General features: G+C 41.0%; 10 protein-coding genes and 4 long non-coding RNA genes across 22 annotated transcripts in view; 8 read left to right on the forward strand and 6 right to left on the reverse strand.

The window, feature by feature from the left end:
- Positions 1–8,009, forward strand: part of LOC139624994 (cullin-1) — a 20,811-nt gene extending 12,802 nt beyond the window's left edge. Inside the window, exons 7-22 of the mRNA XM_071484517.1 lie at positions 1–155; positions 341–503; positions 1,163–1,293; positions 1,793–1,900; positions 1,994–2,100; positions 2,589–2,637; positions 3,078–3,209; positions 3,318–3,435; positions 3,893–3,969; positions 4,209–4,327; positions 5,252–5,357; positions 5,482–5,529; positions 6,065–6,147; positions 6,262–6,367; positions 6,482–6,595; positions 7,163–8,009. The exon at positions 1–155 is cut by the window's left edge and continues 9 nt beyond it. Coding sequence (XP_071340618.1) covers positions 1–155; positions 341–503; positions 1,163–1,293; positions 1,793–1,900; positions 1,994–2,100; positions 2,589–2,637; positions 3,078–3,209; positions 3,318–3,435; positions 3,893–3,969; positions 4,209–4,327; positions 5,252–5,357; positions 5,482–5,529; positions 6,065–6,147; positions 6,262–6,367; positions 6,482–6,595; positions 7,163–7,243 — 1,697 coding nt within the window. The 3' untranslated portion in view covers positions 7,244–8,009. The remainder of the gene's footprint in view (positions 156–340; positions 504–1,162; positions 1,294–1,792; positions 1,901–1,993; positions 2,101–2,588; positions 2,638–3,077; positions 3,210–3,317; positions 3,436–3,892; positions 3,970–4,208; positions 4,328–5,251; positions 5,358–5,481; positions 5,530–6,064; positions 6,148–6,261; positions 6,368–6,481; positions 6,596–7,162) is intronic.
- Positions 8,010–8,829: 820 nt separating this feature from the next.
- Positions 8,830–25,957, reverse strand: ezh2 (enhancer of zeste 2 polycomb repressive complex 2 subunit). Of its 6 annotated transcripts, XM_071484519.1 has the most exons (20): positions 25,503–25,956; positions 24,632–25,204; positions 21,860–21,989; positions 21,444–21,572; positions 21,225–21,344; positions 20,928–21,048; positions 20,471–20,650; positions 19,294–19,399; positions 18,203–18,366; positions 17,866–17,963; positions 17,193–17,430; positions 16,012–16,178; positions 15,706–15,841; positions 15,458–15,583; positions 15,189–15,367; positions 14,901–14,996; positions 14,181–14,262; positions 13,880–13,960; positions 13,693–13,777; positions 8,830–12,819 (listed from the first exon to the last, which is right to left on the reverse strand). In XM_071484519.1, the coding sequence occupies exons 3-20, from the start codon at positions 21,974–21,976 to the stop codon at positions 12,759–12,761; spliced, it is 2,286 nt and encodes a 761-aa protein (XP_071340620.1). In that variant the 5' UTR covers positions 21,977–21,989; positions 24,632–25,204; positions 25,503–25,956; the 3' UTR covers positions 8,830–12,758. The 6 variants fall into 6 exon arrangements, with proteins under 6 accessions (XP_071340620.1, XP_071340624.1, XP_071340623.1 ...); XM_071484523.1 differs by lacking the exon at positions 24,632–25,204 and having other exon boundaries at positions 25,503–25,957; XM_071484522.1 differs by lacking the exon at positions 24,632–25,204 and having other exon boundaries at positions 25,490–25,957.
- A 605-nt stretch (positions 25,958–26,562) lies between these two features.
- On the reverse strand, positions 26,563–33,455 carry LOC139624997 (caspase recruitment domain-containing protein 8-like). The gene is made up of 2 exons (XM_071484524.1): positions 33,333–33,455; positions 26,563–32,952 (listed from the first exon to the last, which is right to left on the reverse strand). Exon 2 carries the CDS (start codon positions 29,293–29,295, stop codon positions 27,409–27,411), a length of 1,887 nt encoding a protein of 628 aa, XP_071340625.1. The 5' UTR covers positions 29,296–32,952; positions 33,333–33,455; the 3' UTR covers positions 26,563–27,408.
- A 2,843-nt stretch (positions 33,456–36,298) lies between these two features.
- On the forward strand, positions 36,299–37,432 carry LOC139625736 (caspase recruitment domain-containing protein 8-like). The gene has a single exon (XM_071485914.1). The coding sequence runs from the start codon at positions 36,299–36,301 to the stop codon at positions 37,430–37,432; it is 1,134 nt and encodes a 377-aa protein (XP_071342015.1).
- A 1,822-nt stretch (positions 37,433–39,254) lies between these two features.
- LOC139624998 (B-cell receptor CD22-like) lies at positions 39,255–44,495 on the forward strand. The gene is made up of 8 exons (XM_071484525.1): positions 39,255–39,382; positions 39,513–39,588; positions 39,957–40,340; positions 40,553–40,858; positions 40,968–41,225; positions 41,650–41,734; positions 41,861–41,897; positions 43,914–44,495. The coding sequence occupies exons 2-8, from the start codon at positions 39,525–39,527 to the stop codon at positions 44,079–44,081; spliced, it is 1,302 nt and encodes a 433-aa protein (XP_071340626.1). The 5' UTR covers positions 39,255–39,382; positions 39,513–39,524; the 3' UTR covers positions 44,082–44,495.
- LOC139625001 (uncharacterized) lies at positions 39,284–43,899 on the reverse strand. Of its 2 annotated transcripts, XR_011691806.1 has the most exons (4): positions 42,582–43,899; positions 41,565–42,481; positions 41,358–41,427; positions 41,125–41,253 (listed from the first exon to the last, which is right to left on the reverse strand). It is a non-coding gene; the product is annotated as an uncharacterized lncRNA (long non-coding RNA). The 2 variants fall into 2 exon arrangements; XR_011691807.1 differs by lacking the exons at positions 41,125–41,253; positions 41,358–41,427 and adding an exon at positions 39,284–39,424 and having other exon boundaries at positions 42,362–42,481; positions 42,582–43,881.
- A 318-nt stretch (positions 44,496–44,813) lies between the features above and the next one.
- LOC139625000 (B-cell receptor CD22-like) lies at positions 44,814–48,621 on the forward strand. 2 transcript variants are annotated; one of them, XM_071484528.1, is made up of 8 exons: positions 44,814–44,893; positions 45,024–45,099; positions 45,468–45,851; positions 46,047–46,352; positions 46,478–46,738; positions 47,039–47,123; positions 47,250–47,286; positions 47,747–48,621. In XM_071484528.1, exons 2-8 carry the CDS (start codon positions 45,036–45,038, stop codon positions 47,783–47,785), a joined length of 1,176 nt encoding a protein of 391 aa, XP_071340629.1. In that variant the 5' UTR covers positions 44,814–44,893; positions 45,024–45,035; the 3' UTR covers positions 47,786–48,621. The 2 variants fall into 2 exon arrangements, with proteins under 2 accessions (XP_071340629.1, XP_071340628.1); XM_071484527.1 differs by lacking the exon at positions 47,747–48,621 and adding an exon at positions 47,641–47,727.
- Positions 48,622–49,048: 427 nt separating this feature from the next.
- On the forward strand, positions 49,049–53,057 carry LOC139624999 (B-cell receptor CD22-like). Its single transcript, XM_071484526.1, has 8 exons — positions 49,049–49,151; positions 49,527–49,602; positions 50,176–50,559; positions 50,755–51,060; positions 51,170–51,427; positions 51,728–51,812; positions 51,939–51,975; positions 52,369–53,057. The coding sequence occupies exons 2-8, from the start codon at positions 49,539–49,541 to the stop codon at positions 52,417–52,419; spliced, it is 1,185 nt and encodes a 394-aa protein (XP_071340627.1). The 5' UTR covers positions 49,049–49,151; positions 49,527–49,538; the 3' UTR covers positions 52,420–53,057.
- Positions 53,058–53,535: 478 nt separating this feature from the next.
- Positions 53,536–60,627, forward strand: chrnd (cholinergic receptor, nicotinic, delta (muscle)). Its single transcript, XM_071484530.1, has 12 exons — positions 53,536–53,656; positions 54,932–55,077; positions 55,369–55,413; positions 55,675–55,784; positions 56,479–56,634; positions 56,917–57,026; positions 57,241–57,441; positions 57,885–57,996; positions 58,623–58,737; positions 59,161–59,371; positions 59,459–59,577; positions 60,232–60,627. The coding sequence occupies exons 1-12, from the start codon at positions 53,599–53,601 to the stop codon at positions 60,412–60,414; spliced, it is 1,566 nt and encodes a 521-aa protein (XP_071340631.1). The 5' UTR covers positions 53,536–53,598; the 3' UTR covers positions 60,415–60,627.
- Positions 60,628–83,280: 22,653 nt separating this feature from the next.
- On the forward strand, positions 83,281–102,813 carry LOC139625011 (uncharacterized). Of its 2 annotated transcripts, XR_011691815.1 has the most exons (4): positions 83,281–84,084; positions 85,514–85,615; positions 86,631–86,804; positions 86,910–87,716. It is a non-coding gene; the product is annotated as an uncharacterized lncRNA (long non-coding RNA). The 2 variants fall into 2 exon arrangements; XR_011691814.1 differs by lacking the exons at positions 86,631–86,804; positions 86,910–87,716 and adding an exon at positions 102,386–102,813.
- On the reverse strand, positions 87,855–90,440 carry LOC139625012 (uncharacterized). Its single transcript, XR_011691816.1, has 2 exons — positions 90,327–90,440; positions 87,855–89,851 (listed from the first exon to the last, which is right to left on the reverse strand). It is a non-coding gene; the product is annotated as an uncharacterized lncRNA (long non-coding RNA).
- LOC139625008 (V-set domain-containing T-cell activation inhibitor 1-like) lies at positions 96,196–105,346 on the reverse strand. Its single transcript, XM_071484536.1, has 6 exons — positions 105,211–105,346; positions 104,778–104,877; positions 103,907–104,233; positions 103,529–103,792; positions 96,834–96,932; positions 96,196–96,232 (listed from the first exon to the last, which is right to left on the reverse strand). The coding sequence occupies exons 2-5, from the start codon at positions 104,842–104,844 to the stop codon at positions 96,835–96,837; spliced, it is 756 nt and encodes a 251-aa protein (XP_071340637.1). The 5' UTR covers positions 104,845–104,877; positions 105,211–105,346; the 3' UTR covers positions 96,196–96,232; position 96,834.
- A 5,002-nt stretch (positions 105,347–110,348) lies between these two features.
- On the forward strand, positions 110,349–116,959 carry LOC139625010 (uncharacterized). Its single transcript, XR_011691813.1, has 3 exons — positions 110,349–110,541; positions 113,576–113,754; positions 115,759–116,959. It is a non-coding gene; the product is annotated as an uncharacterized lncRNA (long non-coding RNA).
- On the reverse strand, positions 110,777–117,159 carry LOC139625004 (butyrophilin-like protein 2). Its single transcript, XM_071484529.1, has 9 exons — positions 117,036–117,159; positions 115,708–116,067; positions 114,672–114,935; positions 113,476–113,805; positions 112,435–112,701; positions 111,836–112,138; positions 111,577–111,681; positions 111,430–111,484; positions 110,777–111,163 (listed from the first exon to the last, which is right to left on the reverse strand). The coding sequence occupies exons 1-9, from the start codon at positions 117,157–117,159 to the stop codon at positions 111,055–111,057; spliced, it is 1,917 nt and encodes a 638-aa protein (XP_071340630.1). The 3' UTR covers positions 110,777–111,054.
- Between the last annotated feature and the right edge of the window lie 12,727 nt (positions 117,160–129,886).

Genomic DNA, 129,886 nt, shown 5'->3' on the forward strand with positions numbered 1-129,886 from the left:
GCCTGAACGAAGAGGACGCCTTCGCCAAAGGCCCGACGCTGTCCGTCTACAAAGAGTACTTTGAGTGTCAGTTCCTCACTGACACAGAACGTTTCTACACACGTGAGAGCACAGAGTTCCTGCAGCAGAACCCCGTCACCGAGTACATGAAGAAGGTAGGCAGGCAGTCACCACCACTGCCTACTGCTCACTTCTGTTGCTCTCTCTGACTCCGGCTCTGTGTCCTTGGAGCCAAAGTTAAACTGTGACTAAAAGCAATGAGCTTGTCACAAAAAACAGAAGCGTATTTGTAGGCTGTGTTTGTTTTTATGCTCATTTTTCTGTGTGTGTTTGTCCTCAGGCGGAGGCCCGTCTGCTGGAGGAGCAGCGGCGTGTGCAGGTTTACCTCCACGAATCCACCCAGGATGAGCTAGCCAGGAAGTGTGAGCAGGTCCTCATAGAGAAACACCTGGAGATCTTCCACACCGAGTTTCAGAACCTTCTGGACGCCGACAAGAATGAAGGTAAACCTCAGTGTCTGCGTGTTGTTGACGGAGCTCATTATTTACACATATTTAAACAAGTCAGTGGTTTGGGAGTTTTTTTTTAATTTTTTTAAATAGCTTAACATCAGCCTAAAAACAAACCAGGGTTTTTGCAGGTGAGGTTTGTGGTTTAATTGTGTTTATTCTGTTAAACTTGATTCATTAATGCTGACAACTTAATAATGACATGAGCAGCAGAAGATGTTAAATAGTGATTAAATACGTTTCAAACGTGATGAAATTATAGATGTTACCTGCTAACTTCACACCTTTATTATTCAAGAGCTCCTTGATTCGCTGTAGATCCTCATTCATCATATGTTAATGAGCGTCACGGTTGTTTTCAAATGATCCACAGCGGAGAGCAGACGGCGGCTTGATCAGAGCCACAAGTTTAATTTTAGCCGCTGTAGCATTCATGTTAATTAGCTGCAGATGATTGAATCAGCAGTCGGTGACATTTGTCAGTTAAAGCAGTGAAGGCTCCATTCAGCTAAAATAAGAAAACTGCCATCGAGATGTTTTCTACTTTGCTCTCTGATAATAATCTGACAGCAGATCCAGATCTCAACCTGGGCTCCAGTTTTTAGTTCAGAGGCGTTTGGCTTTTTAATAACTCTTCCTTCATCTTGTTTCAGACCTGGGTCGGATGTACAACCTAGTGTCGCGGATCACAGACGGCTTGGGTGAACTGAAGAAACTCCTAGAGACCCACATCCACAACCAGGGCCTGGCCGCCATCGAGAAGTGTGGAGAGGCTGCGCTCAACGTACGGACCACCTCTGATGCGGTTCCCCCTCCCTTTAGTTTAGTTTAGTTTAGAGATACAGTCTCTTTTCTGGTGCCTCTAATGTTCACACAGTTGTACAGAAATCTTTTTTACTGACATTAGAAATGAAAAGCTTCACTACATAATGTAACAAAAAGGACAGATGATGTACAACAATGTGCATGTTCAGTATTATTGTGTGTTCAGCTTTGAAAGCAGTGACACACCAAGGCCTCAGTCTCTGGGTTGATCACTGTCCTTTCTCACCACAAAGAAAATGGTCGTTGTCTTCAGATTGTTTAGAAATGTTAGGATCAGTATGAGGAGGTCTGGAGAGAGCTGGAAAGTATTTGAAGATTTAGTAAAAACTGTTTGGTCCCAGTCAGTGTCAGTGTAGAAGAAAGGTGAGAGTAGTAGAGGTGTAAAAGTGAGGTGAAGGAAAATACAGTTAATTCATGTAAAGTTGTGATTGACCCAGAGATGTGTACGTTTCTTCCAGGACCCCAAAGTGTACGTCCAGACCACCCTGGACGTCCATAAGAAGTACAATGCCTTGGTCATGTCTGCCTTCAACAACGACGCTGGCTTCGTGGCGGCACTCGATAAGGTCAGTGAAACGAGGCAGGAAACTTTTTAGAGAACCTAAACTGTGACCGAGGTACGAGACGAATCCCAGCATGCTTTGTTCCTCTTTTCACAGGCATGTGGTCGATTCATCAACAACAACGCCGTCACCAGGATGGCTCAGTCGTCCAGCAAATCTCCTGAGCTGCTGGCCAGATACTGTGACTCTTTACTCAAGAAGAGGTGGGTGATGTGTCACCTGTCTATCAGAACAATGTCGTCTCACTTCCTCGTTAAAATATAGACTCGTTAAATATATAGATTTTTTTGTTTTGTACAGTAATCTAAACTTTAAAAACATCACATTCATCTTCATCCTCCAGTTGTTGTTTTCAAGCTTTAAACTCCCAGTTTCAAGCATTTTAACATTGACAGGAGTCATAAAGGTGCTTTAATAATATAAAGTTAGAGCATCTTCATGCAGCTTCATCACAACTTGACTGAGCTCACGGTAGAAAGTTCCAGAGGAAGCTCAGGTGTGTCTGAGTGGAGGCTGTTGTCACCTGTTGTTTCTAAGGTTCAGAACGAACTGTGAAGCTCAACGGTTTGTAATTTCACAGCTGATTCTCTCTGGTCAGCTGTGTGTGTTGGTTTTCTCTCCACGCTCTCTGAGTGTAGACGTGACTGAAATCTCACCTGTGCTCTTTGTGTGTGTGTTTTTTCCTCTTCAGCTCCAAAAACCCAGAGGAGGCAGAACTGGAGGATACACTCAACCAAGTGGTAAAGATCTGACCTGTGTGTTTATGTCTAAACTGGTGTCTGGAAAACCTTCACTGTGCCTCTCACGCAGTTGCTTCTGTGTTGTCTGTTTCACTGGGATTTGTTGTGTAGCCGAGAGCAGACACTCGACACTCTCTCAAGTAAATCTCAGCATTAACATATTTAAAAGCAGAGACTTTAGCAAAGTCGTCATGGATTCACTTTAAAAAAAAAAAAAGACGTTATGACTGCAGCTACTTTTTTGATTTATGCTGCAGTCGATCAAACCTGAGCAGTAGATCACAACTATTGTTTTAATATCTGATCTTTTTTTAAATTTCATCTCAAAACAAATGTTCATTTTTCAAGTGTATGTGTGTGTTTGTGTCAGTACATCGGTACAGGATGTGCAGAGTGAGTTAGCGTCACATTAAAGTGCATTTCTGTGTTTCCTCTGCCAGATGGTTGTGTTCAAGTACATCGAGGACAAAGATGTTTTCCAGAAGTTCTATGCTAAGATGCTGGCTAAACGTCTGGTCCATCAGAACAGCGCCAGTGACGACGCAGAGGCCAGCATGATCTCCAAACTCAAGGTCTGACTCAGCAGCCACAGCGAGCAGCTGCAGAGAGCTCACACAGTCTGTCTGCATCAAAACACTCACCGTGGACTCAAACCTGGGTTTGTCTTTGTTCTCCTGCAGCAAGCCTGTGGCTTCGAGTACACGTCCAAACTGCAGCGGATGTTCCAGGACATCGGAGTCAGTAAAGACCTGAACGAGCAGTTTAAGAAGCACCTGACCAACTCCGAGCCTCTGGACTGTGAGTTAACGCGCATCTGCTGATCAGGATTTCACATAAGACCAAGCTTTTTAATGCACAATTATTTTTATTTTAGAATATATATAAAAAGATTTCAGATGGAAAAAGTTTTATCAAAAAAACACTTTGAGTATAACATAATCAAATCTTTTTAGACCCAGATCCATATTATTTTTAACAGTAGCTCACTGTGGAGCAAAATACAGATTCAGGTCATGAGGATTCACGTGAACAAACTTGATTATAGAGCTATTCTGAGACTCAGAGGTGATCGTATAAGAGAGGACTTAGGTTCTGCTGTCTGTGTTTGTTTAGAAAAGACTTTACACTGTTTGTCTGATCTTTCCTAAAGCAGCTTGTTGAGGTTGTAAAACCCTGAGTGTTGTAGAACAAACATTACAGGAAACCTTCATGTGATGACGTGAAAATGATTTTTTTTTCCTTGTGTGTGTTAAAGTGGATTTCAGTATCCAGGTTCTGAGCTCTGGGTCTTGGCCTTTCCAGCAGTCCTGTACCTTCGCTCTGCCTTCTGAGGTGAGAATAAATAACTGTGCAGAGGTTCCACGGCTCAGCTGCATCTGAAATGTTCTGCTCCTGGTTTTGAAGCTTATAATAGGTTTTGTGTTGTTGTGTTGTTCAAACCAGACAGACTCAGTGTTCAGCTCTTTAAGATACAGACAGTTTTCTCTTTGATCCACTGAAGAAACTTGTTTATTTCCACTTTTAAACCCTCGACGACGCCTGAACTCCGTCTCTTTTCTGTCTCTGTGCAGCTGGAGCGAAGCTACCAGCGCTTCACAGCGTTTTACGCCAGCAGACACAGCGGCAGGAAGCTGACTTGGCTCTACCACCTGTCCAAAGGAGAGCTGGTCACCAACTGCTTCAAGAACAGGTACAGTCAGTCAGAGTGGGTTAGAGGTCACAGGTAGGGGCCGCTGTGGAGGGTTTATGACTTTATTACAGACTCCACCGGTCTGATCAGCTGACTGAAGGGTCTGTTATCACTTAATGTGCTTTTAGTCTCTGTATTGATGGTGAACCTGCCAACTGAGTCATAACTGGGCCATAAACAGAATTCAGAGCTTTCCTCAACGACATCCAGTCATCACACACGATGACTGATCTGTTTCAGACTTCAAGGTAAACAAGTAATAATAAAACTGAGACGTGTTTAAACAGCCACTAAGTGATGAATAGATCATAGTGTAATTTATTATTATTATTATTGATTCTACAGAACATTGACTGTGGTTCTGTGGGAGCTGTTGTGGTACAGACATTAGAATTTATTTTAATCCATTTATTTGGATCATTTTGATACAAAGTCTAAAGGATCCGGTTGTTGTTGTTTTATCGTTTGTTTATTGTCATGAAAGATTAAAAAAAGCAAACAATGTTATTCCGTCTCAACATTTGGTGACTCACCTGCCGTGTCTGTAGCTGTACAGACAAGGTGTAAATATCTAGTAAAACAGCTGATCACTGTAAACACTCAAACAGGAGGAACCGGTGCGTTTGTTTGGGACTATTTTCAGCAGCGTATTAATCCACATCGGGTTCTCCAGTGAGAGGTGTGAGCGGGTCGTAATAAACCAGTGAATATCACTAGATTCAGACTTTGAACAATTTTACGAACGTTTAGTTTTAGAGTTTTTTTAGTGACAGTTCTGAAGCTTGACTCTCTCAACTCGTCTGCGTCTATTATGAAGCGTTTGTTTGGCTGAGACTCGTAGGAGTCGAGTGAGCAGCTGTCAAAGAACCGGCCGAGCTGCTGGAGTCACTTTCATACTGAACCTGTTGTTGTTGTTGTTTGCAGGTACACACTGCAGGCCTCCACCTTCCAGATGGCCATCCTGCTGCAGTACAACACCGAGGACAGTTACACCGTCCAGCAGCTCACCGACAGCACACAGATCAAAACTGTGAGCACAACATGAACACAACTGACTGTCATGTCATTTAATAATTTAATCAAAGTAGAGGACAGATTTTTTAAATTTAAAGTAGAACATTTCTTTACTAAACATCACTTTGTTTTATTTTCAGGATATTCTCGTTCAAGTTCTGCAGATTTTATTAAAATCAAAGCTGCTGGTGAGTAAAACAAACACTCCTTCAGTTTTTAGTCTTTGTTGGTCACATTTGTTCATGTTTACATAAGAGACAGTTGAGGATTAAATTTGACATGAAACCAACATCCTGGTGAGTGGTGTTAGTTTGATGTTGAACACTAGAGGGCAGCAGAGCACAGGTTTATATTTACATTCAGAAAATGTGATTGAGAAGTGACACTGGTTTGACACTTTGTGACTTTTTCTCATTATTACTTCTGAATATCAAACGTTTCACTGCCACATTTAACCAGACTGTCACTGTGTTTTAGTCACAATTGTGTAGTTTGTGTGATGTTGTGTAGATGCTACAGTGATAGAGTGAGTTTTAATGTGCAGACAGGAAGCTGGAGCTTTACTGAACCGTGTGGTGTCTCAGGTCCATAAGAGGAGGCAGCGTGGATCATATGGAGAGTTTTAGTGTTGCTAGTTGGCAGCAGATCAGGCGCTGCAGATCTCACCTTGAGATAAAAACTGTCCACATCGCTCACATCAGCTGTCTCTCTAATGTCCGCCAGGTGCTGGAGGACGAGAATGCCAACGTGGACGAGGTGGAGTTCAAACCTGACACTGTCATCAAACTTTTCCTCGGATACAAGAAGTGAGAAACTGATTTAATCAACTGCTTTTTTTTTTTTTTTTGACACAAACAAAACGTGATGCTGGAGGTTTCGGTTTATTAGCAGAGTTAAAGCTTTTTTTTTTCCTCCTGCAGTAAGAAGCTGAGGGTGAACATCAACGTCCCAATGAAGACGGAGCAGAAGCAGGAGCAGGAGACGACTCACAAGAACATCGAGGAGGATCGAAAGCTCCTCATCCAGGTGACCTTTCACTCGTCCACTGACTCAACCAGTCGCTCAGTGTTAGAAACACGTGTGTGTGTGTAGAAAACGACCGAGCTGCTACATATAACTCATGTGAACATGTATTTGTAGGCTGCAATAGTGAGGATCATGAAGATGAGGAAGGTCCTCAAGCACCAGCAGCTCCTGGCTGAAGTCCTGAACCAGCTGTCGTCCAGATTCAAGCCCAGAGTCCCCGTCATCAAGGTAACACGCACACGTACTTCCATCTTTGTGAGGACACTCATTGACATAATGCATTCCCAAACCCTGACCTAAACCTAATTCTAACCATAACTCTAAAACCAAGTCTTAACCCTCAAAATGTGATTTGAAGGTGTCTCAAAAAGTGAGGACCGGCCAAAATGTCCTCACTCTGTTAGTAAAATACTTTTTTTGGTCCTTACTATGTAGCAAGTACACACACACACACAGTTTTATTTTCCTAATTTTCTTTAGTTGTATCGGCTGAAACGACTCAGGACAGTTTAGGACGATGATATGAAAACGTCTGTTGTTCTCATAGAAAGCAGCAAATCTTAAACCAGAGAATATTTGAGGTTGAAAATTAACTGGTCAATTATTAAAAGTGTCAGTTGATTAATTGTTGCAGCTGTTTTAAGGAGAATCCAGTCGTCTCAGGGCTGAAAGTCAAAGTTTGAAGGGACAAACTAACATTTGGTGTTTTTATAGGCTCATGTAAAAACCAGCCTGATGGTCGTGTGGATAAATATTGAGTTTCACGTTTGGGTTTTGTCTCCCTCTCGTGGACAGAAATGCATCGACATCCTGATAGAGAAGGAGTACCTGGAGCGAGTGGATGGAGAGAAGGACACATACAGCTACCTGGCCTGAACGCCACCCTCCCTCCTTCCCACCCGCCGGCTCTCCTCAGTTTTATTTTTATTTGTTATCTTTTTTTTTTTTTTTATTTTATGTCTGAGTAATAAAGTGTGGATCCCTCTGAGTGGCGGACATGTTGTGAGTGTGTCCGAACATGTGACTGCCCTGATATGACAACCATCAACATGAGGGGGAGGAGGGCGTGAACTCTGCGCTCTGCCTTCCAGGAACAAATGCCCCTCCTGCTGAGACTGGGAACCCCCGTCTACATGCTCGCCTGTCCCGTCCCATCTGTAGGACTCAAACACACTCACTTCCTTGTTGTCATATTGTAAATAACCACAGACTCTAAGAGGAAAAAACAAACCCTACTTCCTTCTTTACATAGCGCAAACGTAATGAATTAGCCTACAGCCAATCAGAGGAGAGCCGCATCCAAAGGTTTCTGCATGCTACTGCCTACCTGCACCATGGTGACCACGAAAAAGATTAAAAAGTAAAAATAAAAGTCGAGTCACTGGGCAGCCGACGCAGTCCACCGTACGACGACACGAAATCGACGCTGGTCATGAATTAAAGTCTGCGACTGAACCGGAGGAGGTGGTGAGTTTAGAGCCGCCATGACGCTTCGTTATCTGCTGAAGTTGTCTCAGTTTTGGTTTGAGGTCGGTTGGGTTCATGCAGGAGGCCTGTTTCATTACTGAACGGTGGACATTTGTATAGTGTGGTTCATTTTCTAAATGTGTGATAAATAAAAACAAGGAAAGATTTCTCTAAACGCTCGCCTCCGACTTTTCCATCTGAAGAGACACAAATCAAAAAGCCTCAATGGAAACTTGAGCAGCTGTGAAACGAGGTTCAGTTTGTGCTTCTCACATCTAATAAAATACAAATCAACAGGATCATATCTTTGTCAACAGTTTTGTCCTGACCCGTTTTCTGCTGCAGAAATGGCTCCAAACAAAATTTACTAAGAATTAACAAGCACAAATAAAATGTAGTTTACCTTAAATATGTTGGGATGGAGGCAGAAACCTGTCATTGTGCTTGAACAGAATCTGTTAGTTTCATTTAATCAAATGTACAAAAACAAAAGATATTCAGTCAACCATTAAAAACCAGGGGTCTTTTCTGCAAATATTCAGATTGTTTCTAAGTCATGTTCTGACAACTGACCAATGATTTTAGATCTAATCTCGTCAAGCAATAATTTATAGTTCAAGTCTGACAAACATGTACAAACTGACAATCAATAATGAGCTATGAAGTTATGAAATAGAAAAAAAAATGTAATAATTCAATCAGAGCTTGACAGATTCAGTTCAGTTTTCTTGTGGTTAGACAGTAAACTGAATATTTTTGGTCACTTTGATTATTTCATGTGAAAAATCAAAGTAATCAGCAGGAGAGCCTTGAACATCAGATGTGAACAATCTTTTTTTTTCCCTGATGAGCTTCGTACGAGTTCCTTTAAATCTTTTCTGTGAGAAACACGATATAAACAACAGTGACACTAGCTACATCCTGAAGACCAGGTCCTGCTCATCTCAGAGTCCTGGTTCAACAAGAGGCCGTTTGTATAAATTAAAACCAAAAACAACCATTTATAATATTTTAATCTGCATCACTTTGAACAACAAAAATCCCTGTAAACATTACAAAATCAGCACCTGTCATCGGAGGAAAGAGTGGTCCAGGTTTGACAAGAGGAAGAGTGAAGGGTTGACACAGGCGGACGTCTGAAACGATAAATAACCTGCAGTTTAGATTTCGGGGGAGGGGGGCGGGGGGGCCGGGCAACACTGGTTTATTATTTTTTTTCCCATTTTAAGAATCAAACGTTTACACATTTAACAAGATTTTTTTTTTCACATTATCTGATGTTCATTGGCAAAAAGACACTTTGAGAAACATCTGGATACTTCAGAGGTCGGGGTCGTTTCTGACTTTGTTACCCAGCCCTCCGGTCAGAGACACAACCATGAACCTCAACTGTGATTCATAAAGAAACTCCACAGCAGCTGGTTTCACATCAGTTTATACATGAAAACAGCTGCTGCGGGTTTTTCCTTTTTTTTTTTTTTTTTTTTTAAACACATGAAAAAAAAGAATCAATGGTTTGCATGATCTTTAAATGCAGTCGCACTCCAAACACTGAGGACATCAGACACATGGGAAGGCTCATATGAATCAGCAGTGAAGGTTTGTGATCTTGGAACAAAACATTAAATGGTTCCTACACATTTCTGTTTGACAAATTCACACGTTTGTGTCACCAGGACGTCATAGTTCCCATTTTTCATGCACATAAATGTCACAAAATATGAACTAGCAGTTAAAAAAAGAAACCTCCTCCCTCCTGGAGACCTCCCCAGAGCTGATTTTTCTCAGTTAATGTGTAGGAACCCCGTGAGTGAAGCACCAGGTGTCAGGGCTCAGAGCCCCCGAAGTCTTTCATCCATCAACTACAGACAACGCACCAGCACGAGACGTCCCTCTGTCCGTCTCTGAAGTTTGTAATAAATTACAGGTGGAGTAAAGAAGGTGGAGATAAAGAGGAACGTCTCCTCAGCAGGAAGACGGGGCACGAAAAAATAAAATAAAAACAGGCTGGTATTGCTTCAAGTCGGTCAGACACCAGGCGGAGAGTCTGTGGCATCTTTGCAAGCACCAGAGTTCACATCAGAGAAGATACAAGAGTCAAAGTGTGATTGTTGGTACGTTATTAAAAGGCTGAATCACAAGAGGAATGCTGCGAAAACTATCAAGGTCAGATCACACTGACTGGACATCACGAGGAGGAGGAGGAGGCAGAGAGGATCCTCCGGGGGTTTAAAACTTCATCATGCAGAGAGAGAAGAGCGGTCGCCTTCGATCAGCTGATCTAGGACAGGACTGGTGAGTGATCGGTGAAGGACTCAAGGCACAGCAGAGAGCGGGATGTAACGGTTCAATGTCAACAAACGCCCGTCAGGAAGTTTCCCCGTCGCACCGTCACTGTGCTCTACTCCAACGCCAAGACGCCAGGTCACTGAGCAGGCGTTCACTTCAGGGCTCAGACAATTAGTCCGTTCAGTTTTCAATTAAAAAGACAATTAATCGTTAATGTCTGTTTCCATCTTCTCAACTGTTGCTCAGACAAAATTAAATATCTGAAGACTTGACCTCAGACATTTATCGATTATCAATGATTAAAATAATCTGCAGATTAACTGTTAGCTGCAGCTCTACTTCACCTGGTCTGGCTATAAACTGGTGACTTGAAATGTTTCATCCAAACCAAATAATCTGACAAACTTGAGCTTGAGGAGTTTATTTTAAATATTGTTCCTGAGCTTTCGACCATATTGGAGCTGAAATAATTAGTCAAACAGAAACTTCTGAAAGGTGAGATTCAGGTGTGATGGTGTGTTCCACCTTTTGGAGACTTAAAAAAATGACAGGCAGATTAATTGACGCATTTGCTCTTAAGTGTAGAAACTATGTGAATGTTATTAATGTGAGATTTTAAAATCCAGGTGTTTTACAAAGCAACCAGTTCAAAGCTGTTTAAACCTGAGTCTAGTCTGAGCTTCTTCACAGCCTTAAAAAAGAAAAGAGCCAGAGCTGCTGCCAAACAACTTCCTACCCAGAACCTACAAGTTTCAGTTTCATTACAGGTGACAACTCCAGTGATTGAGAAACGACCTGATCTGAAGCAAACTGGGAGCAGAGATACAGAAACAACCTGGACTGGAGAAGGAGTGGAGCACAGCGCTGCTGAGGGAAACGTGAGCTAACGGATGACAGGAGCGACGGAGGAGCACAGGAATGAAAACCGTCATCGGCTTCAGTCTGGGTTTGGTTGTGTTTGGTAGAAAGCTCCGCCGCTCGGATTCGGGACAGGAAACTTCAACCACAGCCAGACGCAGGTTCAGATGTTTGTCTGCTGTCAAGCTTCCTGTTGTGGTGAAGGTGAGCTGGGTTTCTGCAGCTTTAGCACCTGAAGCAGGAGCAGCGTCACAAGGCAGAGTCAGATCCCGCTCCAGGAAATAAACCTGGTCTCAGTCTAAACATCCAGCTGCTGTTTTCAGTGCTGGGATTTACAGGATTTTCACTTTGCTGTGAAGGCATCACAAAGAGCTCAGAAGAGAAGTTACTGATGTCTCGTTTCCTGTTTTCCGGTCACTGCTTGCAGTATCCTTTCTCAGCTTTTATCACATTATTTTTAGTTGTTCTTCCTTCCACATACTTTGAATCAGTCAGTAAAACAAGTAAAAACAAGTTTACGTGTTAATTTGGGGGAAATTGCTTTTGGGAATCACAGGAAGTGGAAGATTTTCTGTGTCGATTACAGCAGAAGGAAAACAGGAGCCGACAGCGACAGGAGCTGATGAAGACGATATTTTTTTTTAACATGAGCTGCAACAACCGACTGACAGAAAATTAATGAAGCTAAAACACCACAACACTGTCACTGAACTGAATCTTTGGGTTTTGAACGGTTCGTCTGATCAACAGGACTCATATGATCCGGATTTTTTACTATTTTCTGACACTTTATAGACCAAAGGTTTAAATGATTAATCAAGTAAAATGACTGAATTGATAAAGAGACATTAGCTGCAGCCGGCCCATCTGCCTGCAGCTGCCGAAAACGACAATTTGAGAGTGAAGTGAAGTGTCCGTACAGATAAACACTGAGCTGAAACTCACTATAAAGCTGTGCGAGGCTGAGAGAACTGCAGCTTCAGGTTCATCACTGCAAACAACACGTCACTGTTTCACTCTTCTGTCATTTGATTCTATGAAAATATTGATATTAGCTGCAACCGTCTAAAACCCAGAGAGATTTAAGTTTACGTCACATAAAGAAAAACAGTTGTTGCAGATCAGTTTTGTGTAGATCGACTAAATAACGCTCCATCAAACTGCAGCACCTAAAGGCTGGCGCCGGGGTGGGATCTGGGCTGACGCTGCTTTGTGGACGTGCTCCTGTGTTACAGACAGACAGTGATCTGGCGCTCTGAGGAGTGTGGCTGGTTCAGTTCACACTGTAGAAAAACACACGGACGCGGTACAAACAGAGTGCAGTCGGTTGTGTGAAAGCGGCTGGTGGAGGATTTTGGTCCCTGAAGCTTGAATTGAAAAGCCAGTTTTACCCATAGTCACGGGTTTGTCTTTGCACGCTGAGGAACACTGAACGTAGAGATATCTTAAAAAACGACAGATGAGTCAGTTGATCTGCACCTTCAGCTGAGGGAAGATTTATGAATCCGAAACTCCCGCCCCGACAGAAGAGGAAGATTTGTTGACAGAAGAAAAACCACACGAAGAAAAATGAGAAACAGATATGAAAAGTGTTTTAAAAAAAAACAAAAAAAAAACAAAAAAAAAACCAGCAACAAAGTTCTGCTTCAAATATTCCCAGTTTTCCTGAAGCTTTCTAGTATTTTGACAAATCGCCTGGATTTCCTGAAGTGAAGGTGTGTTTGTGTTGGTGTGTAAGGCCTTTGTGTCGCTGATCCACAGGAGGTAGAAGTCAGAGTCAGGCGATCTCCATCTCCCGCTCGATCCCGACGTACTTCAGAGCGTCAGCCTGGCTGTACCTGAAACACAGACAGAGGAAGTTTTTAACAGGAAGAGTCCGACTCAAACAACAACATAAATGAAAAAGGTCCAGTTTTTTTGTATTTTCTGTCTTATTCATTACTGGGAATTAAAATCCAGGCATTTCCTGGGAATTTAGGACAAATGTTCTCCCTCAGTTAAACTCTGGATTTAACCTGCATGTTTTCTGATAACCACCACCACCACCACCTTCCTCCAACTAAAAGGCTGCAGTTATTAGAGCTGTAATGATTAATCGATGAGTCAGGTGAAAGATGATGAATCAGCAGCTAATCTGATAAATGTATTAACTGGTTTGCTGGTTCCATCTTTCTTTGTTTCATGTCAGTAAACTGAATCTTTGAGATTTAAACTGTTGTTTGGACAAAACAAGACGTTAGAACCTGGAAGTTGGAAAACTGAGACAGATTTTAGTCTTTTGGATCAAACCAACAGAATTATTGCACATTCCCGCATTTATCTGTATATATATTTAGATTTTTTCACATCTTTATTGTAAATATTTCATTTTTTCAATTTTCAACTTATATTTAAGTGATCTGTCCTGCAGTACTTGTTTGTTTTATCTTTCTTTATATTTTTTCCTTCTTACTATGTTTAGTTTTGCACCAAAACAAATTCCTCGTATTTTGGAAAACGTATTTGGCAATAAACCAGATTCTGAAATGACTCATTCAATAATCAGAGAATATTTGACAGATTGATGAAGACCAGAATGTTTGTGTTAAATCTGAAGAAATTCCCTCCAGATGTTGAGAGAATGGGACAGCTGGACACAGAGGCATAAAACAGCCTCAATATTTCCCTCCTTGGGTTCACTCATCATCATCTTCCTCCTTCCTGTTTCTGACCTGTAGTCGAAGAAGAGTTCCTCTCCAGTCTGGATGGCTCTCTTGGCAAAGATCCCTATCCTGTGATCCCCGTTCACCATCATCACTGCAGAGAGCACAGACACAAGTGAGCAGAGGCAGAGACACTTGAGCCGTAAACGTCGTGCACGCTTTTTCAGCCACACCATCGTCATCATCTTCATCTTACCTTTTGCATAGCAGTTTGGATTGACAGAGTGGTTGGCAAAGCGGATCTTGTTGCCTTTCCTCGTGGCATCAACAACAAAGTCTGAGGAGAGAAGAAAATACTGAGCGCTGGAGGGAAAAACCTTCACACACTCTCATTAAGTGACACAACTCCTGACCTCAAATTATCACCTTTGTCAAACTTTATTCTCATCAAACTTTAAAGAGCCTGAAAGCCAAAAACTTCCTCAGAGAGAAAAGACATCAGATTCACTTCAGACTCAAAATAAAGGCTCCCATATAAAACTGTGTGTGTGTTTTACCGTTGTTGAGGTTGAAAAGGAAGCTGCACATGTATTTGTCGTAGACCTTGCCTCTGCGGTCCGCTTCATCCTGAGAGATAATCTGCAAACACAGCCGTCGACCGAGTTATTTCCCACCTGACATTTAATTTTTTTAAACCTTAATTTCTTCAGTTGATGAGGCTAAAAAAATAATTTCCTCAGCTTTAACTTCTTCCATTTTACACTTTGTTTGGGATTCTTTTACTTCAATAACTGTTTTCCCACACAAAGAAAGAGCAACCAAACAGCTTCCACCTAAACTTAATTTTATTTTTCAAACATGTCGGGAAGCAGCTGGAAGGTTGGACTCATTAAACAAACAAAAAAAAAAAATCTAAATTGTGCAGATGCACAGATTAATCAGAAATCAAGCTGATGAATATGAAGCTGTGTCTGATTGTCCCACTACAGCCCCTTTTCCACTGGCATTAATGTAAACAACACCCAGGTGAACATGCTCATTTTCACCCCTTTGCTGCTGTAATGTCGTTCAGAGCACAAACATTACAAACACACCTGTCACCTGTCCAGCAAGGTGCCGTTAAACCAGAAACTACAGCTACAAATTTGAAAAACCTGCTTATACCTGCTAATTTTGTTGGAAAAGAGGTACAATAAATGCTCCACCTGTGGGAAAAAGTGTTTTATCATCATCTGGACACCTGGCCAGTCGACAGCACACACACAGTGAAGTCCTACCTCTCCACAGTATTCAGAGATGAACTCATTTTTCTGGACCGGCTCTTTGATGAAGATGCCCCAACCTGCCACGTCTGACGGAGCCAGCAGCAGGTGCTGAGAGACGGAGGGAGGGAGAATTCAGTGTTTGAGCTCAAGGTCTGTTTATATATGAAACACACATTTATCTGCTGCATATTTTCCTCCTGAACACAGATGATTGTGTTTGGTAAAATGTCGGTAAACTGACAAAACTCAAGTATGTTTAAAGGTTTGAAATGAATCAAGACAGATTACAGAGTGTGTCACCTTCTTGGCTCCTCTCTGGATGGAGCAGTTCTTGCAGGACACGTTCTTGCTGTCCCAGTGGTCGGCAGCGCCACAGGTCAGGCAGAGGTCGGGGTCACACTCCCTCACCGCCAGGTAGCAGGGACACTGCTTGGTGTTACACTGGGCTTTGCACCGACAACCTGGGAAACGGTTCTGACCTGCAGCCAAGAATCAGAACATTAAAGTATTTTCACTGAACAAAATGTTTTTTTCTCTCTGTGATAAAAGACGAGTGTCTGCGTCCTTACACTCAGAGCTGCACTGGCAGAACTTTTCACAGAAGTTTTGAGCGGTGATGCAGGGACACGACGAGTCACACGGCTGCCGTGGGTGGTCACATGGCTGGTAATTATAAACGTGATTGGATGAACCATCTGTAAGGAGGATAGAAGAGACACTGAGGTCAAATGGGTTGTTTTTAAAATCGGTCATCTTCTGGGATTTACCAGATCAACACAGGGCTCCTCGAGCTGTAACAGACTAAGTGACCTCTGACCTTTCTTCAGCTGGATCTTCCTGCAGTGAGTGGCCCACAGTCTGTGTTTCCTCTTCTTCTTCCTAGGCGGCGTGTCCTCGTCTTCAGTAGGAGCCCGAGCGATGATGCTTGACTCCTTAACCCTGAACTCGTAAACCTGCAGGACACAGTCAACGTGTCAGACAGGCGTGTCCGTCAGGAACTTGTCTTTACAATATGTATTTGTTTGGTTTCCCTGTGTCCAGAACAGCCTGTAACCTGTAAACTAAAAGTCTAACAACACAACACTAAGCTGCTGTTAAGTGTCACACGTTGCTGACGGCTCACCTGTCTGCAGGTCTTGGTGCCGATGAGCCGTGCGATGGCGCAGTAGTTGTCGTAGTACGTCCCGATGAGAACCCTGAACAGAGAGGCTTCGGCTCCGCTCCACTCCACCGCTTCAGCCTCACCTGTCAGCTTCATCTTCACTGGAGTCTGACACCGCGAGTTACCCTCTGCACACGCGCGCGCGCGCGCGCGCGCGCGCGCGCGCACACACACACACACACACACACACACACACACACACACACACACACACACACACACACACACACACACACACACACACACACACACACACACACACACACACACACACACACACACACACACACACAAAATCAGTTAGTGCCTTTCCACTGGAGGAAAAGGAACAAGAACATTTAGAGGAACCCAGGAACTAAACCTGAGCTTTGGCCACAGCCCAGCGACGTTTACTCTACTTTATGATAGTTCCAGGTGGAAAAGCCGTTCCTGTTTTGAGGATGCATAGTCGTCACTGACAGAGACCGTGGTTGCTTCAACATGAGAACCACTTCATTTATAAAAGACACAACTTCAGTATTCAGAACAAGAATCTTAGATTTCTTGTTCTCACTCAAGAGGTTGGGAGCGAGAGAAAAAGACAGAAACTAGGTTTTCAATCAAAGGTAAAAACAATTTTTATAAGAATTTTCTGAAAGTTGGGGGGAAAAAGGAATTAATGCATGTTGAAGCCACAACTGATACGTGAATATTAGGAGTTGCTGCACTTAAGAAGATGTTTTAGCAATTTGAAATATTTTGAATTTTTTCCCCCTGAATCTTCAGCATTTCCACTCAGGTTTTTTTTTTTTTATGTGCAAACTGGAAATGTGCTTAAAACGTGTGGGTGGTAACCAACCTACAGAGAGAACAAGCTCACAACAGAGGCGAGTTTATCAGAGAGGGAGCGGTGAGAGTTTTCAGTCACCTCTTCAGCTTTTCATGTCTCATTAATTCCTTCATTACATCAGACTCAGAACATTAAACACAAAGAGCAGAACAACTGTTGTTTCCTCATTTCAAACGCGATTGTTTTATCATTGGTCATTGGTCTAATTTACGTTTTTGAAACCTTCGTAAATTTAATAAGACTTTTTAAAACCACTGAAGTTGGATTAGACTCAGATTTTTCAAGGAACCTACAGGATGTTGTGAGATTGTACCTGAGCTGCTGGTGTTCTCGTCCTTCTTGTCTTCGTCATCTTTGTCGTTGTCCCGCTCGTCTTCTTTGCTGCCCTCCCGGTCGCTGTCTGTGTCTTTGGTTTCCGAGGAAACGGTGGGGGTGCTGGGTCGGCTGTTGCTGTTCGGCAGACGTCCGCGGCGACGGCCCACCGTGCGTTTAGAAGGTGTCTTGGCCCGCTCAGCAACCACACCTGCAGGGTACTCCCTCACCATCCCATCCTGAGCAATCCCAGATTGACAAGAGTCTCAGTGCACAGATACATGCATACTGCAACAAAAAATTATTCTCATTCTCATTTCATCAGCAGATTTCTTTTAATAATCAATTATTCGCTTTGGCTACAAAACAACAGAAAATAGTGAAAAGTGCCTGTTATAATTTCCCTCAGACCAATGAGACGTCTTATTTTGTCATTTTCTAACATATGTGACAAGAAAAAGCATCAAATCCTCACATTTATGAAGCTGGAAAATTTTGTGTTTGAAAAAATAAACTAAAAGGACTATTATTGATAATCATATAATCATAATATTTAGGTCATATTTTTCAGTTACATATATGAAGAGGCTCAAACTAAATTACCACTGCTGTGATATTAAACGATATTAAATGAATGCTTCAGAAATTTGACAGCTGAATCTGTGTTGACTCACCTGCACCAGGTACATGTGGCAGTCGATGCCGCAGGGTTTACTCTCCACCAGGTTCTCCAAGTTCTTGCGCTTGTAGGTGTTTGGAGTTGCATGGAAAGCTAAAAGAGACATAAGATGCATGAAATGTGTACACTGAGGTCTTCAGAAGACTATATCATATATTTGAACTCACAAGACCCACTTTGTTTAACAACAATACCAGTTCAGCACATTAGATCTGTGCATCCTTCCTTTTTAAAGTTAATAACATGGACATTTGCTGATCAGATGTCTCATTTGTATAACATGTTTTGTAACAGCTCCATGTTGTGCTTGGCTATGAAGAGTTTGTACTAACGATGGAGGAAACAGTCGTATTTGAAGCAGCGTCTACAGAACAGAGTGTGGAAGGAGTGCAGGCTCTGCTCGCGCTGCACGGAGCGAGCGTTGGGGCCGTCGATGTTCGGTGTGCATTCAGGTGGCAGCGCGCCGGGCAGCTGCTGCTCTGTCAGCTCCTTGTATCTGAAATAGACACACACAGAAATCAAAGCTGATGACAGACTGTTATGAGCTGAGACAAAAGCACACACCAGGTGAGTGCCAACGTGTAATAAGAGCATAATTCATCCTGTCAAACAAGCCCATCATCACTCCTTCTGTTCTATACTTGGAGGATTAAAAACTCGGAGAAACATCCAGTGTATTGTACGCGATGAAGAATTGAGACACATCTCATTTATATAAAAAGGGAGTAAACAAGAATCACACATTTCTGTGTAAAGAGGAAACACCTGCTCTCTCCTAACAATGGAGTCAGCGGAGTCACACTCAGAGGAATCAATGTTACATAAACAACAACAACAACATAAGGATAAAAACATCTGCAAATCGTGTTGCTTGAGTCTTTAAGACTTATTTGTTTATTAATTCAAATATAATGTTTGACAGTTTTGTCTTTTTCTCCTCCAGACTAACTCGACATTACGAAAATGTGTCCTGATCTGAAAGATGAGAGTTTAGACTTTTCCACAGTGGTATAGAAACAATTCCTAACATTTGTTATTGAAAGAGTTATAACAAAGATCAAGTTCACCCCTCAGGCAGGACACTTGACACCTCAACAATGAATTTGAGTTATAAGAAAAGTAATCAGTGAATATAAAGATAGAGCCTATAAAACATATTCATAACAACTTGACGTACCGCTGTGACTGTAAATCAGCACCTTCTGCAGAACAACTGCTATGAATTATTGTCTCTGACAGAAATAATTCTGTTCAGCTGCTGTTAAACTTTGACTGGTCTCTGTGTATCTGGATTTAATCAAAGCTCTAATGGGCTGTTTTTTATTTTTATTATTGACTCTATTCATATAAATGAATTTGTTCCTTGATTATCTTCACAAGACAAACACACTCTCATATAAACAAACTTCCACTTCCTACTAACTTCTCTTTGAGTTCCTCAGTGGAGCCCTTGTCAGGGAACATGGAGGAGATGGCTTCGAAAATCTTGTCAGAGGGAAACTTCTTGTTGCTGTCATTGCTGGCTCGGCCTGGAGACGACATAAGGGCACAAAAAAAAAAAAAAAAAAAAAACAAAACAAACAAAAAAAAAACATCAGGTCAGTGTCAGTCACCCAGGTTCCTAGTTTCATTATTTCACTACGTTTTTTGAGATGAAAACAGAACTTAGAAATGTTAAACATCATATTTTAACCCCTTACATTTCTTCAAAACTAGGGCAGCAGTGTTGTCAGTTATGTCTTTTTAAACTCTAAAAGTTGGACCTTGATTATAGTGGCCTCATTGACCCAATCTGTGTGATTTTTTTTTTTTAAACAACAGAAATGAGTCAAAGTGCATCATTGCCCAAATTAGGTAAAAATCTGATGTTTTCTCCCCAGAGAACCAGACACAACCATGTCTAAACATGAAAACCAGGTTCATTTATTTCCCACAGTCTTCAGTGACCAAGGGAACTTAGAGAAGATATGTGGACGCACAACAACCTTGCAGACATGGTTGAATGGTTTGCTGTTATTCTACTCTGTTTTGTGAACAACAGACTGGTGCTGAGGGGTAAATGCAAAATATAGAAGTTGATTAAATCCATTCCCAGTTTCCCAGTATCTCACAGACCAAAACTTTAAGCCAGGCACCTGACAGACACACATGCTGGATGCAAAAATAAAGTCAGTTACAGGAAATCAAAGCGTCTGCACACTTATCTGAGTTGCAAACACTAAGTTCATGGTCTAATCTTTTGACCTGAATGACTTTATTCTGTTTGTCTGTGTAATAAACACAGATCAAGGTCTGCGTGAGCTTGGATAATTATCTGGGTGTTTGCAATCAAGATAAGTATGCTTTTTTTTTCTGTTAATTGCAGACACTCTAGGAATAAATGCAGGGCCAGATTACCCCACTGCTGGGCCCTGGAGTTTTCTGTAACTGAGTTTGATTATAGGAAAATTAACACATATACACCATGTAAGTCTAGTATTAACCAGAATATACAAAAATATTAAAACCAGATTTTAACACAGGGCTTCAAGATTACACACACAAGCAGTCACCATGGTCACATTAACCCACAAAGAATGCATGATGAGTGACGGACTTACTCTCACTGTTCACAAGCCCATCCTTGTGGGGGTCCTCTGGATGCTCCTTGCCGTCACACATCTCCATTTTGTCAACCTTAAAGTCCTGTTCTTCCTCCTCCTCGTCATCCTCATTGTCGCTGTACTGTGACAGAGCATTGACCAACTCCACAAAGATCTCATCGTTGATGAAGCCGCACTCTGCACAACACGAGACATGCATCAATTGTCTTCAAGAAAAATGCACCAGAAGCAAAAATACAGATGGAGCAAATATTGACCCAACACAGAACGACATCTGGCATTCCTGATAGACATTCCTGTATAACATAACAGCTTCCAGACTTGTAACATCCTGTCTCTGTGCAGTGCTTTTTTTCAATGCCCCATCAATAAATCTAGAACCAATGTGAAGTTCTCATCGTAATATTTGGTACAGCAGCAGGTACCGTTCACCCCAGTGTCCACTGGCCCTCACCTCTGTCTCCGTGGACTTTGCCATCATAGTTCTTAATGAGCTCTTCTATGAAAGTGCCATCCTGATCCAGGATCTCGTCTCCCATGTAGGGGATGTTATGGAGCACCGTCTCATCCTCCACCTGAAACCACAACAAACATTAGACACACAGACAACTGTAGTGAAAACAAATACCTTAAAGTACTGATAACAACACTGATGCCATCTTGTCACTGCTACAACTAGGCACAAAAATACTATAAAGTACATTTTGAACTATGTTTCCACTACATGCAGCTATTACAAGCTGATACACACCATGAAGTTCTGCTGCAGCGGTGACCAGGAGTACATGACCGGGACTGAGGCCACAGCATTGAGTGTCTTCAGGGGGATGACCTGCCGGGGGAATTCAGAGAAACCACTGTCCACCGTGCACTGTACAGGACAACACAGAAAAGGGTTAGAACACCTCCTCTAAACCTTCACAGACACTTTTCTTTCTACATGTCAGTGCAACAATGTTCATCTGCTGACCTCTCGGGTGCCTCTTAAAGAGCTGACAGACGTCATGATGTGAACAGGCTGGATTCTCCTGGTCTTCCACTCCCGGTTCAAAATGTCAGTTCGCTCCATGATTTTCTGACGATTGGTGTTGAACATGCTCTGGAAGAGTTCAAATAAATTTAATTAAAGATAAGAGACGCATCAGCTGCAAGAAACAAGTTCAACTTTATGAAGTGCATTGATCTACATAGGGTAGCAACCAAAAACCCATGAACTATTTTACCATCTGTTCTGATTCACATGAGGCAGTGATGTAGTCTATTGTTATACCAAAGTATTCTGGCTGTTGAAAACTTGTAGATGAACGTTTCTCCTCTGCATCAGTACTTTAGCTGACTTCCTGTGATATCTGCAGTGTGTGTGAGAAGGTCCGTGAGTGGACAAACCTTGACCTCGTCGGCCCGTCTGAAGCGTTTGAGCTGCCGAAGCCTCATGTACTCAGACTTCACCCTCCTCTTCCAGCAGGCAGGACCTTTCTCCGAGCGCTTCCCTGTGAGCACCATGATCAACCTGCAGCTAAACAGAAGGAGGAAGAAGGTTTCTACACAATCAATGTTCACACATATTTTCACTCTTTGCCAGGATGTATAGTTTTGTTTTTTTTTTTAAGTTATTATTTTTGGGCTTTTATGCCTTTATTATAGTTCAGTGGAGACTGACAGGAAAGGGGGTAGAGAGGGGAATGACATGCAGGAAAGAGTCGGACCGATTGGGAGTCGAACCGGTGCCCGCCTGCTAAGAGCGTCTTTGCGCCCAAATGGTATGCGCCCTAACCACTCGACTACCGGGCCGCCCGGATGTATAGTTTTTGACTGGATTGTGGGGCTGACACATAAGGAAACCAACAACATGGCTGCCTGTGGACCTGATTTTTATTAGCTCTACTTTGTCCAGCCTCTCATATATTCCGTGCTGAAACATTTGTATTGATAATCATCTTCCACCTGTCGACACAAGCCAGTTTACTCCTCAAGGACAGGCCAAACTTAAAAAGCCTGGCATATCATTAGACAGAAGTTACTGTGTTTTTGGAGGAAATGTCAATCCTCTCAGACACCTTTATCATGCTGGTATGATCAATGAAGTGTTTGCTACACAGTCATAGGTTTTTAATACATTTCAGAAAGAGCACCAGCCTGAAATGAAATATCTACATAATGGATTTGTACAGCACAACCCCCCCCCCCCCCCCAAAAAAAACAAAACAAAAACAAAAACAAACAGAACAGTGGTTTAAATTGTATCTGTGACGTCAACATAATAAACAATGTGCAAGTAATGAGATGAGGCACAAACTGGCTGCTGACACCAATAGACAGATCACAATTCTGTTTGGGTAAGGAAACTGAAAATTCTGTATATATTTAGAAACGTCTGTTCAATTAAATGTCTGTTGGATCTTTTGGGCAATGTGAAAGAGCTTTTCTTTTCATTTCATAAAATCATTCTGGTTGAATCTGGACTTCCATTTTGACAATACTTCAGAAATCAGCAATTTTACATTTGAGGACTCCATAGAACTTTATCAAAGATGTAGACAGGGAACTGACCACAGCATCAAAAGACAATCTGATAATCAGACGTAACTGCCTTTCATTTTGAGTTTGTTTTCTATTTGAACTGCAGTGGAAAAAAAAAAGTAGGGGCTGTGATTCAAATGTAAGGGAGCGGGCTGGCTAAAAAGCACAATATATAAAAACAACTTGTATTCAGTCCTCACTTCTTTGTTTAAGTGTCAACATTAAAGATGGTTCAAGTGAAGGTGACAGGATTTTCCTGACCCCTTTGCCAAATCTACTGTTCATCTGGGGAAGTTGAACAGGAAGTGTTCACTCTTTTGTTCTTTCGTGATTCTCTACGTAAGCTGCAACAGTTGTTTGTCCATGTGTATCTACAAGATCCATCTGCCGCCCCTGCAGTTAGCTTGAGTCGCTGCTTTCCAGTCTGGCTGGTGTGACTCAATCTCACACTTTCGATTAGACCTGTCAGACAGCTGTCATGGAAACATGCTGGTAAACTATCGGTCACATTGTGACTTATAGAGGTTTGCACTGGTACAACACATTTTGCCAAATTTAATCTTCCAACCACAGACTGAGTTGAGATTACATGCAGCTAAATACACAAATGAAAATACAGAGTTTCAGTATATCCATCTGGCCAAGTAAAATATGTTTTCCTGGCAAAGCTCAGGTAATTGTACCTTCTTTCTGCCAATAAGAACTTAAAAAGATATACCTATTAATATCTAGTCAGCTCTCACTGATACAAAAGTGTTTACAGAATATTATTACCAACTCTCAACAGCACCACAAACAACAGCCTCCAAAGTGAACATAAAGTTTAATACTTAAGTGTCAATCATCTCTTTTAGCTTTTAGTTCAATTATGGCTCTGGTTACGAGAGTGCCCTTCTCATGGACCATCTCTCACTCATCATCAGTGGTGGAAGAAGTTCTCAGACCTTTTACTCATGTAAAAGTATTAATACCACAGTGTAGAAATACTCTGTTACAAATAAAAGTAATCGAAAAATTGTTTCAGTATTTTTTCAATCAAAATTGCAAAACATTTGCTGGTTCCAGCTTCTCAAATGTGACGATTTGATGCTTTTGCCATTTTGGACTGTACAGTATATTACTTGAATAAATGTGCTTACTGTTATTATAATATCACAGACTATAACTATGCAACTACACACTACAAGCGACGAAATGTACAGCAACGTCAACAATAATTGTGAAGTTGGGTGGACGGCTGCTGGGAGAGCTAGCTACCAATAACAATCAAGCCTTAAGTTAACGATAGCTAGCATGCCAACTTCGTACCCCCCTCCCCTCCCCCTCTCAAAAAAGGGTTTCCCATCGCAAACAAACCGTTTCACCATGGTCCAAAATATCGGGGAAAGTGGCTCATTCACCAGCCTTAGTTTCCACTCTGTGTTGAAGGCTTTCCTCCCAGTAACTACGCTATAAAAAGTAGGGTAATCAATTATGACAAGTACACCAGATTTGGCACGACACCCCGGCGAGCTAGCTAACAGTTGGTGAGTTAACAAAGATTGAGGTGTTCACAAAGCATCAAGAACAAACCCGAGCCATTTGATTTGCAACAAAGGCGCTGGAAATCAAGACACCGACACTGACAGCTTTCCTTACCTGCACAGGAGGCTCAGTCCTCATTCAACGGAGCTATTCGGGATCGATATGACAAACACGGGCAAAGTCGTCCTTTGTGTTCGGGATTAGCTGGCTCCGTGTTCCGGCTAGCTATAACGTTAGCTCGTCGGCTAGTTAGCAGTTAGCTCAGGAGGAGGGAGCGATTCACTTTGCGCGACACCGGCTTTACGTACCCAGAGTCGGCAAACACAAGAAGCTGCCGCTCCCCCCACTTTAGCTCTGGCTTTAGCACTAAAGGCGGCGCGTTTGTGGATGGGAATCACACAGTTTAATTTCACCCTGCCTGTCAATTTTGAAACGATTTCAATGTTTCCGCCTCGGCGCTGCTACGGTTCAAACTGCTCGGTGTCTCACACTCACCGCCCACTACGGCTGCAGCAGATTCAAGAGGCGCCAAACGTTTGGACCAATCACAGAGCCCGACGTTAGGTCTTCTCAGTGTCGCGACACGCAATAGGTCGGGTCGTATGAAGGCGCTAGCCAATGAGGCTTAGGGTTGCGGTGGGGGCCCTGTAACGGGGACATGTGGATAGGTTCCCTTTGTTCTCTCATCTGTCAACGGAATAAACATAAAAACACTCAACAGTTTGTTTAGCAGAGACATTTTCATGTCCATACTTAATATTTCACCCGCCAACCAGTGTCAGCGGCGCCTGTCAGGAGCCACGTTCATGTCGGTGAGCTAAAAAAGACTGCGGCGACTGAACTAAGTGAACATCTATTCACATCCTGCTCTGCATGTGGTTTATTTCACGGACAGGTGGAGGAACATCGCCTCACATTTGCTGCCTTTAGTCGTGAGCCAGTAAACACTCGGCAGCGTCTCAATACACAGACCTGCCTCCCCCACCTGCCTCCCGCTCCGCTGACAGCCCAGGTGAGGTGAGCGGCGGTGACAGCTCTCGACCTCCCGCTCGGCGGCTCAGGTGTTTCAGCGGGAAACGCTAATGTTCAGAAAATCAACAAAATGCAGCGAAAGCAGCGAGTTTGTCAAAGGAGCAGGATTCTGTGTCCACACAGCAAGGGCAAGGGTCGGCGAGTTTATTAAGCCCCGCCCCTCCGCACGGCCATTGGCTGGCGGCTGGACACGGGCTTCGTGGTGCGTTCAGGACCCACGGAAATATGCGTTACAGTGAAAATATTACGAGTTTTCTTTACTTTAAATCCCTCTGGGCATGTTCTGTTTTTTGGTGTGTGTGTGTGTTTGCTGTTTGAGGAACAACAATAACAATAAACGGGTTGTTTACATAGTTTAAAAACAGAGGTCCCAGTAATACATAGATGTCAGTGGATAGCAACAATCAATAGTCAAGGACATAAGATAAGATGATTATTCGTATTATTATTATTCTCTCATTACCTCTTTAGTAGATCTTCGACCTCTGCCTTTCACTGCACATACTGAGAAATATGAGTATATGTCAAATACATACTTAATGTCAAAATACATAAATAAAATGTAATATTAAAAATAAATATACCTTCTAAACATAAAAATATCAAATGGAGAATAAATACATAAACAGTACCACCACCCTGTATATAACAGTGAAAAAGTAAAAAAAGTTAATTTGATTACCACCACCATAAAATTTACATCTAATCCTTTTCCTCCACTGAAGAACCTATGGATATGTAAATATTGTAAATTGTAAAATACAGTACGTACACATTTTAAACTGATATTTAAGATGAGCACAGAGAAACTTTCCCCCTTCAGCAGATGAAATTGTGAAGAAAGAATACAGAAAAAAAGGCTGGTTTTAGACGGACACCTTACTACCTCATTTATGTTTCAAATGTTGCACCTCAATGTAAACTCTCATTAGTTATAATTGTATTGTGTATAGACGTGCACTGTAGAAATCCCCTAAACAGCTTATTAAATAATAATCAACTCATTTGCTGCATGTGGTCACTATTTGGCCAGCAGAGGGCAACGATGACCTCAGATCTGTACTGTTCTGTTTCTGTTTGTTGCTACATATGTCCTGTGACTTATCACAGATAAATAATAATGATAATAATAATAATAATAAATGTTAAAATAACATATAATTTTCTGTGTAGTTCCCTAGTTGTATTTCATTTATTTCAGTATGTTGAGGTACTTATTGTGCACACCCTTGAATGGTATTGTGTCCATACAGGTGCTGTCAGCCAGTATCTCAGAGTCCAGCTCAATCGCAGGAACAATCGGACAAAACATCCGATAACCTCTTGTGTTCAGTCAGTGCAAACAGATAAGGGAGATTCCCCGAACAACATGTTTGAACTAGTTCACACAGCATCGACAGGAAACACAGTTTAACCTGCTCTGCTACCCTCTGCTCACTGCAGCTCTGGTATTGAGGCCACTGCAGCAACGACCTTTGCAAAGCCAAATACCCCAGATGTGGGTGATGCCAGTAGCTTCAAACATGAAGCTACCTCTCCTGATAGCTAGAGCTTCTTTGTGTAGATCCATCACTTGTACTAACTTTATTCACAACATTGAGGTTCTTAGACCTTCACCTGGTAGAACACATACATGTATGTCTGAAGGTTTGAGAACCTAAACATCATGAGTAAAGTGCAGGATGTTTTGGTTCTTTTACAATCAGAAGCTACGATCCAGTCAACAGTATGAGAACCTTGTAATTATTGTATATATTCATGTGAACTTACATTGTTCTGTTGCATTTCGTGGGCATGGATATGATTCACCAAGTCATAAAACTCAGTCAAAAACCCAGTGATGCATAAAAGATTTATCTTCAGATCAACCCAAGATGTTCACAGAGGAAGGGGTCCACCTCACAGAGAAACTCAATCATCTCTGAACTAGCAGCTTCACCTTTCTTCCTCACTGTGTCGATAACAAAACGAGCTTTGTCTCTTTGGTCCTGCATCCCGTCAGCTGACTCCCTCTCAGAGTCAGTTATCACCCTTTTGTCCAACAGTTTGTCCAGCAGAGTCTTGAGAACAGGTCCTGATATCCCATCAATGAAGCTGCTCCGTGTGTCCAACAGCCTCTGGTTTGGGGGGAGATTCAGAGGACTCTGCCCACAGGACCTTTTTACTCCAGCTGATGAAAGACAAACTCGTCTTTCCCACACACTGTGGGAGCTGTCGCTGTCTCTCAAAAACAGTTTCATATGTTTCATGACTTTTTCTAAAATCACCTGGAATGATGGGAAGAAGTTGTCGTAGTTGTCACAGTCAAACTCTGCTTCTGCTGGTTGAACTAGAACAGAGTCGTCTTCAGGACCAGTGGACAGTGTGTAAAACTGATCAGGCTGCAGTTTACAGTGTGGGGATGTCTCTATGTACCTCTCATCTCCAACTAACTTCTTTCTGGTGCGCTGCACGTCCCGCAGAGAAACATTTTTCGGGAGCAACAACACATTGATCAGAGATTCAGGATCAGGATCAGTGGGGGGCCTGTAGAACAGCAGAACCAAGGCTCGGACCGGGACAGGTGGTGAGTCCTCATCCTTGACGTTACCGAAACCAGAAAACCCAGAGATGTTTATGATGACGTGAGTTTCTGTTATCTTATGAGGGGTGATAAACTCGATGCCCTCATCGTTCACATGAGCCACGGACAAGAAGTGACATCCTCCTGTGGAGCTGATCTCACAGTGTGGGAGATGAAGCTGACACACTGACTTCTGGACACATTTGATGTCAAACAGGGGTCCTGCAGGCTTCTTGAGATGGCGAGCCAGGAGCCTCCTGTTCCAGGGGACGATCCTGTAAACCACGACCCCTTCTTCCTCCATGTGGAACAACAGGCCTGTCACGCTGCACTGGTACAGGCCTGGACGGGAGCACTGGAAACTGTAGCTCTCATCATTTTCTTCATCAGTGATATCAGGTGTAAACTCCTCATAGCTGGTTTTTAACATCATGTCAGGTAAACTCTCAGATCGCGTTAAGGTTTTGTTCTTTGCAGACTTTATCTGACTCAGTAAGGGAACGCTATCAGAATGAGGCAAACAGCTGGAGCCTCTTCCACGTAAACCAGGACCTGAGGAGGAGGAGTGGAGGTGACCATGGGTTGGCAGTGGAGTGTTTGTGACTGAGTAGTTAACAGCTGTAACTAATGCCTCCGTTTCCAGCAGGGCATCACTGTCGCCTTCTGGCTTGTTTTTAGGCTGTACAGACAAATGCTGAAATGCATCTTGTACACTGCCTTCTTCAGTGCAGACAGTAAAATCCCACCTGGCGCGCCTGCGTAGTTGATAACGCTGGTGATACAGATGTGCATTTTCATGATAAGCATCAGACCCAAGTGTCATATCATTGACACTGACTCTATCACTGACTCTAACAGGGAAGACTGCAGGGAGGGGAGGCAGACATTTCGCTATTTGTTTTCTGCGTCCAGGGTGAGGTAACCTTTCATAATGATCATCAACTCGTCTTTTCAAGGTGGCATAGGTATTTTGGCTACCAGTGTAAATAAAAGGGTCGTCTGGTGCAGGTTTAGGTCTACCTCTAATAGGATCACGTGGTGTTGGCCTGGCGTTAATATAAACTGGTTCTTCAGAATTATCTCTGCAGATCCTGGACAAAACACCCCTGATTCTTCTGGCTGCCCTGCTGAAACACGATGTTTCTCCTCTTTCTGTTCTTTTATGTTTCACAGCTGACGCCATTTTTGCTGTACTTGTAAAGAGTCACAATCAGAGTCTGTGAGGCCGAATGTGCATCAGAACCCAGGAGATGATCAGGAGACGTTCTTGTCTGTCTTTCTGAGATGCACGTCTGATTTTTTTTGTCACATTTGTGATTCATGTGCTCATTTCCTGTCCATGTTTGAGTCCCTTCACCAGCCACAACTGACTTTTCTCTTTCTGTCTCTATTTGGCTGCTTTGTGTGTCTCTGCTCCCAGACCCTGAAATCAAACAGAAGGTGTACATTTTAAATCTTTGAACTAATATTTCAGCTCATTTATTCAATAGAGTATAATTATGTCTATCTTATTTTCATTTACAAGCCACAAAACTCATTTGTCAGTTTATTAGGAACACCTAGCTAAAAACAAATTCAGTATAATACAACAGGGCTGCAGTAAATTCTACCTTCATGAAGGTTTTAATGTTCAGTTTTTGTTGAAACTGTTTTGGGGATGTGTTGATTCAACTGTAACTTAGGCTAGGTGTTCCTAATAAACTGGCAACTGGGTGTATATTGGTTGCTGGTAAATGAATATAAGATAGAAAATGAAATAGAGAACTACAAACCTAACTACTACAAAATCTACTGGATGTTAAACTGTGATGTCATAATAACAAAATCTGAAATTTTACTGTAAAGAGAAATCTGTTAAATTGTCTTCCTGTTCCTTAACTCTCTTCTTTTCACCTCATGACCAGTGTAAACTCCAAATGTCAGATACACTATGTAAGACAGATATCATTTTCACTGATATATACATTGAATAAAAGCTGATAAACTATAAATGAGAACTAACAATGCGCAGCATTAATAAACCAGCCTTCCCAGAAAAATGATCTTCCTGTTTACTGTACCAGTCAAAAGTTTGGACACACAGGGAAAGTGTGTCTGAAATTTTGGCTGGTACTGTACTTCATTTCTAACAAACTCAGAAAGTCTTATCTTTTAATGAAGATATTAAAACATCAGTTTCTTGTCTGACTCACCGCTGAGCTGCTCATCGTGTGATGCTGAAGATGCTCTGTCATGATTTCTTCCTCTTCCTGTTTTGGCCACAATGTTCAACGTACATCTAACATTACATTAGTTTTTTCTATATAATGAGGACTAATTGTGTGTGTTCTGCTTTATACTTCATTTTACATGCAGCTTTAACACTGATTTAGCTTCCATCTCTATCATAATGTTGTTAGATGCTTACAAGGACCAGTAGTTATGGTGTGATATTTGTACCATCTCAATTAAGGTGTGTCAAGTGTAAATGTCTCTGTGTTAGGGCGCCCCCCCACCGCCATTAATTCATATTACAGCAGTGGATGAGTTCAGGACAGAAAAAAAAGCTCAAACAGGATGAAAACCAAAAATAAGAACAAGAACCACTGATCAATACCAGAAAGCTATATCCTTGTAAAAGAGACTTAATGTATGATGTCTTTGTAATGGACAAGAGGACAGTTTTGTTTTTTGTCTTGTCTCACACACACACACACACACACACACATACATATATATAAATATATACACTCACCAGCCACTTTATTAGGTACGCCTGTTCGACTGCTCGTTAATGCAGAAATCTAATCAGCCAATCACATGGCAGCAACTCAATGCATTTAGGCATGTAGACATGGTCAAGACGACCTGCTGAGGTTCAAACCGAGCATCAGAACGGGGAAGAAAGGTGATTTAAGTGACTTTGAATGTGGCATGGTTGTTGGTGCCCGATGGGCTGGTCTGAGTATTTCAGAAACTGCTGATCTACTGGGATTTTCCTGCACAAACATCTCTAGTGTTTACAGAGAATGGTCTGAAAAAGAGGAAATATCCAGTGAGCAGCAGTTCTGTTGGTGAAAATGCCTTGTTGGTGCCAGAGGTCAGAGGACAATGGCCAGACTGCTTCGAGCTGATAGGAAGGCAACAGTAAATCAAATATCCACTCGTTACAAACAAGGTCTGCAGAAGAGCATCTCTGAACGCACAACACGTCGAACCTTGAAGCAGATGAGCAACAGCAGCAGAAGACCACACCGGGGGCCACTCCTGTCAGCTCAGAACAGGAAACTGAGGCTACATCACACTGGGTCAACAAAACTGGACAACAAAAGATTGGAAAAACATTGCCTGGTCTGATGAGTCTCGATTTGTGCTGTGACTTTCGGATGGCAGGGTCAGAATTTGGCGTCAAAAACATGAAAGCATGGATCCATCCTCCCTTGTATCAACGGTTCAGGCTGGTGGTGATGGTGTAATGGTGTGTGGGATATTTTCTTGGCACACTTTGGGCGCCTTAGTACCAACTGAGCATCGTTTAAACGCCACAGCCTACCTGAGTATTGTTGCTGACCATGTCCATCCCTTTATGACCACAGTGAACCATCTTCTGATGCTGCTTCCAGCAGGGTAACACAACATGTCACAAAGCTCAAATCATCTGAAACTGGTTTCTTGAACATGACAGTGAGTTCACTGCACACAAATGGCCTCCACAGTCACCAGATCTCAGTCCAATAGAGCACCTTTGGAATGTGGTGGAACGGGAGATTCACGTCATGGATATACAGCCGACAAATCGAAAGCAAACGCGATGCTATCATGTCACTCTGGACCAAAATCTCTGAGGAATGTTTCCAGCACCTTGTTGAATCTATGCCATGAAGAATTAAGGCAGTTCTGAAGGCAAAGGGGGTCCAACCAGGTACTAGCAAGGTGTACCTAATAAAGTGGCTGATGAGTGTATATATATATATATATATATATCTGGATGACCCTGCCATGCCCTACTCTCTGATTGGAGTCTCGGTCCACAGAGATGCTATCAGTATCTCAGAGAGTCCAGCTCTGTCGCAAGAACAATCAGTTAACAACCTCCTATAAGTTTACTCTCATGTTCAGTCTGTACAGATTGTTGTCTAACTCTAACCAGTTCACAAGGCATCATCGACAGTTAACACAGTTTAACCTGCCCTGCTACTCTCTCTCTTGATACTTCACTAGTGGTTTTGAGAGCATTGAGGTTCTTAGACCTTCACCTGGTAGAACACATACATGCATTTCTGAAGGTTTGAGAACCTAAACATCATGAATAAAGTGCAGGATGTTTTGGTTCTTTTACAATCAGAGGCTATGATCCAGTCAACAGTATGAGAACCTTGTAATTATTGTATATATTCATGTGAACTTACATTGTTCTGTTGCATTTCGTGGGCATGGATATGATTCACCAAGTCATAAAACTCAGTCAAAAACCCAGTGATGCATAAAAGATTTATCTTCAGATCAACCCAAGATGTTCACAGAAGAAGGGGTCCACCTCACAGAGAAACTCAATCATCTCTGAACTAGCAGCTTCACCTTTCTTCCTCACTGTGTCGATAACAAAACGAGCTTTGTCTCTTTGGTCCTGCATCCCGTCAGCTGACTCCCTCTCAGAGTCAGTTATCACCCTTTTCTCCAACAGTTTGTCCAGCAGAGTCTTGAGAACAGGTCCTGATATCCCATCAATGAAGCTGCTTTTGACCATAACAGAGGCCTCCTGGCTCACCTTCAGGGGCACAGACAAGGAGTCTCCGGTCTTATAATACATCCATGGTTTCCATGCAGTCATTCGCTTCCATTTTCATTGTGTTCTTCTTCTCTTTTATGATCTGCAGCAGAATGAGAGGAAGTGGAGAAACACTGAGGACGTGTCAGATCCAGATCTACTTGTGATCGGGTCACTCAGGACGGATGTTAAAACCAGGTCTGAACAGAGCCGGAGTAAAAATGAGAGGGAGAACTAATTCTGCAGCTCTCTCCTCTGTGCACAGTGTTTTAATAAACCAGCCCCCCTCCTGACAAATGATCATCCTGTACCCAGTACCAGTCAAAAGTTTGGACACATTCACGGAAAGTGTGACTGGACACAAAAGAGAAAGTGTGTCCAAACTTTTGACTGGTACTGCTACTTCATGTCCAATAAACTCACAAAGTTTTATCTTTTAATGAAGATGTTAATCCATCCGTTTATTATGCCACTCACCTCTGAGCTGCTCCTCATGTAATGTTTGATCAGTCTGTGGTCTGTGATTTCTTCCTCTTCCTGTTTTCTCCACAATGTTCAACTTACAAACATTTCATCAGTGTCTGTCTGTATAAGAACTAATTTTGTTTATTTTGCTGTGAATTCCACTTCTACTTAATGTTAGATACAGATATACACTGATTTATCTTCGATCCTTATGAGGAACTTCATTGGATATTTGTCTCATCTCAGTAAAGGTGTGTCGCCTGTAAATGTCTCCATGGTCCCTGTTAGGGCGCCCCCTGCCGCCATGAATTCACACTACAGCAGTGGATGAGTTCAGGACAGGAGCAGAAACTCAAATGAAATGAAAACCAAAAGTAAAAACATTAATCAACACTAGAAGCTACTTTTTAGATATTTTTTATAGAAAGGAAAAAATGTAATTTATCATGATGGTAATATCTTTCTAATGGGCATGAGAAGAGATTCGGATAAACTGAAAATATCAAAAAATGTGTCATATTTCACTTTTTGCTTTTTAATGACGTTGCAGACATCATGGCTTTAAAAAGTCATGATCATAACTGCTGGGTATAGATACATTGGTCCAACAAATAATGGTCCACTTCACAGAAGAAGAAATCAGAGGAAAAAAAGAAGCTCTTCAGTAAATAATCCAGTGATAGTTGTAGCCTACATCCAATGGCGCGACAAGCAAAAACTTAAAAAAGATCATTCAGTTCACAGATTTTTCCAAAATATTAGCAAAAATGGGAACATTAAATTATTAAGTTTTCAGTAAACCTGCTTTCAAGTTGTCTTCAATAGAAAATGATTTTTCAATGTTTATCATGGTCCCATTTAGAGTTAGATAGATGATAAAGCACGGTATGCATTAAGGTGTGGCTACCTGCGTGACAATCAGGATAAAGTACAGAGCTGGTCAGATCCACCCCTCACTCATGGCTTCAGAACAGCTGTTGACAAAACACTGGGTGATGTCATGGTGGGTTGCCACTTGCTTGACACACCTGTCCTGAGATGGTACAAATGTCAGAGCAGAACCACTGGTCCTCATTAGGATATAACAACAATATGAGAGAAATGGTGGGGAGACAAATCAGTGCTAAAGCTGTATGTAAGATAAAGTATAGGTGGAACTCCTAGGGAGAGAATATTGAATATACACCATTCGTATTAGTATGTAGAAAATAGGGTGAAGGAAACAGGAAGAGGAAGAAATCACAGACCACAAACTGACCAAACATCTCTGGAATTACATGATGAGCAGTAAAGTGGTGAGTCACACAATAAACTGATGTATTAACATCTTCATTAAAAGATAAAACTTTCCGAGTTTGTAAGTACAGTACCGGTCAAAAGTCCAGACACACTTTCTCTGAGTGTCTGACTGGTCAGGTAGATCATTTGTCTGGGAGGGCTGGTTTATTAAGATTCAGTGCTTTGTTAGTTCTCATATATAGTTTATCACCTTTAATTCAATGCATCTATCAGTGAATCTTCTCCTACAAACCTTATATTAATCAGAGTTTACACTGGTTCATTAAAGGTCTGTAGGAGAAGGTGAATAAATCATGAGGTGAAAAGAAGCCGTTATTTATTACCTCAGTAAATGTTTTGCTAATGAGTTTATGGTCTTAATCTCTAGTTTCAAGTCTACTTCAATACGACACGTTTATTTTTTTAATTAAAGAGGAGAGTGAAGGAACAGGAAGAGAATATAACAGAATTCGCTTGTATCTATTTCATTTTCTATCTTACCAGCAACCAATATACACCCAGTTGCCAGTTTATTAGGAACACCTAGCCTAAGTTACAGTTGAATCAACACATCCCCAAAACAGTTTCAACAAAAACTGAACATTAAAACCTTCATGAAGGTAGAATTTACTGCAGCCCTGTTGTATTATACTGAATTTGTTTTTAGCTAGGTGTTCCTAATAAACTGACAAATGAGTTTTGTGGCTTGTAAATGAAAATAAGATAGACATAATTATATTTTATTGAATTAATGAGCTGAAATATTAGTTCAAAGATTTAAAATGTACACCTTCTGTTTGATTTCAGGGTCTGGGAGCAGAGACACACAAAGCAGCCAAATAGAGACAGAAAGAGAAAAGTCAGTTGTGGCTGGTGAAGGGACTCAAACATGGACAGGAAATGAGCACATGAATCACAAATGTGACCAGAAAGGCAGACCTGAGACAGACAAGAACGTCTCCTGATCATCTCCTGGGTTCTGATGTTCATTTGGCTCCACAGACTCTGATTGTGACTCTTTACAAGCACAGATAAAATGCCGTTAGCTATGAAACATAAAAGAACAAAAAGAGTAACATCGCGTTTCAGCAGGGCAGCCAGAAGAATCACGGGCGCTCTGTCCAGGATCTGTGGAGGTAATTCTTCAAATCTGAGCCCCAGCCCAGACTGCACTAATCATTACTATGATAATGAAGGACAACATGATCCTACTTCTGAAAGGTCTTCTTGCCCAAGAGTACAAGAGAGGGGTTCTCTGCCCAGGATTCATTTTCCGACGCCTGCAGCTTGCACTCATTATGCTTATTTTGAAGATAAATGCCATTCCTTGACACCTGATGCTCATGGTAATAGTGAAAATAGCTTGCTGGTTGACTGTCCTTCCCCACAATATATTCTCTGTGAAGAAGGCAGTGTACAAGATGCATTTCAGCATTTGTCTGTACAGCCTAAAAACAAGCCAGAAGGCGACAGTGATGCCCTGCTGGAAACGGAGGCATTAGTTACAGCTGTTAACTCCTCAGTCACAAACACTCCACTGCCAACCCATGGTCACCTCCACTCCTCCTCCTCAGGTCCTGGTTTACGTGGAAGAGGCTCCAGCTGTTTGCCTCATTCTGATAGCGTTCCCTTACTGAGTCAGATAAAGTCTGCAAAGAACAAAACCTTAACGCGATCTGAGAGTTTACCTGACATGATGTTAAAAACCAGCTATGAGGAGTTTACACCTGATATCACTGATGAAGAAAATGATGAGAGCTACAGTTTCCAGTGCTCCCGTCCAGGCCTGTACCAGTGCAGCGTGACAGGCCTGTTGTTCCACATGGAGGAAGAAGGGGTCGTGGTTTACAGGATCGTCCCCTGGAACAGGAGGCTCCTGGCTCGCCATCTCAAGAAGCCTGCAGGACCCCTGTTTGACATCAAATGTGTCCAGAAGTCAGTGTGTCAGCTTCATCTCCCACACTGTGAGATCAGCTCCACAGGAGGATGTCACTTCTTGTCCGTGGCTCATGTGAACGATGAGGGCATCGAGTTTATCACCCCTCATAAGATAACAGAAACTCACGTCATCATAAACATCTCTGGGTTTTCTGGTTTCGGTAACGTCAAGGATGAGGACTCACCACCTGTCCCGCTCCGAGCCTTGGTTCTGCTGTTCTACAGGCCCCCCACTGATCCCGATCCTGAATCTCTGATCAATGTGTTGTTGCTCCCGAAAAATGTTTCTCTGCGGGACGTGCAGCGCACCAGAAAGAAGTTAGTTGGAGATGAGAGGTACATAGAGACATCCCCACACTGTAAACTGCAGCCTGATCAGTTTTACACACTGTCCACTGGTCCTGAAGACGACTCTGTTCTAGTTCAACCAGCAGAAGCAGAGTTTGACTGTGACAACTACGACAACTTCTTCCCATCATTCCAGGTGATTTTAGAAAAAGTCATGAAACATATGAAACTGTTTCTGAGAGACAGCGACAGCTCCCACAGTGTGTGGGAAAGACGAGTTTGTCTTTCATCAGCTGGAGTAAAAAGGTCCTGTGGGCAGAGTCCTCTGAATCTCCCCCCAAACCAGAGGCTGTTGGACACACGGAGCAGCTTCATTGATGGGATATCAGGACCTGTTCTCAAGACTCTGCTGGACAAACTGTTGGAGAAAGGGGTGATAACTGACTCTGAGAGGGAGTCAGTGGACGGGATGCAGGACCAAAGAGACAAAGCTCGTTTTGTTATCGACACAGTGAGGAAGAAAGGTGAAGCTGCTAGTTCAGAGATGATTGAGTTTCTCAGTGAGATCGACCCCTTCCTCTGTGAACATCTTGGGTTGATCTGAACCTGTAACTACCACTGTTGGCACTCACCGTTTGTCCATGTGCTCGTGCAGCTGTACATATGCATGTTTTTGAATTTTCATGAGGTGAAGAGAAAAAATATTACACATTGCTCTTCAGTAAAGTGATCAGAGAAAGGATCCTTTCCATGAACACTTTTTATTTAATTAACTTCATACAAAGTGCAGTAAACAGAAGAAACCTAAATCAGATCACCAGTTGCTGTGGTCCCCCTTCAAATCAGCACCAGCTCTCCTCTCCACAGTTCCTCAGGTTGTTACAGGCAATGTATTGCCTGTAACAACTCCATGAATATTATAAAACTGTACTACGACTGAATTGTTCTGTCAATTTATAAAAGAAAGCAAAATTACTGTTTAAATTCCTGGATTTATTATTCCCAGATTTATTAAAACTAAGATACAAATGCTTTAAAAACACAGGCTCTGTAAACTGCCAAGTGTCCTCCCTGAAATATAGAGCATCAGAGGAGATGCATAGTATTGTTTTTTCAAAGGGAGAAATTTGCATCTTCACTCTTCAAACACTGCAGAGGTCTGAACCAATAATGTAAATTTACATTTATTTATAGTTTATCTCCTTTTTGATACCTTTCCACAGTCTAAACCATGTGTACCAGTAGTGGAAGAAGTTTCCAGATTACATTACAGAAGTAAATGTACCAATACATTTTGTAATGTTAAGATTATAATTACATAATTAGAAATATCTGAAAGAGTTGATGAAAGTTTAAATTTTTTAACAATTTAACAACCGTGTCCTTAAAGTTGCAGAGAAGCATGACTTGATGCCTTAGCCTTATGATCACATAATTTACCTGTAAGCTGCTGGTGGTAATGTCATATAGTTTGCAGCTGTGTGAAAAGCAGTGGAAAGCCCTGCATAGAGTTGCATGTTCTTAATGTGTTTCAAACAGGTGAAGAGCTGACTGTTAGAGAACCAAAAAGTAAAACAGAAGAAGAAAACACACCTTATGGAGAAATCTACCTCCAAGAAACCTCCAAGCTGAGACCTGAACCATCCTCTGACTCCCTGCAGGACAGTGGACAGCAGCAGGACAAAGTGTCTGAGACGACAAACAGCTCCACACAGACTGCTGATGGTCCAGAGGATCTCTACGCTCGAGTGAAGAAGAAATGAACCGTTTGGTTTGTGTAAAGACAAAGGTCTCATCTGAATAGAATTCATGTTAAATGAGTTATGAGTTATTTTTATTTGTTTTTATGTCAGTTGATGCAGAATAAGTCACTGGAGTCTGCACATGAAAATATAACTTTCATTTCCTTTTTTCATGTCAGTTATCAACATGTTCATCTGTCTCTGCTTTTATCATGACACCCAAAGTATCTCTGTCCACACATTTACAGAGCAGAGTGTTTTTATCACAAGAGTTTTAAATGAATTTTAAATGTTTTTAATTTTAAAAGGGAGTTGTCAAATGTCATTTCAGTTTTTTATGTACTCTGTCTCATTTCCTTCATTCATATGCATTTTAATGAAACATTGAAAATAAAGACATTGCTTCTGGACTTCAACATATTTATTTATAACATAACAATGCTAATATTTTAAAGCTGGTTCAACATTTGATGTTTCAGCATCACATCATTCATAAATGCTGGTTCTTTTCTCATGTAATAATCAAAAGAAGTTGACTTTAGCTGCATTATTTCATTCTGGGTACATGAGCAGAACCTATAAAGTTTGGGGAACTTGTGGTATTTTCGCTATTAGTCTTCAGTCTCACTAAACATATTCATACAAATGTGTGAATTGTAACTTTATTCATCATTTCCTGGAACGCAGTGAGAGAGGTGATGTTTTGATCTTCCTTCCTTCTCATTGTCTGTCAGTTCACAGACCCGTGGTTTGTGCTGGACTGTGACCAGAGACCTGATCTGACAGCGCTGCTGCATCCAGGAGCTGCTGATGTAAGTTGATGTCTGCTACAATCCTTACAGGAGATGGTCCAGCTGTGAATGTGAACAAGTGAAGAAGAAACTGAGCTGAAGAACTTGAATGTTTGGTAAAATCACTGCATTATTGTGTCTGTAAATCCAGGTGAGGAGTCTGATGGCGGTCCTGTCTGTGAATATGGTGACAGCCACCGTGTTACTGAGCGTCTTCTTCCTGTCAGGTGAGCTGTTTGTTCCGTCTCTTTTATTTGGAGACATCACTTGAATCATTGACAGTCTGAACTTCAAAGCTCTGAACTGAAGTGAATATTGTGATCTGTTTTTCTGGCTGACTTCTTGTTTCTCTGAGACAATATTGACCTAATTATTTGCAGATGTTCTGGTGGGTATAGGAGCCTTGGTCATCACTGGGGTTGGACTTGTGGGGGTTCAGGGGACGATATTAACTGCTTGTTGTTCACCAATAAAAATGAACCATTACAAAACAGATTATTATCAACAAACTGCTGAAGTATGTTGTGTCTTTCTCCTCATGGAGCTTTTTCCACATTATGTTAATCACGTGTTAATTATGAAACTGGGTTCACAGGTGCTTTGGCTGCTTGTCCTGAGGACTCAGCCCTCTTCATCACTGCACCACAGGAGATGGAAGCACTGACTGGATCTTGTTTGCAAATCCCATGTAACTTCAGAATTAAACATGAACAAGAATTTGACAACAGAGGAGAAATCATCGGAGTGTGGATTAAAAATGATCCCAGATTTGGCATCAACCCAGAAAATGTGATTTTCAACAGTAGCAGGACAGACAACAAATATCCAATGAATATTACTGGAAACCTGAAACAGAAAAACTGCACCACTCTATTTTCTAGTTTAATCACACAGTACACAGAGAAGTACTTCTTCAGAATTGAGACCGAAGTATTCAAGGCAACAGCTTCTTGTGATCCTCTTCATATAACAGTTAAAGGTAAGAAAGTTTTGTTCTTTCAAGTTTAAAGCTCATAGTTTAGAATAAACAGTGAAATCAGAACATGCCTAACTTTGTCTTTAACTCTTGATAAAGGGACGTCTCACGTTCATGTAGAAATATTTGGACTCCTTCATGTTTCTCCTCAGTGACTGAAAACATCAGTCGACTCTTTCTTCACTGTAAAACACGTGTTTGACTTTTCACCACAGATTCTCCTCCGAGCCCCAGGATTCAGATCCCAGGTGATCTGAAGGAGGCGGAGTCTGTGACTATAACCTGCTCAGCTCCCACTCCCTGTCCACACTCCCCTCCTAAACTCACCTGGAACCTCCAACAAGACCCTCACAACAAAATAGAGGAGAACACAGATGGAACCTTTACAACTAAAATCCAGGAGACCATCACTCTGACAGACAGACATGATGGATCCAGCATCACCTGCTCTGCCAGGTATCCTGTGGATGAAGGAAGAGATGCCAAGACAGCAGAGGATACACTGACTCTCAGTGTTTCATGTAAGACCAGAGTTTGTTGTTGGATCCTGTCAGAACATGAAGATTCATTCCTCTCATAGATTTCATGTAGGGCCTGAAGCTCCTCTTCTCTCTCACATCTTTGTTCCAGATGCCCCCAAAGACACCTCAGCATCCATCAGTCCCTCAGGTTTGGTGTCAGCAGGTAGCTGGGTGAACCTGACCTGCTCCAGCAGAGCCAAGCCTCCAGTCAGATTCACCTGGTTCAACAAGACCACAGATGGAGCCATGATTTTATCTGAAGGAGACTTTTACAGTTTCAGGGCCACAGATGAAGGAGTTTATTATTGTGTGGCCACCAATGATGTTGGTAATCAGACGTCATCAGAGATCCACCTGTCTGTTCAAGGTAAATACTGAACTGAATCCACTGTGATCTTTGAAAAGTAAAGAGAAGAAGATAAACTGACTCTCACAGTTTCATCTCAGTTGTCATTTCATTTTGTTTTATGAGGATGATGACGATAAAAAATGGTCTTACTGAGGTTTCTTGAACATGGTGCACAAACCTGACCTCTGACCTTCATGAGGAGAGATTCACTAAGATTTTCCTATGAAGATAAATAAGGTGTCACAGTATTAGTGCAGTTTGTATGATGTTAAAATGCTGCAGTTCAAAGATAAAAAGTAAAGAATCACCATCTGTGGAGAGAGCATTGTGGTTTATAATTAATGTTTCCTGACTCACCTCAAAGGGTCGAACTTTACTGTCAAATATTCTTCTCTTGTCACATTTTCCATGAAGTAAAGCTGATCATGTTGTTGTGTTACAGGTGATCAGCAGCTGGTTGGTGTCCACATTATAGTGAAAACCCTGGGAGTTGTGATGCTTGTCGGTGTCCTGGTCGTCTTTGAGTGGTGAGACAAACTTTTCTATGAACCACAGACAAACTGGTCTAATTTTCTATGTGGCTTGTCTGCATGAGAGAGATCATGGTCATCGCAGCAATGAAACAACTTTATTCCATCTTCTTTGTGTTTCAGCTGGTTCAGATCAAGATCCTTCACCAAACCAGTTGAGGTAAGTTAGTAGATGAGGAGAGGGTCGTCATTGTGGATCAACTGAACTGGCAGAAAGTAAACAGCTGAACTGAATTGCAAACATATTTGACATGACAGCTTTATAAAAGTGGTTCAAGTTTTTCATCCAAAAATAGATGAAAACAACATAAAATTGTTTTCCCCAAGTGAAAAAGGAAACGATTCAGGAAACCTGCTTTATTTTTGGCCACTTGGGGGCAGCACAACAAGCTGCAAACAACAGTGGCACACCTTCAGAGAAGTCACATTCACTATAAATGGAAGAACTTATACTGTGTTCTCTATTCTACCTTCATTTTTCAGTCTTAATTGTAGTGATTAGTCTTGGGTGTCTTTTAAGGATAGGCAAGCAGAACCAAGCAGCCAACTACCGCCATGTTCAAAAAAAAAGACCCAGCTGTTTGCTACACTAACCACACAAATATGGACCAGACAAAAACATACCTTTTCATGACAGGAGGAAATCAAACCTGGAATAACTTCAGGTCCTGTCCTGTCTGATTTTGTGCTGACTGTCTCCTCCTCCATCTTGATGCTCTCTGTCTTCACCTGTCTCCTTCCTGTCTGAACAGGTTTTAGGATTATTCTTCTGAACTGACAGTTAACATATCAAACGTGTAATACAGAGGAAAATCAGCTCTATAGTCATCTTCAACATATTTACCATTTACTGACACAAACGCAGACTCCTGTATTTTTCAGCCTCAGTGTTGTTCATCTTCCTGCTTATTGTCTGGACTGTAGCTGAAGCTCAGAGACGCGGGAACTTCAGTCTTGAGGAGTCGCAGCATTTAATCACCGACAAACCGCCTAAAGTGACAAACATTACACTGCTACGCTAACAGCTAACTGCTAACAGCTAACTGCTAACTAACAACCGCTCTCTCTCTCCTTCTCTCCCGCTACGAACTAATCTCTTCCTGAAAGCAGCTGCTCTTCTCCCGTCACAATATTCTGCCTCAAACTTCTCAAACTTACCGAAGATCTTGCGCAGAGATATTAAATTCGTGTAATTAGCTTGTTTTTTGTTATCGTCGCTCCTCGACTCTTAATGCGCGGGTTTCCGTTCCACACCGTCTGCGCATGCGCGTGATTTGTTGCAGTTTGGAGCGTCATCACAAAGAGACAGAGAGTTTACATGAGGAAGGTTTAATAAATCTGCAAGAAAGCCAGGGTGTGGACTAATGTCACAATAAACTCACATCATGAATGAACCAGGAATTTCTAGTTTCAGTCAGTGTTATACATCCAGTGTCCAGCAGATGGTGATAATTTATCAATCAGATAAGGCTGATGTGGTTGAATTGATCTTCCTCATGAGTGCACAGGTTTGGTTTCAGACTCAAAATACAGGACACAGGGGGAGATCAAACTGACTCACACAGATTTCAGTTCTCCACTCGATGGTGTCTCTCACCACTCAAAGCTCCCATCATGCACTCTGACTGAACAATATGAAGTAAATGAATTTGAGCTGGAGAAGTCACAATGTTTTATTTCATAATTAAGATGTTAATACACTAGTTTATTGTCTGAGCGCTGAGCAGCTCGTCATCTAATGCTGAAGAAGCTCAGTCAGTTTGTGGTTTTCAAATGTCTGTGTTTTTTTCCTCTTTCTTTCTTGTTCACAATGTTCACGACAACAAAGCTGAATAACCCAAAACAATAAAACTTAGGACCTAATACATAAAAACCAAACTGTATCACTACAACAACTAATCCTCGATTGTCTCACTGCTCATGACTGAGCACCAGTGTTTGCTGAAATTGGATCATATATGACATTTTCTATTGGAAATGAAATGACAAACTGTCCTTGGTTCAGTTTCTACTGTACTGAGATCAGTTCTGACATTGCACGCATCATGCACACGTGCAGACTGTGTGAAAACTCAACCTGCTGAGATCAGTACAACTTAGGACCTAATGCATAAAAAACAAAACGTCCAGATGAAGATCCACCTCCAACTATTTACACCACGTCATGTTTCTGCAGAGTCAAACAGGTGAAGAGCCGACTGTTAGAGAGCTGAGACCTGAACCGTCCTCTGACTCCCTGCAGGACAGTGGACAGCAGCAGGACAAAGTGTCCGAGACGACAAACAGCTCCACACAGACTGCTGATGGTCCAGAGGATCTCTACGCTCGAGTGAAGAAGAAATGAACCGTTTGGTTTGTGTAAAGACAAAGTTCTCATCTGAATAGAATTCATGTTAAATGAGTCTTTAGTTTTATTTGTTTTTATGTCAGTTGATGCAGAATAAGTCACTGGAGTCTGCACATGAAAATGTAACTTTCATTTCCTTTTTTCATGTCAGTTATCAACATGTTCATCTGTCTCAGCTTTTATCATGTAACTGCAAACAGGGAACTAATCTCCATGACACCCGAAGTATCTCTGTCCGCACATTTACAGAGCAGAGTGTTTTTAACACAAGAGTTTTAAATGAATTTTAAATGTTTTTAATTTTAAAAGGGAGTTGTCAAATGTCATTTCAGTTTTTTATGTACTCTGTCTCATTTCCTTCATCCATGTGTACTTTAATGAAACATTGAAAATAAAGACATTGCTTCTGGACTTCAACACATTTATTTATAACATAACAATGCTAATATTTTAAAGTTGGTTCAACATTTGATGTTTCAGCATCACACCATTCATAAATGCTGGTTCTTTCCTCATGTAATAATCAAAAGAAGTTGACTTTAGCTGCATTATTTCATTCTACATGAGCAGAACCTATAAAGTTTGGGGAACTTGTGGTATTTTCGCTATTAGTCTTCAGTCTCACTAAACATATTCATACAAATGTGTGAATTGTAACTTTATTCATCATTTCCTGGAACGCAGTGAGAGAGGTCATGTTTTGATCTTCCTTCCTTCTCATTGTCTGTCAGTTCACAGACCCGTGGTTTGTGCTGGACTGTGACCAGAGACCTGATCTGACAGCGCGGCTGCATCGAGGAGCTGCTGATGTAAGTTGATGTCTGCTACAATCCTTACAGGAGAAGTTCCAGCTGTGAATGTGAACAAGTGAAGAAGAAACTGAGCTGAAGAACTTGAATGTTTGGTAAAATCACTGCATCATTGTGTCTGTAAATCCAGGTGAGGAGTCTGATGGCGGTCCTGTCTGTGAATATGGTGACAGCCACCGTGTTACTGAGTGTCTCCTTCCTGTCAGGTGAGCTGTTTGTTCCGTCTCTTTTATTTGGAGACATCACTTGAATCATTGACAGTCTGAACTTCAAAGCTCTGAACTGAAGTGAATATTGTGATCTGTTTTTCTGGCTGACTTCTTGTTTCTCTGAGACAATATTGACCTAATTATCTGCAGATGTTCTGGTGGGTATAGGAGCCTTGGTCATCACTGGGGTTGGACTTGTGGGGGTTCAGGGGACGATATTAACTGCTTGTTGTTCACCAATAAAAATGAACTATTACAAAACAGATTATTATCAACAAACTGCTGAAGTATGTTGTGTCTTTCTCCTCATGGAGCTTTTTCCACATTATGTTAATCACGTGTTAATTATGAAACTGGGTTCACAGGTGCTTTGGCTGCTTGTCCTGATGAATCAGGCCTCTTCATCACTGCACCACAGGAGATGGAAGCACTGACTGGATCTTGTCTGCAAATCCCATGTAACTTTAAAGCTGAAATTAAACACAATTTAGACAACAGAATAAAAATCTTCGGAGTGTGGATTAAAAATGATCTCAGATTTGGCATCGACCCAGAAAATGTGATTTTCGACAGTAGCAGGACAGACAACAAATATCCAATGAAAATTACTGGAAACCTGAAACAGAAAAACTGCACCACTCTATTTTCTAGTTTAATCACACAGTACACAGACACATACTACTTCAGAATCGAGACCAGAAGATTCATGGCAACAGCTCTTTGTGATCCTCTTCATATAACAGTTAAAGGTAAGAAAATTTTGTTATTTTAAGTGTAAACTTCATAGTTTAGAATAAACAGTGAAATCAGAACATGCTTAACTTTGTCTGTAACTCTTGATAAAGGGACGTCTCACGTTCGTGTAGAAATATTTGGACTCCTTCATGTTTCTCCTCAGTGACTGAAAACTTCTCCATGAATTTGTCTCTGACTGGTTGTGACAGATTCTCCTCCGAGCCCCAGGATTAAGATCCCAGGTGATCTGAAGGAGGCGGAGTCTGTGAATATAACCTGCTCAGCTCCCACTCCCTGTCCACACTCCCCTCCTAAACTCACCTGGAACCTCCAACAAGACCCTCACAACAAAATAGAGGAGAACACAGATGGAACCTTTACAACTAAAATCCAGGAGACCATCACTCTGACAGACAGACATGATGGATCCAGCATCACCTGCTCTGCCAGGTATCCTGTGGATGGAGGAAGAGATGCCAAGACAGCAGAGGATACACTGACTCTCAGTGTTTCATGTAAGACCAGAGTTTGTTGTTGGATCCTGTCAGAACATGAAGATTCATTAGATGTCAGTTATTTTCCTCTCACAGATTTCATGTAGGGCCTGAAGCTCCTCTTCTCTCTCACATCTTTGTTCCAGATGCCCCCAAAGACACCTCAGCATCCATCAGTCCCTCAGGTTTGGTGTCAGCAGGTAGCTGGGTGAACCTGACCTGCTCCAGCAGAGCCAAGCCTCCAGTCAGTCGCTTCACCTGGTTCAACAAGACCACAGATGGAGCCATGATTTTATCTGAAGGAGACTTTTACAGTTTCAGGGCCACAGATGAAGGAGTTTATTACTGTGTGGCCACCAATGATGTTGGATATCAGACGTCACCAGAGATCCACCTGTCTGTTCAAGGTAAACACTGAACTGAATCCACTGTGAGCTTTGAAAAGTAAAGAGAAGAAGATAAACTGACTCTCGCAGTTTCATCTCAGTTGTCATTTCATTTTGTTTTATGAGGATTATGATGATAAAAAATGGTCTTACTGAGGTTTCTTGAACATGGTACTCAAACCTGACCTCTGACCTTCATGAGGAGAGATCAACATGATTTTGGTTTCCTGACTCACCTCAAAGGGTCGAACTTTACTGTCAAATATTCTTCTCTTGTCACATTTTCCATGAAGTAAAGCTGATCATGTTGTTGTGTTACAGGTGATCAGCAGCTGGTTGGTGTCCACATTATAGTGAAAACCCTGGGAGTTGTGATGCTTGTCGGTGTCCTGGTCGTCTTTGAGTGGTGAGACAAACTTTTCTATGAACCACAGACAAACTGGTCTAATTTTCTATGTGGCTTGTCTGCATGAGAGAGATCATGGTCATCGCAGCAATGAAACAACTTTATTCCATCTTCTTTGTGTTTCAGCTGGTTCAGATCAAGATCCTTCACCAAACCAGTTGAGGTAAGTTAGTAGATGAGGAGAGGGTCGTCATTGAGGATCAACTGAACTGTCAGAAAGTAAACAGCTGAACTGAATTGCAAACATTTGACATAACAGCTTTATAAAAGTGGTTCAAGGGTCAAGTTTTTCATCCATTAATAGATGAAAACAACATAAAATTGTTTTCCCCAATAAAAAAAAAACAATTCATGCTAAACAGTTTTGAACCTGTTTTATTTTTGGCCACTTGGGGGCAGCACAACAAGCAGTAAACAACTGACACAGTTTACTATCACCTTACAAAGTTGATATGTCAAATATCATTTAATGATTGTGTGTGTGTGTGTGTGTGTGTGTGTGTGTGACATGTTGCAGCTGTTTTGTAAAATCCTCCCGTTCTCTGCTGTGACTGAAAGTCTCTGAGCTGCAGTAAATTCACTGCAGAGCACAAACACCTCTCACTGTGTTGTTATCTCCACAGCAAACAGCAGAAACAGATGTGGCTGAATCATCATCGTGAGCCACATGGAGAAGAGGAAGATGTCTCGTCCACTGTCAATGGAACAACTTTTACTGCGTCCTCTGCATTTTTTAGTTCATTCTAGTCTTTAGTCTTGGCTGAGTCATATTTTTATATTAGTCCGTGGAAGCTGCCAGCACATTGCATCTTTATTTCCCACTGTTAGACTCTTATTAAACTGTTGTGAGACTTTGTTTGTGGGTCATTCATGTCGGATACAACAGAACTGTACTGAAAACAAAAGTGAAATCAATCAGCATGTTGTGTTTGTTTTTACAGCTGTTCAGCTTTGGTAAGTGATGCATCGAACAGAGTTGTTACTGAGTGGTTACTAATTACTACATCATTGTGTCTCAATAAGTTGTTTCACAATAAGTCAGACAGCAAGTTTCCAAGTATTTGTATCATAATATTTAAGACACATATATTAATAATCACATCCACGTTATTTTTTGACGTATTAGTGACAACGAAGACTTAAGAAATAAGTGTAATAAACAGAATATCGTTTTAATTCAATTCAATTCATGATCCTGTGTGGAAAGGCAATTACACAAATACAAAATGCTTTTATTTAAAAAAAAAAAAAAGAGTATTTGCATATTTGCTTTGTCGAAAACACCCATCTAAACAGGGTTAGGGACCAAGTCTAGGTTCTAGTCTAGACTTGAAGTCACAGGAGGAGCTGACTGAGATGTCAAACTCAGGAGGTTTACAACTTGAATGTGAGGCTCTTTCTCTGTCTAAATACTGGCTGCATGTAAGAAATGACGACGCTGCCTTGGCTGATGAGGCACTGAAACGCCTCCTTCCTTGTGCAACGACCTCCTTGTGTGAGTCTGGCTTTTCAACTTTAAAAGTATTTAAAACACACAGAGCACGTCTACATGTGGACAATAGCATTAATAAAATAAGAAAATAGATTCAAAAGTTGTTGTGTTTTTTTGCAAATAAAATCCTGTGAAGTGAAGAAAGACGTTTCCTCACATCAGTCCAGTGATGCAGAGAAGCAGTGACACACGTCAACAGAAAGACTGTGGCTACATGTGTACAATACATGACATTCATGTTTGCTTCATATCACTTTAATATGCTGCTATTTATTACATTTTAATTATTATGTTATTCTCATTAATTATGACAAGTATTCACAGTCTTTGATCAGCAGATGTGTGAACTTGTTTTTATGTAAATCAAAACCAACTGGACCTGCTCTGTAGTCTTGTATCACAGGAAGTGGACTTGGTTTTCAGCTGCAATAACTACACAGGGAAGTTGAGTAATTAGTTCAAATTCATCAACTGACTCATTCTCTCTTCAGGTCAAAGATCTCATCACTGCTTCTTCTTTGATGTGAGCTCGTTTGGTGAGAAACATTTTCATGGGTTTAACTTTTTGTCTTGTTAACACACAGAGTTTGATTCTGTTGTAACTTTTCATGAACTGCACTGAAAAACACATGATGTGATGTTTTATCTGCTGGAGTTTGGTTTAGCAGAAAGACACTGATGAAACGAGAGGTTTGGTAACTTTAGCTCCTGGTCTGTGGAATCATTCAGCAGTGACATTAAATCTGATGTTTGACGGTGCAGCTCTGCACATGTTGTTGATAATATACTTACAACACAGTGAAGTGTGGTTGTACAGTTCCAGCTGCGAATGTGAACACGTGAAGAAGAAACTGAGCTGAAGAACTTGAATGTTTGGTAAAATCACTGCATTATTGTGTCTGTAAATCCAGGTGAGGAGTCTGATGGCGGTCCTGTCTGTGAATATGGTGACAGCCACCGTGTTACTGAGTGTCTTCTTCCTGTCAGGTGAGCTGTTTGTTCCGTCTCTTTTATTTGGAGACATCACTTGAATCATTGACAGTCTGAACTTCAAAGCTCTGAACTGAAGTGAATATTGTGATCTGTTTTTCTGGCTGACTTCTTGTTTCTCTGAGACAATATTGACCTAATTATCTGCAGATGTTCTGGTGGGTATAGGAGCCTTGGTCATCACTGGGGTTGGACTTGTGGGGGTTCAGGGGACGTTATTAACTGCTTGTTGCTCACCAATAAAAATGAACCATTGGGGCAACCCGATAGCCGAATGGTTAGGGTGGATTCCACATGAGCGCAAATGGTCTTAGCAGGCGAGTCGCAAGTTTGACTCTGGGCCGGCCCAACTCTTTCCTGCATGTTGTTCCCCTCTCTCTGCCCCTTTCCTGTCAGTCTCCACTGTCCTATCAAATGAAGGCACAAAATGCCCCCCAAAAAAGAATGAATCATTAAAAAGTGAAAACAGATTATTATCAACAAACTGCTGAAGTATGTTGTGTCTTTCTCCTCATGGAGCTTTTTCCACATTATGTTAATCACATGTTAATTATGAAACTGGGTTCACAGGTGCTTTGGCTGCTTGTCCTGAGGACTCAGCCCTCTTCATCACTGCACCACAGGAGATGGAAGCACTGACTGGATCTTGTTTGCAAATCCCATGTAACTTTAGTGCTGTACCTGAACAAGAGTTTGACAACAGAACAGAAATCATCGGAGTGTGGATTAAAAATGATAACAGATTTGGCATCAACCCAGAAAATGTGATTTTCAACAGTAGCAGGACAGACAACAAATATCCAATGAAAATTACTGGAAACCTGAAACAGAAAAACTGCACCACTCTATTTTCTAGTTTAATCACACAGTACACAGAGAAGTACTACTTCAGAATCGAGACCAAAGGATTCAAGTCAACAGCTTCTTGTGATCCTCTTCATATAACAGTTAAAGGTAAGAAAGTTTTGTTCTTTCAAGTTTAAAGCTCATAGTTTAGAATAAACAGTGAAATCAGAACATGCCTAACTTTGTCTTTAACTCTTGATAAAGGGACGTCTCACGTTCGTGTAGAAATATTTGGACTCCTTCATGTTTCTCCTCAGTGACTGAAAACTTCTCCATGAATTTGTCTCTGACTGGTTGTGACAGATTCTCCTCCGAGCCCCAGGATTCAGATCCCAGGTGATCTGAAGGAGGCGGAGTCTGTGAATATAACCTGCTCAGCTCCCACTCCCTGTCCACACTCCCCTCCTAAACTCACCTGGAACCTCCAACAAGACCCTCACAACAAAATAGAGGAGAACACAGATGGAACCTTTACAACTAAAATCCAGGAGACCATCACTCTGACAGACAGACATGATGGATCCAGCATCACCTGCTCTGCCAGGTATCCTGTGGATGGAGGAAGAGATGCCAAGACAGCAGAGGATGCACTGACTCTCAGTGTTTCATGTAAGACCAGAGTTTGTTGTTGGATCCTGTCAGAACATGAAGATTCATTCCTCTCATAGATTTCATGTAGGGCCTGAAGCTCCTCTTCTCTCTCACATCTTTGTTCCAGATGCCCCCAAAGACACCTCAGCATCCATCAGTCCCTCAGGTTTGGTGTCAGCAGGTAGCTGGGTGAACCTGACCTGCTCCAGCAGAGCCAAGCCTCCAGTCAGATTCACCTGGTTCAACAAGACCACAGATGGAGCCATGAAAGTGTCTGAAGGAGACTTTTACAGTTTCAGGGCCACAGATGAAGGAGTTTATTACTGTGTGGCCACCAATGATGTTGGATATCAGACGTCATCAGAGATCCACCTGTCTGTTCAAGGTAAATACTGAACTGAATCCACTGTGATCTTTGAAAAGTAAAGAGAAGAAGATAAACTGACTCTCGCAGTTTCATCTCAGTTGTCATTTCATTTTGTTTTATGAGGATTATGATGATAAAAAATGGTCTTACTGAGGTTTCTTGAACATGGTACTCAAACCTGACCTCTGACCTTCATGAGGAGAGATCAACATGATTTTGGTTTCCTGACTCACCTCAAAGGGTCGAACTTTACTGTCAAATATTCTTCTCTTGTCACGTTTTCCATGAAGTAAAGCTGATCATGTTGTTGTGTTACAGGTGATCAGCAGCTGGTTGGTGTCCACATTATAGTGAAAATCCTGGGAGTTGTGATGCTTGTCGGTGTCCTGGTCGTCTTTGAGTGGTGAGACAAACTTTTCTATGAACCACAGACAAACTGGTCTGATTTTCTATGTGGCTTGTCTGCATGAGAGAGATCATGGTCATCGCAGCAATGAAACAACTTTATTCCATCTTCTTTGTGTTTCAGCTGGTTCAGATCAAGATCCTTCACCAAACCAGTTGAGGTAAGTTAGTAGATGAGGAGAGGGTCGTCATTGAGGATCAACTGAACTTTCTCAGGAGGAAGAAAGAAAATCCACCTTAAAAAACTCCTAATTTAGCTCTATCAGAAACAAACAGCAAAGACTTACATTGATCAGACTGCAGTTAAAGTGAGTTGTTAAAACGTTTCCCATTACAGCTTTACAAAGGGGTTCAAGGGTCAATGTATTCATCCATACAAACTGATTACAGAACACTAATAATAAATACCCATAAACACAGTTATAATTACATTATTATAAGTCATATTATTATAAAAACATATATATGTGGAAACAACTTAAAACTAATTTCCACTATCAAAAAATAATTCATGCAAAACAGCTTCAGCTCTGTTTTATTTTTGTTCTTCGTAGGAAAAAGCAGAAGCAGACTACGTCAACACAGTGGTTGAGTCGTCATCATGAGCCACAAAGAGAAGAGGAAGAAGTCACGTTCACTGTAAATGAACAACATATACTGCGTTCTCTATTCTGCCTTCATGTTTTAGTCTTAGTTTGTAACTTACAGTAAAGTGGAGTTCCTGTCCAGATTAAAGTGGTTTCCTTTCTTTAAAGGTGACCCCAGGTTTCGTTGATTCATAATTTTATGGAATGTTTTTTTCTGCTCTCTGTTTCTTTGTTAAAGTCAGTAGCTATAACACAACAGTAAGAACAACTTGTGGAGAAATTGATCTCCTGGTTCTCCCTTTGTATATAAGATATTAAAAAGATGCTTAGACCTTGTAATGACTTTGCTTTGCTGCTGTTTCCAATGGATGCATGTGAAATGTGTGAAATTCAATAAAAATGTTTTCAAAGACAGAAAATGAAATGATTTGAACTTCCAAAAGTCTGCATATACAGCAGAAAGTTTGTTGGAGAAAAGCATTTTAATCACTTTTTCTACCATGTGTGTCACTGCGTAGATAGCTGCTGATCTTCATGAAGTTAAAACTTTCACCTGCTCCAACAAGGGACGTCACAGAACTGATAATTCAGTACGACATTGGATTAGTGCATTTCTTTTTAATTTTTACTAAAATATCTGATACTGTGGTGTGTGCTGTTCTATAACGGCGAATGAAGCTCTGACACTGTGAGGCCATAAAATGTTTGTGTCATTTCTTAGACCGAACTGAGTGTTTCATATCTTAAGTAGTCAGTCGTGGGGGGGGGGGGATAAATCGTCCAGCTCGCTCGCTGGATGCAGGGCCCACTGGGGTCGAGCCAGCCGCCTCACCTGTGTTGTGCAGGGTCTAAAAGCCCTATGATGTATTATTGAAATGGCTTCATTATTAAATTTTGAACATAGAGAGCAGATGAGCGAGTTTGAGTTTTATTGGTCGAGTTTTTCCAGATTTCTTTTTGTCATCATCTTCAAATTCCTCATCACATGTTCAGATCTTTGTTATGATGTTGTTCCTGTACCCCCCCCCTTCAGACTCTGTTTCCCGTACAGAGTGGAGGTGACGGCAGCCGGCTGCTCAGGCCTGTTTTCTATTTTCTCCTCTCTGTGTTGCTGCAGCTGCTGCCTGTCAGTCAGTCCGTCTTTGGGCAGAAGGTCGGCTGGTTTCTGGCCTCCTCAGTCCTCACCACCCCTCAGCCATGGAGCGTCAGCGTGCAGCGCTGGGCACTGTGCTCCTGCTCACACTGCTCTCGTCTGGTAAGAAACTGTTGATTCTCTAAACCTGACAGATTGAACTTTTGTTGTGAAGTTGTTTTTGTCTAAAAGTTTGAGTCATAAAGTCTCATTAATGTATGATTTTGAAGTGCTGTAATGACTCTTTTTGGTATTAAAGCAGCAAATATTTGGTGTCACTTGTAAATATCTCTATTTTGTCATCTTCATACTAAAACTATGAAAAGTTTTGCATTTTTTTCCTCACAATTACAAGCTGACAAGGGTAGACTAATTGAACTCATATACTGAGAAGTTGCTTTTCCCTAACTCTGTCAGTCATCAGTCTATAGCTGAAACAATAAGTGGATTTATCAGCAGTTTTGATAATTGATCAATCGTTTCAAGTCCTCTTCAAAGGAAAATGCCAAAAAAATTGTAAATATATGTAAATATTTATTGGTTTTCTTAGTCTTTTACAATAATTGTTCAAAAGAAGCAGTTTCAGTATGTTAACCTGGGTTTTAGTAACTTTTGATTTGCATTTTTTTTACTGTTTCACAGACCAGGAAATAAATTAATCGTGAAAACAGATTAATTAGTTGTCAAAGATAAGATGGATTCACAAAAGAGTAAAAGATAACCAATAACTATTTTAGCTGAGAGGGACCTCCTTCATATCAGATCAGTGCACAACCACAACTAGGACTTGGATTTGATTAAAAGTCAACAGACCTGCAAACAGAAACAGACACGGCTGTGAGGTGAACTGGGAGTGTGAGTGCTGGAGAAGTGGGAACAGTCTGAGCCACAGCAGCTGCAGCGATGGGCTGAAATATGAGCGGCATGAAAGCATTCACACACATTCAGACCCTGTTTGTTGTCCTGTGTGTGTGTGTGTGTGTGTGTGTGTGTGAGTGTGTGTGTGTGTGTGTGTGTGTGCACCATGAAATGCTTGATAAAGGTGAAACCTTGTACTCTAAGAAAATGCAGTGGACATTTGTCCATTTGTCATATTCTTATGTTTATTTGTATTGACTTTGGACCAGTCACTTTTGTCTCTGCATTACATGACAGACCATTACACTTGTAAATATCTCTAATTTGTCATCTTGATCTTTACATATCACACATTTTGCTGTGTTGAGCAGGAAATGCGTCAGAGTTGTAAACATGCACAGGTGTTCATGGTTTCATGCCTCTACTTCACAGAGCTGCGGATTTGGAAACAAGTAAAAATACAATTTCCTTTTCATTTGAATGTTAACTTCAGTGTTTAATTTGTGTGTGTGTGTGTGTGTGTGTGTGTGTGTGTGTCAGAATGCTGGGGCAGGAACGAGGAGGAGCGTCTGATCAACTACCTGTTCAAAGAGCGAGGATACAACAAAGAGCTGCGTCCTGTCGAGAGGCAGCAGGAGGCTGTCGACGTTTACCTCGCCCTCACACTCTCCAACCTCATCTCTCTGGTACAAAGTGGTTTTTGTTTTTGTCAACAATAATTTTCTATTTGGAGGGAAAATGAAGCCGTTAATGCACCTTAGCCTCTTTAAATCTTTTGATGACACTTTAATACTTTGCTTAGTTTTTTCTTGATCTAAAATTCCTCATTATATTGAACCAAAAATAACCAAACTCTTACACGTGTCTTTGTCTGACAAGAGAAATACCAAGAAGCTGATTAAAACAGCTTTTAAAGAGTTGGACTTTCTGTTGCATCTGCTGGTCTGTGATCTGTCTGTGTTGTCCTTCGTCTGTAGAAAGAAGCAGATGAGACGCTGCTGACAAACGTGTGGATAGATCATGTACGTAAAAGCTCTTTCACATTTTCCCTTGAAAGATTTACAGAAAGATTCTTCATTCCTTTATTCCCACTGTCTGTGTTTGTTTATTTTTAAGGATGCTGGGAGTTTATTCTGAAACACACAGTGCTCTTTCCCTGTCCTCAACTGTCTCACTGTTTTTTTTATTGTTCATAGTTTTGTGTTTCTATGCCGCCTCGATGCACAAAGAATTTCCTCTTGTGGGACAATAAGGATGTGAACTGTTCTGTGTGTGTGTGACAGACGTGGACCGACTACCGGCTGTCGTGGAATTCAACAGAGTTCGATGGCATCGAGATGCTTCGCCTGCCGTCCAGCATGGTGTGGCTGCCAGAGATCGTGCTGGAAAACAAGTGAGATTCAGTTTCCTTTGTTAGTTCATGTGTATAGAGGAGAAAACATGTATCACACAGCTACAGTACAAAGATTCAGAGTGTTCACTTCTGTTGGCCCTTTGATTCTGTTTGTTTCCTACCAAAGGGTTTTATATTCAAATAAAATGTGTGATTTTATTTGAATATAAAACCAGGTTTGGCTCGTGCAGTTGGTGTTGTTGTCACCTCATCATTATTTTATAAGTCCTGTCTCAGGTGGCAAAGTTTACATTTTGCATGCTCATACAGTCACTTTATGAGGAACACCAGCTCAGTTGTTCACGTCATGGATTCTACAAGATCAGGTCAGATCTGTTCATGCTGCCAGTCTCCTGATCTACCACATCCCAGAGGTGTTCCACTGGATTCACATCTGGAGAACCACATGATTGACTGACAGGTGTACAGGTGTTTCTGATAAAGTGCTTGATGAGTGGATATTGTTTATAAAATGTAAACTATTATTGTGTAGTATTTGTGCATGTGTTTGTTTATTCCCATACACAAATGTAATATATGTACATATATTGAATTTCTATATGACACACAAGTACACAAAATAAAAGCACAAACAATTATAAAAATGATGTGACCCCTATTGGAAATTGGAAAAATTTTATATCTTGGCATACAAGTCTTGCCCATACTTGTTTGTGTATCTGTGTCTTCTCAGTAACGATGCCCAGTTCCAGGTGGCCTACTACAGTAACGTCCTGGTGGATCTCACTGGTCTCTGCTACTGGTTGCCTCCGGCCATCTTCCGCTCCTCCTGCTCCATCAACGTCAACTACTTCCCCTTCGACTGGCAGAACTGCACGCTCAAATTCACGTAGGACACAAACCAGACACTGAAGAGCTCTCACTGCTTTACATAAAAGCCGTGGTACATTTAAAACAGTTGTAAATATGTGTGATATAGAGCAGTTGAACAATGCAAATGTAAATTTCATAAGAAAAGTGGCTCAACCTAACCTACTGCAGGTCAGCTGTTCAGATCAGTTGTTGCTATTCAGAGTATTGTCTGGACTGACAACAGATTACAGATCAGATTAATGAAGCGTGAACATGGGAGAAAATCAGCGTTTAGACCATTTCCCATGTGGCTTTGCAGCTCCCTGACCTACAACGCCAAAGAGATCAGGATGCTGCTGAAGGAGGAAGCGGACGAAAACAGTAAATGGACGGTGGAGTGGATCATCATTGACCCTGCAAGCTTTACAGGTGTCCTCCCAGTCACACACAGTTTATCTTGACCATGTATCAACATAAAAAACTCACATTACATATTGTATTTCCTGATATATATTATTCTATATCTTTCCTCCCTCTAATGCATTTCTTTTCAATTTATTTTAATGCAACTTACTAAGAAATAGTCAATGTTGTCGCTACTTTTTTTTTTGTTCTTGGTGCCGTTCATCGCTGGTGTTGCCAGAGAACGGCGAATGGGAGATCATCCACCGGCCGGCCAAGAGGAACACTTACAAACACATTCCCATGGAGAGCAACAAGCACCAGGACATCACCTTCTACCTGGTCATCAAGCGCAAACCTCTCTTCTACATCGTCAACATCATCATCCCCTGTGTGCTCATCTCCTTCCTGGCCTCGCTTGTCTACTACCTGCCCGCTGACAGTCAGTCCACCATGACCTCTTTAAAAACACAAAATATTTCCTCACCTCGACATTAGATTGATTTTGTATTCACATTATCACACATTTACTGTAAATATGAGCTATTAATATTTTTGTCTTATTAAATTGTATTTTTAACAAATTTATCAGTGATACAAATTTAAACCTGCAAAAATTAGCTTTGGTTTAGGGTCACAACTGATTTCCAGTTGTCAATTTGTTGTTGAAAATTTAATTCATGGTGGTTCCTTTAAGCAGGGAGCCCTCATCCTTCTCCTCCCAGTTCTTCTGATTTGACCTGAAAGCTGCTTTTGTGATCAGGACTTATTGACTTTGATCCACTTTCATTATCTCCTGTTTTTAAACTATTGTGAAGCAGAAAATTATTTATTTAGTTGTGTGTGTGTGTGTGTGTGTGTGTGTGTGTGTGTGTGTGTGTGTAGGTGGAGAGAAGATGACCTTGTCCATCTCTGTGCTCTTGGCTCAGTCTGTCTTCCTGCTGCTGATCTCTCAAAGGCTGCCGGAGACGTCAATGTCTGTACCGCTTATTGTCAAGTAGGTAAAACACAAACACACACACACACACACACACACACACACACACTCCTAACCACATCTGGAAACATCGGGGACGTCTGGCTATGCACAAATAAAGGCTGACAATCTGACAGAAATGTGGATGAAATATTTAATTGTCTACTCATTTCTTGTACCAGAAAATATTTATATGGCTCCTACCTCTGAGTAAAAAAAAAAAAAAAAGAAATTCATTAGTATAGTGATGTGAACAAATAGAACAAAATGGCTTAATCCAGAATGAGAGTGAGAAACAAACTGAAACACTTTGGGAAATCCTATTTAACACGAGAAAATGCAGTGAAGCTGAGCTTGGTATTAATTAATGAAAGGTTATTTTGCACATTAGTTGATGCAGTGATGCAGGATACGAGTTTCTACTTTATTCATTGTGTGGAGTTTTAATTTTAAAGTATCAGACAATTCACAAACAAATTCCACAGAGGAAATAACGGCAGGAAAAATGTAGACGTCGACAAAAAAAATAAAAGTACAACAGTGAAAGAAAACAAACATGAATGTAATTGTACTGACAGAACTAAAGCTCTTGAACTGCTCAACAAAATGTGTGTGTGTGTGTGTGTGTGTGTGTGTGTGTCTCTCAGGTATTTGATGTTCATCATGGTGTTGGTCACGGTGGTGGTGCTGAACTGTGTGGTCGTCCTCAACCTGCACTTCAGGACACCGAGCACACACGTCATGTCTGAGTGGACCAAGAAGGTAACACACACACACACACACACACACACACACACACACACACACACACAGTATAACTTATGGTTTGGTTTGTGTGTGTTTCTGTGTGTCTGTGTTTTACAGATCTTATATCAATGAAAATGTTGAATTTAACTGTAATCACTAAAAATGCTGCCAAATATCCACAAAATACAAAAATAAATGTAGGTTTTTCTGCCTTTCTATATTTATTCCAAACAAACTGCAGTTTTCCTGGGAGTGAAGATGATGCTCAAGTATTTTGATCAAAATGTAAAAGGTTAAAAGGTGAAATTGACAGATTGATGGGGTTTTGTATCCATCGTCATCAGGGGAAAGAAAATAAGAAAATCTGCATAAGAAGTTTCAGATTATGACAAATGTGCCTCAGTTTTTTTTTTTTTACTTCCTCTCTTCTTTGTCCAGTTCTTCCTGGAGCGGTTGCCCCGGATCCTGCATATGTCCCGCCCTGCAGAGGCAGAGTCGTACTGGGATGGAGCCTTGCCACGGCGATCCAGCTCGGTGGGGTACATTGCCACGGCGGAGGAGTACTACAGCGTCAAGTCCCGCAGCGAGCTGATGTTTGAGAAACAGTCGGAGAGACACGGACTGACGACACGAACCACACATGCCGCAGGTGCGTCCCAGTGTTTCAGTCATTGCTCCCCAGATGAGGGACGTTATCACAGACTGATTGACCTTCTCTGTGTGAATGTGTGTGTAGTGGTGAAGCCACAGGAAGAGGGAGGGGTGACAGATCAGCTGTACGCGGAGATCAAACCGGCGGTGGACGGAGCGAACTACATCATCAAACACATGCGCAACAAGAATGACTACAACGAGGTGAGACTCATGAAAACAGGAAGTTGTTCTACGCCATGAGGGTGACTGTGTGTTTATAGCTGAGAAAGGTCAAAGGTTTTATTTCTTTTCTGTTTCCATTGTCTCTCATTAAATTCATCTTTGGACAATCTATTAAACTGCACTGTGATTAATTTATTTTTTTTAAATTCAGTTTTATTCTGTTCTATTTAGGGCGAAACAATTCGATATCATCAAAACATGGTGTCATAACTGTGCTCCTAGGCCGTGACAAATTCAGGAATGGACACAACTGATGACAATTAGTCAAATATTTATTATAATAAAGTGAATAAACTGAAGAAGCAAGGAACTGCAATTGTTCAGATAATATCCTATTATTGTGAATATAAAATGTAAAACTCAATCACAATCACATTATCTTCCAAAATAATCACAATGATTATTTTCCCCTGTTGTTCAGCCCTGGTTCTATTTATCTTTTCTATTTTTTCTCTATTTATGTGTCTCTTTATGCTGCCTCGTGTTTCTTTTCATCATGCCTTTTATGTCTTTTGCAAATGCTTTGTTCGCCTTGTAATAGAAAGATGCAAATACACTCATTGTCAGTTTATTGGGGTTAAAGCCTCGTCTCAGTCCTGCAGTAACACCTCGACCGCGCTGCTGTTTTCACAGGAGAAAGATAACTGGAGTGGTATCGCTCGTACGGTGGACCGGCTCTGCCTCTTCCTGGTGACCCCGGTGATGACCTTCGGCACCATCATCATCTTCCTGATGGGAATCTGCAACCACCCCCCACATCTGCCCTTCAAAGGAGACCCACACGACTACAGGGAGGAAAACCCACGCCTGCTGTAACAGGGGCGCACACACACACACACACACACACACACACACACACAGATTAGTGTTTAAATCCAGAGATTTGTTGTGTCTTTGTTATGTTTGTTTGACAATTTCTCCATGTGTATAGCTGTGTGTGTTTAACTTACACTTAAAGCTGATTTCTGAATCAATATATGTTTAATATGATTTAATTTGTGTGGTTTGAATAAACATTTACACTCAGCAGACATCTTTGATTTTATTTTTTAGGATTTATAAGCAGGATATAAATATTCAGTGAATGATTTATAAAACACCATCATGTAGTTGTGAGTAGATTCAAAGTGTTTGTGTTGTGTAAGTTTTTTTTGTTGACATGTAACAGCTGGTTGCTGGTTGATAAACACAATGAACAAAATATAGTAAAACATAGTTGTGATAATATAAAAGATGGCTTCATAGTAGATGTTACAATTGGTGACAAATACTGTACAATTACATGCAATTAAAATGTTCTTATGGAAACCACATAGACATATTTTGGAAAATAAATTTCTATTTTTGCTAATGTAATCCGGGGTCAAATGACACAAGTTTATGACTTTTTTCAAAACATGACCTTAATTTTACAACTTAGTCTGTATGAGTTACATTTAGTAATAGTTATGGTTCAGGTTAGAGAAACAGGAAATCAAAGCAAGTCAGTTTAATCTCCTCTGAAGTCATGGAGACACAACTGAGTGTGAGACATTTGAAACCATACACATCATGTATAAAGATGAAGGCTAATCAATATTGCTCTCCTTTATATTATTGATTGTAGAGTATAGGCCTCAAAACATAAGTATATGGGTAGTATATTCATCTGAAACTCCTGTTAATGCTAACGTTAGCGATGTAGCAATAGAAAAACTTAAAATTAGATTCTTTAAGAAGAAACCCTGAGGGAAAGACACGTTGTTGAGATACTGGAAGGCAATGAACCCACATCATTTAATCCTTCAGTGTTTAGAGGTTTCTTCTCTGCGGTTCTTGTCCATATGACATGAACGTTGACGTCATTGTCATCAGTCATCGAGCACAGTTATTTCTGGACTGCAGAGTTTGACCAGAGTCTCTATTTGACTGAAGCAGAGGGGTGTGGGTCTGGATTTCACCATTCTGACGCGGTGTAACTTCATTCATTTGTCTGCAAATAAAATGAAAATAATAAAATTCAGCATCAGAAACATAAAAAGGAAAAAAAATCTAAACAGTCCGATATTTATTCTTCTTCAGTGTAAATAACTAATAAAACGTCACATCATCATGATTCCTTCATTTGATTTTATATTTTATCCTCATTTTATTTAGTTTCGTGTTTTCATATCATGCATTTAATTAAACTCTGCTTCCGTCTTCACACTCTGACTGAAATAATCTTTAGTTTAGACCAAGCAGTTAATCTCAAACTAGATTTCAACTGTGGGGAAAAGGATTAATTGGTTCATTAATTCAATAAATTACAACATGCTCTAGAAAATGACAGGTCAAATATAGGGCTGTCAAATGAATAATTCTTTCTTAATAGCGATTAATTGCTGAATTTCAATAGTTAATCACAATTAATCACGTTTTATCACATGATTAAAATTCTATTATTTAGCATTTCAGAACTGTTTTCTCTCGCTTGACAACACATAATCACCAGTCTCTGTGAACTAGAAGCTAACGTTAGCATGTCTGACATATAATTATGAAGACGTCTGATAATTTATTTATCTGTAGACGCGCTCTGGTTAATTTATATTTTTATTTTCCAACTCATTCCATCTTCACCAACGACGATTCAGGTGTTGGATTTAAACACTTTAGGTCTCCCGACACGCCCCTTTATGCAGACCGGAACCGCCCCCTTTTGCTCCCATAGACGTGATTTGCAATGAAGTATCTTGCTCCTCCATGTAAAATCTTTGTAGGAAGTGTCTGTAGCAGCTTGACAACAAGTAAGGGTGCTTCAAAGGGTCAAAAATAGTAGCAGCCAAAGATTGTAGAACGTAGCGCAGTAGAATCTTTGGTAACAGCAGCAGTGACGGTGTAAAATAAAGAATCTTTGACGGAACGATGAAATAAAGATAACGTGTTATTCTCGGTCCTTAATCTCATCGCGATTAACGCGTTAATGCTGACAGCCCTAGTCAAATACAAATTGGATGTGACGGTAGAAAATTGGTTATAATTTCATGACAACAATATTTTCATTTAACGTGCTAACTTATGGACTGTAGTTCATAAAGTTCAACAGTGCTTTTCTAATACAGAGGATTTACTTACATTGGGGTTCTACAAATGTTTGACACCCTTGTGTTGTTTCTCCGTTGACCTGAGAGATGTTTTGAGTCCAGAAATCAACATCATCAATACAAACAACAAACAAGAAATGATTTAAAAAGTGCAGGAAGAATTACTTCACCTTTTTTCTTCACACGCTTCTGTATCAGAAGAGCTGCTGTCACTGCCAATGCTGCTGGGACCAAAATGGCTGCAAACGTCACGCCTACAAAGACTCCGACACTGAGTGTAATCACTGAGATGGAAAAAAACTCAGTTATTTGAACTGTCAAACAGATATTACAGATAACATCAGTTCTCACTCATACAGACTAACAGGTCCTAACTTGATGCTGCCTCACCTGGACCTTCCTCTATCCTCAGGAAGGTGTTGGTTATCAGTGTCTCCTCAGCATCTCTCAGCTCACAGGTGTATGTTCCCTCATGAGATGGAGATAAGTGCTGTAGCATGAGGCTGCCTGACTCTGACACACCCTTCACCTGCTGCCTCCACCCCTCTGAGACTGTGGGGGGGTCGTCAGCTCTGGTCTGGGTCAGGATGATCTGACTGTGGTCAAATTTCCACATGAGGCCTGTCTGGGGGGTGTTTGAGGCCGTACAGGGGATTGTTGCTTCATAGCTGGATCCAGTCATAGAAGCTGAAATGATGTCATGTAAAAACATTAAATAAAATTAATATTTTTTGAGATTCTGAATTTCTGTAAATCCTCTACAGGGTGAACAAAGAAACAAAACTAATGAACAGAACAGATCATTGATGCACAGATGAACCAAAGAGAAAACTGTCCTGTTCCAGAGCTGTCTGATGGTTAGAAACAGGTCTGGTGTGGTGAGTCAGTCTGTGTTGTGTGGAGGAGTTTTCCAGTGATACCACTCATGTATTATCAAAATCACTAATGTAGAAGCCCGACCCACCACATGGATTTAGGACCAGAGTGACTGTACGAATCTTTAAAAACACTCACTTGGTTTAAACAAAGTGGCTCTCCTGCTGTTTCTGTCAGTGCTGATGGTGCAGATGTAGCTCAGATCAGAATCACTGTGTGAAAGTATCAGAGAGCTGCTGATGTTGTAGAGCAGCTGCTCAGTCTGCTTGACTTTAGTTTTGCTCTTGAAGGTCACTTTGGATGGGGGTCTGGTGGACCAGGTAAGCTCAGGCTCAGGGTAGATCCCCTCTGAGCTGCAGGTGATCCTGTTTTCATCCAGCCGAATATCAATTTTATCAACTGGAGCTGCAAGACAGAGACAATCTTTGTTATGATTTTGAAAACATGGTAGTGTTAATTTCTAAATGTAGCCTACTACACAAACATCAACAAATGGTTTTGTGTTTTTTCTGCTTCTTGTACCACTGTGTGACCACTTTTGTGTTGATAAATGAATCCTTATAGACCCAACATTACAAATATTCTGCCTACGTGTTTGTAAGTGAATGGATCTATGGCATTTTTATTCAAGGCCTTGATGGAACTTCTTGAAATTTAGAACAAACATTAACTTGGACTCAAGGATGAACTGATTAAATGTTGGTGGTCAAAGGTCAAACGTTAAGGTCACTGTGACTTCATAAAATGCATTTTTGCCCTTGTGGATGCAATATCTCTGAAATGCCTTAAGAGAATTTCTTCAAATTTCGTAAAAACATTCACCTGGACTCAAAGACAAATTTAGGTTTTGGTGGCTAAAGATCAAAGATCAAAGGTCAATGTCACAATGACCTCACAAAACATGATTTTGGCCTTTTGAACACAATATCTCGAGAACTCCTCAAAGGAACCCCTTCAAACATGGCACAAATGTCCGCTTGGACTCAAGGCCCGTACCTTTTATAAGAAGAGAGACGATCCCTGATGTTGCAGTGCCAGATTCAGAATAGGTGATGCAGAAGTATTTGCCCTCATCTTTTGGGGTGACCTTTTTCAGCAGCAGTGTTGCGTTTCCCTTCAGTACCTCGTCTCCAAACATGCCTGTTCTTCCTTTGTACTCATCAGCCGGAAAGTTGCGGCCACCCACAAAGCTGGTGTCTCCATGGCGTGTGCAGCTCACCATGACTTCCTTGTTGAACCACATGATCCTGGCCCCTTTGCCGTCAGATTGGAACAGACAGGGGAGCATGCAGTCCTCTGAAATCCCACAGGTGACTGTAAACTCTGGAAATAGACACAGGAAACAGAAAGTGCATTCATAGTATTTTCATAGAGTAAAAACATGTCTTCAGAGGAACTTTGGCAGCAATCTGCCCAACACTTGCTGAAATATTTCACTTTAGACCAAATTGTCACATCCCATCCATGGAGCCACCAAGCAGTAACATCCAGGGCTGAAAAATAAAGCCAAAAACTGCCAAAAACTGCAGTTCCTGTAATGACCACTAGAGTCCCCATAGACTCCCATGTTAAAATATCCAACTTTAGAGCAGAAAGAAACATGTTTACAGCCTGGTACAAAAATGGTTTGGTCCTCTCAGTTGTGTTTTTGGTGTTGGTGCAAATATCAGACGTTGGTTTGTTGTGCGGCTGATTGACAGAACATCAAGAAGCAGTTTTTGAGGGGAGTGTAATTCTAGTATTATTTTATTTATATGTTGGCATTAATAATAGCAGGTATCTGTGTCTGAGTTCACCATGTTTGTTAGCTTAGGTCGTTAATTAGCTAATTAGCCAGCAAGATGAATTAGCCTTGCGTTAGCCTTTGAGCGAGATGCTCAGCTGTGCTAATGATGCTAACGGAAGCGTAGTTAATAAAGCGGCATGAACTGAGATCTTGGCTCCACCCGTGTCCCACCTCTTTGGGATTAGCTGGGAGTTAAGTGGAGTCTGCCAAGATGGCGTCGGTGGAGCAGCCCACTTTGCGCTTCAAAACCGCTCTTCAGAAGCCCGTGGGTGATGTCACGTTGCCACATAACTTGCATGACAAAAAACTATTCTGCCTTTTGACCCAGGTATGGGGTTTTCCCACCACCTGCAAACATGCATCACCCACAATCAACGTGTGAGAAACATGATATCTTGGGAATGTATAGTCAGTGATGAGCTCCACCCCCGCCATAGAGGGCTGTACTGTACCAGGAACCCTGCTGTTTTACTGTAACTGTCAATAGGAGAGATCTGAAAAACTGATAAATGAATGTTAGCTAAGCCTGTTTTTTTTTGTTTTTTTTGTCAGTGTGAGACATGTTTACATTCTTCGACATTTTGTTCTACATTTTCAGTCGTAACATGTGGTGGTGTTAGTAAGAGTTTATTTTTTTTTAAACTCATTATCTGTATATTTGAATCATAGCTTGAGTGTCTTTATTTCTGTAACATATTTCTACTCCGCTACAGTTGTAGTTACTTGCAGTAGTGAAATAAGTACTTTTTAAACACCTTAGGTTAAAGTAGAAGCACATTAGTTACAATCCTGCAACCAAATCGTATAATTATCAGCTAAACTTGCCTAATGTATGAAAAGTAAAAGTTGTAATTATGCAGTAAAATGCTTCCCTGACTGATATATATATATATATATATATATATATATATATTTCCTGAAATATTTATATAGTAATTCAATTTGCCTTACTCACATGCACCTGATTCTCACCTTTTCCTTCTACTGGAGAGACAATCCACAGGAGAGAGCAGAGGATTAGACCATAGGTCCATAGACCATATGCTGCCATGATGAACCAAGAACAACAGTACAACAGTACGATGACAGCTGCAGCAGACTGACAGCACCTGTTGGTCTCTGCTGGTTTAGAAGCAGATTCACAAGGTTTCCCAGCACCTCGACCTCCCATTCGAAGATTAAAGTAAAACTGAAAGCATGAAACAGAGGACACGCCTCAGTCAGCTTGGTTTAACACTGTTTATCAAAATCAATTATATAATATATGTATATGTATATGTATATGTATATATATATATATATATATGTGTGTGTGTGTGTGTACATAAAAAATACATAAAAATATTTCTTCAATTTCTCCAATACAACCTAAAAATGATCTTAAATTTAAGAGAGCTCCACAGCTGCCTCAGTAGGTTAAGAGTTTACTGTTGGTAGCAGAGGAGACTGTTTGCATTTGATTGGAACATTTAATAAGTAATAAAGTTTTTGGTGATATTTTCAGTCGCTGTCCACGCCTCTGTGTTGTCAATGTGGCACTAAATTCCTCTGATGATATGATTTTGCTTATAAACTTCATCTACAAGAAGTAGTTTCCTGCCTGCTGCAGTTAATTTTCCAACAATTCTTTTTACTGTCATTTCCTCCCTATTTGTATAACATAATCACATTAGTACAAATACACTGGAATAATAAAGGTTTCATGAATATAAAAAAGAAAAGTTCATGAAACCATTGACACCTTTCTCTTCGTGCCTCTTCAAGTTTTTACGTATCTGGCCCAATGGATCAGGCCTGAAGTCTGAATTTCTTTCCTGGTCCGTCCATGCCTCACTGACGTTCACCGGCCTGCCTGATCGTAGCTTTTCTTTTTCATTTTTCTTTTCAGGCACTTCACTTGGCTGAGAAAGCCAGGGCTCTGTAGGAACACTCACAGAAGGTACTGCTTTCCAAACATCAGGGGATGTTCACTGAATCTAGTGCATTAGAGTAGAATCACTCACTCCACCTTTAACTAGTTAGCTAATAAAAAAAACAGAATAGTGGAAAAACATTATTAAAAATATTACTAATAAAAAGAAGAAAACAAACTTTATATTTTATTGTAAATTTCAAAGTGTAGTGTGACAGTCAACACTCAGTCACTGAATGATGCATCAGATAATATGAGACATTGTGTCAAAAAAACCCATTTCACTGGTATCTGGACAAACAATTTATTCTTGTATTAATAAGGATAAAATAATAATCATAATTAGAAGTTAGTGTGAAGAGTTACCACAGATTTATGAAGTGTCGTATATTGGTTTGTTAAATAAGATTACATTGAACTTATAAATATTAGTGTGTAACACTGTTTATGTCTTCATGGGTAGATGATATTTAATTCACATTTAAGCAGACTTAAATTCAACTTAGTAACTTAGTGTGTGTAGTGTTAGTGTTTCTATAATGACACTTATTCATGTTGTCTATCCTGAAGAAGAAGAACTTTTGATCTTTGCACTGACTAAAATCTAAATGTGAGTCACAAATTCAGCCTAAATTCACATATATTCACAGAGATTATGCTGCCATCTAGTGTTTCCTAAAATCTCTGCTAGACACTGTGCAAAACTGGTTGAAATTAGAGCCAATGTTGTACTGTTTCTTTATTAGTGTTTCAACTTAAAATCTAAAGTGAGGTGATCACTTAAATCAAGTGATATGAGCCAACAACTAAATACAGGCACAGTCCCAGGAACCCAAAGGCTCAGGAGGGCCACACCTTCTGTTTGAAGTGACTGAAGTCAATCAAACAACCATAAAGACACACAATGCACAACGACCACAAGGATTCCACAGAGACATGTGAAATGACAAAATGACCGCTAACAGACAGAAAAAGGCTGCAAACATACAGAATGACTACAGAGAAACATAAAACAAGGAGGTCCTTTACATATCTATACACCCTAGTGGAGAAGCTCCATTCTCAGTCGATGATTAGATTAAAAAAAAGCAACAATCAGCAGCCGCCTCCGTTCTGTCAGTGTCACACTGTTGTGGTGTAGTTTTACCTGAAATGTAGATTTGAATGTTTCGTATTGATGTTTCTTGATTGATGCATGAACCATTGCGTGTCTCTTGAAGAGAGCTGTGTTGATTCAAACTCAAGTTGGATGTGGTTCCAGTACAGAGTGATTCTCAGCAGCCAGATTTTGTAGTGTTTTGTTTTGTTTTTTTGTAGTGAGTCAAATGGGCCTGAACTGCATAATTTAGTGAAAAATTAGAAATCATTGCAATTGTCATTGCATTGAAGTTTGCACAGAGACAGCACTCCAGTCTCTCTTGTTTTGTATATTTTCATGATGAAATGTGCAGCCGGAGGTGCTGTTACGTTATGAGAAAAGAGAGAAGATGCCTTCATAGATTTATACATAGCACTTTGTCTGATTCCCAGTGGTTAGTTAAAACCAAATTCCATCAAAAACGATGCAGCAGAACCAGAGATGTCATTTTTTTTCAGTCCATGCATTCTTCTAACTTGTGTGGTGCCTAAATTACCCACATTGCAGCTCTGTTGCCGTCAGCATGGTCAAAGATTCAGGCGTGTTATGCTCAGGTATCTTGAGGCCTTGAGGAGACACCAGGAGGGATCTGCAGCAGGTGGTGGGATCTCGGTGGATTAGTTTAATTCAGAAGATCTTCAGAGAAGCGACTGGTTGTCGGGTGTCTTGCAGGTTGTTTCTCAGCGGTTCATCATCAAGTCAAACGTTATCTTCTTCCACACATCATACATCATGCATCTCATAGTAGACTTGCTCTACTGCAAAGCAAACAGAACAGAACAAAGGAGCCTCTTCATCGGGTAGAATATTCACATTTTCTGTTTTTCTATTGGTTGTGCATCAAGGTATTTTACTTTCTCAGTAAGAAGACATCTGCATTTACATTTTTGCAGCATTTATTTGAGTAACGACTGATTCGTTAAATGTACTCTCTCTATTCATGGCTGAAGATGAACTTACCTTAGAGTTTCAAATCGTGCTTCTGGCTTTTCTAATCCATTTGTGGTACAGCACCAGGGCTATCACCACTGCAGCCAAAATGACTCCAAGCACCACAACTAAAATAACAATGGTATTATTCTGGACCCCTGAAACAGAGAAAGAGTCTTTTCACTTTTCAATGACCAGACTTTAACTAGTGAGAACTGCAGCAGCATCAAAATATCTGCATATTGGACAGTCTCCACCTTCTGCACTTCAACTGCATTTCTCGAGCAGGTCAGATGTTGCTCACTTGTCCATCTAACAGAGCAGATAAACTTTTCATAAATGTTTTAACCTGGAAGTTTCCTCACACTGATCCGAACCACCTGTTTACACCCTAGTACACCCAACCACCAAGCAAACTCCTAACAACCACATGGAAACCACCACCCAGCAATGGCTTGTTTTTGGCGTTTCTTGGCTTTGCACCATGACTGCCTGTTTTTAGTTCATGGCTGTGGCTTAGGGCCTTATTTTAATCACACAAATGCAAAGTAGGAGGAAGATAACGGCTCGGATTTCCCTTACTTTGACCTGATCTTACCTTCCTCTATCCTCAGGAAGGTGTTGGTTATCAGTGTCTCCTCAGCATCTCTCAGCTCACAGGTGTATGTTCCCTCATGAGATGGAGATAAGTGCTGTAGCATGAGGCTGCCTGACTCTGACACACCCTTCACCTGCTGCCTCCACCCCTCTGAGACTGTGGGGGGGTCGTCAGCTCTGGTCTGGGTCAGGATGATCTGACTGTGGTTGAATCTCCAGGTGAGACTGAAGTTGGTTAGCGAGGGATATGAGGCTGTGCAGGGGATTGTTGCTTCAGAGCTGGAGCAGCTGATGGAAGCTGTAATGATAGAACATAAAAAGGTAAAAGCATTTTAGCTGAGAATAATCACCACGTTATCTCAAGAAAACAAACCTCTGTTATCTCAAGATAATGGGATAAAAGATATTTGTGAATATAGCTTTCCTTGGCTTCCTTGGTGTTTATTTGCTAAATCACAGGATTAACAACTTGGCCAGGTTTTGTAGTGAACCAATGAAGTAGTTTTCCGAAGATCAAACTCCAATGGCTGAGATTTGAGGGAGGAGAGCGAGGGAACCTCTGACATCAGTGTCGCGCTCCTGCACAGGAGTCGGCTGCTGTGTCCACTACGTCAGCCTGCCATGATGAAAGTGTCAGAGAAATAAGTAATGGACCATTTGAGATCGAGAGGATCTGACGTTGAGACTGTGAACCAGTCAAAATCGTTTACATGAAGTACGACACTCTGGCCCCATCTAGCTCACCCGAGGAGGCTTTTTAGGAGGTTTGGTGCCCACCCCAACAAGGAGCAGACTGATCAGAGGTTTGAGAAGCTGCTGTGAGATATAATCATTATTTCACTGCTCACAAATGACTGCACTGGATCCAGTAGAATTCAAGCTCTGGGGATCCTGCATGTCTGTACAGAAGTTGAAGTTAATCCATTTAAATAGCAATTTATTGTTAGTATTTATTTGCTGTCAGGAAGGAATGTGTCATTATTCAATCAGCCTCTCATTGAATAACGAGGGGCTAATATCAACTAGATTTTTTAGGATTAGTTGACAGGTGAGTGTTTGGAATAATACTCACATAGTTGCCTCAGAGTGGCTCTCCTGCTGTTTCTGTCAGTGCTGATGGTGCAGATGTAGCTCAGATCAGAATCACTGTGTGAAAGTATCAGAGAGCTGCTGATGTTGTAGAGCAGCTGCTCAGTTCTCTGGACTTCAGTGTTGTTCTTGAAGGTCACATTGGATGGGGGTCTGGTGGACCAGGTGAGCTCAGGCTCAGGGTAGATCCCCTCTGAGCTGCAGGTGATCCTGTTTTCTACCTGCTGAAGGTCGACTCGATCAACAAGAGCTGTTTTTAGGTACATTTAAGGTAAAAAGATGAATTTTTAGTTCACCAGCGTGACAACAAAATTAATGTTTTTCTGTATTTACTGCGAGATTCTCTTACCGGCCACTTTCAGGTTGATAAATGAATCCTTGTTTCCTTTGATGGTGCTTGTGAAACACTTGTATCTGCCCTGGTTCTGAACCTTCACCCCTGTCAGCAGGAGGGAGGCGTTTCCTCTGGAGATCTGGTCCTTGAACACTGATGTCCTGCCTCTGAAGCGCTGGTCCTGGTGTGCCAGCTGGTCCTTGTTGTGGTAGTAGGAGTGGACAGGACGGTCTCCTGTCACCTGAGTCCAGTGGACGACGGCATCAGTGCCGCCCTGGAAGCTGCACGGTAAGATGCAGCTCTCCATGAAAACACAGGAGACCTCAGTGTCTGTAACATCAGGTACAAGCAGCACCACTTTACTGAGCAGTCAGAGGAGTAAAGAAAGGTTTTGTTGGTTTACATGTTGACGCACAGATGAACTGAGGGGAGGTGCTGTCCTTCCCCCTGGAATCTGATTGGCCAGAAATTTGAAATAACCTTCAGGGAGACATATGAGATGATGAACTCCTGCCCCACCCCACAAGTCATATCCTGTCACAGGCCTTTATTCTGTACATAAGATTCCCTTCAGTCACAAAGACATTGACATTAAAGCAGCAGCAAGTGAAATCTGCTCTGTAACCAGAAGCCACAAACTAAATTAACCCGACAGACTAAATAAAGAGACGGTAGTTAGTTAGGTTTGGTTTTGCTCCCCCTTCACCACCGTTAAACTTGTTTATGTGTCGAGGAAGCTGCACAAAGGTGTGTCCTGAACAAGCACTGTCATCATCATTACTGGTATAACACATCGCTGTTACTGCGTTTGCTCGTTATAATAAAAGCTTAAACAGAAACAAAACATAAGGTTTGTTTCTATGAGTCGCCTATGAGTTCCTTTTCTTTATGTGCTTGTGTAGTTGAAAGCGACTGAAAACACTGTGAACTCACCTCCTGTAACAGGAGCCACAACAAACAGGAAACTCCAGATCATCAGGCCCAGCGCAGAGAGGTGGATCATCGCCCTGTGGATCTCTGTGCGGCCGCTTTTCCACCGTATGTGAGACGAAAACGAAACCATGGAGGTGATGTCAGGACACTCATCCACTCTGTTGTGTGTCCGTCTGAGCCATGGATGTATATACGACCTGGATGATGGATCTAAAAATGGCGGCATTCAGTTCAATACAAGTTGCTCGCATGGCGCATACGCCGAAAAAGTTTCTGGCTTCCGGGTTACGGTGCGTTCACACCAAACGCGATGGACGCGATGAACGCCACAAGTTTCCACTCAAAGTCAATGTAAATGGCGCGATGACACGCGATGCTGCGTCGGGCGACGCGATTCGGGCGATAGGAGCGACGCGATGACGCGATGACGCGATGGACGCTTCATCGCGTCATCGCGTCATCGCTTGAAGTTGAAAAATTTGAACTTTTCAAGCGACATCTAATCAGCGTTGATGTCCAAACCACGCCACCGACGTAGTTACGTCAGACGCACATTCCTGATAATGCCCCACTTACAGTAGTATTACCATACTTTTATCTATTAAATTCAGTATATATACGTCTGCCATATGTTGCCACCCCTCAAAAATTCTTGCCCCCCTCTCGCCACCCCATAAATATTTTTCTAGCTCCGCCCCTGCACCCATCATCCCTTTGGGCGATGCTAACGATCTGGCGCTGCGCGTTCACGAGTGCTCTGCTAGCGGACTTGATGTTTAACAGACTGATCCAGGACTGGCCCGGGGCTTTAAACACGGATTATACAAACAGCAACAACAATAATACTCACATAGTTGCCTCAGAGTGGCTCTCCTGCTGTTTCTGTCAGTGCTGATGGTGCAGATGTAGCTCAGATCAGAATCACTGTGTGAAAGTATCAGAGAGCTGCTGATGCTGTAGAGCAGCTGCTCAGTTCTCTGGACTTCAGTGTTGTTCTTGAAGGTCACACTGGATGGGGGTCTGGTGGACCAGGTGAGCTCAGGCTCAGGGTAGATCCCCTCTGAGCTGCAGGTGATCCTGTTTTCTACCTGCTGAAGGTCGACTCGATCAACAAGAGCTTTTAGTTCACCAATGTGACAACAAAGTTAATGGTTTTCTGTATTTACTGTGAGATTCTCTTACCGTCCACTTTCAGGTTGATAAATGAATCCTTGTTTCCTTTGATGGTGTTTGTGAAGCACTTGTATCTGCCCTGGTCCTGAACCTTCACCCCTGTCAGCAGGAGGGAGGCGTTTCCTCTGGAGATCTGGTCCTTGAACAGTGATGTCCTGCCTCTGAAGCGCTGGTCCTGGAGCACGAGCTGATCCTGGTTGTGGTAGTAGGAGTGGACAGGACGGTCTCCTGTCCCCTGAGTCCAGTGGACGACGGCATCAGTGCCGCCCTGGAAGCTGCACGGTAAGATGCAGCTCTCCATGAAAACACAGGAGGCCTCAGTGTCTGTAACATCAGGTACAAGCAGCACCACTTTACTGAGCAGTCAGAGGAGTAAATAAAGGTTTTGTTGGTTTACATGTTGACGCACAGATGAACTGAGCACAGGGTGGAGGCGCCTCCCTGTAATCTGCAGTCTCACTGATGAGTGATAGTTATTGATCTTCCTCATGCAAACAGTGGGATTACGTCACTTTCTTGGGAGGTGGGTTGGTTTAGGCCTGCGTGTATCAAATCAGAAATCCATTAACCAAACGCACCAAATAAAATGATGGATCTTAGTTTGGTTTTCTGCTCTCTCTCTCTTTCTCGCCCATTTATTATCGCTCTTTATCGCCCATTATATACGACCTGGATGCCGGATCTAAAAATGCTGTTCAGTTCAGTACAAGTTGCTTGCCTGGTGCATATGGCAAAAAAGTTTCTGGCTTCCAGGTTACTTCTGCGTGATACTTCATGAGTTACCAGAAGAACTTTACCCAATTCGTCTGCTCCTGTGACTGCTTTTGCAGCTTCATCAGCTGCTTTATTCCGTTGTGTGACCTTTGACACATCCACTTTATGTGCTGCACATTTAGCTATCGCTATTTCTTTAGGCTTCATCATAGCATGTAACAGTTTCATTATTTGAGCGTGATGCTGTATTGGAGAACCATCCGTTTTCTTAAACCCTCAATTTTTCCACACTAATCCAAACAAGTGACACACAATATGTGCATATGCAGAGTCTGTATATATTGTCACTCACTTACCTTCCGCCAAGAAACACCTAGTTATGATTTCATACAATACATTATCAATTTAGAAATTTTAGTTTGTTTCACTCTAATAACATCTTAAATCTTCCAACAGTATATTATTACCCACACGCTGTATTTCCTAGTACTCTTTTTACTTTACAGTGATTCGAATATCCTAAAAACTGTCAAACTACTATCAGAACCAAATTATAATGACCTAACATCTTTCCCCATTGCACTACCTTACAATAAGAGAAGGGAGAGAGCACCCTCACCACTCCTCCTATTAGGGAGAGCCATCTCATTTGCATCCTATGTGGGGTATCCCCCCTTGCTCCACCTCTTAAAATTAGCAAGAACTTCCAGTATATTCTAGCTCTCAGAGAGTGAACATCTAGCCCAGTCTCCGTATATCCCCCCAAGATCAGATAGACTCCATATGACAAAGCACAGAGTCAGAAACAAAGAACACACACACAAGCCAGGGCAGAATCTCAGTCAGCAACCAAAAATACAGAACCTCCGCTAACAGCCAAATCTATCTTTTCCACTATTCTGGATAAGACTATATGTTCTTTAAACAGACAAATCCACTTCATACAATCATATACTCTCACACAGACTGACTGAGAAACTCACAGACAGCAAGAAAGAGAGACAGAGAAGAACTACACATCTATTTATCAACCAATCAATTCGCTAATTCTTAATCAAAACTCACATTTCAAAATCAATAAGCTTCATCAACAGGTTTTATTTTATTTCCCTTTCTATTACTTATTAAGTCTATTTACCCGTGCTTATGCACACAAATATCCTCACTGATCATCCTCATTTCTCTTCAAAATCATAGACGTCCTTTTTGGGGCTCATACATTTTTACAGATTCGAAAATGTCCCCTCGAAAGAGACTCATAGATCTTATCAAAGTCCCCCTCAAAGGCTCATAAGTTTTAGTCACATATATAAAGTCCTCTTATTTTGAGGGTCATATTGTTTTATTCAAATGTATAAAGTCCTCTTGTTTTAGGTTCATATATTTTAACACTAAATGACAAAATATCTTTCCATATATTTTACAAAATCTCCTGTTCTCAACCACAGCCTATATATGCCTATTCAATATGAAATCTATCACGTTAACCAACCCATTCCGCAGCCTTTCACACACAGCTGAGACACAGCTGGGACAGCGCTCCACACACAGGCAGAGACCGATGTCCAACAAACAGAGGCCGAAGCAAACTCACAAAGTAAAAACACAGCAAATTTAGCATCCTCCCAAAAACACAAGCAGCATTCAGTCTTAAATTCTCAAAGTCATTCATACTTTTCCTATAGCATGCTTTTCACCGCTTCTTTTCTCTCTTCTTTCCTTCTACATTTATGCTACCTTATGAGGTGTAGATATTCAATGAGAGGCTGCTTCAGACACTGTTTTTCAACTAGTGTTCGACTGGGAACTTACAATTGAATTTTCCTTTCTACACCTCCAGTTCCTAGAACTGACCCGAAATTCACCTAATGATGTTCCACGATTTTAGGCCCGTCTAAAACCTCCCAGAGGTCTTCTGTCCAAATCTGCGGCTTCTTTCTTTAACTCTTATTCTCTCTTTTCCTTTATTCCTATTTCTCTTTTATTCTTTACTCTTATTTTCTCATTTCTTTTTATTCCTCTATTGTCTCTTTACCTTTTCCTCTTGTCTTCTCTATTTTCTTTATCTTCTCTTTTTCTCTTTATCTTCTCTTTTACCTTGTCTCTTTTTTCATCTTTTCCTAATTTCCCCTTGGCCCAGGGTAGTTAGTTGTTACTTTCCTCTTTTTCTTTCAGCCAGTTTCAACTATTCCTCAAAGCCAACTTTCACGCAGTGACTAATACACATGTCTTACCGTTCAGAAGCTGAGGGCCCAACCTTCATTACTCTTGCATGGTGTTGTTTAGCTCACCTTATCCTTACTAATTAGGCTATTCTACACTTTTTACTTCAACTTCTTATTTTCTTCACTTCTTTTACTTCAACTTTTATTCTCTATCTTCTCTGTGATACTCCCCCCTGTTGCGTTGTTAATAAAACCCAGTGTAGAACAGAGCATCACTCCACACATCAACACATCATGGCACACACACAGATGAGTCTTTACGGTGAGAAACGCTCACCGTATCTGCGGCTCGGTGTGGGAGCAGGTGTGGGAGCAGGTGTGGGAGCAGGTCACAACACGTCCGGACCTCTTGTTGTTTCTTAAACAGCGATGATGTGAAGATGATGAAGAAAACTCCGCTGACACCGTCTTGCTTGTATATAAAGAGGTTTATGACAAAGAAGTCCAGCATCAGATCAGGTACCCCGGGCTTCCTGAGAGGAGTCAGAGCAGTTAGTTGTTCTCATGAACCTAAGGTAACCATACGACTTTCTATAAAAACAGGAAGAGGACTTCATCACATATGAGGAAGTCATCCATCTCCCAATGGCACCTTGACCTCTTGACCTAAACCTCTTAGCTAAGGCCCTTAAATCTTTTTGTCAGGGGACTAAACATAACAAACCCATAAATTCACATATCCAATAGAACTTCAGATACAACAATATCACAATTATTTTTATAAAGATTTAATTTAAATGATGAATGCCTCTGAACATTTACTGTACACTGAGCTCACACTGAGGGAGGTAGAGGCGGTGGTGAGGCCGGTTCCTCCCTCAGGGACAGAGAGGGGCCGCGGGCTGCAGCGGCTCAGGCCCCCGCTGCTGACCCGGAGGACGCTGCGTCCAGGCCGGACTCAGTTCTAGTTGAACCCGCTGACACAGTGAAGGTCCCTCATCTATAAATACTGAGGCGGTGGTTGTTGATGACAGGTGGTGACCTGCAGTCAGGAGGAGACTCTGCTGCTCACACATCACACAAACTATCACAGAAGCTCAGGGACTGAAATTAAAATACCTGAAGAAACTGACGGAGGAAGAACAATCATGGCGGCGTCTCAGTGAATCCGGTGATGAGAATATATCGATTAAAAACAACATTCCTGAAAAAAAGTGTAAGAAGTGACGAATAAATGCCACAGAATAATCACAAATCACTGAACTTGATGTGTAGAAGAAAACTCGCCTTTGTTTGTTTATTCACTTTTCATTAACTTCCTGATGACGCTGCAGTAACCTAGCAACCATGCTCGTTCCCGAGACACAGCGGGACCGCGGATAGAGTGCGCGTACACAGCGGTGACGTCACTCAGAGAAAAAAGACTTTTCTGAGCTTTGAAAAACTTTTACACTGATTAAAACCCCGTGGATTAAAAATACACATTAGAGAGATAGATATGTGGCTGTGTGCGCAGCTGGAGGTGTCTGTTCACAGTTTTACAGGCCTCTTTTACTGTTGCGCTCTGTGGGAAAATGCTTTTTGGGGATTTTTCACTGCAATAACACGACTGGCCCCTGGAAACAGCTGCTGCAGGGCTGATAACATCCATGGTCTGTGGTCTGCTATGGAGTTGCGTTTAAGGAAGTCAGCAATTTTGAGCTTCAAGTGCCTGTTTAACTGTGGAGGTGTACAGTTAAACAGGCATAAGTCACATTCAAGATATTTACAAAACAGGAAAACAACTGAGCAAGAAACAGTAAAAAAGAGCATTATAAGGCAGATAAAATAATATAATAAAATCAATTCATATAAATCAATATAAATAAAGCTAAAGGGACAAAATAAGTGGTCAGTCGGCTATTAAGGCGCATAAATAATCATATGGATGTTTGACTTGACATATGACTATTTCACAAATGTTTAATATAATTTTATCTCATTAAAAAATGCATCAAATATTGGTGTAGTTTTTAATAAATGACATTTATGTAGAAGGTATTTTGCTAAAAGTATTAAATTATTATTCCCAAACTCATTTTTTTGTTTTTATACTTTGGTATGTTATTGTTGGAATAGTGTTATTATTGGATGCTATCCAATAGTGGAAAGCCTCCCAAAGTGTTCTAGTTTTATTACAATAAAAATGCACAGTACAACAATACAACAGAAAATACAGTTATTAAAATCCAGGGTGAGGCTGGTTCTTAACAATTTATTACTGCATTTTTATCTACAAAGCTACATCCATCAATGACTAACAAAGGCTCTTGTGGAATAAGCACTGATTAGGAGAGGGACTCAGAGGGAGGATCCATGTATTTACTGAAGGTGAAAGTGATGTAGTTGTTGTTTTGTGACACAGGGTGTAGGTCTGAACTTTCTCTGAGGTAACAGGTGCTGCTAAACACAAGCAGTGAAGAGTTTTGACCATCAGGTTTGGTGAACGCTGCTGCCAGTTGTTGCTTTATTTGCGTGACCACCTGAGGATCTTTGCACAGTGAGAAATAAATAGTTCATGTAAAGTCAGAGGAGGAAATATTTTTTATTTCAGTAAACCTGCAGTAAGTTGTGTTCCACTTCATAGTGTCCAGATGGGTCTCTGTACATCTGGACCCTCGTCCATGCAAAGCAGCTCTGTGTGCACTTTTCTTTATAAGCAGCAAAACAACAATACAGAAGTTTAACAGTGTATATGCTGATCAGCCAAAGATTGTACAGCAAATTCCACGTCTTAAGTAAACCGGTTATTAACCGGAAGGTTTTAGATTTCACTGGGGGAAAGGTACATGTAGGATGATGCACTGACTCTATTACCACAGGAAACTTGAGCTAAATATAAATAACTCACACTGCACAATGAGATAAAATGTACACATACAAAACAAAATTATTAAATAATAAATTAATTTTATAAATACAAAACAAAATTATTAGATAATAAATGAATTTTAAAAATACTGAACAGAATTGTTAAATAATCAATGGAATTTACAAACACTGAACAAAAACATTAAATTATAAATACAATTTACAAATACCAAACAAAGTCATTAATTAAATAATTTATTTTACAAATATGAAACAAAATTAATAAATGAAATTTTAAAAATCAAACAAAATTAGGATTTAATAGAGAAAGTATGTTTTTTAAACTCTTTTACACGGTGAAATTGCAAAATTTATATAGCACCTTTATTACAGTTTTACAAACATGCAGCTCAAAGTGCTTCATAGAGCAAGATTAAAACGGCACAGACAAGAAAAAGGTAAAAAACTAATTAAACAAAATATATTTTTCCAACACTTAAAAAGTTGTTAAAGTTGAATTAAATAAAAGTTAAAAAAGTTAAAAGTTAAAAAGTAAAAAAAAAAAAACATCAACATGTGATAAAAAAGATATCAGTAATCAGAGTGAATAATAATCAGACAAGGTCTGATAATGATTGGTTGCCTGTCAGTGTTAGAAATGATTTGAAGATTTAATTTCTAGTTTCACTGAACCAATGTTGCTACGGTGCTTTGTCATTTGTTGCCTTAGTTTTTAAGTCTTAATCAGTGGTTGTCATACTTTTTCTCTGAAGTAGGCAATTACTGTTTGAGTAAAAAAAACCCACTGGGGCAACAATAGCCATACAGAGCGACATCTCTAATTGATGACATTTCAACATATATGACCAGCTCCAAAGTACAGCCACGATTGTGGGTTGGTCCATAGACATGTTGTATAAAACCAAAATCTTCCAATAGATTAATTAAACCAGTAGCATTCTTGTCATTTATGTTGTTGATATGTTAAGTTAAAAATCACCTACGCTATGAATTTTACTGTAATTTGTGTTAAGAATAGATAAATCTGTTTAAAAAACGTTGGGACAGTGATTTGGTGCTTTATATTAAGTTATAGTTAACATGTGTGGTATTTTAAAACAGTCACAAGATATTCAAAAGAGCTCAAATGCAATCAAGGTAGCAATCTACAATTTCTGTTTGGCAGCGACCTAATATTTAAAAGTGCCATTTGCAGTTTGAATGACTGACCTTGGCCCTCATTAATCTTCATAAAAGTCTCGTTTACAAGGTTTTCAAATTTACGCAAACTTCAAATTTTATCAGGCACCATCTTAATACTGCTGTGCTGTTTGTTGTGTTATTCTAAACCACAAAGGAAAGGCCACTATTTGTTGAGGTCCTCAGATACAATTGTTTGTGTTTATAACACATCAGTACTTTTTGTTTCCAGTTACTAATTGTATGTCTCCACAGTCATTGAACACATCACACCTCAGGACTGCACCATGTGACCAGGCTTGTCTGCTGATTCAGTCAAAGTGGCATCAGAGAGGATTCCACCATCACCATTCTCATTCTGATGAGACGCTGTTTGATTCAAGCTCCTTTTCCCTGCAAACACCATGAAATAAAATTACGAAACAGAAACATAAAAAAGGTCAAATCAAAACAATCCCTTATTTATTCTTCAGTATAAAGAACAACTTCTGCAGAGCAAAATAAACCACATCTTAATTCTTTCATTTGATTTGGTCAGATTTGATCCTCATTTTATTAAGTGAGTTTCAAGTTTTCATATCATGTGTTTAGTTTTTTTTTTTTTTTAATCTGAGACAGCAGTTAATGTCAAACTATATTCCATCTGAGGGAAAATGTTGAATTAATTTATTAATTAAATACATTACAACATACAATGCTCTATAGTATGAGTGTGGGAAATGCAGATTACATAAATTAGCAGAAAATTGTTTGTATGTTAATCACAATATTCTCCTTTAACATGTTAAATAACTGCACACTGTAGTTTATACAGTGCAGCAGTGTATTTCTCATGTTGTTCTCTCCTTGTTGATCTGAGAGATGTTTTGAAACCTATAGACAATATCTTCAATACAAACAATATACAAGAAATCAATTAAAGAACATTATTTTACCTTTGTATTTCTTTATACAGTACAGTATCAGGCGAACTCCTGCTCCTACCAGGGCCAAAACGCCTGCAATCACCGTGGCTAAAATGTATCCCAGAACCCCTGAGACAGAAAAAGACTCAGAAACGTTAATCTTCCCATGATGCCTCATGATGGTGTTTTCTGATGTATTGATTGTTGCAGGTCAAACAGATATTACAGATAACATCAGTTCATCTATCCTCAGAAAGGTGTCACGATGTATCGTTAACATTACAAGAAAAGTGTGTAAATATATAAACACAGCTGGTCAGTTATTTGTCCTACAATGATGATGATAACGAATTCCAAATATACTTTCATCAGATCTTATCCAACATTAATATTTTGTTGAAGTGAAGGGAGGGGGTAGAAAATGTAAAATTAAAAGTCTTAAACCCAAAATAAGAGGAATAATGTTTTGGTAGCATGATTTGTGCTGTTCCATTGTTCTTTACACCATTTTGGGGCCTTGCAGCCTCTCGCACTCATTCACCTAGTGGGAGACCTCAGTTAAGTCTGTGAGGGTTCAGGTCTTAGGTCTTATTGGGAACACTGGGGTTGGGCCAGAGACTATGTAGGGGGTCAGCTCCAGTCTGGGTCAGGATGATCTGACTGGGGTTGACTCTTCACATGAGGCCTGTTAGGGGAGCATTTGTAGCAGTGCAGGGGATTGTGCAGCCTTGGTGTTATCAATATTTCATAGCAGCTGTTTGAGGCGGCCTGACCCACCACATGGATTTAATAAAGGACCACAGTGACTGTAGGTCTCTGCAGAAACACTTACTCTGTGACCTGATTCTGATTAAGCTCTCACTGCTGCCAGGACTGACGGTGTAGTTGTAGTTCTGATCTGAAAAATATTTATGATAACATATTTGTTACTGTACATTTAGAAACACACTATTGTACGACAGATTATTGTTTGATTCTCATACCGTCCACTGTCAGGTTGACGAATGAATCCTTGTCTCCTCCTCTGATGGTGCTGGTGTAGCACCTGTATCTGCCCTGGTCCTGAACCTTCACCCCTGTCAGCAGGAGGGAGGCGTTTCCTCTGGAGATCTGGTCCTTGAACACTGATGTCCTGCCTCTGAAGCTCTGGTCCTGGAGCACGAGCTGATCCTGGTTGTGGTAGTAGGAGTGGACAGGACGGTCTCCTGTCCCCTGAGTCCAGTGGACGACGGCATCAGTGCCGCCCTGGAAGCTGCACGGTAAGATGCAGCTCTCCATGAAAACACAGGAGACCTCAGTGTCTGTAACATCAGGTACAAGCAGCACAACTTTACTGAGCAGTCAGAGGAGTAAAGAAAGGTTTTGTTGGTTCACATGTTGACGCACAGATGAACTGAGCACAGGGTGGAGGCGCCTCCCTGTAGTCTACAGTCTCACTGATGAGTGATAGTTATTGATCTTCCTCATGCAAACAGTGGGATTACGTCACTTTCTTGGGAGGTGGGTGGGTTTAGGCCTGCGTGTATCAAATCAGAAATCCATTAACCAAACGCACCAAATAAAATGATGGATCTTAGTTTGGTTTTCTGCTCTCTCTCTTTCTCGCCCATTTATTATTATTATTATTATTATGATGATGATGATGATGATGATGATTGTTATTATTATCAGTCAGTGACATGCAGTGTTTTACCTTTTAACACCAGCGTGTGATGTAAAGTGGCAGTAAACACCTCACTCACCTCCTTTGGCGGGAATCACAATCCACAGAAAAGAGCCGATCATCAGACCCAGGGCAGAGCCGCGGCCCATCATCCTGTGGATTGTACAATATCTGCACAGCTGCTGCCTCTCAGCTGCCACTCAGTTATTTCTGGAAAGAGACACAAAGGCAGCGACATGGTGAGGATCCAGCGCCCTCTGCAGTGAAAGGCAATCCATATCATCTACTGATCAGATAAACAAGCAGGAACTAAAGAATAAAGGAGGACTGAACAATTAAATGAAATAAGTTTAAATAAGATGCATTAATAAATGTTTTATTTTGAAAGACTCTAGCAGAGGTGAAATTGTTTTCTGCTGTAGATATGTATATGTGCATCAGTCCTATAGTTTAACACCTCCTTGTTTCAGACAGAAGAAAGTTGTATTTAAGGAAATCAGGATTGTTGGCCTCCAGGTGTTTCTGCACAGTTTGCCCCCAGGGTGTGATTATTGATTTACTGGGTATTTGTCCTCAAAGTGTGTGTCACCATAAATTCTCAACAACAACAGCAGGAGTCGTTCAGTGGTTTTTTTAAGTTCAGCAAACAGTCAGTGTTGCAGGTGAGGAGAAAGGTGGTCGAGGTAAATGACTTCTGCCTTTACAATGACAAACCTGCAGCGATGACCGACCATGGATGTATTATAAGAACATTATATATATATATATTAAACATATTATAAGGTCTTATAATACATCCATGAGACCGACAGGACAGCGGTGTGTCGCTTGTTGCTGGTCCGAGTAGAAACACGTTTCTTTAACGGCTTGACTGATTTGATGGGGGGGGGGGTCTTCATCGCCATGAAAAACTTGGACCCCCCGCCCAAGAAAAAAGGGGCAAAAACAACAGCTGAGGGGGTTGAAGTAATTATATTGTTCATAATTGTAAATTTTACAATATATTTCCCATATTAACTCCTGCAAGAACCTTGTAGTACACTTGACCCCCCTAAAGTGGACCATACCATTTCTGAAGCTTGACTAAGCAACCGTTGTCTTCCTGCTTCACTCATCAGTAGTTCGGACCGAAAGGCGCCAAACAAATAGAGGCACTGTAGGTGAATATAAGAGGCTAATTAGGTTATTTAATACACTTTACTTTATTACCCTCTGACTTTCTGAATTAGATTGTGTCAGGTATCTATAGATGAAAACTAATGTTAGCTAGTTTCTACCTTTTGCCTTACTTTACCGTTTAGCGAGCTAATGCTAGCTAGTTTATACCTTTTGCCTTAAGTTGTAGTTTAGCTAATTGTTAGCTAGCCCTTTCATTTACAATATTAGTTTGGTGTTTCATTACCAATATAAAATGTCCTATTTTACCAAACACTGGTTCTCAGAGCAGTGAGACAATAGTTGTAGAGATACGTTTTAACATTAATATAGATGTTTGGAGAGACAGCACTCTTATGTACAAGTCACTATCATTTACTATTTATTCAGATCATGCTGTGATTCTCTTTTTAAACAAAAGTCAACGTTTCTGAGTCTCTTTCTTACAATGTGACACTTTTCTGTAATAGTTCTTGTTTAAAGATGTCTCAGTTTTTACTTAGTTTTTACTGTAGCTGGCTGGAACCTGCTGAACTTTTTAAACTTTTCATCCTCTTATGGATAAAATCATAAATTCACTGGTGTTAAATGTAAAAAGACGTCAACACAGGATTTAATAAACATGTTTTTAATAAATTCAGCTGGGGAAGCCACATCTTTCAATTCAATCGATTTCGGTCAATATATATATTTAAAACAAGCAAACAAAAAACATACTCAAATATTGGCAAAACAAGAAAAAAACTTCAAGGCCATGTTTGACCAAAAAAAGAATTTCAAAAGGAAAAAAAAGGAGAAACACTTCCACTGCTACATTTATGCATTGTTGATAATCATATCTCAGTTTTATATCTATTTATTACCATGTTTTTAAACATCTTTTTAAATTTGCTAAATGAACAACACATTCTTAACTCATAATCACATCTCATCCACAGGTTTACCCCTTTGACAGATACACATTTTTTTTTAATGTTTGTCCTCATCTTTACTTTTTTGCACGTACTTCTTCCCCCGAGTTCATACTTACTCTCTATTTTTAAACAGCCTCTGAATACAGTTTGGGAGTAAGTTATTTTGTGCTTTATATATTATCTGTGCAGTTTTAAAATCGATTAATTATTCTAATGACTTTCTTCTGCAACATCAAGATTGAATTTGTTTCTTTTACAAGTACCTCCACACAATATGTGATGTGTGGTAATATGAGAGAATGGTATAGTATATGTAGTGATTTTTAATATACTTAACTCTATGTAACACTGCAACAGTTTTGGATGACTTAGACTTCACATTGTTTATGTGTGAATTCCAGCATAATCTATGATCAATAATAACACCCAAAAATGTATGGCTTGTATAAAGAGAATTATTCATGTTTCTATCTAAATCAATACTCATTCATATTGGTTTTGCCTTTTTTTTTCTAGAAAATTTCAACTTCCTTTGATGATAAAAGGACAGACCATTGTTTGCTGAGAAAGTGGAAGACACAAAGTGCGCTTGCTCCAGTCCTTTGTTCTCGTGGAGAGGTTTGTTCTTTAACTCTCTTCACTTTAAAGCATATGAATGAATAAATAGGGGGTTAGTTGGTTCATGATAACCTGATTGATTAATTATTCTAATGCAGAGATAGCCAACATGGTGCCTGCTGGCACCTGGTTGCCTTCAGAAACCATGAGTTGCCCGTGTTCTAAAAATAGCACAAGTCACCATGGTGCTCCATCTAAAAATTGTATTTAACTGTGATGCGGTTCTTTTTGAATCAATGACACTTGCATTGATGTAGATTTGAAAATGACAACATTGAATATAAACTTTTAAAAACAAATGTTTTATGCATATATAAACTCTGACCTTGTCTGGTGTCAAAATTCAATATTGCGCGCAAGACAAACCTCCGTCTCACTCTTTGGTAAGACAAGCTAACGGGCGCAGCTATGATGGGGAGCTAAATGTGGGTTTTACCCTAAAGATAAGAAAAGAAAAGCAAAAGAAAACTTACCATTTTCACAATGATTGGGAGGAATCATTACGACGGTAAAAGAAAAGTGTGTATGTCTCATTTGCGGGGCGACTGTGGCGGCAAAACAGAACAATGTGGAAAGACACTTAAGTAGGTGTCACTAAAGCCTCCATGCAGCTACCCACCTGGCAGTGTACTACGGGCAGAAAAAGCCCCTGAGATAAAGGCAGCTTTGGGTAAACAGCAGTCACAAGAACAAAAGTCAAAAAAAGCAACTGAAGCTTCATTTAGAGGTGTGATTTTTTTTTGATAAAGAACAAGAAACCCTTTTCGGACAGGGAGGTCTTGAAAGGAGCAATGATGGTAATTGCTGATGTCATCTCCGCTCTCTCCAATGTCCAACTGGGGGCAAGTACGATGGTTAGTGGCGGCTATGTCCGGGAACTTGACAGAGCAGCTGGACTGGGATCTGGTTAAATGCAGGTGGTTTAGCATCCAGTCCAACGAGTCTGTGGACAGCAGCAGTACATCACAGCCAATGATGTTTATCGTGATGGTGTTTGATGATTTCTCCACCAAAGAACTCCTGACACTACTGCCCCTGAAGACAACAACAAGGGGAGTTGACATCTACAACACGGTGAAGAGGTACTGGGTGGAGAAAAAGCCACCATTGGAAAAGCTGGTGTCGGTGACTACAGATGGGGCTCCCGCCATGACGGGCCCACATGCAGGCTTCATTGCACAATGCAAAGGTGACACACTTCCCAACATTTCTACATTACCACTGCATCATTCACCAGCAGGCGATATGTGCAAAAGTGACCGGCTTTGATCATATGATGACTCCTGTCTTGAAGATCGGATTTTTAGAGCATCCGCTCCAAAGCAAAACAACACAGGATATTCAAGGTGCTATTGGAGGAGCTGTTAGCAGAATATGGTGACCTGTTACCACATACAGAAATCCGCTGGCTCAGCAGGGGACGAGTTTTGCAGCGTTTTTTGTCACTTTTGAGTGAAATCAAAGAGTTCGTGCAATCCAAAGGGGAAGATGCCTGGCTGCTTGAGGACACTGAGTGGATTCTTGACCTCGTATTTTTAACGGACATCACTGGGAAACTGAACCATTTAAACTGTGAGCTACAAGGCAAAGGTATGACTGTCGCTGATATAAGTGCTGTAAATGCATTTAAAGCTAAGATGAATATTTTCTCTGTGCATTTACAGAGACAAAAGGTTCTGCACTTTCCCTCCGTGCAGTCAGTGCTGAATGACAATGCTTCTGCATCTGGGGCTTTTGACAAAGCTGCAGAAAAGTACTCCCCAGTCATAAACAGACTTGGGCAGGCGTTTGAGAACAGGTTTTGTGACTTTGATCAACTTGAGCCATGTGTGTCATTCATCTGAAATCCTTTCATACAAGTGGGCGTGACATGCATTTCTGAGCAACTAAGTGAAACGTTCAACTTGGATGCTGGACAGGTGGAGATTGAAATCTTAACGTTGCAAAATGACCCCCACCTCAAATCCATCAGTGTGCACCAAACTTTTGGTGCCTTGTGGACACAGAAAAGTACAAAGATGTATGCACAGCAGCTGCCTGCCTTTTTGGTTCAATCTATTTTTGTGAATCAACCTTTTCTGACATGAACTTCATCAAGAACAAGCACAGAACACACCTTACTGATGCATATCTACAAGACTTACTCACAGTTGTAGTGTCAAATTATACCCCAGATTACAGTAAACTGGTGAACAGCATGCAATGCCAGGCTTCCCACAAACAGACATTTACAGACAAAGAAAGCGATAACAGATGTTTTTATTGAAATGCCACGGTAACGTTAAATATTGCACAAAAAATACAAAATTATTTGTTCAAAAAGTGTAACGTGATGATTTGTTAAAAATTATACAGGTTTGGTGATTAGCACAAATGTGATATGATTCATAAAAATGTGAAAGAGTTGATTTATTTTAATTTTTTTAAATCTTACATAACTGATAATTTGTACAAATTTAGGACAGAGTTCATGATTTGCTCAAAAATGTTAAAGGTAATGGTTAGTACAAACGTGACATGACGTGAAGATGTTACCGTTAATGATTTCCTTAAAAATCTTACAGAAGTGATAATTTGTACAAATAAAACATGTATGATTTTTAACAAAAATGCTACAAATGTGCTCATAGATACAATACTGTCAAGCAGGATATTTCCAAAAATATCAGAGATGTGATAACTCTGACTGTCAAATGTTGAAATATTGAGATTAACAGAAATAATGTTGCATGCTTAAATATATCTGTTTCCTACTATGGTGAATCATTGTTAATAATACTTGTGAGGAATCATTAACATTAATATGGGATCAGAATATTTATTATGAATAATAATGTTATTAAAGGTGAACTGTGCAACTTTGTTATTCAAGAAGTTTGTATCAAATAAAAAGCCCTTTGTATTACTCAGAACCCGTGACGTAGCTCTGTTTCAAAAAGGATGGTGACCCCCGATATAGCCACTCCACTACCTTTTCCTTGTCGATCAGTGCTATAAACATTGTAGCCACAAATGTAAATATCCTTATCGAGCACAGATTTTTCAAGCCAAGCTTCAGATAAGACAATATCCACATTTGAGTTTATCCAAAGCTTTATCAAATCCAATTTAGAGAGTAAACTCCTAACATAGATATGAACGATCCCAAGACCAGATTGAGATTTAAAATCTGCAGGTGTTAAACACTGTGCAGGAGTGTCAGGGCCTGGATCAGTCTCAACATTTCCCAATAGTAGTAGCAGTAATACAACTAAATATTTGTGCTTAGTGTTACAGCTTTTTAAGTGAGTCATCAGACTAGTAGAGAATATATTTACAAAAGGGGAGGTTTCAATAATAGTAAAATGCTCTCTCAAAACCAGTAAACAGTAAGAATGAAGAGGCTCCTCAGCCATAAGCAACCGCTTTGATATGTCCACAGTCACTGTAACCTTTAGCTGAGATGGAGTTGAGAGGAAAAATCTACAGCAGACGCTGTAGGAAAATGTTAAACTGACATAGCTATCATACTGTGTTTCCTCAGGTAGTGTAACTGGAGGAGGAGGAGGGTTGCCAGGCCCATTTGGGCTCCGAGCAAAACCTCATAAAGATACAAAGCACAATACAACGATTAGTGACATAGTAGGAGGAGAAAATACACCGTTTTACCACTTGTGATGAGGCTAGAAGGCAATGCCTAGAGATGGAGGCTAGCAGACAGGACCAAGTGCCGGAGGGTAGCAGACTCAGCTAAAGGCTGGAAATAAGCAAAACAAGGCTCAGAGGCTAGTAGGCAAAACCAAGCGTTGAAGCTTACCAGGCAGGGCTGGTAGAAGGTGCCGGAGCCAGGTACTGGAGGACCAGATGCTGGAGGTTAGCAGGCAGGGGTGGTAGCTGGAGGTTAGCAGCCAGGGCGAGGTACTGGAGGACCAGATGCTGGAGGCTAGCAGGCAGGGACAGGTGCAGTATGGCAAGGTGCTAGAAGTTAGCAAGCAGGGCCGATAGCTGAGGCCTCAGTCCAGATTAAGAGTTCAGAATCAATCCAATAGGTTTGCGTTTTTTCGAGAAAATGTCAAGTTCCTTTGATGATAAAAGGAAAGACCATTTGCTGAGAAAGTGAAAGACACAAAGTGCACTTGCTGCACAATAAACCATTGCATCATTTAGTCCCTCAGGTTCATGGAGAGGTTTGTCTGTGTGAGGTTTTTACTGTTTTGATGGGGTGTTTCATTTGTACGTTCTTCATGTTGCGTTACACTGCAAACAAAACCAAATAAAATTCAGCATCAAAAACATAAAAAAAAAAAAAAAAAAGGTAAAATCAACACAATCCCTTATTTATTCTTCTTCATTACAAGAACAACTTCTGCAGAGCAAAATAAACCATCAAATCAATCTTGATGCCTGCATTTGATTTGGTCAGATTTTATATTTTATCCTTGTTTCATTCATTGAGTTTCATGTTTTCATATCATTAATTGAGTAAAACTTTTCTTCCGGTCGTCTGATGCTCAGACTTTGACTGAGATCATCTTTTTAGCTGAGACGGCTGTTAATGTCAAACTAGATTTCAAACTAGATTTTCAGTTTAATAGATTTCTTAATTAATGAAATTACAACATGCTTTAGAAAATAACTGTGGGAAATACAAAGGAGACATTACAGTAGAGAACTGGTTATAACTTTAGTTCATAGTGTAGCAGTGCTTTTCTAATACAAACAAGTTACTTACATTTAGTCTTCATCATTGTTTGTTTCTCTGTTTCTCTGTTGACCTGAGAGATTTTTGAGTCCAAAACACAACATCATCAATACAAACAACAAACAAGAAGTTAAGTAAAAAGTGTAGGAGGAAAATTATTTTACCTTTTTTCTTTATATAGCGCTGCACCAGGAAAGCCACTGCCACTAAGACTGAAGTGACTCCAGCCACCACCCTGCCTATAAGGCCTCGAGTTGAATTCCCTAAAATGGAAAAAGACTCAGTAACTTGAACTTTCCCATGATGCCTCATGATGGTGTTTTCTGATGTACTGTACATCTCTTCAGAAACACTGACTTGGTTTAGACGAAGCGACTGTCTTCCTGTTTCTGCGAGTGCTGATGGTGCAGCTGTAGCTCAGATCAGAATCACTGCGTGGAAGTATCAGAGAGCTGTTGATGTTGTAGAGCAGCTGCTGGGTCTGCTTGACTTTAGTGTTGCTCTTGAAGGTCACACTGGATGGGGGTCTGGTGGACCAGGTGAGCTTAGGCTTAGGGTAGATCCCCTCTGAGCTGCAGGTGATCCTGTTTTTCATCCACTGAAGTTTGACTTTACCGACTGGAGCTGTAAGAAACCAAAAAAATAAGTGTTTCACTTCATATAAAGTTTGTTCTGAGGTGGTGAAGATAAAATGTCCATCTACTGGACTCCTCAGAGTTTCTGTAGATACAGTCGTCATGTTAACGACCTCAGGTCTCGTCCTGTCTTTGTGTCTCCTCTTATTTACAGACTCTCAGTATTTTCAGCTCGGTCCTGTTTGTTTTTTAGCAGAGATCAACACAGATATTCATTTATGTGGCTCCAGGTTTTGCAGCTGTGAAAATGGCAACGGTGCATCACCACCAGTTAGTACATACATTGTACATATACTGTATCTTATTAGTATGGAACAAGTATTTATATCATGGTATGTTTATTAAAACAGAATTGGGACACAGCCTCAGTTGATGTGTAAATGTGACAGTATAATAGAAGCTTCTATATCTTAATGAGGGCAGACTAAAGAATAAAAAGACCTCTGTAATTCAACAGTGACACAAACTGCAGCATCAGATGATCATAGATTTGAATCAACACAAACTGAACATGAGAACGTTCATGAAGGAGGATTTACTGCAGGACTGTTGTATTAGACCACTTAGTTTTAGCCAAGTGTTCCTAATAACAGTAAGTTTCTTTGAACCAATCAGATTTATTTACCTCAACCTGAACCAGAGCAGCCACAGATCAGAACATGTTAGCAGCTCTGTTTTTGTCTTTTGTATATTTACTGTTTCTCTTACCGTCCACCGTCAGGTTGATAAATGAATACTTGTCTCCACTGATGGTGCTGGTGAAGCACTGGTATCTGCCCTGGTCCCGAACCTTCACCCCTGTCAGCAGGAGGGAGGCGTTTCCTCTGGAGATCTGGTCCTTGAACAGTGATGTCCTGTCTCTGAAGAGCTGGTCCTGGAGTTTGAGCTGGTCCTGGTTGTCGTAGTAGGAGTGGACAGAACGGTTTCTTGCTGTCACCTGAGTCCAGTTGACAGGAAGGTTTCCTGCTATCACCTGAGTCCAGTTGACAGAAAGGTATCTTGCTTTCATCTGAGTCCAGTGGACGACCACATCAGTGTCACTCTGGAAGCTGCACGGTAAGATGCAGCTCTTCATGAAAACACAGGAGACTTTAGTGTCTGTAACGTGGTGAAGAGACACCAAAGTTCAGTTAATGGAAATTGAATCCAGGTGAGCCGTCTTTAAACACCTTATTCTAGATGTGTTGGACCAAATGTATTGATCTTCACTAATGAATTTTACAAGTTTCCAATGTTAGTTCCTGTATTAACAATAGATACAATAACAAGGAAATGTTCTTATTGACCACCTTTCTAAACAATATTACATTGTGCTGTAAAGTAACATGACCATGGATCCTCAGTAAAATTAATTTCTAGCAAAGTGGGAATTTGTTTCATTTTGACCTCTGACCTTTTAATAACCAATCAGTGTGAAGTTCACAGTGGCTCGGCAGGTTGCATTGTGAACATCTGTGAGCGTGTTTCACATTAATAGTTTTCGAGGCCTGAAAAAGTAAAAGCCTCCTTTATTTCACAAAAAAGAAAAGACGACAGGTGAGACATGGAGCATGACTAATGCAACAGTCGTTACTCTGCAGAGTCAGAGGAAGTGAAGGCCTCATTTAACAGCTCTCACTAGTGACATCTGCTGCTGAAGTAAATGCATAGCAGCCGAATCATTCACAACCTTTCCATAAAGAACAATAAAGCGCTGCTTTCCCCTATGACCACTGTGCTCTTCATTTCACTAAATATAAATATTCATAATGTAATAAAAGATGATTTGCATTAGGTTAGGTACGTAGGTCGTGTGCTGAGAGAGAATGGTAGAGATGAGATTCAGCTAAAACCACAGGCTGGATTTTAACCTGTGACGCTGCATTTTGAAGCTCACTTTCATGGCGTGCACCTGAACAGGTGAGCCTCTGCGGTGCACCTGAACATGATTAATAACTGATTGACATCAATGAATGAATGTGATGAGGTTCAGTGCCTGTGGGGAACCCTGCACTGTTTTTCACTGTGTCTGGCTTAAGGCCACTTCTCTTTTTTGCAGGCTCCATTTCTCCAACTTCTCCTAATCTAACTTGTCCTTAACCTTATTATTACTGCAACTAATAATAATAATAATAACAATAATAAAAAATAACAACAATAATAATAAATATTCCCCTAAACCAAACTCAACACTGAATGAATTTAAATTACGAGGTAAGTCTGAAGCTTATAAAGGATGATAAGAAAGCCCTGAAGTTAGTTTATTTACTTTATTTAAATGAATCTGAAATAAGCCCTTTTTTTCTCTTTTTAAGTTTGACTTTACTTATTTAATGTGCTTATGCTCAACCTTAGTGTTTCATATTTTTTATGTGAATACGCATTAGTGCCTTTTTTGTTATGTTTATGAATAAAGTTTTTTTTTTCTTTTTTTTTTATATTAAACGAGCATTTTATCATGGCTGCCACTCGGGCCTTTCCGTCTCATCTCATCCAGAGCAGAACTTTCCTGACGCAGAGTTTGGCCGCAGCCGAAGTGTTCACCATGAAATACCCTCAGCTCTGCCTGCACCGTGTGATCTTCTGTGTAAAGTCACTCTGATGCGATCGTAAACTTCATTATTTCGCGTCCCCGCCCCACATTTTCATTTGTTGCTCCTTCTCCCATAAAACTTACTTAGGTGTTGAAAGGATAAAGAGAAGCTGCACAAAGAGGACTTGTGGACGCGCTTCATCATTATCTCTGGTTCATCAAATGTTGTTTCAGTTACTGTTATTAGTGTTTTTGCATCCGGTCATTATAATAAAAGTTGAAATAGAAACTAAACATGAGGGTTTAACGTTGAACCAGCAGGTCGCCTGTGACTCTGTTCCTTGATGTGCATGTGTAGCTGGAACCGACTGAAAACACTGAACATCTCACTCACCTCCTTTAACAGGAGCCACAACTAACAAAGTCCCGATCATCAGACCCAGGGCAGAGCAGGGCTCCATCATCCTCTCAGTCCTCTGTCCCGTTGGTTTATGACACATTTCCTGAAAACGAAACCGTGTGAGTTAGTACAGGAAACACTGAGCCCCTCTACCTTCTATGTTACCCTGGGTTCAACTTACAGAACAGGATTTGATTGGTTAATCAGACACTTTGATTTGATTGACGTTTCCTCACTACTGTGACTGGGTGGTGGTAATAAAGATCATCTACTGTCAGTGTGTTATTACTGACATCTAAACGTGTGAAGAGACTGTAAGAAAAATCAGTTCAACATGATAAATCAATAAAAGGTGGAAACAGAAACAGTGAATTAAATGAGAAGCATTTATGGAATATTTATAGAATATTGGTAAATTTAATGCAGGGATCAAAATAAACATATTAAACTTCATATTGAGTTTAAATGTATAATTGTACAGTTGCAGCTTTTTCTTCTTATACACATTTGTGTTATTTATGTTTCCAGCTCTGACACCAAGGGACGACTCCTTGTGTTGGATGATTGAAAGTTGTGTTGAAAGAAGTCAGGCTTGTTGATGTTGTGCCTTTTGTGCTGAAGATCAGTCAGTGGTGAGCTGAGTCAACCTGCTTCACATCTCTGAAGGTGAAAGTGATGTAGTTGTTGTTTTGTGACACAGGGTGTAGGTCTGAACTTTCTCTGAGGTAACAGGTGCTGCTAAACACAAGCAGTGAAGAGTTTTCACCATCAGGTTTGGTGAACGCTGCTGCCAGTTGGTGCTTTATTTGCGTGACCACCTGAGGATCTTTGCACAGTGAGAAATAAACACTTCCTGTAAAGTCAGAGGAGGAAATATTTTTTATTTCAGTGAACCTGCAGTAAGTTGTGTTGTACAGTATCTGTGCTGCTGCTGCTTTTCCACTGAGACTCTGTTATTTTTGGAAAGAGAAACAAGGAGAGCGACCAAATACTGAGTGAGGATCCAGCGCCCTCTGCTGTGACTGGGTGGTGCTAAATGTAGATGTTTGGAGAGACAGCTCTCTAACAGGCCAGAACAAGTCACTATTATTTACCATCATTTATGTAGATCAGCATCAAATTATGTCTCAGTCAGGCTGTGATTCTCTTTGTAAACAAAAGTAAAAGTTTCTGAGTCTCTTTCTTACAATGCGACATTTTTCTTTAATAGTTCTTGTTTGAAGATGTCTCAGTTTTTACTTGGTTTTTACTTCAGCTGACTGGAACCTGCTGAACTGTTTAAACTTTTCATCCTCTTATGGATAAAATCATAAATTCACTAGTGTTAAAGGTAAAAAGACGTCAACACAGGATTTAATAAACGTGTTTTTAATAAAAAGCCAAATTTTTCAATTCAATTTATTTCAGTCAATACACACACACGCACAAAAAAAAAACAAAAAACAAAAAACATACACAAATATTGGCCGAAAAAGTAAAGGCTGAAGCTACAGTTTATTGCACCTGCCCTCTCTACGCAGTGTTAGACAAATCTGCAGCCCTCTGACTACACATCAGTGAGTATTCACAGTGAACAGGAACAAGACAAGAAAAAAAAACTTCAAGGCCATGTTTGACCAAAAGAAAAGAGAATTTCAAAAGGGGGAAAAACAGGAAAAAAAACCTTCACTTCTACATTTATGCATTGTTGATAATCATTTCTCAGTTATATCTATTTATTATAATGTTTTTAAACATCTATTTAAATTTGCTAAATGAACAACACATTCTTAACTCATAATCACATCTCATTCACAGGTTTACCCCTTTGACAGATACACATCTTTTTTTAATGTTTGTCCTCATCTTTACTTTTTTGAATGCACTTCTTCCCCTGAGTTCATACTTACTCTCTATTTTTAAACAGCCTCTGAATACAGTTTGGGAGTAAGTTATTTTGTGCTTTATATATTATCTGTGCAGTTTTAAAAAAACAAGATCATGGAACTTTAAGGCATATGATTGAATAAATAATGGGTTAGTTGGTTCATAATAACCTGATTGATTAATTATTCTAATGACTTTCTTCTGCAACATGAAGATTGAATTTGTGTTTGTTTTACAAGTGTTCCCCCATACCTCCACACAATATGTGATGTGTGGTAATATGAGAGAAAGGTAGAGTATATGTAGTGATTTTTTATTTTAAGTATGCTTAACTCTATGTAACAGTTTTGGACAGCTTAGACTTGACATTGTTTATGTGTGAATTCCTTCACACCTTTTCCATCTGACAACATTTTCATCTTCAATTACTACATGGTTTCCTTCATGCAGTGGTGTCAGTGTGAGGTTTTCACCGTTTTGATGAGGCGTTTCTTCATGTGTACGTTCTTCATGTTGCGTTTCACTGCAAACACAACAAAATAAAATTCAGTATTAAAAACATAAAAAAAGGTAAAACCAACACAATCCCTTATTTATTCTTCTTCATTGCAAGAACAACTTCTGCAGAGCAAAATAAACCATCAAATCAATCTTGATGCCTGCATTTGATTTGGTCAGATTTGATATTTTATCCTTATTTCATTCAGTTTCATGTTTTCATATCATTAATTGAGAAAAACTTTTCTTCCGGTCGTCTGATGCTCAGACTTTGACTGAGATCATCTTTTTAGCTGAGATGGCTGTTAATGTCAAACTAGATTTCTACTGACGGGAGCAGGTTAAATTACTTTATTAATTAATGAAATTACAACATTCTCTAGAAAAACAACTGTGGGAAACACAAAGGAGACATTACAGTAGAGAACTGGTTATAACTTTAGTTCATAGTGTAGCAGTGTTTTTCTAGTACAAACAAGTTACTTACATTTGGTTTTCAACTATTTTTGATTCTCTGATGTTGTTTCTCTGTTGATCTGAGAGATTTTTGATTTCAAAACACATCATCATCAATACAACAACAAACAAGAAGTTAATTAAAAAGTGTAGGAGGAGAATTGTTTTACCTTATTTCGTTCTACACCACAGTACCAGGAAAACCACTGCCAGTAAGACCAAAATGGCTCCAACCACCACTCCGCCTATAATGGCTCCAGTTGAATTCCCTGAAATAGAAAAAGACTCAGGAACTTGAACTTTCCCATGATGCCTCATGATGGTGTTTTCTGATGTTTGGTTGTTGCAGGTCAAACAGATATTACAGATAACATCAGTTCTCACTCATACAGACTAACAGGTCCTAACCTTCCTCTATCCTCAGGAAGGTGTTGGTTATCAGTGTCTCCTCAGCATCTCTCAGCTCACAGGTGTATGTTCCCTCATGAGATGGAGATAAGTGCTGTAGCATGAGGCTGCCTGACTCTGACACACCCTTCACCTGCTGCCTCCACCTCTTTGAGACTGTGGGGGGGGCGTCAGCTCTGGTCTGGGTCAGGATTTTCTGACTGTGGTTGAATCTCCAGGTGAGACTCTTAAAGGAGGTGGTTGAGGACGTGCAGGGGATTGTTACTTCAGAGCGTTTTTCATTGATAGAAGCTGAAATGAAATAATATTTTGATGCAGCTTTGGTTCTAATAAGAAATTCTGAACATTATCCATCATCAGAAAAACTGATCTAGAGGACAGTGTATCCTCGTCATGGTTAATAAAGTTTCAGAGATGCTTACTTGTTTTAAACAAAGTGGCTCTCCTGCTGTTTCTGCGAGTGCTGATGGTGCAGATGTAGCTCAGATCAGAATCACTGTGTGAAAGTATCAGAGAGCTGCTGATGCTGTAGAGCAGCTGCTCAGTTCTCTGGACTTCAGTGTTGCTCTTGAAGGTCACATTGGATGGGGGTCTGGTGGACCAGGTGAGCTCAGGCTTAGGGTAGATCCCCTCTGAGCTGCAGGTGATCCTGTTTTCTACCTGCTGAAGGTCGACTTTACACACTGGATCTGCCAGAAAATGAAAAAAATCAAAGTGTTTCACTTCATATGAAGTTTGTTCTGAGGTGGTGATGTGTGGGATCACAGGAACTGTGGCGGCGTCTTCAGTGTTATACGTGGATTAAAGATAAAATGTCCATCTACTGGACTCCTCAGAGTTTCTGTAGATACAGTCGTCATGTTAACGACCTCAGGTCTCGTCCTGTCTTTGTGTCTCCTCTTATTTACAGACTCTCAGTATTTTCAGCTCGGTCCTGTTTGTTTTTTAGCAGAGATCAACACAGATATTCATATATATTATGTGGCTCCAGGTTTTGCAGCTGTGAAAATGGCAACGGTGCATCACCACCAGTTAGTACATACATTGTACTTATACTGTATCTTATTAGTATGGAACAAGTATTTATATCATGGTATGTTTATTAAAACAGAATTGGGACACAGCCTCAGTTGATGTGTAAATGTGACAGTATAATAGAAGCTTCTATATCTTAATGAGGGCAGACTAAAGAATAAAAAGACCTCTGTAATTCAACAGTGACACAAACTGCAGCATCAGATGATCATAGATTTGAATCAACACAAACTGAACATGAGAACGTTCATGAAGGAGGATTTACTGCAGGACTGTTGTATTAGACCACTTAGTTTTAGCCAAGTGCTCCTAATAACAGTAAGTTTCTTTGAACCAATCAGCTTCATTTACCTCAACCTGAACCAGAGCAGCCACAGATCAGAACATGTTAGCAGCTCTGTTTTTGTCTTTTGTATATTTACTGATTCTCTTACCGTCCACTCTCAGGTTGATAAATGAATACTTGTCTCCTCTGATGGTGCTGATGTAGCACCTGTATCTGCCCTGGTCCTGAACCTTCACCCCTGTCAGCAGGAGGGAGGCGTTTCCTCTGGAGATCTGGTCCTTGAACAGTGATGTCCTGTTTCTGAAGAGCTGGTCCTGGTGTGTGAGCTGGTCCTGGTTGTCGTAGTAGGAGTGGACAGGAAGGTCTCCTATCATCTGAATCCAGTGGATGTCCACATTAGTGCCGCCCTGGAAGCTGCACGGTAAGATGCAGCTCTCCATGAAAACACAGGAGACCTCAGTGTCTGTAACATCAGGTAAAGAGACACCAAACAAAGTTCAGGGAAAATGGCAGCATGTGTCTTTAAACACCTTATTCTTGATGTGTTTGACCAAATGTATTTATCTTCACTATTGTAACTGAATTTTACCTGTTTCCAGTGTTAGTTCCTGTCACACCACGGTGAGGTCAAGTTGGGTTTTTGTCCTGTCTCCATGTCTTGTCATTTCCTGTTTTATTTTGAAAAGTAACTCTCCTCTCGTTTCAGGTCACTTGCCCTTCCTCGTGTGTCTTGGTCTGATTGTCTGTTGAGTGTTTCCACCTTTCCCTTGTTACCATGCGTATAAGAGTCTGTGTCTCCCTTTGTCTTGTGCCAGTGTGTCGTCTTTGTCGATATCTGCGTGCGTTCACCCTAGCCATCCACAGTCTCGTCTCAGGCCTCTACCTAGTACCATTTGGTTTATGTTCAGCTTCCTCCTAGATGAGTGATTTTCTGTTGTAAGTCTCATAGTGTAGTGCCTCCAGTTTTCGGGAGGGTTTTTGTTTGTTCGACTTCTTTTGTTACGTCTTTTGCCTCCGTAGGGGGAGTGATTTTCTGTTTCTAGTTAACGTTTCATAGCCTTTTGTGTTTTCCTCCGTTAGTGGAGCGATTATTTTTGTACCTTTTTGTAGCCACGCTTCTTCCATAGGGAATTATAAGAGAGCTAAATTTCTTAGCCTGCTTCTGTTACTCGGTCTCGGAGGATCCGAATCTGATTTTGCAATAAAGACTTTTATTGAAACAATCCTGCAGCTGCGTCCTGAGTCCTAGCCTGGTTGTGACAGTACACACTGGGACAAGACAAAGGGAGATGCAGTTCCTGTATTAACAATAGATACAATAACAAGGAAATGTTCTTATTGACCACCTTTCTAAACAATATTACATTGTGCTGTAAAGTAACATGACCATGGATCCTCAGTAAAATCCATCCATCTTCTAAACCGATTATCTGGAACCAGGTCTCAGGGGGCTGGAGCCAATCCCAGCTGACACGGGGAGAACATGCAAACTCCACACAGAAAGGCCCCAGCCCCGGGTTCATAACACACCTGTGTAAAACAACAGGTGTGTTCCACTGTGTAAAAAGTCAGTGCACTTAGATGATTGGAAATCTAAGGGAATCTGGGCTGTAGCTCATGAGGTTTAATCTTGATGTGAAGAAATGTGTGATCTGTGAAAATGAGACTGAAAGCTTTGAACATTTGTTCTTCCTTTGTGGATCAGTGCAGTCTTTCTGGAGCCGTATGTGGAGCTGACCACAGTCCAGGGGGATCGATTTACCACCTTTGACCGTGAAAATAATCAGGTTTGGTATCTATGTTGAATTTTTTTTTTTTAGGAAAATTCTTCATAGATAAATAAAGATACTTTAAAACAAAACCATGAATGAATCATTGTCTAAATGAATTAAATGACTAAGTCTCTGAATCTTATAAAGGATGATAAGAAAGCCCTGAGGTTTATTTGCCTGAATAAAAGAAGATCTTATCATGGCTGCCGCTCAGATACTTTACTGTTGTTTCATCCAGGAAACAACCTGCCTCAGAAAAACAGACCTCGACCGCAGTCTGAGGCCGAGCTGCACTCAGCTTCACACCGTCAGTGCTTCCTGTAATTTGTTATCTTCTGTATAATTTGATGGGATAGTTCAGAGTTTATTATTTCGCTCCCCAAACCTACAGTTTAATTCAGTTTTGTTCCTCCTGACCCAACATAAAACTTACTTAGGTGTTGACAGGATAAAGAGAAGCTGCACAAAGAGGACTTGTGGACGCGCTTCATCATTATCTCTGGTTTATCAAATGTTGTTTCAGTTACTGTTATTAGTGTTTTTGCATCCGGTCATTATAATAAAAGTTGAAGTAGAAACTAAACATGAGGGTTTAACGTTGAACCAGCAGGTCGCCTGTGACTCTGTTTCTTGATGTGCATGTGTAGCTGTAACCGACTGAAAACACTGAACATCTCACTCACCTCCTTTAACAGGAGCCACAACTAACAAAGTCCCGATCATCAGACCCAGGGCAGAGCAGGGCTCCATCATCCTCTCAGTCCTCTGTCCCGTTGGTTTATGACACATTTCCTGAAAACGAAACCGTGTGAGTTAGTACAGGAAACACTGAGCCCCTCTACCTTCTATGTTACCCTGGGTTCAACTTACAGAACAGGATTTGATTGGTTAATCAGACACTTTGATTTGATTGACGTTTCCTCACTACTGTGACTGGGTGGTGGTAATAAAGATCATCTACTGTCAGTGTGTAATTACTGACATCTAAACGTGTGAAGAGACTGTAAGAAAAATCAGTTCAACATGATAAATCAATAAAAGATGGAAACAGAAACAGTGAATTAAATGAGAAGCATTTATGGAATATTTATAGAATATTGGTAAATTTAATGCAGGGATCAAAATAAACATTAAACTTCATATTGAGTTTAAATGTATAATTGTACAGTTGCAGCTTTTTCTTCTTTCTTATACACATTTGTGTTATTTATGTTTCCAGCTCTGACACCAAGGGACGACTCCTTGTGTTGGATGATTGAAAGTTGTGTTGAAGGAAGTCAGGCTTGTTGATGTTGTGCCTTTTGTGCTGAAGATCAGTCAGTGGTGAGCTGAGTCAACCTGCATCACATCTCTGAAGGTGAAAGTGATGTAGTTGTGGTTTTGTGACACAGGGTGTAGGTCTGAACTTTCTCTGAGGTAACAGGTGCTGCTAAACACAAGCAGTGAAGAGTTTTGACCATCAGGTTTGGTGAACGCTGCTGCCAGTTGGTGCTTTATTTGCGTGACCACCTGAGGATCTTTGCACAGTGAGAAATAAATACTTCCTGTAAAGTCAGAGGAGGAAATGTTTTTTATTTCAGTGAACCTGCAGGAAGTTGTGTTGTACAGTATCTGTGCTGCTGCTGCCTTTCCACTGAGACTCTGTTATTTTTGGAAAGAGAAACAAGGAGAGCGACCAAATACTGAGTGAGGATCCAGCGCCCTCTGCTGTGACTGGGTGGTGCTAAATGTAGATATTTGGAGAGACAGCTCTCTAACAGGCCAGAACAAGTCACAATTACTTACCATCATTTATGTAGATCAGCATCAAATTATGTCTCAGTCAGGCTGTGATTCTCTCTGTAAACAAAAGTAAAAGTTTCTGAGTCTCTTTCTTACAATGTGACATTTTTCTTTAATAGTTCTTGTTTAAAGATGTCTCAGTTTTTACTTAGTTTCAACTTCAGCTGACTGGAACCTGCTGAACTGTTTAAACTTTTCATCCTCTTACGGATAAAATCATAAATTCATCAGTGTTAAAGGTAAAAAGACGCCAACACAGGATTTAATAAACATGTTTTTATTAATTTTTAAATAAAAACAATAGTAAACAATTTAGTAAATTCAGTCAGGGGAAACCAAATGGCTCATTTAAAGAGAATTATAAACATTTCTATCTAAATCAATACTTCATATATTACTATATATTATATATACTTTAATATTGGTTTTATCCTTTCAGAAAATGTGAACTTCCTTTGATGATAAAGGGACTGAGCATTGTTTGCTGAGAAGACACAAAGTGCATCATTTCATCCTTCAGCTTCGTGGAGAGGTTTGTTCTTTAACTCTCTTCACATCTTTTCCATCTGACACGATTTTCATCTTCAATCACTACATGGTTTTCTTTTTGGTGCAGTGGTGTCAGTGTTTCTTCATTTGCACGGTCTTCATGTTGCGTTACACTGCAAATACAACAAAATAAAATTCAGCATCAAAAACATAAAAAAGGTAAAATCAAAACAATCCTTCTTTATTCTTCTTCATTACAAGAACAACTTCTGCAGAGCAAAATAAACCATCAAATCAATCTTGATGCCTGCATTTGATTTGGTCAAATCTGATTTTTATCCTTATTTCATTCATTGAGTTTTATGTTTTCATATCATTCATTTAAAACTTTTCCTCACGTCGTCTGATGCTCAGACTTTGACTGAGATCATCTTTTTAGCTGAGACGGCTGTTAATGTCAAACTAGATTTCAACTGAGGGGAGCAGGTTAAATTACTTTATTAATTAATGAAATTACAACATTCTCTAGAAAAACAACTGTGGGAAATACAAAGGAGACATCACAGTAGAGAACTGGTTATAACTTTAGTTCATAGTGTAGCAGTGCTTTTCTAATACAAACAAGTTACTTACATTTGGAATCCATTATTGATTAATTCTGTGATCTTCATTCTCCATAGACCTGAGAGATTTGAGTCCAAAACACAACATGATCAATACAACAACAAACAAGAAGTTAATTAAAAAGTGTAGGAGGAGAATTGTTTTACCTTTTTTCTTTATATAGCACCATACCAGGAAAACCACTGCTGCTACTAAGACCAAAATGGCTCCAACCACTCCGCCTATAATGGCTACAGTTGAATTCCCTGAAATAGAAAAAGATCAGATCAGACTCTTTAAGGAGGTGGTTGAGGACGTGCAGGGGATTGTTGCTTCAGTGTGTGAGCCATTGATAGAAGCTGAAATGAAATAATATTTTGATGCAGCTCTGGTTCTAATAAGAAAATCTGAACATTATCCATCATCAGAAAAGCTGATCTAGATGACAGTGTATCCTCGTCATGGTTAATAAAGTTTCATAGCTGCTTACTTGGTTTAAAAGTGGCTCTCCTGCTGTTTCTGCGAGTGCTGATGGTGCAGATGTAGCTCAGATCAGAATCACTGTGTGAAAGTATCAGAGAGCTGCTGATGTTGTAGAGCAGCTGCTCAGTCTGCTGGACTTCAGTGTTGTTCTTGAAGGTCACATTGGATGGGGGTCTGGTGGACCAGGTGAGCTTAGGCTCAGGGTAGATCCCCTCTGAGCTGCAGGTGATCCTGTTTTCTACCTGCTGGAGGTCGACTTTACCCACTGGAGCTGCAGAAAGAGACGAACTTTGTTATGAATTTAACAACATATTTGTTATAAATGAACTTTACAAACAAAAACACAATTAAATGGTTTAGTGTATTTACTGCGTGTTTATCATACCGTCCACTAGAAGGTTGATAAATGACTGATTTCTTCCATTCTCCGTGCTTGTGTAGCACTCGTATCTGCCCTGGTCCTGAACCTCCACCCCTGTCAGCAGGAGGGAGGCGTTTCCTCTGGAGATCTGGTCCTTGAACAGTGATGTCCTGCCTCTGAAGTGCTGGTCCTGATTTGTGAGCTTGTCCTTGTTTGGTTGGTAGGAGTGGACAAGACGGTTTCCTGCTGTCACCTGAGTCCAGTAAATGACCACATCAGTGTCGCCCTGGAAGCTGCACGGTAAGATGCAGTTCTCCATGAAAACACAGGAGACTTGAGTGTCTGCAACAGCTGGTAAAGAGATTGTTTAGGTTTAGTTGTTGTATAATGTTTGTCCCTGTATTCATTATACATCATATGTTGCATTTATGAAACTGTCAAACATGTTGTGATCTCCCAAGAACATTTCAACAACAACATTTTAAGGTTTGTGGTACAACACTGAGCACAAATCTGACCCACTTTGAATAAGCTGCTGAAACTGTCAGACCTCAGTTACTATTTTTATTTTCTTTTATATTCTGAACAAAATAAGTCAAATTATTGACAAACAAAACAATGAAGTTCAGTTTAGTTCTTCTGTTTATATACTTCATACAGATCATGTCCAGACCATACACTTGATAACATTTTTCACAGAGACCCAACATTCCCATCATGAGAAAACACAGGTAACAGGTAGAACCTGTTTCTACCTTTGAACAGGTGGGAACAGACTCAGGCCTGTGGTGGGCTGCCTCAACCATTTGGGTTGAGAGAGGGAAACACTGACTGTACAGTTTCATTGATGTGCTCACTGAAACAAGTTCAGACAGGCAGTGAACGCCACACTCACCTTCTGTGGACGGACTGAACATCCACAGAAACATCACAACCAAAAAGGCACCATTGACCTCGGTCATCGTCCTGTCAGAGTGAATGTGTGTAGCTCTGTACTGCAAAGACAAGACAGAATTAATGTGGGTGTGATCTGATGCAGCTCTACATGAAAACACACACGCTTATATTTTTCCTGCCAGGAACCAACATTTCAATTCAGTCAGCAGCGTATGAAGTTGTGTAGCCAGTGGACACTTTAATCTAACAACGGAGAATATAAGGCAAAGTTCAGTATGTGTTCGGTTTGCGTCGTGCCTGTACAGGCCCCTCCTGTGGGCTCATTCAGCCTTTTTCCTCTTTGGCAGACACGTGTTAGCTCTCCGGACACCACCCAAAGCTCCGTCAGTGCTACTATGATATAAATGACGGGCAGTAAACACCTCACTCACCTGCCCTGTCAGGATCCACAATCCTCAGAAAACTCAGAAGAACCCAGACACAAGGCACCACTGAACTCCCCGTCCTGACTCTCTTCTCCTGATCCAGAGACTTGGACAGTCAGCGCGGGAACTGTGTGACCCGGAAGTTTCTCTGTCCCGTCTCCCCCCCGGATATTACCTGTCTGTCTTCATAACACTGAGACTGTGTGGACATGAAGACAACTGTCAGGCTGTCAGTCGGTCCTCTGCACTGAAATATTTACTGTGCATTAGTGTAGTAATTACTGTCAATAATAGAAATAATCATCTGTGTGAAGCTCCAGACTTGTTGACCACTGTCTGTAAATAATCATTTGACACGTTGTGACTGATCAGAGAGGTTGTGTGAATATTTCTGAGTGAGGTTGATTGTAATTAAGCTGGAAAGATTTTAAAAGTGGACTAAATGTAGTTGAATGGTGACTTTTTTTAAACACAGGCTACATACAGGATTGACTTGACTTGTCTTTAACAGTATTTCAGTGTTTAAATTAACATCATGTTGAAATAGTCATTAAATTCTGCTGGGTAAGATTTTTAAATGTAAACTATAGAGACACCTGTTCCTTATTCAGCTGCAAATCACCAGTCCTGCCCCCCTAGGTAGCCAGGATATATGGAAATACTTAATTCATTTATTTCTCTTTCCTCTAAAACACCCAGTTGTTCCATCGTCTTGTTTTCTTCCACTGAACCTGAATTTAACTTCCAGCAGGAACCGGTCAGTATTTGACTGGTCCCTGATTCATACTACCAAATTATTCTGTAAATCATGGGTGGGATTATAAAGTGTTTTCAAAAAATAGACAAATATACAACAATAATTATTAACTGTTGACTATTGTCAGAAAGAACAGAATCAGTACAGAGTCCATCCAGCACATCTGCACAACATCTGCAGCCTTGGTGTTGATGTTGCGTCTCTGCAGTGAACAGACCTGGCAACCCCACAATGAAACATGGACATTTGTTACGTCCCTATTTAGCCAGGGGATGTGGGGAGTAACACAAATTTAAACCCAGGGAAAAGGAGAGGAGGAAAGCAGAAATATACAAAAAAAAAAAAAGGTAATTTACAATGACTAACACAAAGAAACATCAACGAAAAGCGGACTTCTCTGCAAGGAAGCGGTCGTTCTGCCTGAAACAGAGATACAACAAAGAATTAACTTAGCACCAAGACCTGGGTTCACAACTCTACCGAATCCGGTACACAACAACTGCTCACAGCTCACACACACAGCACTCAAGCTGCCGACTGGCCCACTGGCACCGACTAGGTTCCTCCTCGAACTTTAAATACCCAAGCCACCTGATTAGTTAAGTGAACACTGGTGGGTTCACTTACCATGAGAACAGGGGAAGGGAAAAAGGCGGATACCTGGAATGAGAGGAGGGAAAACACACAACCACACCTACACACGGCTCAACAGCCGTAACACCCCCTTCCATAAGAGCAAACGTCCCGTTTGCTAAAACTATGAATCAATCACTATTTTGGCAACCCACAATACATAGTTAGCACATGTTGCTACTCACCACCAGATTTCAGGAAGCACACAGCAATGCAATCCCCTTACCCCCAGGATAGCATGTCAGCCACAGCCAAACGTTCTTTTAATGCCAACAGCAGGGATAGGCCGCAGAGGAGCTGGCGGAACTTTTTGATTCGGCTTCCCCTCAATCTGGCAGGTGTTACAGGTTCTACAAAAACGCACTACATCAGCCTTCATACCTGGCCAGAAGAAATGTGTCAGAATACGGTTATAGGTTTTAGTGACACCCAGATGACCAGACCATGAGCGCTCATGAGCTAACGCTAACACATGCCGTCGACAATCAGTGGGAACTACTATCTGGAGCACAGTACACCAGTTGTCACCTGCAGCACCCGACTGAGAAACCCACCTATGCATCAGCACCCCATCATTCACATGGAATGATGGCCTTCCACCACCTTTATGAGCGCCCTCAGCAGCAGCAAACCACTTGACCAAGGATGGATCACCTTTTTGGGCACTGATGAGTGCCTCACGAGTCAGTGGCAGGGGTACAGAGTCTGCCACACTCTGAGGCTACAGGAACATGATTTACTGACTCACCTACAGGGGGCAGTTTTTCCTCAGACAGAACAGAAGAAAACAAAGAGTCAAACAAATCCACATCCTGAGCTTGCTTTCTGGCTTGTGCTCGGGTCAGAACACAAGCTGGATGACACTGGGCTACATCATTATGGGCAGACTCAGGAATAGGGGCACTAACAACTTCAGGTGTGGGATACACTTTACCTCCAGCTATGTCATTCCCCATTACGAAGTCAACGCCTTCAACAGGAAAACATGGGCGAACAGCTACTGGAAATACACCAGTGACAAGGTCAGTCTCTACATACACACGGCGTAGAGGTGCAGGCACAACATTCATCCCGATACCTCTGACCACAGTGCTTGTATCACAGGCAGATTCCCTGCTCAAGGGCAGGACGCTGGCAAGGATGAAAGACTGAGAGCCCCCAGTGTCACGCAACACAGTGACCGGGCGCCGGTCCTCTGGCTTACCTGTGAGAGACACAGCCAGAAGAGATAAAAGGTTTAAAACATTCATCTGGCACCTTCGGAGCAGTGGTCTGACCATGGGAAAATTCAGTTTTAATTAACCCAACACCTTTTGGCTGCTTTGCAGCAGCTGCTTGCTGCTTGTGTTTTAAAGTCAAACAGTCAGCCACCAAATGACCAGGCTTATGACAAAAAAAAAAACCAAAAAAAAAAAAAACACTGTTTTCCAGGCTTCACATCAGACATGGGTGAGGAGGCATGAGAGACATCCCCAGGTTGCTGAGAAGAATCACGGGTAGTAGAATCGTGTTTGATAAATACAGCTTTATGTGTAAGGACAAACACCTGCTGCAGGGTGGTTACCTTCTGCTCATTCAAATAAACCACAGTGCGCTCAGGTACACAGCTCTTGAACTCTTCAAGCAGCATCAGCTCACGCACTGAAGCAAGGTCATCAGCCTTACACACTGAACACCAGCGGTCAAACAGCAGCTCTTTCTCCCTAGCGAAGTCAGCGAATGTCTGGCCTGACGTTTTCCTGAGGCTCCGAAAACGCTGCCTATAAGCTTCGGGCACTAACTCGTACACTCTTAAGATCGCACCTTTCACCTTATCGTACACAAGGCTGTCTTCCAAAGAAAGAGAAGAACACGCTTCCTGCGCCTTACCCGACAACTTTTGGCCAGTGTAGAGCATTAGCAATGCGCTCGAAGGCACTAAAATATGATTCCACCTCAGATTCACGAAAAACAGGTACCAGGGAAATGTGTCTACTCACATCAAATGTGGCAGCTGAATCTGGGACCGACTGTGCACCAACAGGAGGAGCGCCCCTCTGTAGCTCGAACTCGCGCATCCGGAGCGCAGTTTCCGGCTCCAGCTCCCTCCTGAGCTGGATCTCACGCTCCTCCCTCTCTGTCTCCATGTTCAGACGAGCAATACGCAGTTTCATCCGGGCTCTAACCTGGAGCCAGGGGATGACTCAGCAGAGTCTGAACCAGTCTCCTGCACATTGGGAGAACACGTTCGGTCGCTTCCGCCCCTGGGGAATCAGAGTGGCCAGCACCTGATAATACTGTGGCCATACCCTCGGCACCTGTACCAAGATTTCCGACCTCTGACGGTAAGATTAAAATGCCTTTACTGGTCAAACCATTTAAAAGTACAGATTTCAGGTCACTTTTACGCAGAGAAGTCGAGACAGGAATGCCATAGAAGTCAGCAATAGCCAAGAGATCAGCCTTCCTACAATGGTCAAGCTGGCTCCAAGTATATTAGCCACAAACTCATCCAGAACAAACGCCATACTGATCTTGAAGCGAACAATAGGCAACCATACACACGGACACCACCACAGGGTCCACCAGGTCAAACAAACAGGACCAGCTAGGCTAACACAATAGCCTGACTACAACAACTCACAATACACACCACACAACTACCAGCGGTTGACACAATGATCCTGATGCCGGATGCCACACACAAAATGCTCAGCCTTAAAACAAGCTTCCTCAGACCCTGCCTAACCCAAACTTTACCTGCATATCTTCTGAGGCGTACCGGGCCCGAGGCGACTTGAAAGGCGAAAACTTCAGCGGCCGAAGCCCTGAAACGCCTACCCCCACCAGGGAACTGGATCCCCGCCCAGGATTACCTCAAAAATAAGAAAGGCAAAATAACAAAGAGAGTGCCCGTCGGAAGGACTGAAGCAGCCCAGCTGGACACTCACCTGCCTAACTGAGGAGGCTGTCAACGTTAGGAAAGGCCAGAGAATAAACACCCAAACACCAAAACTCACTGCAACAACCACTGGAGACAAAATACAAAGACTCCAACTTAACAATAATATTTCAGGCTTACCAACCTTCCTTTTCATCTCCCGGACGAGCCCCCAATTATGTTACGTCCCTATTTAGCCAGGGGATGTGGGGAGTAACACAAATTTAAACCCAGGGAAAAGGAGAGGAGGAAAGCAGAAATATACAAAAAAAAAAAAAAAAAAAAGGTAATTTATTTACAATGACTAACACAAAGAAACATCAACGAAAAGCGGACTTCTCTGCAAGGAAGCGGTCGTTCTGCCTGAAACAGAGATACAACAAAGAATTAACTTAGCACCAAGACCTGGGTTCACAACTCTACCGAATCCGGTAAACAACTGCTCACAGCTCACACACACAGCACTCAAGCTGCCGACTGGCCCACTGGCACCGACTAGGTTCCTCCTCGAACTTTAAATACCCAAGCACTGGTGGGTTCACTTACCATGAGAACAGGGGAAGGGAAAAAGAAGGTGGATACCTGGAATGAGAGGAGGGAAAACACACAACCACACCTACACACGGCTCAACAGCCGTAACAACATTTGAGATTTATTTATTTATTTTAGCCTCGAAAATCATTGAGGTTTCACTCATTTGCAATAATGTGGAGAAACACACACACAAAAAATACACAATTCAAAAGATGCAGGTTAACACAGATTGTTTGCAGCTCGTCAGCCTCTAGTTGTTGTAAATTCCCTGCTGTTCTCATTATAAACGCCCTGTTCATTTATTATACTGGATTATATGCTTTTTATATACAGTCTCTGGTTATATGTTGTTATTTTAGACAGGCACCCTTGTGGTCAGCCCTGGTTGTGCTGTGGGGTCCTACAGCTGCGGAGCTAGCTTGAGGCGGTTGCTATGGTTACTGACGGCGACGTGACGGTTTCCCTCAGCGACAGAGAATCAGTTCGTGAAGAGTAAGTTATCAATAAGCTACGAAATCAGGCGCATGTGTGATAAATGCAGGTTGTGTCGCCTTCTGTGTGTTTTCAGTTTTGTGTTTCTGCTCATTTTGTGTTCCTGTCCGACTCCTTCTCTGTTCAGCTGCTGTTAGCCTACTAGCTGTGTACGTGTGTGTGTATGTGCGACGCTAATTTGGTACTTTATTAGCCTTTCTGTTCAAGTGGCATTTGTGGGATGTTGCTGGTGCAATAATGTGCATTCAGTACGTGAATATTAAGCATTATCTGTTTCACTATTTACAGTAAACCATTCCGTTCCGCTCCATCCTGTTCCCATGCCCACTCCTAGTTCAGTTCATACATCATCCATGTAAACTGGAGTGTGATGATGAAGATGAAGATCTGGACAAACCCACAGTCCTCAACACTGGTGGAGAAGTTAATTTTTCTCCAGCTCTTTTTGTTTCCACCTCTTGTCCATATGACATGAACGTCTCCATGTCCACAGTCATTTAACACAGTCAGACCTCAGGACAGACCAGAGTCCTCATCTGACTGACACAGAGAGCTGTAGGTCTTGATTTCACGACTCCGAAGATGTGTTGTTTCATTTATATCTTCCTGAAGTTCAATTTCTCTGCAAACAAAATGAGAGAAAATTCAGCATCAAAAACATTAAAGAAAAAACATAAAACACTTAGATTGAGATCATCTTTTTAGCTGAGACAGCAGCTAATTTCAAACTAGATTTCAACTGAGGGGAAAAGGTTCAATTGGTTTATTAAATATATCAATAAACACATGTTCTAAAAATGACTGTAGCTAATACAAATCAGACCTAACAGAAGAAAATTGGTTGTAACTTCATGAGAAGAATTTTCTCCTTTTCACATGTTAACTTACTGTACACAGTAGATTGTGCAGTCCTGCAGTGCATTTCTAATGTTTCTCTGTTGACCTGAGAAAAGTTTTGAGTTCAAAATACAACATTATCAATACAAACAACAAACAAGAAATTAATTAAAAAGTGTAGGAGGAGAATGATTTTACCTTGTTTCTGTGTACACCACCGCACCAGGAAAACTGCTGCTGCTACTAAGACTAAGACTGAAATGGCTCCAACCACTCCGCCTATAATGGCTCCAGTTGAATTCCCTGAAATAGAAAAAGACTCAGTAACTTGAACTTTCCCATGATGCCTCATGATGGTGTTTTCTGATGTTTGGTTGTTGCAGGTCAAACAGATATTACAGATAACTTCAGTTCTCACTCATACAGACTAACAGGTCCTAACTTGATGCTGCCTCACCTGGACCTTCCTCTATCCTCAGGAAGGTGTTGGTTATCAGTGTCTCCTCAGCATCTCTCAGCTCACAGGTGTATGTTCCCTCATGAGATGGAGATAAGTGCTGTAGCATGAGGCTGCCTGACTCTGACACACCCTTCACCTGCTGCCTCCACCCCTCTGAGACTGTGGGGGGGTCGTCAGCTCTGGTCTGGGTCAGGATGATGTGACTGTGGTTGAAGCTCCAGGTGAGACTGAAGCCTGTCAGGGAGATGTTTGAGGCCGTGCAGGGGATTGTTGCTTCAGAGCTGGAGCAGTTGATGGAAGCTGTAATGATACACGAAAATACACAAAAATAATTTTTGAGATTCTGAATTTCTGTAAATCCTCTACAGGATAAACAAGGAATCAAAACAAATTAACAGATCATTGATGCACAGATGAACCAAACATAAAACAGACACAAAATTAAAAGTGTACAGAGAAAACTCTGCACAGTAAGTCACTTTAGTCTGATTCCTCCAGAGCTGTCTGATGGTTAAAAAAGTGAGTCAGTCCAGAGTCCTGGGTTTGATTGGTGACCCAGTGGTTTTCTACCTATTGGTTTGTTTTAAAACACTTACTCGTTTTAAACAAAGTGGCTCTCCTGCTGTTTCTGTCAGTGCTGATGTTGCAGATGTAGCTCAGATCAGAATCACTGTGTGAAAGTATCAGAGAGCTGCTGATGTTGTAGAGCAGCTGCTCAGTCTGCTGGACTTCAGTGTTGTTCTTGAAGGTCACATTGGATGGTGGTCTGGTGGACCAGGTGAGCTCAGGCTCAGGGTAGATCCCCTCTGAGCTGCAGGTGATCCTGTTTTCTACCTGCTGAACATCAACTTTACCAACTGGAGCTGCAAGAAAACAAACAAATCAAAGTGTTCCACTTCATATAAAGTTTGTTCTGAGGTGGTGATGTGTGGGATCACAGGAACTGTGGCGGCGTCTTCAGTGTTATACGTGGATTAAAAATAAAATGTCCATCTACTGGACTCCTCAGAGTTTCTGTAGATACAGTCGTCATGTTAACGACCTCAGGTCTCGTCCTGTCTTTGTGTCTCCTCTTATTTACAGACTCTCAGTATTTTCAGCTCGGTCCTGTTTGTTTTTTAGCAGAGATCAACACAGATATTCATTTATGTGGCTCCAGGTTTTACAGCTGTGAAAATGGCAATGGTGCATCACCACCAGTTAGTACATATATTGTACATATACTGTATCTTATTAGTATGGAACAAGTATTTATATCATGGTATGTTTATTAAAACAGAATTGGGACGCAGCCTCAGTTGATGTGTAAATGTGACAGTATAATAGAAGCTTCTATATCTTAATGAGGGCAGACTAAAGAATAAAAAGACCTCTGTAATTCAACAGTGACACAAACTGCAGCATCAGATGATCATAGATTTGAATCAACACAAACTGAACATGAGAACGTTCATGAAGGAGGATTTACTGCAGGACTGTTGTATTAGACCACTTAGTTTTAGCCAAGTGTTCCTAATAACAGTAAGTTTCTTTGAACCAATCAGCTTCATTTACCTCAACCTGAACCAGAGCAGCCACAGATCAGAACATGTTAGCAACTCTGTTTTTGTCTTTTGTATATTTACTGTTTCTCTTACCGTCCACTGTCAGGATGATAAATGAATACTTGTCTCCTCCTCTGATGGTGCTGGTGAAGCACCTGTATCTGCCCTGGTCCTGAACCTTCACCCCTGTCAGCAGGAGGGAGGCGTTTCCTCTGGAGATCTGGTCCTTGAACAGTGATGTCCTGTTTCTGAAGTGCTGGTCCTGGTGTGCGAGCTGGTCCTGGTTGTCGTAGTAGGAGTGGACAAGACGGTTTCCTGCTGTCACCTGAGTCCAGTCAATGACCACATCAGTGCCGCCCTGGAAGCTGCACGGTAAGATGCAGCTCTCCATGAAAACACAGGAGACCTCAGTGTCTGTAACATCTGGTAAAGAGACACCAAACAAAGTTCATTTCAGGGAAAATGGCAGCATGTGTCTTCAAACACCTTCTTCTTGATGAGTTGGACCAAATGTATTTATCTTCACTAATGTAACTGAATTGTACCTGTTTCCAATGTTAGTTCCTATATTAACAAGAGAAACAATAACAAGGAAATGTTCTCATTGACCACCTTTCTAAACAATATTACATTGTGCTGTAAAGTAACATGACCATGGATCCTCAGTAAAATCCATCCATCTTCGAAACCGATTATCTGGAACCAGGTTGCAGGGGGCTGGAGCCATCCCAGCTCTGGTTCATTCAGCCAGTGAGTGGGTTGTTAAAATAAATATGACGCTTGTGGTTCATATGGTTGATTTTATGTACATATATGTTGGGGAGACCGGGTCTGGTTGTAACATGGGGAGAGTTGTAACACCAGCATTCCCAACAATCCGTATATTGAGGATAAATGTCACAGTAACGACCTAAGAGCAGTGTGGATGGCATGAGAGCCATGACTGGTCAAGATAAGAAGGCTCATTAATGTTAATGTTAATAAAAATGATTTAAATGCCCATTGCAATCCACCCCTCTGAGACTGTGGGGGGGTCGTCAGCTCTGGTCTGGGTCAGGATGATCTGACTGCGTTTGAAGCTCCAGATCAGACTCTTAAAGGAGGTGGTTGAGGATGTGCAGGGGATTGTTGTTGCATTGCGTTTTTCACTGATAGAAGCTGAAATGAAATAATATTTTGATGCAGCTCTGGTTCTAATAAGAAATTCTGAACATTATCCATCATCAGAAAAACTGATCTAGAGGACAGTGTATCCTCGTCATGGTTAATAAAGTTTCAGAGATGCTTACTTGGTTTAAAAGTGACTGTCCTGCTGTTTCTGCGAGTGCTGATGTTGCAGATGTAGCTCAGATCAGAATCACTGTGTGAAAGTATCAGAGAGCTGCTGATGTTGTAGAGCAGCTGCTCAGTTCTCTGGACTTCAGTGTTGTTCTTGAAGGTCACATTGGATGGGGGTCTGGTGGACCAGGTGAGCTCAGGCTCAGGGTAGATCCCCTCTGAGCTGCAGGTGATCCTGTTTTCTACCTGCTGAAGGTCGACTTTACGCACTGGAGCTGCAAGAAAACAAAAAAATCAAAGTGTTTCACTTCATATAAAGTTTGTTCTGAGGTGGTGATGTGTGGGATCACAGGAGCTGTGGCGGCGTCTTCAGTGTTATACGTGGATTAAAGATAAAAATGTCCATCTACTGGACTCCTCAGAGTTTCTGTAGATACAGTCGTCATGTTAACGACCTCAGGTCTCGTCCTGTCTTTGTGTCTCCTCTTATTTACAGACTCTCAGTATTTTCAGCTCGGTCCTGTTTGTTTTTTAGCAGAGATCAACACAGATATTCATTTATGTGGCTCCAGGTTTTGCAGCTGTGAAAATGGCAACGGTGCATCACCACCAGTTAGTACATACATTGTACATATACTGTATCTTATTAGTATGGAACAAGTATTTATATCATAGTATGTTTATTAAAATAGAATTGGGACACAGCCTCAGTTGATGTGTAAATGTGACAGTATAATAGAAGCTTCTATATCTTAATGAGGGCAGACTAAAGAATAAAAAGACTTCTGTAATTCAGTGACACAAACTGCAGCATCAGATGATCATAGATTTGAATCAACACAAACTGAACATGAGAACATTCATGAAGGAGGATTTACTGCAGGACTGTTGTATTAGACCGCTTAGTTTTAGCCAAGTGTTCCTAATAACAGTAAGTTTCTTTGAACCAATCAGCTTCATTTACCTCAACCTGAACCAGAGCAGCCACAGATCAGAACATGTTAGCAGCTCTGTTTTTGTCTTTTGTATATTTACTGTTTCTCTTACCGTCCACTGTCACGTTGATAAATGACTCAGTCCTTCCTCTCTCGCTCCCAGTGTAGCACCTGTATCTGCCCTGGTCCTGAACCTTCACCCCTGTCAGCAGGAGGGAGGCGTTTCCTCTGGAGATCTGGTCCTTGAACAGTGATGTCCTGCCTCTGAAGCGCTGGTCCTGGTGTGTGAGCTGGTCCTGGTTGTCGTAGTAGGAGTGGACAAGACAGTCTCCCGCTGTCTCCTGAGTCCAGTGGACAGGACAGTCTTCTGTCACCTGAGTCCAGTAAATGACCACACCAGTGCCGCCCTGGAAGCTGCATGGTAAGATGCAGCTCTCCATGAAAACACAGGAGACCTCAGTGTCTGTAACATCTGGTAAAGAGACACCAAACAAAGTTCAGTTCAGGGAAAATGGCAGCATGTGTCTTTAAACACCTTCTTCTTGATGAGTTTGACCAAATGTATTTATCTTCACAAATGTAACTGAATTTCACCTGTTTCCAATGTTAGTTCTTGTATTAACAATAGATACAATAACAAGGAAATGTTCTTATTGACCACCTTTCTAAACAATATTACATTGTGCTGTAAAGTAACATGACCATTGATCCTCAGTAAGATAAAGTAATTGAAGTGGCAATTTGTTTCGTTTTGACCTCTGACCTTTTAATAACCGATCAAAGCAAAGTTCAGTGGGGTTCACTCATTGACATAATGCAGTCCAAAGCCCCTTACCCCAACCTTATCTTTCACAACTGAATGCCTAACCCTTAAATCGAGTTTTAACCCTTAAAAAGCAGTATCATATATGTATGTATGTAAACATCACATGAATAGAAATGGGATTAAATGGAGGTTGGGTTCTCAATCAGCTTTTTGTTGATGCTACATGTTTTTCAGTAACAAGTATTAGAAGAAGTATTATTGCCAACAATTTAACTTTTGATAGCTCCAGGAAGTATTACAAGTTCTGCTTTAGTTGTGCCTAAAATAATCATTCAATCTGTCTGTAGATTATCTTATGAATGTTTGACTTTACCACAGAAAATTTGACTTAAGTTATAAGACCCATTTGTTCTTAGAAGAGATTTTCTTAGAACACTGGTAAATGACACCAAAACTACAAGACGCCTCTCTCTATTTTTGGTGATATTTGATGAACAAACCTTTACCTTTTACATTAGATTTATCTTAATTCAGTATGTTTCTATGTGTTCTTTTTTTCTTTGTTCAAAATCAAAATGAAATGCACTACAATACTATGTACCTGATTCAAACACGTCTGTGATTTATGTTTAGATTGGAATAAGATCAGATGGGGTATGAAAACTTCCTCTCACCTCCTCTGGTAAAAATCCACAGAAAGTTCATGATGGACACAAACACAACACACTTGATCCCAGTCATCTGTCTGTTGAGCTCCACCCGTCTGTTACTGTAACAATACACAGGAGAGCGGTACATGAGGACATACACTACATAGAGACCGCCTAAAAGGTGCATCCTCATTGTTTTCTGTTACTCTTTTCTGTTATGAAAACTACAACATAACAAGTACTTACTGTGAGGTTTAAGACTTGATCGGTCGTCTCTCCTGGAGCAAACAAATTAGATTCAGAGAGTGAAAGCGAGCAGAAAATTCCTGATTTCCATCTACTTCCAATCCACTGCAAGTCCCAACTTGATGGCTCCATCCTGCTGAATGTGAACTGAGGTTATGATTTAACTGTTTCACACTGTTTTTTTAACCCTTAAAACACAGAAGGAAAAACAGACAAACAGGCTCAGCGATCAAATCTACATTTTATTATTTATTAGAGAAAAGGACAATTGTCCCAGTTTGACATTTGAATGTCCACTGTTTAGTCAGAAATAAATATATACAGCAGTCCTTTTTATTGTTATTCATTTTATTCAGAGGCCAATAAATAACTTTCTATGAGATTTACATGAAGACTGGAGTGTATGTATATTTTTAATATTTATATCAAGTGTGAAGAGTGAAAACACCAACATCAGTGTTGACGGAGGCAGATGAGAGACAGTGAATGACTGATGAGGTCACAGCGCCCTCTGCTGGGCAGCACTGAAAACATGGATCATCTGTTTCCAGATAAAGACCAAATAAAAACAATAGAGGAAAATACCATTAAAGGGAAGTGTTGCATCTGTAGCTCAGATTATGTTCAGGTTATAGTTAGTTTAGTTCCTGCAGTGAGGACTATAGCCTCAACACATGGGGCGAGTGCTCTACCCACTGAGCTAAACACCCCCCTGTTAGAATAGTTTTTAAGGAAAAACAATAACTTTGCAACAATCGTTCAGCGACTCAAAATAACAGCTCAGTCATTCCAACCATCTCCATTCATTGCTCTGTCTGCAGAGGGAGATCATTTCAGACCAGTGTGGCAACCATCTGTCCAATGAGTAAGGACTTTGGGTTGAAGAGGTTTCCCATTACATCCAGGTGGGAAAGACCAGGAACATTGTTACGTCCCCAAGTGGTCCAGGGGAGTGGGGGATGCTCCCCTCTTGTGCCTGATCTCAATGTTAAAACCTTGAACCAGCAGGGCCCAACGCATCAACCGCTGGTTGTGGTTGTACATGTGAGCTAGGAAAACAAGAGGATTGTGGTCAGTGTATACAATCACTGGAGATGGACTAGAGCAGACATACACCTCGAAATGCTGCAGGGCCAACAGCATGGTCAAGGTCTCTTTCTCAATGGTGGAATAGTTTAACTGGTGCCGCTTAGACTTAGCTGAGAAGTGGCACACGGGATGGGACACACCTCCCTCACCATCCCGCAGCATCACAGCACCAGCTCCTGAGGCACTGGCATCCACTTCCACACACAGGCCATACTGGACAACTGTGGAAACAGCCAGTCCAGACAGTAGTAAGCACACACTTGTGTGTTTTCCACCACCGTACTAGTGCGCCCAGTACCAGGACAACCAGAAAGACCACAGCCTGGCTAAATGTTCCACAACATAGGGGCACTATCACATCTGAAGCTCCTGTAGTATCTGAAGTTCTGTATATTATGTTGTGTGAATTTATGGATTTGGTATGTTTAGCTAGTAGTCCCCTGGTCAATAAGATTTAATGGCCTTAGTCAGAAGGTACTAGGGTAAAAAGATTTAAGGACCTTAGCTAAAAGGTTTTAGGTCAAAAGGTCTAGGTGCCATTGGGAGAAGGGTGACTCCCTCATTGTATGTAAGGAAGCCTTTTTTCTGCATTTACAGAAACCATATGTTTTACCTTAGGTTTACGAAAACAACCAGCCTATATAGACAGGGAGTTAGAGAAGTTATTCAGAGGAGATTCACATTGGCTTCGACTTCTCTCTCAGGCAATCTTGAGTGCTTGATTTGATGCTGGACCTCTTTGTAATAAACCTCTTTATATACAAATAATATGGTGTCAGCGGAGTTTTCTTCATCATCATCACATCATCGCAATTTAAGAAACAACACTCCCTCCGAGGGAAGACGGGACCACTTAGGAATGTGAACTACCTCAGGGTGACTCTGGCCAGGTCATCCTGCTCAGACTCAAGGATAGGGACATCAGCCACTTCAGGGACGGGATAGACTTTACTCCCAGCTAAGTCATTTCCCATGATGAAGTCAACACCATCCACTGGGAAACATGAGCGGACAGCCACCGGGAAGAAACCAGAGACCAGAGCAGACTGGATGTGGATACGATGTAGGGGCGCAGGCAGAAAACCCATCTCAATACCTCTCACCACAGCACTAGCAGCACAGGCAGATTCACCACCAAGAGGCAGGACGCTGGAGAGAATAAGAGACAGGGAGCCCCCAGTGTCTCGCAATATGGTGACAGCCTGCTGATCCTCAGCCTTTCCTGTGAGAGACACAAAACCAGTGAAGACAAAAGGCTTAAAACAGGCACCAGGCTCCTTCAGTGTGGAGGTCTGGCCAACAGGGGACACTGTTTTGACCAGCCCAACACCCTTGAGCTGCTTTGGAGCCTGCTGTTTGTGCTTAAGTGCTTCACAGTCCGCAACCAGATGGTCAGGCTTATGGCAAAAGAAACAGTTTCTCCCCCTTTGGACCTGAGGATACAACATTAACCTGTGGAACAGGCCTGTCAACGGTCCTCCAAGACAACTCATTGATGGAGGGGTCTCGCCTCACAAAACCACCCTTATGTGTGAGGGCGAACTCATCTGCAAGGGTAGCGGCCTGCTGCAGAGGTCACTTTCTGTTCCTTCAGGTAGACTACAGTCCGCTCAGGAACAGTTCTTAAAGTCCTCCAATAGCACCAGCTCCCGCAGAGAGGTCGTGTCGTCCACTTTACACGCCGAGCACCACCGGTCAAAAAGGATCTTCTCTAGAGAAGTCGGTATAGGCCTGACTAGATGTTTTGTTAAGATCTCTAAAACGCTGTGTGTATGCTTCCGGCACCAACTCATACACTAAGCTGTCCTCCACTGACAGAAGAACAAGCCTCCTGAGCTCTACCCGTCAATCTGCACTGCAGCAGAATCGCCCACACACCTGTCGGCCACAGCAAGGCCACAGCAAGGCCACTGCAAGGCCACTGCAATGCGCTGAAATGTTCTCACATCAAACACCGCGGCTGCAGCCGACACACCAGCCTCCCTTTGCAGCTCCAGCTCCAGCTTCTTTAACTCCCGCTCCCTCCAGGTGGAGACGAGCCAAACGCACCTTCAGCCGGGCCTCCACCCGAGAGCCAGGAGATGATTCCACGGAGAATGGGTCAAACCGCGGCATGGTGAGCGGCCCATCCTCCGCCTCACCAGGCTGCACACCGGGTGCGAAGCCAACAAGATGCTGCTCCATCGTCTCCTCCACCGGACGGTCAGGGCGAACCTCGCCCGAAGATCCTGGAGATCCCACTGATGCCGGCAAAGCAAACACCCCCTTCTTCACCAAACTGGCTATGAGAGCTGCCTTCAGTGGCTTTTAACCAGAGCGCTGGACACCGGAACTTCATAAAACCTCACGCAAGTCGCGTTTCCTGAGTTTATCCAGCTGACTCAGTGTGAGAAGGAATAACTGGGAAGCAATAGTAGGGTCACAAGTAAGCCAATTTATTATAAATTAAATTATTAAAAACTCCTTCACGACAACACAAAGCGAGCTCCGGAAAACGGGCGAAGCTGATAAAACTTGGAAAAGAGCATCGTTTGCTGAGAAGAAGACACAAAGTCCATCATTTCATCCTTCAGCTTCATGGAGAGGTTTGTTCTTTAAATCTCTTCACATCTATTACATCTGACAACATTTTCATCTTCAATCACTACATGGTTTCCTTCATGCAGTGGTGTCAGTGTTTCTTCATGTTGCGTTTCACTGCAAATACAGAAAAATAAAATTCAGCATCAAAAACATAAAAAAGGTAAAATCAAAACAATCCTTATTTATTCTTCTTCATTACAAGAACAACTTCTGCAGAGCAAAATAAACCATCAAATCAATCTTGATGCCTGCATTTGATTTGGTCAGATCTGATATTTTATCCTTATTTCATTCATTGAGTTTCATGTTTTCATATCATTAATTGAGTAAAACTTTTTTAATCTTTTTCATCGTTTTAGCTGAGACAGCTGTTAATGTCAAACTGAGGGGAGCAGGTTAAATTACTTTACTGATTAGTGAAATTAAAACATTCTCTAGAAAAACAACTGTGAGAAATACAAAGGAGACATCACAGTAGAGAACTGGTTATAACTTTAGTTCATAGTGTAGCAGTGCTTTTCTAATACAAACAAGTTACTTACATTTGGAATCCATCATTGTTGAATTCTGTGATCGTCATTCTCCATGGACCTGAGAGATGTTTGAGTCCAAAACACAACATGATCAATACAACAACAAACAAGAAGTTAATTAAAAAGTGTAGGAGGAGAATTATTTTACCTTTTTTCTTTATATAGCACCGTACCAGGAAAACTGCTGCTACAACCAAAATGGCTCCAACCACTCCACCTATAAAGGCTCCAGTTGAATTCCCTGAAATAGAAAAAGACTCAGTCACTTGAACTTTCCCATGATGCCTCATGATGGTGTTTTCTGATGTTTGGTTGTTGCAGGTCAAACAGATATTCCAGATAACATCAGTTCTCACTCATACAGACTAACAGGTCCTAACTTGATGCTGCCTCACCTGGACCTTCCTCTATCCTCAGGAAGGTGTTGGTTATCAGTGTCTCCTCAGCATCTCTCAGCTCACAGGTGTATGTTCCCTCATGAGATGGAGATAAGTGCTGTAGCATGAGGCTGCCTGACTCTGACACACCCTTCACCTGCTGCCTCCACCCCTCTGAGACTGTGGGGGGGTCGTCAGCTCTGGTCTGGGTCAGGATGATCTGACTGTGGTTGAAGCTCCAGATCAGACTCTTAAAGGAGGTGGTTGAGGACGTGCAGGGGATTTTTGCTTCAGTGTATAAACCACTGATAGAAGCTGAAATGAAATAATATTTTGATGCAGCTCTGGTTCTAATAAGAAATTCTGAACATTATCCATCATCAGAAAAACTGATCTAGAGGACAGTGTATCCTCATCATGGTTAATAAAGTTTCATAGATGCTTACTTGGTTTAAACAAAGTGGCTCTCCTGCTGTTTCTGTCAGTGCTGATGGTGCAGATGTAGCTCAGATCAGAATCACTGTGTGAAAGTATCAGAGAGCTGCTGATGTTGTAGAGCAGCTGCTCAGTTCTCTGGACTTCAGTGTTGCTCTTGAAGGTCACACTGGATGGGGGTCTGGTGGACCAGGTGAGCTCAGGCTCAGGGTAGATCCCCTCTGAGCTGCAGGTGATCCTGTTTTCTACCTGCTGAAGTTTGACTTTACGCACTGGAGCTGCGAGAAAACAAACAAAAGTGTTTCACTCCATATCTACATCTTCAGTGAAGATAAATCTGGATTTATCTTTAAATAAATGTCCATCTACTGGACTCCTCAGAGTTTCTGTAGATACAGTCGTCATGTTAACGACCTCAGGTCTCGTCCTGTCTTTGTGTCTCCTCTTATTTACAGACTCTCAGTATTTTCAGCTCGGTCCTGTTTGTTTTTTAGCAGAGATCAACACAGATATTCATTTATGTGGCTCCAGGTTTTGCAGCTGTGAAAATGGCAGCGGTGCATCAACACCAGTTAGTACATACATTGTACATATACTGTATCTTATTAGTATGGAACAAGTATTTATATCATGGTATGTTTATTAAAACAGAATTGGGACACAGCCTCAGTTGATGTGTAAATGTGACAGTATAATAGAAGCTTCTATATCTTAATGAGGGCAGACTAAAGAATAAAAAGACCTCTGTAATTCAACAGAGACACAAACTGCAGCATCAGATGATCATAGATTTGAATCAACACAAACTGAACATGAGAACGTTCATGAAGGAGGATTTACTGCAGGACTGTTGTATTAGACCACTTAGTTTTAGCCAAGTGTTGCTAATAACAGTAAGTTTCTTTGAACCAATCAGATTTATTTACCTCAACCTGAACCAGAGCAGCCACAGATCAGAACATGTTAGCAGCTCTGTTTTTGTCTTTTGTATATTTACTGATTCTCTTACCGTCCACTGTCAGGATGATAAATGACTGATTCCTTCCTCTCTCGCTCCCAGTGTAGCACCTGTATCTGCCCTGGTCCTGAACCTTCACCTCTGTCAGCAGGAGGGAGGCGTTTCCTCTGGAGATCTGGTCCTTGAACAGTGATGTCCTGTTTCTGAAGAGCTGGTCCTGGTGTTTGAGCTGGTCCTGGTTGTCGTAGTAGGAGTGGACAGGAAGGTCTCCTGCTGTCACCTGAGTCCAGTCAATGACCACATCAGTGTCGCCCTGGAAGCTGCACGGTAAGATGCAGCTCTCCATGAAAACACAGGAGACCTCAGTGTCTGTAACATCAGGTAAAGAGACACCAAACAAAGTTCAGTTCAGGGAAAATGGCAGCATGTGTCTTTAAACACCTTGTTCTTGATGAGTTTGCCCAAATTTATTTATCTTCACTAATGTAACTGAATTTTACCTGTTTCCAATGTTAGTTCCTGTATTAACAATAGATACAATAACAAGGAAATGTTCTCATTGACCACCTTTCTAAACAATATTACATTGTGCTTTAAAGTAACATGACCATGGATCCTCAGTAAGATCAAGTCTGTAAAATAAATTTCTAGTAAAGTAGCAATTTCTTTTGTTTTGACCTCTGACCTTTTAATAACTGATCAATGCAAAGTTCAGTGGGGTTCACTCATTGACATAATGCAGTCCAAAGCCCCTTACCCTAACCTTATCTTTCACAACTGAATGCCTAACCCTTAAATTGAGTTTTAACCCTTAAAAAGCAGTATCATATACAGGTGCTGGTCATATAATTAGAATACCGTGAAAAAGTTGATTTATTTCAGTAATTCCATTCAAAAAATGAAACTTGTATAATGTGTACATTCATTCCACACAGACTGATATATTTCAAGTGTTTTTTTCTTTTAATTTTGATGATTATAACTGACAACTAATGAAAACCACAAATTCAGTATCTCAGAAAATTAGAGTATTGTGAAAAGGTTCAGTATAACTAATTAACTCAAAACACCTGCAAAGGCCTTTAAATGGTCTCTCAGTCTAGTTCTGTAGCTACACAATCATGGGGAAGACTGCTGACTTGTCAGTTGTTCAAAAGACGACCATTGACACTTGCACAAGGAGGGCAAGACACAAAAGGTCACTGCTAAAGAGGCTGGCTGTTCACAGGGCTCTGTGTCCAAGCACATTAATAGAGAGGCGAAGGGAAGGAAAAGATGTGGTAGAAAAAAGTGTACGAGCAATAGGGATAACTGCAAACCCTGGAGAGGATTGTGGAACAAAACCCATTCAAAAATGTGGGGGAGATTCAGAAAGAGTGGACTGCAGCTGGAGTCAGCGCTTCAAGAACCACCACGCACAGACGTATGCAACACATGGGTTTCAGCTGTCGCATTCCTTGTGTCAAGCCACTCTTGAACAAAAGACAGCATCAGAAGTGTTTCGCCTGGGCTAAAGACAAAAAGGACTGGACTGCTGCTGAGTGGTCCAAAGTTATGTCCTCTGATGAAAGTAAATTTTGCATTTCCTTTGGAAATCAAGGTCCCAGAGTCTAGAGGAAGAGAGGAGAGGCACAGAATCCATGTTGCTTGAGGTCCAGTGTAAAGTTTCCACAGTCAGTGATGGTTTGGGGTGCCATGTCATCTGCTGGTGTTGGTCCACTGTGTTTTCTGAGGTTCAAGGTCAACGCAGCCATCTACCAAGAAGTTTTACAGCACTTCATGCTTCCTGCTGCTGACCAACTTTTTGGAGATGCAGATTTCATTTTCTAACAGGACTTGGCTCCTGCACACTGTGCCAAAGCTACCAGTACCTGGTTTAAGGACCATGGTATCCCTGTTCTTAATTGGCCAGCAAACTCGCCTGACCTTAAACCCATCGAAAATCTGTGGGGTATTGTGAAGAGGAAGATGAAGATACGCCAGACCCAACAATGCAGAAGAGCTGAAGGCCACTATCAGAGCAACCTGGGCTCCCATAACACCTGAGCAGTGCCATGCCGCATTGCTGAAGTAATTCAGGCAAAAGGAGCCCCAACTAATTGAGTGCTGTACATGCTCATACTTTTCATGTTCATACTTTTCAGTTGGCCAACATTTCTAAAAATCCTTTTTTTGTATTGGTCTTAAATAATATTCTAATTTTCTGAGATACTGAATTTGGGATTTTCATTAGTTGTCAGTTATAATCATCAAAATTAAAAGAAATAAACATTTGAAATATATCAGTCTCTGTGGAATGAATGTATACATTATACAAGTTTCACTTTACTGAAATAAATCAACTTTTTCATGATATTCTAATTATATGACCAGCACCTGTATGTATGTATGTATGTAAACATCACATGAATAGAAATGGGATTAAATGGAGGTTGGGTTCTCAATCAGCTTTTTGTTGATGCTACATGTTTTTCAGTAACAAGTATTAGAAGAAGTATTATTGCCAACAATTTAACCTTTGATAGCTGCAGGTATTATTACAAGTTCTGCTCATGATTTGTGCCTAAAATAATCATTCAGTCTGTCTATAAATAGATTATATTATGAATGTTTGACTTTACCACAGAAAAATTGATTTAAGTTATAAGACCCATTTGTTTTTAGTTTCTTGATGGAGATATTAGACAATGTTTTACTTCAGACATTTATGAACAATGTGTAAATTGTCAGTCAATTCATCTCTTAGAAGAGATTTTCTTAGAACACTGGTAAATGAGACCAAAACTACGAGACGCCTCTCTCTATTTTTGGTGATATTTGATGAACAAACCTTTACCTTTTACATTAGATTTATCTTAATTCAGTATGTTTCTATGTGTTCTTTTTTTCTTTGTTCAAAATGAAAATGAATATACAGCAGTCCTTTTTATTGTTATTCATTTTATTCAGAGGCCTATAAACAACTTTCTATGTGATTTACATGAAGACTGGAGTGTATGTATATTTTTAACATTTATATCAAGTGTGAAGAGTGAAAACACCAACATTAGTGTTGACGGAGGCAGATTAGAGACAGTGAATGGCTGATGAGGTCACAGCGCCCTCTGCTGGGCAGCACTGAAAACATGGATCATCTGTTTCCAGATAAAGACCAAATAAAAACAATAGAGGAAAATACCATGAAAGGGAAGTGTTGCGTCTGTAGCTCAGATTATGTTCAGGTTATAGTTTTAGTTTTGTTATTTACTTATTTATTTATTTATTATTTTTAATTTACTTTATACCATTTTTAAATTAATTCCCTCCTCACCTGTTTAACCTATAATCCAGGGCTGTGATTGGTTGTTTAGTGACAATGAGTGAGACTGAAACAGCTGCACTGATTGGTAACAAACTCATCTTTATTGTAAAAGTTTGTACAAGCTTCTTTTATATTTACATATGTACATAGAAAACATCAAACACACATCCAGTGACGTACTGACATAGTATTTCTGAGCTCGTGTCCAAACTGCTCTGCTCTCAACCTACAACACATTTTTCTCAGTTGCTGTAAAGTGTGAAGATACAAGGTTTGCACCTGACAACATGATCTTTCACATGAAATACAAACAGGACAAACTAGTTAGAATAGTTTTTAAGGAAATACAATAACTGCAACAATAGTTCACCGACTCAAAATAACAGCTCAGTCATTCCAACCATCTCCATTCATTGCTCTGTCTGCAGAGGGAGATCATTTCAGACCAGTGTGGCAACCATCTGTCCAATGAGTAAGGACTTTGGGTTGAAGAGGTTTCCCATTACATCCAGGTGGGAAAGACCAGGAAGACTAAAAAAGGACAAACTTCAAACTTCAGTGAAAAATTCAAAAACAGTGAACAACAGTGGCAGAAAACTGTTCCATAAGACATTGTTGTTTTTTGTTTTTTTTATTTACCTAAAACAGCATTTATATTATTTTAGTGAATTCATTTGTCACTGTGATTAATTATTTTGCAGGTTTTTTATACAGCAGTATCTCAGAGCTGTTTTTAGAGAGGAAGAAGAGACAAACTCCTGCAACGTGTTTCTATATCTTCTCTCTTCCACTTTAGTCAAACTGCAGTTTCAGCTGTTTTAAAACCAAAAGAGAGCAAAAATGCAAAAATATTCACAGCTGAATGAGCAATATAGTTAAAGTTCAGAAGAAAAATCTTCAGAAAACTGACTAACTGCTGAATGATTAAATTTCTCCCACTGAACCTCACCCACTTTGACCTAGTAGTGGATCAAAAACACGAAACCAGAAATCTTTCATGTGACATCATCACAAATGTTGAAACTCATGACCTGCACAGGAAGAAAATATATTTTCAACACCTGTAAAGTAGCATTTTTTATACAGAATAAATATACAATCTATATAGGTTCTGGCCTGGGGAATTTCTGTGTGGAGTTCTGTTCTTCACTAATCAGCCTGAGAAGCTTTTTCCCCCCAAACAGCTCCAGCTCTGAAGAACTGAAGATCTTCTTCACGTTGATATTCAACTTTAATCCGACTGTTCTGTTCTATTTCCCTGCAAACAAAATGAGACGAAATTCAGCAGCAGAAAACAATCAGAACAATCCCTTATTTATTCTTCTTCAGCTTAAACTTCATAAACCATCACATCATCATGACTCCTTCATTTGACTTGTTCATATTTTCTGTTTTATCTTCATTTCATTCAGTGAGTTTCATATGATGCATTGAGTTAAACTCTAGATTTGAACAGAGGAGAAAAGGTTTAATTGGTTTATTAATTAAAATGTACTATAATATGACCCTGAAAATAACTGGAGGAGATGTAAATTAGATGAAACATTAGAAAACTGATTGTAACTGTTGTTCATACGGTGCAGCCGTGTTTTTCTAATACAGAAGATTTACGTAGGTGTGGGCATCTTCTGTCTTTGAGTTTCTTCCTTTCTTTCCTTTTTATATTTGGACCTGAGAGATGTTTTGAGTCCAAAAAACAACATCATCAATACAAACAACAAACAAGGAATTAATTTAAAAGTGTAGGAAGAAAATTATTTTACCTTTTTTCTGTCTACAGCACCGTACCAGGAAAAATACTGCTGCTAAGACCAGAATGATTCCAACCACTCCACCTATCAAGGCTCCAGTTGAATTCCCTGAAATAGAAAAAGACTCAGTCACTTGAACTTTCCCATGATGCCTCATGATGGTGTTTTCTGATGTTTGGTTGTTGCAGGTCAGACAGATATTCCAGATAACATCAGTTCTCACTCATACAGACTAACAGGTCCTAACTTGATGCTGCCTCACCTGGACCTTCCTCTATCCTCAGGAAGGTGTTGGTTATCAGTGTCTCCTCAGCATCTCTCAGCTCACAGGTGTATGTTCCCTCATGAGATGGAGATAAGTGCTGTAGCATGAGGCTGCCTGACTCTGACACACCCTTCACCTGCTGCCTCCACCTCTTTGAGACTGTGGGGGGGTCGTCAGCTCTGGTCTGGGTCAGGATGATCTGACTGTGGTTGAAGCTCCAGGTCAGACTCTTAAAGGAGGTGGTTGAGGACGTGCAGGGGATTGTTGTTACACTGATAGAAGCTGAAATGAAATAATATTTTGATGCAGCTCTGGTTCTAATAAGAAATTCTGAACATTATCCATCATCAGAAAAACTGATCTAGAGGACCGTGTATCCTCGTCATGGTTAATAAAGTTTCATAGATGCTTACTTGGTTTAAACAAAGTGGCTCTCCTGCTGTTTCTGCGAGTGCTGATGGTGCAGATGTAGCTCAGATCAGAATCACTGTGTGAAAGTATCAGAGAGCTGCTGATGTTGTAGAGCAGCTGCTCAGTTCTCTGGACTTCAGTGTTGTTCTTGAAGGTCACACTGGATGGGGGTCTGGTGGACCAGGTGAGCTCAGGCTCAGGGTAGATCCCCTCTGAGCTGCAGGTGATCCTGTTTTCTACCTGCTGAAGTTTGACTTTACCAACTGGAGCTGCAAGAAAACAAACAAAAGTGTTTCACTTCATATCTACATCTTCAGTGAAGATGAATCATGGATTTATCTTTAAATAAATGTCCATCTACTGGACTCCTCAGAGTTTCTGTAGATACAGTCGTCATGTTAACGACCTCAGGTCTCGTCCTGTCTTTGTGTCTCCTCTTATTCACAGACTCTCAGTATTTTCAGCTCGGTCCTGTTTGTTTTTTAGCAGAGATCAACACAGATATTCATTTATGTGGCTCCAGGTTTTGCAGCTGTGAAAATGGCAACGGTGCATCACCACCAGTTAGTACATACATTGTACATATACTGTATCTTATTAGTATGGAACAAGTATTTATATCATGGTATGTTTATTAAAACAGAATTGGGACACAGCCTCAGTTGATGTGTAAATGTGACAGTATAATAGAAGCTTCTATATCTTAATGAGGGCAGACTAAAGAATAAAAAGACCTCTGTAATTCAACAGTGACACAAACTGCAGCATCAGATGATCATAGATTTGAATCAACACAAACTGAACATGAGAACGTTCATGAAGGAGGATTTACTGCAGCACTGTTGTATTAGACCACTTAGTTTTAGCCAAGTGTTGCTAATAACAGTAAGTTTCTTTGAACCAATCAGCTTCATTTACCTCAACCT

This window comes from Trachinotus anak, unplaced genomic scaffold (genome assembly GCF_046630095.1).
Source record: "Trachinotus anak isolate AG129_WGS33_773 ecotype Australia unplaced genomic scaffold, CSIRO_AGI_Tana_v1 ptg000009l, whole genome shotgun sequence".
Lineage (NCBI taxonomy): Eukaryota > Metazoa > Chordata > Actinopteri > Carangiformes > Carangidae > Trachinotus > Trachinotus anak.

Bases quoted from the DNA above. Each gene is read 5' to 3' on its own strand.
- ezh2 (XM_071484523.1), bottom strand. From the start codon at position 21,976: ATGGTGCTCACAGGGAAGCGCTCGGAGAAAGGTCCTGCCTGCTGGAAG. The intron at 21,345-21,443 runs GTCAGCAGATGA...TGTCCTGTACAG, and splicing joins CTTTAAGAGGCACCCGAGAG to TGCACGGTGGACAGTGGTTT. The intron at 13,961-14,180 runs GTAAAACACACA...TTCTCTCCTCAG, and splicing joins CCTTTTCAACCTCAACAACG to ACTTTGTTGTTGATGCCACG.
- LOC139624997 (XM_071484524.1), bottom strand. From the start codon at position 29,295: ATGGCGTCAGCTGTGAAACATAAAAGAACAGAAAGAGGAGAAACATCG.
- LOC139625736 (XM_071485914.1), top strand. From the start codon at position 36,299: ATGTTAAAAACCAGCTATGAGGAGTTTACACCTGATATCACTGATGAA.
- LOC139624998 (XM_071484525.1), top strand. From the start codon at position 39,525: ATGGCGGTCCTGTCTGTGAATATGGTGACAGCCACCGTGTTACTGAGC. The intron at 39,589-39,956 runs GTGAGCTGTTTG...CTGGGTTCACAG, and splicing joins GAGCGTCTTCTTCCTGTCAG to GTGCTTTGGCTGCTTGTCCT. The intron at 41,735-41,860 runs GTGAGACAAACT...TTTGTGTTTCAG, and splicing joins GTCCTGGTCGTCTTTGAGTG to CTGGTTCAGATCAAGATCCT.
- LOC139625000 (XM_071484527.1), top strand. From the start codon at position 45,036: ATGGCGGTCCTGTCTGTGAATATGGTGACAGCCACCGTGTTACTGAGT. The intron at 46,353-46,477 runs GTAAGACCAGAG...TCTTTGTTCCAG, and splicing joins ACTGACTCTCAGTGTTTCAT to ATGCCCCCAAAGACACCTCA. The intron at 46,739-47,038 runs GTAAACACTGAA...GTTGTGTTACAG, and splicing joins GATCCACCTGTCTGTTCAAG to GTGATCAGCAGCTGGTTGGT.
- LOC139624999 (XM_071484526.1), top strand. From the start codon at position 49,539: ATGGCGGTCCTGTCTGTGAATATGGTGACAGCCACCGTGTTACTGAGT. The intron at 51,061-51,169 runs GTAAGACCAGAG...TCTTTGTTCCAG, and splicing joins ACTGACTCTCAGTGTTTCAT to ATGCCCCCAAAGACACCTCA. The intron at 51,813-51,938 runs GTGAGACAAACT...TTTGTGTTTCAG, and splicing joins GTCCTGGTCGTCTTTGAGTG to CTGGTTCAGATCAAGATCCT.
- chrnd (XM_071484530.1), top strand. From the start codon at position 53,599: ATGGAGCGTCAGCGTGCAGCGCTGGGCACTGTGCTCCTGCTCACACTG. The intron at 56,635-56,916 runs GTAGGACACAAA...GTGGCTTTGCAG, and splicing joins AACTGCACGCTCAAATTCAC to CTCCCTGACCTACAACGCCA. The intron at 57,442-57,884 runs GTCAGTCCACCA...GTGTGTGTGTAG, and splicing joins CTACTACCTGCCCGCTGACA to GTGGAGAGAAGATGACCTTG.
- LOC139625008 (XM_071484536.1), bottom strand. From the start codon at position 104,844: ATGACCGAGGTCAATGGTGCCTTTTTGGTTGTGATGTTTCTGTGGATG. The intron at 103,793-103,906 runs GTATGATAAACA...CTCTTTCTGCAG, and splicing joins TATCAACCTTCTAGTGGACG to CTCCAGTGGGTAAAGTCGAC. The intron at 96,933-103,528 runs GTAAGCAGCTAT...TTTCTATTTCAG, and splicing joins GAGAGCCACTTTTAAACCAA to GGAATTCAACTGGAGCCATT.
- LOC139625004 (XM_071484529.1), bottom strand. From the start codon at position 117,159: ATGTACCGCTCTCCTGTGTATTGTTACAGTAACAGACGGGTGGAGCTC. The intron at 116,068-117,035 runs GTGAGAGGAAGT...TCTCTTTACCAG, and splicing joins GTGGATTTTTACCAGAGGAG to ATGTTACAGACACTGAGGTC. The intron at 112,139-112,434 runs GTAAGTGTTTTA...GTATCATTACAG, and splicing joins AGCCACTTTGTTTAAAACGA to CTTCCATCAACTGCTCCAGC.